Raw genomic sequence first — 121,923 nt, forward strand, 5'->3', positions numbered from 1 at the left:
CAAGTGTTAAAACAGTCAGAAAAACAAACTTCCTGGGCAAGCACATGTCACCTTACTAAAGTCAGTATAAATCCAATGGCAAAAGAGCTGACCTCTCCCCTGGTAGCAGTTTGGCTCCTCATGAGAGGTAGAATTCCTGCCAACTTAAGCAGTGGATGGACATTGCTGTAGGATTTGATTTGCCATTCGCATGGATTGAGTAAATTTTGGCATCCACTAAGATGTTTAAGAAGTTCTGCTGAGGAAGTTATATTTGAGTCTGTCTCTCCATCCTGCAAGGTTTCACACATTTGCTGAGTGTGGCAGATCAAAACATGCTCCACAACACCTTCTATAACAAATCAATCGCATCTGCACATCATGGATTCTCTGGAATGTATCAACATCCCCTGTCAGTGTGGATTAGAACTTTTCAACCTGGATTTACTAGGCTTGAGGAGGTTCACAGCTGCCTAAGGACTGAGTACCTCTGGCACTGCACCACTTTCTGGAAGTTGCCTACTTGCTAGCCAGCCTCCTACTTAAGGAAATATTTCTCAGGCACAAATCACGCAAGAGGCTACAAAGACTTTCACAATCTTTAAAAACACGGTTACAGATGAATACAGGAGTTTGTACAGTCCAGCCATCCTGCTGTACTGGTTAATTTGATTTTTTAGGGAATTTTACTTCGCATTTAACCACAGGACATAGGGCTGTGCAGTGGTTTATTTTAGCTCTGCTGGTTTGCTGATTTATCACATGCTGGTTTGATTGGATTTTTAAAATTCATAGGTTTATTTACCTCATTCGGGGCTGAAATTTTCTGTGACTCATTTATATCCCCATGGTGGTCTGCAAAAAGAAATCTGCTTGGGGTTGTTTCTAAATTCTGCTTCCATATAAGCTATACCATTTCTTCACATTTAAACTCCTAACTTGTAATTGACTAGCTAAAACATTACATATGATTTGCTTTTTAAGTGTTCTACATGCCCGGGACCAAGCTGAGACCACTTCACTAAACACTGGAGGTTATATAAAAGGAAATCACATAATGAATATGCTTTTTACTCTTTGAGATTGACTGAACATACAATTGAAGAACTGCCTTGGTATCACTTATCCAAGCACTGTCTGGCTCCAATCACAACACCTCTGTATGAAAACGTTGAGGTCTGTGTTGCTGTTTAAACTCCAGATATTTCTCTCTGCAGATTCTGTGGTCCTTACCACACTCTGGAAAGTTTGTAGCAACTTATATGGGAAAACCTGGGGAATTGGGCCTCTATAGCCACCCCAGGCCTCAGCTATGAACACTTATGCTTCACCAGATGAGGAAGAAGACTCTTCTTTCTACACCTCTTAAGGATTATCTGTGTAGAACTCTTTTCCATAGAAATTATTTTGTTAAGTCCAGAGTTTAAAATCAGGAAACACAGTGTTAGATGAGACAGATTTGGATTAAATCAACACATCCACAACACATCTACAACTTTCTTTATCTGCTGCCTCAAAAGTTGGCAAGAGTCTTCAGAAAAGAGACACTGAGAAGGATTCACAGTTCTGAGGCTGCCAAGTTACACAAAAGTTCTCGTCTAATGTCTTTGAAACTGACATTGTGCCTTCACACATAATGAAAGACCAATGAGGAGCAAAGTCACAAGCCAAAGCTGCTTTTTTTTCCACTCCAGTGCAATTTCCAGTAAAAGGAAAACAATAGTAGCTGTGAGATTCCATCAGAAAGATTGGCTTATTTAGGTGTAAGCACAGCTCCACAAAACCCCGAGGATTTCTGTGCTGTCTCTAGGAGCAGGTCAAGCCAGCCTGAGGGTAAGATGAGCCCACCAGAGAGTACTAGTGACATGAGCCTTTGATCTCTGATAAATTGAAGACTTGGTGGACTCAAGAGGAAAACAATGCACTTAGTTTTGCTATTTGCTATTTGCTATAGCTGAGGAACCTATTCTTAAATACCTTTCTGTGCAGCAAAACGGAGGGAAGACTTCCTTTTTTCTAGCTGTCCTCGTTCTGCAAAATTCGTTTTTGTGCTTGAAAGATTCTCCACCTCACAGCACAGCAGAGAGGGGATATCATCCCCAGTGCAATTTCTTGGGCAAGCAGTAGACAGTATAATTACATTTACAAAGGTACTCAGAATTGCTGAATGACACGTATTTGGGCTGCTGTCCTGCACAGAAGAGCCAAACCAGACTCCAGACCTTTACAGGCAGATTTAGCAAGCTGACATGTGGGTCTCACTGTTGGCCTGTTACCACAGCAGCAGTGCACAAGCCCACAGAGAAATGAACCAGCAGACTGTGCTGGGGAACCAGAAGACATTGAGGTGTCAGACTTTGAGGAAGTAGCAGTCATTGAAATATGGAATGGTTTGGTTTGGAAGGAACCTGTTGAACCCATGACAGAACCTTAAAGCCCATCCAGTTCCAACCCCCTGCCATGGCCAGGGACACCTTCCACTAGACCAGGTTGCTCCAAGCCCCTGTGTCCAACCTGGCCTTGAGCACTGCCAGGGATGGGGCAGCCACAGCTTCTCTGGGCACCCTGTGCCAGGGCCTCACCACCCTCACAGGGTGCCTGTGAGGCACTTTTGCCTAAGAGCTCATCTCAGTCTCCCCTCTGTCAGGTTAAAGCCATTCCCCCTTTTCCTGTGCCTACAGGCCCCTGCCAAAAACTTCCTGTTAGCCCCTTTGGGCACCAGAAGATGCTCCAAGGTCTCCCTGGAGCCATCTTGTTTACAGGTTGAACAAGCCCACCTCTCAAGCATGTCAAGGTCCCTTTGGACCCCATTCCTTCCCTCCAGCGTGTCAACCATACCACACAGCTTGGTGTCATCAGCAGACTTGCTGGGGGTGTTCAATCCTACTGTCCATGTCTCTGACAAAGATCTTGAACAGTGCCAGTCCCAACACTGACCCTTGAGGGACACCACTCATCTCTGGTCTCCACTTGGCTATCAAGCCACCAACCACAGCTCTTTGAGTGTGATCACACAGCCAATTCCTTATCCCGTGCTTCACAAGACTGCACTAAATTGCAGAGATAAGTAATTTGGACACATCTGACTCAGCTGGGCATGACAGCTACAGACATAAATACTGGTCACATAATGCGTACCAGACTAGGATCATGCTTTCTCTGCTTTTTGACTGCTTAGAACATTTTACATAATAGAGCTAGACTCTTCCTTCATTTTACTAGTGCGGGCATTGACAACTGCCAGAAGCTCTTCCTCGTATGGATTAGGAAAAAATGACAAATCGCTTCAAAAATATCTTTTCAGATGCAAACTTCTTATGAATCCAAACTCAACTCCACCTCTGGTCCACAGATACCGAATGTTGTTTAAGATACATTTGGTCATGCAAAACTGGGAGACTGAACTTGAGGAAGACTGAGAGAACTTCCCATCTGACAGACTGCCTGAATTTTCTTACAGAAAAGGAAATAATTCATTTTTTTACAGTGGAACATTCATGGCAGAGGCTGTGGAACACAAGCACCTGGCTAGGGCTTTGAATAGAGTACACAGAGTCATTAATATCTGCTACCTGGCTCTCCCTTCACTTTCCAGAGACCTGAACAAATGGGCACAACCTGAAGAAGCTCTCCATGACATCTTCAGAAGAACAGAAGTGTTGGTTCTGACCAGCTTTGTTATATTTTATTTGGCAATTAATGGGTTGCATCATATAGACAGTGAAGTTTTGAGCACAAGCACTGACATAAATTTTGCTGCAATATAAAGCAGACTGCATAAGATGTAAAGAGTTTAAACATCAGATAATACTGAGGTTCTCACATCAGCATTAAAGCACACTAGCTGCATTGGTAAACACTGTAGTAAGCAACAGACAGTATAATTCTGCTTACCAATAACACAGGGAAAATACCCACAGGAGAATTAAAAAAAAAGAAAAAAAAAAAGTTGCAAAACAGCAGTTCTTGAGGAAGACCCAGAGTAACCTCAGCCCTTCCTCAAGCCCCTGTAAGATGATCCCTCTCACTCTGCCTCTGGCATCATTTTAATCCCCTCTGCTTCCCACAGGCTGCTGTAGCCCTGCCCTTCGGAAGCCTTCCTCCCTGATCACATCACACACTATTTCCATCTGTCCCAAGATCATTGTAGGCTGTGCAAAAGCCCCACAGCAGCCAGGCCAGCTCAAAATTTACTTACCTAAAATCACCAGCATTGCATAGATCAGTGGAGACTGACACAGCATGTTAGAAAATTTGTTTAGAAAACAGCTGTAATCTCAAAACACCCCTTAGCAATATACAGAAAGAGGGAAATATTTCACAAAAAGAACACCAAATAGAGAAATCTGCTTTACACTCTGCATATAACTGATGCTTCTACTGTCAAGCTAAGCTGTTTACATTACAAAGCAGGGGAATGAGAGGTTTTAACTAGCAATTGGATTTTAGCTTGACTCCAGGAGGATAATGGGTTTCCAGGACACAAGAAGTGTCTCATTTTTGCTTCCTTAGTCTTATATTAAAAAAAATATGTAATGAAACATTTTTTACAAGAAGCCTGGTCCTTTTTAGTTTACAGTGCAACAAGCACAAATTTCTCAGGACAGCAGATGTTGGCATTGGAAAGCTAGATTCTGGATTGCATCAAAATTTGAACATGCAAATAACTGCTCTAAATCACAACCTGCTTTGGACTTCCAAGTTCTCCTCAAACCCAGAAATTGCGTCAAGAGACACTTATTGCCACATGATTAAGAAACTCAGTTGGGCCTGAAGCACTCACCCACTATGGTTTGAAAGAAGCGACATTGTCCAGGGACGGACAGAAGCACACACCACACATGAATTGTGATGACTCAAGTCCTTTGACTGGGAAGGACAGCTCACAGGCCTTGTCATGGGGGAGTAATGGAAGCAGTGAACCTGATTACCATCACAGAGGTGCCTATGAAGAACTCTGGTTCAGCTTATTAATCCTCAGAGGCTTGGGAACTGAAAAAGCGCAGCTGCTGTCATGAAAAGGCTGCAATCATAGCCGCACCATAGCCAACTAAAATCTTTAGAGAAATCCCATTCTACTCTACAAAGAAAGAACAATCTGGCACCTAAAAAATCATGTGTTGAGACTAAGTATGACTTGGGGGGGGGAGGGAAATCTTACTATATCTGTGCATGTAGACTGGTCATTTACTGAACAGAAGGGAAATTTATAGTGCTTTTACAGCTCTTTTTCAGTCACCTAAAGAAAAACGCTTTTGTTACTATGAGACCAATGGTGGTGAAAACTAAGCAGAAAATTATGGAATTGATGATAACAGCTTTGGAGAAGGGGGAATTCATATCATTACATTTTAGAACGTTAGAAGCCTTTATGATCTGGAAACAAGGTTAGCATTTTTCTATTAAATCAACACAGAAATGATCACAATGTGTTGAAGACTAAATGCACCTCTAGGACATAATCTTTTCAAGGTAGCAATCGTTACTCTTTCCTCTCTATATAGCCTCTAGTATAATGAAGCCTTCATTCTATTAGTCGCACCTAAAATGATAACTTTCTGCTATTGCTGCTGCTGATTACACTAATCTTTTGGTCAAGTGCTGTTCAACAAGAAAGATTTAATGACATGTTCTTGGGTCAGGAATGGAACAGGAAGATTTTGCACAAGATACACTGTTTACTGAACAGCAACTGCTGGAAGCAGTCCAGGAGGCCAAGAACAACTGAGGCAGTCTTAGGGCAGAGAGGATAATGGTCATGGGAAAAGGTGAACGTAAAAATGACTCTAGATGCAGCTCTGCAGTTAATAGCAAATTTGCATCTCCCAAGCATGTCATTGCCTATTCATGGGGAAAGAATTAGCTGTACAAACTTGCACTGCCATGGATCATTTTTTCTTTCTTCCCGATAGTTCCACAAATATCAACACCACCGCAACTGGGGATAAACACCCTTACCACTACGAGTCTATCATCAAGTCTCCCCTGCCAAAGCAACTGACTTTGATTTGAGACTTAATAAACATCACCTGGCTGTTTGCTTTTATGCTGCTGTCTCTATTATTTACAAATCATTAAAAAGGAGGTGGAAATCCTCACTTCTCCACTTTCTGCATTAGTTCAGCCAAATGTCAGCGTATGGACACTGCACAAAAAGCAGCCTTCTTTCACTAGTTCTTCCGTTATCCCTAAACACCTTTTCATTCATCTTCTTCCTCTCATCCGTGAGTTCCTTCATGCAGCCTTTGTTTTCACTCTTTTGCCATTCACAGCTGAGAGCTGAAAGCTCCTCTGATCTTTTTTGCTCAGAGCTCTAAAGGACAACGAATTACCTATGTGGCTGTTTTTCTCTCTGTCTTTTCTTTCCATCACATGAGTCTATATTTATCTGACCTGATTAAGATGTCTGCTGTTGACTGGGAGTCTCTGTAGAGACTACCAGGTGGCCAAACAGCCAGAGCCATGAGATCTGGGGAGCAAAAGACTTGCAAGTGTGCTGTCCGTATCAGGCAAATTAGCAGAAAGTCATCTACTGAACAGAGCCTGCAGGCACGTGGATAAACCGGAGGTATTAGGGATGGGTTAAGGTGGTGTTTCTGAAGGAAATCCGTGCCTTAAAAGCCTATTGGCGTTCTTGGGGTGTCTCGGCAAACATGCCAGCTTGAAGCAGTTTTTAGCGTTCAACACAGCCCTCAAGAAACATGAATGCATCATGGGATAACAGGTTAAGGCTCTCATACAGACTTAAAGCAATGGTTAAAGGAGAGGAGGTAAAGAGTAAAAGAAAGCAGTATTTTTTTGCACTAGAGGAAAACCTCCGGAGAGATGTGCATTAGTGACCTTTGCTGTTCAACAGTCTTGAATAACCTGTAAAAGGTCAGGAGAGGAATAATGAGGCCAGAGACTTAGTAGCCTAATCTGAGTTATCCAGATAAGAGTGACTAGGCAATAACACAGCAGATTAAATTCCATCTAAAAACACCATTAATTTCATGTAAAAAATAGTGCTGTCTGGGCTAACCATAACCACACAGGAATGAGATCTTGGGTGACGATACATCAAAAACGTCTCTGGTTAAAAGCTGGGGACATCAGATGCATCTATCCATCATAAGTTCAAAACAAATGAAAGGAACTGACTTTTGAAATGCGTAGTTCATCTGTGTCACTCCCTGCTACAGGATGGTGCAGGTTTACATAAGTTCAGAAGGAAACCTGGAGAAATTCACCAATAAAAATCAGTCCTGGGCAGCTAACTTAGATCTGCCACCTGCAAAAGTTCGGGAGAGAGTTCAAGGAAACAACATTGCTTGATTCATTCTTTCATATGTCTCTTGGCATCAGCGACCTAAAGAAGGGGGTACAGAACATGAAAGAAGTAGAGTTGGTAGCTGGAGGAAGGAGGAGTTTACAAGGGTTAAATAACCCCAGTAACACCGATGTTATTCTTTGCAGCACATTGCCTAGGTCGTGTGCAAAACCTATCTAATTATAGATCATAATGACAAAACCTAGTATGCTGGAATACTAGCAGCTGCCAAAATCAATAATGTCAAAAGGTGGACATAATTAAAAACAATATAATTGTAATCCTGCCAGAATCCGGCACACTGTACTGAACAAATCAGTGGGTTCATCAACATCCTAAGCAAGCTATGGTGGTTTTTTAAGGTTTGTAATTACTTCAATCAAGTAATGCCATTTTCCTCTACTTGCTCTTCCCTCTAAAGAAAAAAAAAAAAAAAAAAAAAAAAAGATGCTGAATTCCATTTAACTTCAAAGTGCAAAGACAGGTTGCACGTCATAGGAGTAATTTCTGGCTGCAGTCTGACCACACATTAGTCCTCCCCCTTGCTATGCACATCATTTCCAATAAAGGTTTCAAAGTCTTCCACCTGGATTGCTTCAGCTTCTGCCAGCGACAAGGTTGAAGCAGAAGTGGATGCTGTGAGCAACTGAGGTCTTCGGCAGTCTCTCCTTCTCTTTTATTTCCATTTTCAGTGTGCTTTGTGCTGCCTTATGTTCCTAGCGATGAACCAATCATAGCATATGATATCATAGAATTATAGAATCAAGTAGGTTGGGAAAGACCTTCAAGATCATCAAGTCCAACCTTTACCCCAGCTGCCAAGGCCACCACTAAACCATGTCACTAAAGGCCTTGTCTACACAGTTTGTGAACATTTCCAGGAACGGTAACTCCACCACTGCCCAGGGCATCCTGTTCCAATGCCTGACCACCCTTTCAGGGAAGAAAGTGTTCCTAATAGCCAGTCTAAACCTCCCCTCGCGCAGCTTGAGGATGCTTCCTCTTGTCCTATTGTTTGTTACTTGGGAGAAAGACTGACCCCCACCTCACTATAACCCCCTTTCAGGTAGTTGTAGAAAGTGATACGGTGCCCCTGAGCCTTCCCTTCTCCAGACTAAACAACCCCAGTATCACTTCTCCATATCACTTCTCCATAACTTTTAAAAGTATTATGTCACAATTGTACTCTCTCTCCCTCCCCCCGGCAGAGAGCTGCCAACAGCTCAGACACTTGTCTCTCATGCATCCTCACTGTGACCAATCTTTTTAGTCATTTCTCTGCTGAGAAACAGAGGTCCAAACCTAAGGATCCTACCCACTCTATTACAAATCCCATCCAGAATCACAGAACAGAAGACAAACACTATTGCCAGCTAGAGAAAAATACTTTATCTGCAAGTCTACAAAGGGTATGTTTTAGTTCAAAGGCTAGCACAACTTCTCACAAAATACCCCAGGTATTTCCTTTCATTCTCTAGAGCTTGACTATTTATTCTGATACTCATTTTATTTTCAAGGTATATAACAGTAAGAAATCATACAGAAGACAGAAAAAAAGAAAAAATCAAAATATACAGTTGCACTTTTCCTGCACAAAACTATCTGAATAACTTCCTTGGTCTCTAAATGCTAAAAGGTTTAATTAAAAAAAAGAACAGACTTATCAGACAACTCACAGAAAACTCATTTTAGTATGAATTTCATGGTAGAATCTGTCTCTCTTAGGTCAATTGTAATTCAGTTTTTTGACCTGACTTCTGGAAGCAGACTAAGCAAAGCAAAGGTATAAAGGAGTAACACTGAAGAGGATAGCTGGGAAATGCGCAGTGACATTCTCTGCACTAATAAAGCCATCAGAAAAGGACCTGCACTCTCAGAGTAAGTACTTAACAAGTTTTCAGGAAAATAATCTAGATTAATAAATTTTATTCTGCATTGACTTAACAGACATCGTAGTATATTCTGTAGCATTACACAAAACAGACGTTTTCTGAATATTTAATAAGAGTGGTTTGGTTGGTTTTTTATTATCCACCAAAATTACATTACTGTAGTTTGACTCCAAGACAGGCTGTGGTCTGCAAAATTAAGTAATGGAACTGAAGTGAGAAATAAAATAATTGATCAATACTGAAGTAGTTCTGATAATGTGTTTTGGGTAATTCTGCTGGCTGGGCTGGGTCTTGGCATAAATCAAAGGTAACTGAAGGCAGCTGCTGCACTCACCAAGCCCTCACGAAGAATTAAAGGTAATTCCTCTGTAAAAACATTGCCAGGATCAGAAGTCTTTAATGCCTTGTGCTCTGCAAATGTGTCATTCAAAGCAGGTTGTGTGGGAGCAAAAAGTTAAGTGTGATCTACTGCATTACCACTTTATACGTATTTAATTAAATACACTACTCTCCCAAGAGGCAGTGTAAGGATTCTCATGAGAGCTGTAAGGGATGAATTTGTAGCAGGAAAGATAGAAAATTTTGAACTAAAAGCTAAGCTAATAACTAAACTTTCTCTTTTGTAAGACCTTTCTTTTTAACAAAAGGTGTTTTATTTAATAATTTTTTATTAAATACTAATAAATATAGCCTTTTTTTCTTAACAAAAGATGTTTTATTTAATAAAAAGTTGATCCAAAAGGAAAGGATCATTTCTTAAAGACTCAAATGACTTAGAAATGCTTATGTCAAAACAAATGCCTTGTTTTAATTTAAAAAAAAACAAAACAAAACACCAACTACTATGGGCTGTCTAAAGAAATACACATTTAATCCTACAGCTCAGTTAGGAAATTCTCAGTAGCAGTAAATATTGGCAGGTCAGGGAATGCAAAAGGAATAGTAACGCTAAAACTGTTTGAGTGGGAGCTATCAGTTTCAACTGCGTATCTGTAAGAAATCCAACACTTTTTTCTTTTTTTTTTTTTTGTTCATCCCATGACAATACTACAGTGAGATTTGAATGAATGAAATGGCCTAGAAACCAAGATCAGAAAAGATGCTCTTGCCAGTGATATATCAGAGTCGCCAGGACTGATTTACCTGTCTACCTCTACAGACAGCAATGCTAACCAGGGTGCACAAGGACATGGGAGAAACCTATCAGTGCCACTGCATGTAAAACGTCACAGGTTACTTCTGTAACAGGAGACTCTGACTGAGGCATGGTCACAAGTGACTGCTGGTGGCACCAAGATGCATGTTTACCCTGAAACCTGAAGTAGCCATGTGTCAGCTGGCTTATCAGACCACAGTGTTGCCTAAAGCATAGCTGTCTAGAAGACAAGACAAAGGGAGGGAAAGAAGAAAAGGACAATTCCTTCTGCAGTTTAGTAAACTGGTGACTTTAAAAAAGTGCTGCTGTAAGTGGCCTTGGAGTGTCACTAGAATATCCCAAAATCACACAATCAGCTAGGTTGGAAAGGCCTTAAAGATCAAGTCCAACTGCTTCCCTGACACTAAACCACGTCCCTGAGGGCCTATCTACACAGTTTGTGATCACTTCCAGGGACAGTGATTCCACCACTGCCCTGGGCAGCCTGTTCCAATGCCTGAACATCCTTTCAGGGAAGAAACTGTTCCTAATATCCAATCTAAACCTATCTGCTGGCACAGCTTGGAGGGGTTTTCCTCTTGTCCTGTCATTTGTTCCTTGGAAAAAGAGACCAGCCATCTCCTGGCTCCTTTCATGTAGTTGTAGAGAGCAATAAGGTCCCCCCTGAGCCTTCTCTTCTCCAGACTAAACACTTCCAGATCCCTCAGCTGTTCCCCATCAGACTTGTGCTCCAGGCCCTTCACCATCTCTGTTGCCCTTCTCTGGACCCGCTCCAGCACCTCCATGTCTCTCCTGTAGTGAGGGGCTCAGGACTGAACACAGGACTCAAGGTGCAGCCTCATCAGTGCAGGGGGATGATCACTGCCCTGCTATGGCCAACCTACTGGGGCCTTCCTTCTACCAGGCACGTACTGGCTGTTTATCATCACACTACATGGAGAGGTCAAAGAGGAAGTGGACACAGATGACCATGGAAGTGACTGGTGTCAGTCTGGGAACTACTCAGGCTCTTACAACTTCTGAACTCCGTCCTTTAGGTTTTGAATTGCCTCATGGACAGACTCAGAATGATTAGACATTTTCATGTAACACATTCTGTCAAAGTCTTTACAACCATGTCTTTGAGCTAATAGTAAAAAATCTATGGCAGCTCTATTTTGAAGCGTAGCATGATTGACTGGATCGTTATGCTAACACACCATTGCTGTGGGTGAAAAACCTCCGGGGCAGAGGCTGCGTTTCCCCCCTCCTCGCACCAGAAGTGGACCCCCCGCCGCCCCGCAGAGCGCATCTTGGCGGGCGCATCGCCAACCTATGCCTGTCAGAGCACACAAAGGCGAGGGGCGGGCGAGCAGCGCAGCCCTCTGCCCGTGGGCAGACAACGCGGGGAGCCCGCAGGAGCCTGCTGCTGTCGCCGCAGGGCGAGTAAGTGAGGCCGCGGCAGCGCGGAGGTGGAGGCGGTGCGTCCGTGCTCTGCAGCTCCTTGCCCCGCCGCTACCAGGAGGAGCCCCTCGGCCGGAGGGGAGCCGCCGCCGCAGCCTCCGCCCAGCGCTCGTGGGAGAGCCGTTTTCCTCCCCGTTGTCCGGCCCGCCGTTCTCCTCATAACGGACGGGATATGTAGCATTCAGCTGTGGGGGCAGGTTTACATCACCTTGATTTTCTGCTTCTCTTTTAATGTTTTTCCACATATCATGAGGGTCAGGGGGGTTAGAGGTTGGGTTCTCTGTCAGGGTCGACTGGTCCGGGATCAAAAGGGTCAGCTTTGCCTAGCTCATCTGCTGTCGCAGCCTGCCGGCAGACATCTTCCCACCGATCAGTACGTGCAGGAGGGTGCGTGAGCACTGCCAAAGCTTGCCCTTCACGACAGCCAATGCCAGGATTAGGTGGAAATAGATCTGGCTCAGTTTCTAGGTCTACTGGCCTCGGGTCGAGAGGGCCCAAAGTGTTCTTTGTTGGGACAGGAGGGGCTGACGGTGCCGGTGCCTCCTGTGCTGCCCCGTCAAGTGCCTCGCAGACTGAGCGCCATAGAGCCAGCTATTTGGGAGCCATCGCATCATCTCTTGTGGCTTCATCCCAGAGGCTGATACAAGGGAATTTTGCCAATGTACAGGGGGATAGCACAGGAGGGGGGCTCCAATTAATGCACAACGGGCTTGATATAAGAAAAGCTAGTGCCTGAAAAAAACATAGTTATGTTGTGAGTTTGTGGAAATTGGTGGCCCCACTAAAACATGAGTTAATTGTTTCACACTAACCTTCTAAAGTATCCTTAGCTTTAGAGAACAATGTCTGTGTTGTAAGTCTGTGTTAACAGGACTTAGGGTCCGCAATAAACATGAATTACTTCACACCATGCTTCAACTTATCAGAGCCTCCCAAACATCTGCTAGCCTGGGATACTCCTTGTTTGCCAGTCCCGCAATAAATTTTGCAGGAAGCTCACACTCTCTTAAATCCTTGCTAGTTAATCAAAAGAAATAGAGATATAGCTGGTTTCAGCTAATTGTGTGATTACTGGGACATCCAACTGTGCCAAAAGTGAAAAGTACACTGTGAGGAAGACTGCTTACTTCATCTTGAAGACCTAATGCATATGTATACCTTAAGAGAATAGATGTGAAGGGGAAAACAACCCTGAGGTGTGCATACTTTGGAGGAGCTATCCCCATGCACCTCAGCGCTGAATAAAAGCATACCTACTTTACAACTTTAAAGAGTTTTGGAGTCTATCCGCGCATCAAGGCAGACCCCAATCTTGCCCCATATTCCCTTCTGATAAATATTAGCTGATAAATATCACCTCAGGGGCATGGGTCAAGACCGATAGTCTTTCAGTCTGTCTTCATTCACAGTAACCCCCTTATTCCCTAGGAATTCTACTAGCACTCTGAACACCCATTTGTGTTCGGGGGATACTGAGTTTTCCATGTTCCCAGCCACTTACCTCAGTCAGAGGTACTATTCAATTGCTGCGCAGCTCTTTCGGGGTTCAGCAGGGCTTCCTCACCAGTCTCTGACTCACGGCTCTCCGTCAAATCCCTGTTTTGTCTCTGTTTGTGAGGACAGAAGGCATGGACCCAGAGGTAGAGTACAAGCTGGGTAGTTTATTACAAGGATTACACAACATTTATATGCTTCCAAGCAATTAGCCAAACACATCTGTGTCTGCCTTGCGGTTACATTTACAACACTGGGAAAAAGGTCTACCCGATCTTTCTTATCAACATCCTCTTTCCAGTTCCAACATCCTTGCTCCTTCCCAGTTCCAACGTCTTCCAAGTACCAGTCAGAGATGGGTCACACTTAATTGCCTGCTGTGGTTCCTCCTTCCCATGGTCTCTGACAGTTTTGACACATTCCAGCCCCCACACCTGACAGAGGCACGCTGCAGTCTAGGGACCCTGGGAGAGCACCTGAACAGGGCAGCACCGGAGCCCTGCCTGGAGAGGCAGCCAGGACACCTGCGCAGGGCAGCCTCTGACATGCAGGGTTCCTCCTCCTGGTCAGAGTCTGCAGGGCTGCTGGAGGAGGCTGGACTGGGGTCAGGAACCACCAGCCTGGAACTGGTGGAGCTGGAACAGCTGCCGGGGTCGTTCCTGGAGCTGGAGCTGGCTGCAAAGCTATCGTCAGTCTGTGTTACTGCACTGGAGAGCAGCAGCCTCCGGGCCTCCTCACTGCATCGGCACTCAGCGATTCCCAGGACACCACTGACCAGCAGTGCTGTGTGTTCCCCAAGGACAGGCTGCAGCATCTGCACTAGTCTCCCGCTCTGGACCATAGAAACTCAAAGCGTGCAGGATGGTGCTCTCAGCAGTCTTTACTATCCACCACTGTGGCCCGTATATTGCAGGGAGCTGCTGGCACAGCCAGGGCAGCACAGGATCGAGGAGATGTTCCTCTCTTTGGAATAGTTCTGCCCACACTGCAGGCAGGTCACCCACAGCCTGCTGCCTTGCAGCCTCCTGCCCAGCTGAGGAAAGTGTCACCTGCAGAGAAGACAAGGGGGGTGCTGCAGACTGATGGTGGCTGTTTTCAGAAGGGTGGCCAGGTTCTCTTCCTTCCTGGCAGCTGGCATGTGAGGGACACCTCACACTAGAACATGTTCCCCCAGGCTCTGTCCCACCTGGCCTTGAACACTACCAGGGGTGGAGCATTCACCACGTCTTTGGACAACATGTTCCAGTGACTCAGCACCCTAGCAGCAAAAAGAGCTGAGCTGGGCAGCAAGCCACTCAGGCATAGCAGGGGGGCCAGCACCTTCGTTACCCTACATGGAGAGGTTAAAGGGGAAGTGGACAGAGATGACCATGGAAGTGACTGGTGTCAGTCTGGGGACTACGCAGGCTCTTCTCAGTGGTCCACAAAAGGCGGAGCTGTGAAATAAACACACCCTGGGCTGAAGCAGAATCTCTTCTCTCCCTTTCAGACAACATCTAAGTCAGTGTCTGATGCCTTACAGGTATTGCAGTGCTCTGTTGCATGTTACATGTAATAGCACTGAACAGCACTACCAGATCACCATGCAAAAACATGAGGCACATCTTTAGTTTTACAGGTGTTGGGAATCATGTGCATTCCTGACAGTTCTAAGCCTTTTGCAAAGATCAAAAAGGCTTTCCAGAAGATCTGCGACAAACCTGGGGTATTCATATGCCATCGCTGTCGTTTCTGAAAGAGGAAAAGCCGTTCAAAGGCACTGCAGGGAAGACCCTTCTAAATGATCTGTGCTCTGTGAGAGAGTCTAAAGGGCAAGAAGTGGAAGAAGCCAGGCCTGCCATTACAGGCCTTTTGCTAAAGCTTGAACCGAAGTGACACCCCCACAGCATTCTGGTTCAGAGTCTGCAGTGACACATAAAGGTAACTCGCAGCCTTGCCGATTAGGACATGCACTCTATCCCACTGCTCCGTCAGATTACCCATTTACGAATTTGCCTCTACAGGAGCTGCACAGCAGACTTGACTTCCACTGCTTTCAAACAGTGCCACTTCTTGGTTCAATCAGACCACTGCACTTCCTCAAACACTGATTTGTAATAAAAGCTGGGTTGTGAACTAGACATGTTGTCCTAGGCAGCAATCAGGCCAGGAACCTAGCCTGCACTGCTCTAATGGGCTAAAGTCCTAGGTCTGAAAGAGAGGTGCCTGAATCAGGAAAAAGTCTGATATTCTCTTTTTGAATTTGTTCATATCCTGAGGAAAGTATCAGTAACTGTCTTGTGAGCAACCCAACCAGCCCCAAATACTCCATTTAATCTTTCTGACTAAATCTGTTTAACAGCATGCTTCAGATGTCCCCAGTTAGCTCCCCAGGGCAGGTGGGAGAATCTCTACTCATTAAAAGACTAGTGTGTTACTAGTTTAGCCTTTTGAATTTTACACCCTTCTCCTATCTTTTTGTCACTTCAGATATTCCTCCATACATTTAACTAAGATGCACAGCTATGAAATATGCAGGGTTTGTTGCGGGCTTTCCGTAGCTGAGTGCACTGCAGGCATCTAAACTGAATGTTTTCTAGGGCTAGCAGTTAATTTATGCAGTTATCACTGTGAAATCTCACACAATCGCACAGTGTTTCTCTAAGGCAGGCAATTGTCAGGTGCAGGCTGAGAAATATTTGACTGTGAAGGGACACATGAACATTTAGTAATTTGCATGTATTGCTCCTTACAGTACTACCAATATTTGGAGAATATCGTCTTTTTCCAAATGCAAGATAGATGGTGGTAATGAACTATATGGTCATTTCCAAGCCAGCATCACAGCTGCTGCGGGCTGCTGAGAGATAGAAGTCCACTGCCGTGTCTGTGCTGGCCCTCATGCGCGCTGCCAGGCAGGACAGGCTCCATCCAACAGAAGTGTTCTCCAGCCTGAAGAGGTGCTCCAGTAAGGAAAGACAGCGGCTCTGCCGCAGCAGCCAGGCGAGCTTCTTCTTCCTGCCAAGCAAGAGAACTTGCTAGGCCCAGAGGCTCCAGCTGTACAGGCTAGAGCCTATAGGCTGGGTCAGAAAGGGCCAGGGGGGAAAACGGGTGGCAGACCAGACCGTTACACTTCCTTGGAGGAAACAGAGCTGATGGAGGGGGAGCTGCCAGAAGGGAAAGGGGCAAACAACAAGTACCACAGTGGGAAGCTGACCGCTCAAGAGGGTATTGGCACCAGGGGGGCCAAGCAAAGCTGGGAACCAGCAGGAAGAGTGCTATCACCCTCTGAGCCTCCTCATTACCCCCAGTATCAATACAGGCTGGGAGATTAAGGGATTCAGAGTACCCCTGAGGAGAAGGATTTGGGGGTACCGGTGGATGAAAGATTGGGTATGACCCAGCAGTATGCACTTGCAGCCCAGAAGGCCAATTGCATCTTGGGCTGCATTCAAAGGAGCGCAGACCAGCAGGTCAAGGGAGCCCCTCCACTCTGCTCTGGTGAGTCTCTCCCTGTAGGCCTGTGTCCAGCTCTGGAGTCCTCCGCACAGGAAAGACATGGACCTGTTGGAAAGGGTCCAGAGAATGGCCACAAAAATGATCAGAGGGATGGAGCACCTCTGCTATGAGAAAAGGCTGAGAGAGCTGGGGTTCTTCAGCCTGGAGAAGACTGAGGATACCTTATTGAAACCTCTCAGTTCTTAAAAGAGGCCTATAAGAAAGATGGGGAAAGACTTTTTAGCAGGGCCTATTGCAGCAGGTTGAGGGGTGATGGTTTAAAACTAAAAGAGGGAGATGGAGGCTGGATGTGAGGAAAAAAAATCTATATAATGAGGGTGGTAAAAGACTGACACGGTGTTTTACCACCACCCTCACAGAGAGGTCGTAGATGCACCATCCCTGGAGACATTCAAGGCCAGGCTGGATGTGGTTCTGGGCAACCTGACGTAGTCGAAGACGTTCCTGCTCATTGCAGTGGGGTTGGACTAGATGACCTTTGAAGGTCCCTTCCAACCCAAACCGTTCTAGGATTCTATAATTCTCACACCTTAGTTCCTCTTACAGCTCCTTCTCCGTGCCCTGGTCCTGCCTCCAGCCCCCCCACCCCTTTCCAGTACAACTCTCTGTTGCCAGCCAGCACCAATCCAGTGCCACAGCTCGTGCCAGCAGACACATCTCTGGCTGCAAGCTGCTTTGATACCCTAAGGCATGCTTTGTTCCCAGGGCCTCACAGGGAGGGAGAGAGTGAGGAGCTCTGTCATTCGCTCTTCTACCCTCACATCGCTCTGTGTGGCCTCAAGCCTCGTCACGTCTGTGCCCATATGCCTGTGACCAGGTAGAAAATAGCTCTTTCTCCCCCTGCGTTCTTGGTCCTGTTTCTTACTGGGCCTCCTGTGGAAGGGAGGATGCTCTTCCGGCAACATGAGCGGCACGCTGCAGTTTTTCCACTTGAGACCTGACAAAGTCTTCTGCACGGTTCCGGGGAAATGGCCTTCCAAGCAGGCTCAAAGCCTTTGTGATCATTTTCTTTGCCAGCTCCATGCGTCCCACAGCACAGCAGACCTGCACAGGAAATGGGAAACATCCCGATGTGGACTGGATGCCCAGGAGACTGCAGGGGTCTGCCAGTGCCCAGAGATGCCAGAGCTCTCCTATCCACTGCATCTGGGGAAGGCATCCAGCTCCATCACTCAGGAGATCCCTCCAGACCTCCCCTTTACCTCTCCTTTGAGGCTGAAGAAGGTGGCATCTTCAAAGCGGGATATCACATTCGCTTTATCCTTTCGAGACTTCCTCAGAACGTCCGCTTCATTCAGTTTCTTGAGGGCCTTTGTGCAAGCATGTGGAGAGCAGGTGAGATTAGTGCAGAGCCCATGGCTGCCCTTGTCCTCCCCCATTGCCGCTGGCATCTGTCTTAAGAGGGTCTTTTCCTTCCCCTGGTGATACCCGCACAAACACAGTCATGTTTTTGACTGTGTGCCTGAGAGCACAGGCACTGCTGATCCTTCAGACCTCCTCCCTGCTAATGCCCCTCGTGCTAAGGGCACAGCACCCAGTGTCTCTTCCCACGTGAGAGGCAAACCAAAGGAAAATGAAGGCTCAGAGCTCAACATCTTCCTTCCAAGGCCCCACAAAGTCATGCCCTAGTGTAACGCAAACTTGTCTTGCCCAGAGCCAGGCAGGACACACTGCAAGAAGGGCAACTCACCATGTAGTAGTTGGAGACATGCAGGTAGGCAGCTGCAGTCTCCAGAAGATAGTAAAAGGCTTTGGCAGCATTGCCCAGCGTTGTGTAGTGGTGAACCAAAGGCACAAGCACTGATTCCACGATGCCTTTGCAGTCACACGAGCACGCACTGTTGTCCCGTCTGTCAGTCGCACTACTCAGACGACAGTGCCCAAGGGAAGAAGAGAGCAAAGAATACAAGGCTGTCATCTAGAGTGGTCTTCCTTGCCACAGAGGCGACATCAAAAGCCCTTTGTGCAAAGCAGAGCAGGAGGCCACAGACAGGTACTACTCATACAAGTCCTTTGGGAGCAGGGAGTAAGGAAGAAGCTGGGCTGTCACCTGCCACAGACAAACCACCTGAGCCCTTGTGGTGGCTTTTTCCCTGTAGATTTTGCAGTACTACTCTGTAGGAACTGGAAAGCAAGGGCTGCTTCAGTGTAGCATTATTTTGACACTGAGGCACAGGCTTCCTTGAGCACTCATTTCCACAGCCATCTCCTCTCAGCTCCCACCCCACAGAAAGCCTCTTTGCTAAGCTAGAGTCACAACTGACAGCCAAAAGCCAGCATTTGCTTTGTCTCCTCTGAACTCACTGGCTTCAAAAAGAATCAAAACCTTGTCTGCTCACCCAAAATCCTCTTCCACAAAGGCCTTCTGCTGCTGCTGCTGCTCCTCCTGAGTATCTGTAACACCTGGAAAGAAAACCAGGGACACCTCCCACATGTATCCTAGGAAGAGTTGCTCTCCCTCTCCCCGTAGGCCTGCAAGGATCCCTGCAAGGTGCTAATACACTGAGGAACGTCTACAGTGGGCGTCCGCTCCTGCTGGACTAGTTCCTAGCAGACCTACTCCTACCCGCTCCCAGCACCCATCACTGGGCTCCCAGAGGGCCCAGATTACAGAGCATGGTGCGCAGCATACCTGCAGAGATGCAGGCCCTCTGCTTCCTCAGGTGTTTTCCAGCCAGCACCAAGGCCTTCCAGGTGTGTGAGTCATCCCCATCATCAAGGTCCTTACAACTCCCTTTCTCCTGGGTGCTGCTGACAGCGACGCGGTGGAAGGCAATAAAGTCCCCTTGGCCGCAGCTCTGGCATTTGTGTGCATACCGCTCCAGGAAGGCAGCACACTTGAAGTGCAGGGTGACTCGCTGTTTCTGGACCCACAGCTCGTAGGCAGCCTCCTGCAGCAGTGGCTTATGGAACATCAGCACACCAAATGGACACTCCTCACTCTGCTTGCTTGGGGGGGAGGTCTCCACACCTGCAAGGTAAAGGGCCTTCGTATGAGCCCAAGCTGGGGCCAGATGGGGAGCTAGTCATGCCTCAGTGCACATCCTGAATAGCAAAACAGTGCTGCTGCATGCCAGGCCCTGCAGCATGGGGTGAAAGGGCTGATGCTAGCACAGCCTTGGGGATGCAGTTCTCAGCTGCACGGGTCCGTGCAGCAGCTGGGGAGGCTGTTGCCAGCCAAAGCAAGCCTCAGCCAGGACTTTCTCCCCACTCTTGGCAAGGCAGCCACCAACCTCCTAAGCAGGAACCCTGCATCACATGGTAACCAAAGCCCAGTAAAAGCTTGCTGAAGTCCCTGGGCCATTCTGGAGAGCATCTTTTATCTGGATGCTGCAGGTGACTGGGAGAGGATGTCAGGGATTCCACTCGTCCCACGCCTGCACTATGAGCAGCACTTGGATTCAGGGGAGCAGGGGCATTTGGGACAGCTGGTGGGAACTTCCATCCAACGCAAAACTAGTGTGCTTTCAGACTGACTTGTAACAGCTTTGACAAACCCATCCCCAACAGCCATGCCAGCCCTCAGCGGGAGGGAAGCACACCATGCCCTTAGGAGCCCATCCAGGACACATCTGGGAGCTCCTTGTCCACCTCACTGCTACCACTTACCAATCTTTGCCTGCGGAGGGGTGGCTGGCTCCTTGCTAGGATATTGGACGTCTTCTGGCTCCTCAGTGCTCTCTATCCGCTTCAGCATGTTGTCACGCACTAGACTGTCCAACAAGGTATTCATCTTGTGCCTCATTCTACTCGGAAGAATGTATAACAGCAGCTGGGTAGTGAACACCGGCCCGATGATGGCTGCAAACTTCAAAAGAGTCTGCTCCAACGGCTTGACCTCGTCCAGCTGAGCCAGCACAATCTCTGTCAAAGAGAAGCCACACATCTCAATCCTACCTCTTCCCCACCCTGATGCTGGAGCTTCTGCAAAGATTCAACACATGAACAGGATAGGCTTTGGGCCTACACTGGGCACTTCTGGGCAACTGCAACCCAGGGTAGGTATCTGCACAATGGCTCTGCTCCTACTGGATTTGCAGTTCACAGAGCCTGGGAAAAAGTGAGACACCTAACAGGCACACACCCCCACTGGGACAGGGCAGGATCCAGCAGATACATGCATCCCGCAGTGTGCCCTACCAAACCTGGACTAGGCTTTTGCCAGCAGTCCAAGCAGGGAACAGACAACTTTCACCACATCAGAGGTGAATTCAGAGCTCCCCAGAAAGGTCGTCTCAACTCGGCCAGACCTTACTGTTTTTTTCTTTGAGGTTTCTTCTTGGGTTTCTTTGGACAAAACAGCTTAAGAGCAGGAATGCTTCAGCATGATGTTTCCTCAAGGTTCATACAAATGGTTACTGATTTGTATGACGGGAGGGACACTCAACAATCATTGACAGTTCCCCAGGCTAAAGGTGAATTTCCATGAAAATCCGCAGGAAACAACAAAATAGACACACAGACAAGCAAAAAAAAAAAAAACCAAAACCAAAACAAACAGAAACCTAACAAACAAAAAAAAAGCCCCCAACAAAACAAAAAAAAAGTGGATTTTTTTTTTAATTATGAGTGCCCTGGGTTCAGCAGCAGCATTTTTCTCCTTCTCAGTAGCTGGTGCAGTGCTTTGGTTTTCACTTTCAGCCTGGGAACAGCGCTGAGAACACCGCTGTTTTTAGTTGTTTCTTAGTAATGTTTAGTCTGACCGTGGACTTTCTGAGTCTCATGCTCTGCCAGGGAGGGGTGGAAGCCAGGAGGAAGCAGAGACAGGACACCTGACCCAAACTAGCCAAAGAGATATTCCATACTCCAGCACGTCATGCCCAGGATGTAAACCGGAGGCAGTTACCCGGAAGGGTTAGATCCCTGCTCGGTCGGGCTGGGTATCGGTTGGTGGGTGGTGAGTGGTTGTATTCTCTTCCCTTGTTATTTCCCTTATCATTTTTATTATTGGTGGTAGCAGTAGTGGTTTGTGTTACACCTTAGTTACTGGACTGCCCTCATCTCAAAGGGCCTTATTGAGGTAGAAGCTGTGTTCAAAGGTGAGTCAGAGACAAGTCAAATTTTTGTCCCAGTAGAAGATTTGCTTCTGTGAGAAAAGGGAGTCATTTTAGTGTTGCACCAACAACGTTTCCTCTCCTACCTGCTGCTGGAAAGCAACCATCAGGCTCAAGCTGCTGCACACACAGCAAGGGAAAATGGCTGCCCACAATGCCAGGACCGTTGCTGGTTGGAGCGGAGCCACCTTCCCAGGACAGCCCCAGAGCTGAGAGGGCGACCCTGCAGCACAGTGATGCCCAGCCTCCCTCCAGCCCCTGCGGCACAGCCAAGAGCCAGCAGAGTGGCTCTCTGCCTCTCACCTTTCAAGTTACTGGGCAGCACGGTGCTGTCCAGGTTCACGCCTGGCCTTACAGTGCAGATCATGGCCGCAGACCCTGCGCTGGACCTTGAGCTTGTTGTGAGGGATGACTCCAGGACTGCAAGCGCTAGGTGGAGCAAGAGAGAAGGAATGAGGCAATTTGCAAAGTGAGGGGCAGCCTGCAAATGCTTCCAAGCTCACCTGAAATAGTCCAAGGCCCCCTCGCACCGCACAGTGCAGGTGCACTGACCGGCAGGTGCCGAACATGCTCTCTAAGCAGAGCAAAACAGTTTTCACTGGAAGTTTCCCGGGCCTGGCCCTCACCTCAAGCTAGAGTTTGTTCTCAGTTAAGCTAGCGTTTGGCCAACGTAAGTTCTGTGCTCGTGAGAATGTCTCAGGGACACACGTGGTCCAGAACCATTTCCCCTGCAGTTTAGCCCTCAGAACTGAGGCCCCTCCAAGCCACAACTTGTGAGCCACTGCTTTGGCTGTCCTGACAACAAGGCACACGGAAGCCCGTGCCTCTGCCAGGCCAAGTTCTGCATGATCTGCTGCAAGATCTGACTCTGCCCCTGATCCACGGGGCAACGAAGGGGCAAGTTGGTGCTGCAGGGAACGCAACACAGCAACTCAGTAGTCAGTGGCAAAGGTTCTTACTGTTCAGGTTCTCCCAGCTGTCCTCTGCTTTTTCACCCCACTGCTTGGTGTGGAACAAGAGCATGTCGTTGCAACGAAGGAAGCGCACCAGCTCCTCGAGGTAATATGGGATCCCCAAGCTTCTTTGGACCAGGAGCCTGGGCAGGAACAGATCCAGCAGTGATCAGCACAAGAAAAGTAGAATCGTAAAATGGGTTGGTTTGGAAAGGACCTTAGCATCATCTAGTTCCAACCCCCTGCCATGGGCAGGGACACCTCACACTAGACCATGTTGCCCAAGGCTCTGTCCAACCTGGCCTTGAACACTCCCAGGGGTGGAGCATTCACCACCTCTTTGGACAACATCTTCCAGTGACTCACCACCCTCAAAGGAATGGGCAGCAAGCCACTCAGGCATAGTAGGGGAGCCAGCATCTTTGCCACAGCTACACCTCACTTCTGCAAGGGAGGTTCTCCTGCTGGCTTATGGTTTTTGGCCCCCCTGAACCTCCAGCCTTTGCTGAAGGCCCTGGGAAAAGACTTGCAGACAGTGCCCAAAGCACAGAGCACCAAGCCCTGCCTTTCCTCTCCTCAGGAGCTTAGGTGTTCTCTGGTAGCAGGGCAGACCTCTGCTCCACCAAATCTGCCCCACAGCCTGGCCACTTAGACCAAGCCCTCTTCTCACACCCCAGCTATGCTTGGCCTTGGGAGCCTTCCTCCCGAGCTTCCTCCTTGTGAAACAGCAAAGGGTTGGCAGCTCCCATGCTTCGTGTCCAGGGAGCTCCCCTGCTCCAACTTACCTCGCTAAAGACCTGGGGACGCTGACCACTCCAAGCTCCTGGCAGAGCTTCTGCACCATAGCTGAAGGTTTCAGCTTCTCCAGATGGAAGTAGATGATTTTATGGGACATCAGGTTGTTTGCTGTGGCTTTGTGAAAGCTCTCTGTTCTTGCAAAGCCGGGACATAAGCTCACGACCATGAAGACAGAGGTGTTCCAGAGCAGGGGTGCCATGATACTCCAGGAGGCAGGATCAATGAAATGGGCGTTGTCGATGACAAATATGGCATTCCTATCAATGGTCTGGAAAAAAAGGTTGTTCTGAGGGGAATCCAGTGGATTCTCAAGTGTCTTACACGGAAGGAGATTTAGCCTCTGCCTCTTGAGAAGCTGCTCTCAAGTCTCACCCCAACCGACTCCCCGCTTGGAAGCTTCCCAATTCCTAATTTCTTTGAGATTCTCAGCTCACACTTAACATCACCTGCCCTGCAGAAGGAGGGAGCTTGGGCTAGGGAATGCAGAATTCTCTCTCCTCCAGGCAATGCTTTTTCAGGGAGGAAAGTTGCTAGTGTGCTTTGTCAGGCTACGGAGAGAACATGGGGGGTTTCTCGGGCCCTAGAGGGCAACGACCAGGTCCTCCCAGCCACTCCCACTGCTGTGGCACAGAGCCCAGAGCCAGCAGGGTTGTTTTCTTCCTCTGACCCAGAAGGAGAAAAGGAGAAATGCTCACCTTCTCTAGCACTTTTGCCCAAGTTGAATGCAATTCCTCTTTCCTTTGCATTTCATGCATTTGGCGAACCTTGTCTGAAACGGGAAACTAGACAGAAAAGCAGAGTCAGGGAGAAACATGGCTCCAGGGCTCGCTATACCTACCCACGAAGCAAGATGGCTGAGCGAACCCTCTCTGTTCTGCCTCAGCACCTTCCCTCTCCCCAGCCTGGCTGCAAGAGGCCACAGTGGGACTTCAGCTAGAGCCTAAAGCGGAGGCTCGGGCAGTGCTGCATCTTGGAGGGGGGCTGAAGACCTGGTTCTCTGGCTGTGGGATCTTGGGCTGGCTGGAGCAGACCACTCAGACAGCAGTGACCTCAGCATGAGGTCAGACCCAGCCTCATTCCAGTGCTGCTTCTAGAATGCTGAACAAGGCACCAGGCACTGCCAGATGCAGCGCGGGACATTAAGTCACCACACGCAGGCAGCCCCCAGGGCCAGGAATGGGAACCATGTGCTGTGACCCCTGTAATCCCTCCCCCTGAGCTAAGGCAGTCCAGCAGCCTTAGAAGACTGCTGAAGACCCAGAAGGGCTCAGCAGAAAGCCTCCTCCAGGGTCAGAGAGGCCTCTCACTCTCACCTTGACAAGGAAAAGGCCATTGAGGAGGCAGTAGTTGCTCTCTTCAATTATCCCGTTGAGGTTTGTCTGTAGCACGTGCTCCCTGGCACTGCACGATTCACACTCATGGAGGCCCATCACCCTCGCCATCAGAATACGTATGGCAGAGTAGAACTGCCTCACATTGATCTCTAGCAGTTCCATGCCAAATACCCTGCCGTGCAAAAGCAAAAGGCACTGAGATCCCCAAGGGCCCAAGCCTTCTAAGACCAAAGAGCTGCAGTTGCCTTTAGGGGGAACTCTTCAGCTTCCCGCCTCAAAGTGGTACCCAGAATTTCACTCCTTGTATGAGAAAGGGCAGAGAGGGGCAGTTGCTGCCCAGACACTTGGGGAGCCAGGTCCAGACCACTTCTGATCTCTGCAACGCTGGCCCGTGTCTCCCTGTCTCCCTACTGCAGAGGGACTTGCAGGGCTAAGAGGTGATCATGGAGCACGTGGAGTCTGCCTTTGGGCTGCAGACATTAGCAGTCTGCCTCTCAGCCACAGAAAGGCTTTTCTGGCCCAGTAATCCTTCTGGGAAACAGGCAGGGGGCAAGCAGGGCTTCTGAGATAGGCCACCCTGCTATATGTTGCATCTGGAATCCAGTGAAAAGCACCGAGTTTGGTCTTTTTCCTTCTAGTTGTGAAGGAGGAAACACCACAGATCAAGAAGCACCCTCAGCACCCCAAAGAGATAGGGGCAGGAGCAGAGCACACAGGAAATAACTATGGAATGCCTCCTTGAGGCTTTTCGAGGAGGCTTCAGTCCAAGGCCAAGGCACACTGGCCAAGGGGCTGGAGTGTTCCATGGCTGTCAGGGATGGAAAGAAGCAGTGTCCCAAAGCTACAGCAGGAAAAAACCCTGTACCTGTAGCCAGCAGACTGGCCTAACTGGGCCAGGTGATTAAGTAATTGGCTCTTCCCAGAGCCCCTTGTGCCCTCAAATGCTAGTATGTGCCTTTGTCCAAAACGGTTAGAAGGCTTCCAAGCAGTTGACAAAGAGGTCAATCTCCTTCTTTCGACCTGTGAAGACAAACAAGAAAATGAGATGCTGGGGCATGCTAGAAAGGAAAGAGCCATCCCTTTTGCTGGCACCCTCAGCCACAGCCTCCCTCCCACTACCATAGCTGGCAGCCTATGATACCCCTGCTGCCTTCCAACCCTCTTGTCCCAGCTTTTGCACCTCTGCCTTCCTCAGAGTGGTAGCGGACGCCCTATCCCACAGAGATTCAGACAGCCCCATGCAAATCCCCTCAGGGATCCAGTGCAAGGCTGGAAGTGATGACTTGAGTTGCTGCAGGCAGCTGTGTCCCAGACAGACTTAGAACATCTTCTCCTGGCTGTACGACTAGCCACAGAGCACATCAGTGTTGATACACAATCATGTTTTAGCTCTTGCTGAGGAGGGCTTGCACAGCATCAAGGTATTTCTATTTCTCACCCCCAGCAGGCTGGGGGTGCACAAGAAGTTGGGATGGGCACAGCTGCAACAGCAGACCCCAGCTGGCTTTTTTCATTGCATATGATGCTGTGCTTAGCAAGGAAAGCTGGGGAAAAGCAGGAGGAAGGGGGCACATTAGGAGTTCCAGTTTTTGCATCCCAAGTCCTCGATACACATGTCGAAGCTCTGCTTTCCTGGGAATGGCTGCACACCTGCCTGCCACCAGGAGGCAGTGAAAGAATGCCTGACTTTGCCTGTCATGCACGCACAGCATCTGCTTTACCTAATAAACTGTCCGTATCCAGTGCGCTCACTTTTACCCTTCCAGTTCTCTTCCCCATCCCACTGTGGGAAGTGAGCAGCTATGTGGGGCTGAGTTCCCTACCGGGGTTAACCTATGACAGGGCCCAAAACATCTAGCAAGACACTGAGTGACTAAAGGCATCTGCGTCGCCTGACTTTTCCATGCTTACAAGCAGATGCTGCCAAGAAAGGACCTTTGAGGAGTACAAGGGGGAGAACTAACCACCAAAACTCTCCATCAGTGTAGCAGAAGGAAATCGCTTTCCTGATTCCAAGGACAAGGACTGGTTTAGCTCCCAGGATGTGAGCAGCCCCATAGTTGAAACGAGCCTTCCTATCAGGTCTGGAGCATGGCTGGGATCACTGAGCACCTCACCCTGCTTTCTGCCCCAAAGACACTGAGACAGCCAGCACTTCCTTAGGGCCTCTGCAGGCAACATTATCCCCAGCAAGAGCTTTTCCCTTCCCAATACAAGTTACTAAGGGGAAGAAACAGGAGTTCAGAAGAGCAAGGCGTTCTCTACATACCCAGCAAGGAGGCGTTATCTGGCATCTTCGTGGGAAGAGCCATGCCAAATACGCTAGAAGCAGAGGAAACAGAAAATACAAGTCAGTTAGCTGGTTAGAAGCCAAGGGACATCGAGAAGCAGCCTGGCATGGAGGGGCTGGATGTGCTTCTCAGGTACCTGTTCTTCTTTTGAGCAGCGTGTTATCCCCTGCATGCTCCCCCCCACCAAAGTTCAAGCCGGCATGCTGAGAGAGCTTTAAGCATAAAGAAACCCAACGGCCACAGCAGAACAAGAGAATATATTGAGAGTCCATCAACAGAGGCCAGACCCAGAGACATGCAAAAGAAGCAAGGGTGAGCTGCTGGTTAGTAGGTATCTTTACTGCGTTGGCCAAGAAAAACCAAGAGTCTTGGAAACAAGGACTTGTGTCACCTAATGGGTTGGGATTCCAAGCACCTGGCACCTTTGGCTTAAGTCTTCCTGTATTTTCAGAGACTAACATTCAAACCGTCATCCAAAAAGAAGGTCAAATCATGGCCCAGAGGAAGGGCCCAGGTTTGAGGAGGAAGACATGATGAAGAAGGTCCTGAGGGTCCACCTTTATCCATGGGAACCAGACTGGCCCAAAGCTTCCCACTCAAGAGCAGCTAGGAGAAAACCTTCTTGGGTCAGCATTACCAGGGCATGTGGTAGAGCAGGCACAGCACAGAAAGCACAATTGAAAGCCATCTGAACAGAGCTTGAAAGCCAGGTTGTGTCGACCAAAACAAAACCTTCCCCATCCCCTGTGGTTCCACTCCCACTCTCCCAGCAAGAGGAGACAGCAGGGAAGAGAGGTAAAAAGCCTCCCACACCAGGGCTTCCAACCGTCTCATCCACAGTGAATGGAGAGCGGCTTCTGCTCTTTCTGCAGAACTCCTCTGTGCTGGCCGAGCTGGACCCTTGATGCCACCATCCAGACTTCTCAGAGGACACTCACCTCTTGATGGTGATCCCCACATATTCATAGACAGTGACAGGATGTTTGAAGCCTTTCATCTCTCTCTCCGGCAGCTCCTTGAAGTAGCAAGAGGGCAGCCCAGAGCTGGCATAGGTTGTGGTATCACAGGTCACCAGCCCAGAGTAGCTCATCATCATCCGGGCTGCCAAGTTCACCTTCTGGCCAATGACTACCAGAGAGATGAAGAAAGAACACAGAGATATGTAAAGGGTGGGTGTCAGGATGATGGAGCTAGGTTTTTTTCAGTGATGTCCAGTGATAGGACAAGGGGCAGTGGGTGTAAACTGGAGCATAGGAGGTTCCACATGAACATCAGGAAGAACTTCTTTACTGTGAGAGTGACAGAGCACTGGAACAGGTTGCCCAGGGGGGTTGTGGAGTCTCCTACGTCGGAGATATTCAAGGCTCGCCTGGACAAGTTCCTGTGTGATGTACTCTAGGTTACCCTGCTCTTGCAGGGGGGTTGGACTAGATGATCTTTCAAGGTCCCTTCCGACCCTTGGGATTCTGTGATTCTGTGATGTCCCTGTGCCCCTGGCTCCACAGTGCCCTTCCAGGCCAACGGCTGCCCTACATCTGACACCCGCAGCCCCACAGTGGGTTAAGCAGATCCCAGGGGAACAACCAGATGGGGAGCCCAGTGTCCCACCCCAGCCCAGGACTGGTGCTGCCTGGGACATTCCTGGCTGGCTGTTGGGCAAGCACTCTCCCAGGCTGTCTTCCTCTTCCCAGCAGCTCACACCAGTTTCCCACACTGCAGACACATGTTTGTACCTGAGTACTCGTGCCTCAGAGGGTGGCCAATGAGGCCACAGAACGCCATCCCACTGGTAACAGCCACAGACACTGCCCTGGCACACAGGGAAACAAAACGGCTTCAGCAGCGCTCCAAGTGCAGTCCTGCCCACCCAGCTTCATCTCTTCCCGCATCTGCCCTCAGCACTAGCCTGGGCCACTGGACATCCTGCCCTGCCAGCCTGGGGTTCGGGGTACAGAGAGCTCAGGGGTGTAAAGGACCCAGGCGGCAAGGACAAGGAACAGGGCTTAGAGCACAGGCAGGAACTTTTGGGAACTTCTCCTGAAACCACATTCCCTGAGCTCTGACCTGGGACCCGTGGGAAAAGAGGGAGGGAAGAAGGTGCCACAATGTTACTGCCTGTGCTGACAGCAATGCAAGATCAGGTGTCTAGGCCCCATCACTGTTCACAGGCCAGTCACCCAGGTGGGGCTGCTTCTGGCACCAAGGAGCCTTTGGCCTTCACCAGGGCTCATTCCAGCATGGTGGCTAGCAGGGTGTGCTCAGAGGCACTCTGCCTGGCTGCCCAGGGATAAGCCCAGGGGTTGCCTGCCACCTCTCAGGGCACTGTCTCCTTTCTGCCAAGGAAGGGAGGACAAGGGAGGGTAAGCTAGAAGCAACGCTCTTCCTCTGCTTTACGCAGGCCCAGGCAGCACGCACTTCCTCAGCCCCACCAGACACTCACCCCGTATTTGCAGTGATCTCGGAGCATGAGTTAAAGATCTGAAGAGCACTCTGCAAGGCATGAATGCTCTCATTGGGCAGCTTTGCTCCAGGGAGTCCAAACACACAGAGGAATGTGCAGCCCTGCCGAGGACAGATACAGCACATCTTGCCACAGTGCCTAAGATGGAATCTTCCACTCTTGCTCAGTGTCCGATTCCACCCCACACTCACTTTGTCAAACAGGAAGACTTTGTTCACTTCACCCTTGTGAGGATAGATGATTTCCTCCATCACACTGCTGACTTCATTGAGGACACTGTGGAAAGATCCTATGCTCTTTGTATCAAAATTCAGGTGGAGGAAGAGGATGGTGACTGGCCGTAGCTCGCTGAGGAAGTCCTGCGGCACTCTGTCTTCGAGCTGGAAGGCAAGAGCATGACAGCTTCACAAGCCTGCTTTTCCAGGGGCTGCCCACACCAGGTACAAAGGGAGAGCTGGTGCCCTGGCAATAGCAGGTACTAGTGGGGGAAGAGAAGATCCTCCTCTCGGTTTAAATGGTCAGCAGGCTGCCCAGATACCAAATCAGAACACAAATGACAAAGGTGAGAAAGGCATTCCGGTAACACCCCATCTTGGGACAGTTACGGACATGAGTGGTGACACTCAGCGATGCTCTAGGGACTTCAGTGGAATCTCCCCTTTCTCCTGCCACCACGTCCACAGAACATGAAGAGCCATACCCACAGAAAAGACAGAGATGCAAGTGTCTGCCCCACCACCCATCTCTCTGAGGACAACTCATACAGTGGTGCAGCACCGGTGCCCCTTGGCCCAATTTGCCCACATTGTCATCTCGGGATGCATTTTCTTTGTTTTGCTCGCTCTCACGGAAACGCCATTTCTGAATGCACCACTTCTGTCCTGCGAAAAAAAGCAGCCCCAGCAGCAATGGCCCAGCCGTACCTTCTCGAGAGCAGCTTTTGGTATGTAAGTAAGTATGTCTCCCACATCGGCAGTAGAGTTCAAGAAAAGAGCAGGCCTGACTGCATCTGTGGAGAGGAAACACACATGGTTGCTGGGAGGATGGGACTACCAGCTGTTGGAAAGCAGGGGCTAGCCCTGGCAACAGGGGAGAGACTCCTGGGTGTGTTGCCACCTGCAGGTGCTTCAGGGCAGTGCTGTCCCCTGGAAGGAGATGGCAGCAGCAGCAGCAACTGCCCCAGCTGATGCACAGGGGGGCCAAAAGCATGACTGCTAACTGAGAGGGGAAGTGGGGAGTGGTTGTTCATCCCTGACCTCTGCAGCAGCCAGACCCCGTGTTTCCAAGCAAAACCAAAACAAGGTGAATCTGTCACTCACGTTTGTTTTCCATGAAGAACCACTTCTGCTTCTGTGGATAGTTGTCTAAAACATCTTGGCATTCCGACCAAGACATCCGGTTCATGGCCGTAACCTGAAGGTACACAGAAGGAAAGCACTGACACTGGCTTCTTCAGGAGTCCCGGGGAACAGATCCTGCCTCCATTGTCACTGCCCAGAAAAGGGGAGAAGAAGTCTATCTGGCTGGACAGGACAGCAGTGCTTCCTCAGAAACACTGGAGCTGAGCAGATGTCTTCAAAGCATCCCCCAGCTGTCAACAGCTCCGTGACCCACAGAGGACACTGCTGGTGGGGCCAAAACTCTTCCAGTGCCTCCTGACCCCTCAAACCAAGCAAGCCCAGCCCAGAGTTACTCCTAACATGGAAGGACAAAAGCATCAGCTGCTCTCCACTTTCACAGCTACAGCTCGCTCCACATACAGCTCTTCAGCCTTCTGACACCTCCCTCCTTCAGGTCCAGGTCCTCAGAATGGCTCTAGATGCTGTCCCATCCACCTACCTTTACAGCCGCTTCGCCCGCGATATGGCTGGTCCTGAGCCTGTGCTTCTCACAATGCTCCCAGCAGGAGGCTGAGAGGACAATTTCACCTGCTTTTGCGAGCTTTTCGGCCTCACAGACATCATCCACGGCCTTGCCAACGACACAGAAGTACTTCTGCCTCTCGCCTTCAAACCTCAGGTAGTGCATACTCCCTGCAGAGATCCCTGGGAGAGAGAGAGGGAGAAGCAGAACTCTACAGCCCCCAGCAATTCAGCTGTTCAGAAGCCAGTTGGAACCCCAATGGGGAGATAGTCATTATGGAGGGGGAGGGCATCCTCCGTCCTTGTTGAGGGGATACTGACACAGGACCCTTAAATGGGTGCTGAGAAATAGAGAAACCAAGTGGACAGTGATGCTGTGTTCAGAGTGCTGGATGTCTTACCTGCCCCAGAAACCCAGCAGGCCAAGGCCCTGATCACCGCCCACCCCCTTTACATGCAGGCGGGTTGTAGCTGTCTGCTCAAGAAAAACTACAGCCTGCAAAAGTCCTTCTCACAGCCTTAAGCAATGCAGCTCCCCTTTGCTCTTTGTGAAAGGCAGGGGAGAATCCAGCAGGGAAAAGGATGCAAAGCTGCCCCCACCTGAAAAATTGAGGGATAAGTTCCTCCTACAGGCATCTGGATGAAAGCAGATGCTCAAAGACCCCGGTATTCAACCTGACACCTGCTCTTCCTTTGAGCTTCATAGAATCATAGAATCATAAAACCATAGAACAGTGTGAGCTGGAAAGGACCTTAAGATCATCTAGTTCCAACCCCCCTGCCGTGGGCAGGGACATCTCGCACTAGACCATGTCACTCAAGACTTCGTCCAACCTGGCCTTGAACACTGCCAGGGATGGAGCATTCGCAACTTCCCTGGGCAACCCATTCCAGTGCCTAACCACCCTGACAGTAAAGAACTTCTTCCTTATATCTAACCCCAGTTTTCCCTGTTTAAGTTTTAACCCATTACCCCTTGTCCTGTCACTACAGTCCCTAATGAATAGTCCCTCTCCAGCATCCCTGTAGGCCCCCTTCAGATACTGGAAGGCTGCTATGAGGTCTCCACGCTGCCTTCCCTTCTCTGGGCTGAACAGCCCCAACTGTCTCAGCCCGTCTTCATACGGGAGGTGCTCCAGTCCCCTGATCATCCACGTGGCCCTCCTCTGGACTTGCTCCAACAGCTCCATGTCCTTCTTATGTTGAGGACACCAGAACTGCACACAATACTCCAAGTGGGGTCTCATGAGAGCAGAGTAGAGGGGCAGAATCACCTCCTTGCACCTGCTGGTCACACTCCTTTTGATGCAACCCAGGATACGGTTGGCTTTCTGGGCTGCGAGCACACACTGAAGCCGGCTCATGTTCAGTTTCTCATCAACCAACACCTCCAAGTCCTTCTCCACAGGGCTGCTCTAAATCTCTTCTCTGCCCAACCTGTAGCTGTGCCTGTGTTTGCTCTGACTCAGCTGTAGGACCTTGCACTTGGCCTTGTAGAACTTTGGGAAGTTGACATCAGCCCACCTCACAAGCGTGTCAAGGTCCCTCTGGATGGCATTCCTTCCCTCCAGCGTATCAACCGAAACACACAGCTTGGTGTTATTGCAGACTTGCTGGGAGTGCACTCAATCCCACTGTCCATGTCACCAATAAAGATGTTGAATGGGATCAGTCCCAGCACCCATTCCTGAGGGAAACCACTCATTACTGGTCTCCAGCCGGACATTGAACCGTTGACCACAACTCTTTGTGTGTGGCCATCCAGCCAATTCTTTATCCACCGAGTGGTCCACCTATCAAACTGATGTCTCTCCAATTTAGAGAAAAGGATGTAATGCAGGACAGTGTCGAACGCTTTGAACAAGTCCAGGTAGGTAACGTCAATTTCAATACCCCCGTCCATCATTTCCGTAGCCCCGTCATAGAAGGCCACCAAATTGGTCAGGCAGGATTTCCCCTTAGTGAAGCCATGCTGGCTGTCACCAAGCACCTGGATGTTTTTCATGTGCCTTAGCATGCCTTCCAGGAGAATGTGCTCCAATTTGCTTGCAGGCAATGCTTTCCTTTGGCACTAGGCCCAGCAGGGATCCCCGCATTCCCTGCCAGTGCAAAGCACAGGAGAGTGCCACAGACTTGCGCCTGGCACAGCACTTGTACCTATCTTAAGTTGGAATTTTGGGCCCGTGAGCACGTTACGCCTCCGGTACTTCTTCTGGATCTGCAAGCTACAGTGCACCACAAGGCTGATGGTCCTGGCCATCTCATTGTGTCTTGCTCTCCACAGCAGCAGCACAGAATCCCCTGGGGAAAGGAAGGGAACATCAAGGCTGTGCTGACACCTGACTGTCCCTGACCTATGCTCCATGGCAGGGACAGCAGAAACCAGATGACATGCTGAAAAAGATGGAGATGGACTAGTGGGAGGCCATAGGCCTGGAGGACCTCTGGACCCACTGGGACTCCTCCTCCTCTTGCGGCCCGGCAGCCTGAGCTGTGCTGTCACCAGGCCCCCCCTGTCCTTCACCAGCACTCCAAGAAATGCCTTTGGCTTCACCTTCTAGTAGGTCTCCTCCTCCCAGTGCTGCCTCTCTCCTCACCTCCAGCACAGAGCCGTGCAAGCTGAGGCAGAGGGAGGGGAGCCACCACCCTTGCCAAAGCCAAACTGCAGGCCCAGGGTGGGAAAAGAAGCCTGGAGAAAGGGCACTGCAAATGGGTGTGAGAGTGGCCAGGAGGATGGCTCAAGGTGCTGCACAGAGCCTCTGAAGAAGGACAGCAGAGCCGCCACAACAGTCCCGTGCTGCAGATTCATACCCATGGGCATCAGCATCCTAAGTACATACCAGCAAACTTCAAGACGTCACCTCCAAGAGTCAGCATGTCTGTGGACAGAGGGAAGGAAAGGAAGAGTCACGTGGACGCCTTCTTCCAGAAGCCCCAAAGGAAGCCCCCCCGCTCAGAGCAGAGCACCCAGGCAACAGTGCATTATCCAGCCCAGCTTAGGAAAGCACAGCCCTCGCCTGTCTCGCAGGGGCTGCAGCGCTGGTACCTGCACAGAAGGCACAGAGGCATAACCTAGAGCTGCCACCTAATTTCAGAATGGTGGAGGCTGGAAGGGACTTCTGGGGTCCAACCCTGCTCTCAAGAGGGGCAGAGCCAGCTGCCCAGGATGCTGGCTAGACGGCTTTGGAAGAGCCAAAAGAGGAAGATTTCTCAAGCTCCCTGGCAACCAGGCAGTCACCCCTCACAGCCAAAAAAATGTTTCCCAACTTAGAGAGGGAAACTTCTGTGCTTCAGTGCGTGCCCATGGCATGGCCTCTGGTCCTGACAATGGGCACCACTGGAAAGAGCCTAGCTCTGTCCAGTCTTCTCCCTCCTTTGAAGTTTTAGACACATTACTATAAGGTCCGCGAGAGCCTTCTATTCCCTAGGCTAAACAGGCCCACTTCCCACAGCCTTTCCTTGTAGGAGAGATGCTCTAGACCCTTCATCCTCTTCGAGGACTCTTTTGCTTTTCTTTACAAATTCTGCCAAAGGGGTGTCCAGAATGTGCTCATAATCAGCTCAGAAGGGTCAAGACATCCCCTGAGAAAATGGGCTTGGAAGGGTCTCTGTCTCTCCCTGTCTTTCACACAACACTCCACTTCCAGTGCCAGCATCCCCAGGTCACTTGTGCGCTGGCATTTTCTTGGTGCTCTCAGCCTGCTCTGGGCCCCCAGGCACCACGGAGCTGGGTGTTCACATCAAAAGCACAGAGGTGGCTAAGAAAGCGGGTGCCTCCTTGGCCACAGTGGGGAGCAGAAAGGACCTACACTGGTCCTAACTTGCCAGAAGAGCCTGGCTGTTCTCACTGTTCCTCCAGGCCACAGAAAGGCCCAGCCCTTCCAAGGAAGCAGGACTAGGCTGCCCAGGATACCAGCCTCCCCACTCCATAAGCAGCCCTATGGCCTGCTGCCAGGCAGTCCTGCAGCATGGCTCTTACCCTCCAAAATATCACACAGACAGTGATTGAGGTCTTCCGCCAGCTCATCAGTGCCTCTCTGTGAACCACTCTTGCAGATATAGTCCTCTGTCAAAGAGGTGAAATCTGTAACAGAGACACCCAGAAATCAGGAAATGCCCTGGGGACCAAAGGACCCGGCAGCCAGTTCCACATTGCCCAGCCAGGGGGCCCAGCTCAGCACCTTCCCATGCCCCAACTCAGTGTGGGTTGCAGCAGTGCTTAACCACCCATGATATCCCATCCTTTCTGGGAATCCCAGAAGAAGACCTCAGCATTCACTATGGCCACTCACTGTCAGCAGCAGGGGAAGGGCTCCAAAGGGCCTGCTGTGTTCCAGAACGGCTCACGCCCCTCAGTGTCACAGGTGCCCCTCCCTGCTCACCCTACCTGACAGATCCACAAAGAGCAGCACTCCTTGGACTGACTGAAAGCTGGTCCTGACATAGTCACTAGAAATAAGGCTGGGGAGAAAAGCTGCTGCTCTGTCCAGCTCTGAGCTGCAACGTTTCCTCTCCCAGGAAGAAGACGCCGTCTGCTCCCTGTGGTGTCTGCGGTATCTCGGGATCATCTTCCGTGCCCAGCTGGGAGAAGAAATACGACCCCACTGCGCCATGTCAGTTGCCTGCATGTGGGGCAACTGTCCCTCTGCCCACAGGGTGGTCACAGTCACTGGCAGTAGCCTCCTCAGTAGGTCTTTGCTTCCCTGTCAGCTCTCTGCACACATCACAATGAGCTGACAGTGACATTTTGTGTGAGTCATCACCTTTGGAACTGCTGCCCCACGGCCGAGGCTTTCTCCTTGACACTGGGCCACTGGCTGGAGGTGGCCAGCACCAACCCATTGCTAGGGGACAGCGCCCAAGGGAGGCACATGCAGACCTGCTGCAGTTCCTTGCACACACAGCTGTTTGAGAGCACTGCTCCTTCCCAACAGCAGAATAGCTTGTCACCATTTTCCCAGTAGTCTTGCCGGCTTCTTTTTCCAGTGCCCCCACTGCTGCTGCAGCAAAGGAAAGGGACAGTGCTCTCTCTTCTGGAGACAGGAGGGGGAGAGGGACTGGGAACCCTTGCTGGGCTGTATCTTAAGAGCACCAGGCAGCATGCAGTCGGCCACCCAGAAGTTGAGGACAGACTCCAAACCGGTCGGCATGTTATCTGGCAATTAAGTAGTCAAGATTTTGTAAAGGACTATGTTTATGAAAGCTGGCAATGCTGAGTTTACGCTTGCAGGTAGCAAGGAAAAACGTTTCCTTACTGTCCTGGGCTCAGCAGGAGCAGTTATTTTTCTCGTTCTTAGTACCTGGTGCAGTGCTGTGGTTTTCACTTTCAGCCTGGGAACAGCACTGAGAACACCGATGATTTTAGTTGTTGCTCTGTAATGTTTAGTCTGACCGTGGACTTTCTGAGTCTCATGCTCTGCCAGGGAGGAGGGGAAGCCAGAAGGAAGCAGAGGCAGGACACCTGACCCAAACTAGCCAAAGAGATATTCCATACTCCAGCACGTCACGCCCAGTATATAAACTGTCACAGTATATAAACAGTTACCCAGAAGCGCTAGATCACTTACAAGCTGACAGACCTTGAGCAGAGGTACAACACTGATACCTGAACAATCTGGGAAATAACAAGGGGAGAAAATACAAAGTGGGAAAGAAAAACCTCAAATAAACACAAGTGCTGTACAGTACAATGCCTTAGAATGCACTGACCGATACCCAGCCTGACCTGAGCAGCAACCTGGGCCTTCCAGGTAACTGTCCCCCGTTTACACAGTGGGCATGACGCGCTGTGGTGTGGCATACCCCTTTGGCTAGTTTGGGTCAGGTGTCCTGTCTCTGCTTCCTCCCGGCTTCCCATCCTCCCTGGCAGAGCACAAGTCTAAGAAAGTCCTTGGTCAGAGTAAATCTTACTTAGGAACAACTAAAACCACTGGTGTGTTATCAGCTCTTCCAGCATGTTCCACAGAGGCATAATTTCAAAGGGCATACTACTTTTTTGGCCCATTCACATACTCTAGGTACTTAATGCAAGAAAGACCACAGCCACTCCATCTTTTGAAAATTAAGACAAGGATTCTCTCTCCTTCTTCCTTCTTTCTGTTAAAAAGAGCTGAGAACTTCAGGGGCAGGTTTGCTCTTATGTTTTCAGGAGACTATTAACAACCTCTTTTGAAAGGGATTAGGCACCCAGTACACAAACACACAAACCCCAGATAAAGCTCTTAAGTTCCCATGTTCAGTGACTTCTGAACAGCCCATCTGTTGCTCTCAGTCTGTTTTCCTTCCATCTCCTATTGCCTCTTTTTTTAACAGAAACCAGACTTTCTGTTAGTTTCCATTTTGCTTGCAGTGACTAGCTGTTCAGCTCGGCCAGCTCCAGCAATATGCCTGGTGGAAGGACGCACCTCTAGCTGGTTTTCCATTGCTTGTTTTTCTGCTAGAAACTTGCCAGTTTGGGTTAAAATCTAAACTTTCTGAGCGGGAAGATGGAGCTAAGGATCATCCTCAGCCTTCCTGCGACTTTACAACCAGCTTTCAACACAGCTGTGTGTTTTAACACTGACCTGCCCAAATACCTGCAAACCCACCAAAACAGAAACAGGAAAGCTTGGTTTAAGGGTGCTGATAGAATTTTCCAGAGGAATTAAAAATGCCCTTGTGTTTTCTAAAGGGTGCTCAACACAGTCCAGGACAGGAACTCCCGCATGAAGATCATGAAGACCCGTTGTCTGTGGCAGAGGTGGAGAACCTCCACTCCTCAGAGTGAGGGGTGAGGGTTAACAACACAAGGATGCCCCCCACCTTTGAGGTGATCAGAGAGGGCAACAGCCTTGTTTTAGTTTTATATTCTCTCTGCTTCTTATCTCCCTTATCATAATTATTTGTAGTAGGAGTATTCCATTGTACTTTATTAAACTGTTCTCATCTCAACCTGCAGGTTTCGCATCATTCCCATTTTCCTCCCTTCCCACCTGGGGGACAGAGCAGGGGTGAGAGAGAGTCCTTAGCTGCCGGCTGGGTTGAAACCATGACACATCTCCAGTGCAGACTTCCCTCCTGCCTCTCAAGGAGCTCCATGATGTTGGCTCCACAACACAGGCTCAAAAGGCCTAAATTAGTATCTATGGGGTAAAAGAAGGTAAATCCCATTGGTTGCAGGTGCTGTCCTTACATTAAGAGCTTTTTTTTCCCTCCCCATAAAATCTAGTCTTTAGGTGCCACCAGTTCATTTCCCCAGTCAATTCTCAAATCCCCATGAAAAATAATGTAGTAAAGCTGAAATAACCCCAGGAGAGGAGGAGCAGGTTTGCCTGTGCTACACGTTCCCTGCATTGAGGGTCCATCCTGCTGCAGGTCTGACGCTGCCAGGCACAGACAGGGGTAAGCAGGGTCAAATGCCATCATTAGGCGTGACCAGGGAGAGTCATTCCTGCGTGAGAGGCCTGGCTGGGACTTTGTTGAGAGCCACAGAGTGGCAGGCACATGCCCTTTGTACCTGGGGGGACCCTACTGGGGTTGATTTGGGGGCATTCACCTCTCCAGCACAGCCAACACCAACCAATGCCACTCATCTTCACTGCTGGAACCCCACCAAGGTCAAGCTACTCCAGTGCCAAAAGAACATCAGGACTCAGAGCTCTTTAATGAAGAGGGGAGAAGGAGATGAACCCCAAGGACTGGCTCTCATACAAGAAATAATCAACTTGGCAGCGATGCCTTGCACCATTTTCCGTTTTGCTCTGTCCCAGAGCACTTAAATCAATCCAGTTTAGTCTCACTGCTTCTCAGGTTAACACCCCCCCCCCCCCCCCCGGCCCCCCAAGACAAACCCTTCCAGCTCTCAGAGGGGGGAAATCTGGGAAACGACCCCTCCAGGACACATCCAAACTGACTTAAATGAAGTTAACGTCATCCGCTGAAGCAATAAAGTGCTGTCATATCACGCAGTGCACTGATTGATTACTATTAAACCCACACAGACATGGATATTTTCCTTCCTGCTTCTCCCAGATCACTTTGCCAGGATCCCAGTGGCACCCAACAGCCAGACCACGCACATAAAACCAACAACTGAGGTTCTTCATCAGTATGTGTCCTGGGTTCAGCAGTAGCAGTCATTTTCATCCTTCTAAGTAGCTGGTGCCGTGCTGTGTTTTTGACTTTAGTCTGAGAACGATGTTGTGAACAAACCGGTGTTTTTAGTTGTTGCTAAGACACCTCATGCCATCAGGGCAGAGATGTCACATACAGATAGGCTTGTGATCAAGGAGTGGACTTAACAATGGATGCTATTGCCCAAGTTATTCAAGAGTGAGAAACGTACTGCAGTTAAGCAAGCCAAGAGGCTAAAGCCTCTTTGCTATGGAGGATGACGGCTGAAATACAATTGTGGGGAGGCCTGGCAGATTGATTATATCACACTGCCACCAACCCGCCAAGGCAAGCACCATGTGCTTACCATGGTGGAAGCAATCACCAGATGGCTGAAAACATACGCTGTGCCCCAGGCCACTGCCCGGAGCACTATCCTGGGCCTTGAGAAACAGGTTTTGTGGTGACATGGCACCCCAGAGAGAACTGAGTCAGACAGTGGGACTCAATTCCGAAACAACCGTATAGACACTTGGGCCAAAGAGGATGGCATTGAGTGGGTATATCACATCCCCTACCATGCACCAACCTCTGGGATCAAATGGTACAATGGGCTGTTAAAAACTACACTGAGAGCAATGGGTGGTGGGAACTTCAAACACTGGGATCCACATTTACCAAAACCCACCTGGTTGGTCAACACTGGGGGATCTGCCAACAGGGCTGCGCCAGCCCAATCAAAACTTTCACATACTGTAGAAGGAGATAAAGTTCCTGTGGTGCACATGAAGAATTTGCTGGAGAAGACAGTCTGGGTTATTCCTGCTTCACGTAAAGGCAAACCCACTCATGGGATAGCTTTTGCTCAGGGACCTGAGTATACTTGGTGGGTGATGGGGGAAGATGGGGAATTCCCATGTGTACCTCAAGGAGATTCAGTCTGGGGGGGAAACAGCCAATGAATTCAATTATATGCTGTTGCCTGGTATGTAACACTTTCATAGCCCATCAGCTGGATGCCCATCCCCACTACTCTGGACTTTGAAAAGAAGAAATGTGCTGTTATGATCATCAACAGGGAATAAAGTCCTGAGAAAAGCCAACAGCAGCAGCAGAACTGTCCTCACGTCACCATCAACTGACTTCCCTCCGTTCATCATCCTAACAAGGAATGAACTTTGACAAAACCAGGTGAGCTCAGGGGAAGCAGGGGGAGGAAGAATGGGGAGGAATGAGTGAGCGGCTCTGTGGTTCCAGGTTACAGGCTCAGCTTAAACCACAAAATACGGTTATTACAGTGAAGGGTGATGGAATGGGCTAATGCTCAAACTGGGATGGAGAAATGCCCTAAACCGAACCTAAGTAATTTCCTTCAAAAACATAAAGAAACAAACTGGGGAAACAGAAGGAGGAGAGGGCAAGGGGGGGGGGGGAACCCCAAAAGGTATGAAAATAGCTTGGATTTGGTACTGATGAGCCACAAGACCAAACCGTTTCTCCCTCTGAACAGTTTCTTGATGTTTTACTGGCTAGTGGGAGGTAACAGCTCTCTGGGGAAACAATATTCACCTTTCATGTGGGAAAAATGGCACTGTAACAGTAATCAAGGTAAATGCAGCCAGCAAAATGCACAGGGAAGAGGCACGGCCTCATGACTGTGCTGTGCTTGAAGCTTCCCTGAAGCTGTGTGTTCAGGTCAGCTCTTCCCTCCACTTTGTCTTTCCCCCTAACCCAGGTGTCAAGCCCCTTCCCCCGTTACTCCTAAAACCAGCCCACGCCACCGTCTCCCACTCAAACCTTCCCCTTCCACTGTTCCACAGGTTCCCAAAACCTTTATTTCACACACAACCCCCCTCCACCGACTTCCACTTCCCCACACACTCTCCTCAGGGAGAGGCACCCTCCCCACACCGCAGCTCTGAACCTCTGCAGCCACATTCAGGGCTGGGAGCAGCGTTTTCGTTATGGGAAACCCCTCTCGTTTGGAGCTAATGTAGACCCGCAGGCTCCTGGAAATGTGGGAGCAGCGTTTCCCTCAGGAGCCCCCATCACCTCAACCCCTCTCTTGTCCGGGACAGCCTTTCCCTTGTTTCCACCTTCTTTCTGCACCTCAGCCCTAGGGCATCCCCTCAGGCTGTTCCAGGGGTCAGAAATATCATCTCGGAGCCAACTTTTCCTTTCTACATCTCGCTCAGGAGGCTTGCTGTCCTCACGTTACCCTCAAGTTTTGCTGTGGCTGGACATGAAACCACCTGTAAGTGGCCATAGCACTGTCAGCAGCATGGACCAGCACCCTTCTGGCAATGAGACCGCCTTTCCTTTGGAGAGGCAGCTCCCTCGATGCCCCAGAGCCCAAGGCTGGTATGAGCGTGGCTCTCTACCGGGATCCCTGCCCAGCTGCAGAGCACCGGCACTGGCTGGGCTGGATATTGCACCGGGACTCCCACCCTCAGTCACTGACACGTGCTCCCCTGTGCCTGGCAAAGGAAGGTGGCTCTGTTAAGCTCATCGGGCACAGTGAGCATGCAGCTCTTGCTCTTCATGCCTGAGAATCATAGAATCCCACACTGGTTTGGGTTGGCAGCAACCTTAAAGCTCAGGCAGTCCCAACCCCCTGCCATGGGCGGGGATACCTCACATTAGACCATGTTGCCCGAGGCTCTGTCCAACCTGGCCTTGAACACTCCCAGGGGTGGACCATTCACCCCATCTTTGATCCCAGAGCAATAGGAGAAGGCTCGCTCGACTCTCCAAACCTCGCAGCGCATGCAGAAGGACCCCAGGCACAAGCCAGGCTGGGCCTCGCCACACGGGACATCACAAGGGGGCATCAGTGCAGCCTGTGCACTGGGACCAGCACATCCCGCTGCAGCCGCCCTCCACAGGGTCCTGCTGACCCCAAAGAGAAGGCCCTGGCCCCCAGGACTCTCCCAGCCCTGCAAGAGGCTGCCTACGGCACCACTAGCAGTGCTCCATTGACTCTGGAGTGAAGGAGATGGAGATCAACAAATTCACTGTTCAATAAGTTCCAAGGAAGGACATACGGCTTCTAGGCTGTACCAGCAACACATGGGTGAGATAAGACACTTCACTAGGACTGAGGATGGGAAATGTCCAGTGTATACACCAGATGGACATGTCAATGAAGCTGTACCTGTCAGTCTGAGGACCCTTTCTACCATCAGGTGACCACCACTGCTGGTAAAAAGTACTGGAAGTTTCTCATCTCCCTGCCTCCCAGTATGAACTTTTACCTCATGGGTCTTCTAACTTGTAACTTGTTAAGATTTGGATGATATTGAATGCTTGCAAAGGATTTAATCCAGGGAGCCACGGATTTGCTTAGATGAGACCACTGGGCTGAAGATAGTATTCATAGTATTACGTGAAAACTAGTATTTGTGGCTTTGTCATCTGGAAAATGAGCAAACGCTGAAGCCAGCTCATGTTCATTTTCTCATTGCTCAAATGGTCAAAAGGAGCATGACCAGCAGGTCAAAGGAAGTGATCCTGCCTCTCTGCTCTGCTCACGTGAGACCTCACTTGGAGTACTGTGTGCAGTTCTGGTGTCCTCAACATCAAAAGGACATGGAACTGTTGGAACAAGTCCAGAGGAGGGCCATGAGAATGATCAGGGGACTGGAGCACCTCCTGTATGAAAACAGGCTGAGAAAGTTGGGGCTGTTCAGCCTGGAGAAGAGAAGGCTGCATGGAGACCTCATAGCAGCCTTCCAGTATCTGAAGTGGGCCTACAGGGATGCTGGAGAGGGACTCTTCATTAGGGACTGTAGTGACAGGACAAGGGGTAATGGGTTAAAACTTAAACAGGGGACATTTAGACTGGATATAAGGAATAAGTTCTTTACTGTTAGGGTGGTGAGGCACTGGAATGTGTTGCCCAGGGAGGTAGTGAATGCTCCATCCCTGGCAGTGTTCAGCACCAGGCTGGATGAAGCCTTGGGTGATATGGTTTAGTGTGAGGTGTCCCTGCCCACGGCAGGGGAGTTGGAACTAGATGATCTTAAGATCCTTTCCAACCCTAACTATTCTATGATTCTATGACCAACACCCCCAGTTTGTAGCGATAAAGTCACTTTTTCTGTGACTGGAGATGGTGACTCCCTGACGTACGTGCCAGTATCTGCCAAAGAGCCGCCCTCCACAGGGTTCAGCTGACCCCAAAGAGAAGGCTCCAGCCCCCAGGACTCTCCCAGCCCTACAAGAGGCCACACACCAGCAGCACCAGCGATGCTCCATCGGCTCTGGAGTGAAGGAGATCAACAAATTCCTCTTTCACTGACACAGTGGCTGCGGCTGCCGCTGTGGTAGAATCAGAGAAAAACAACAGCCTGAAAATCACTTAAGAGTTCTTTTCATCAGGGTAGGGGGACGAAAAGACCTATGCTTTAATGCTTTAAAATTGAGCGTTCCCATGGGGGGCAGGAGGAAAGGGAAAGTACAGCACATCAGGACAAGGATGTAATACCAGTAGGACTGATGATATGAACACTGATGATGGGTGTTTCAGGAACGTTTAAAATGAAGGAAGAAACAACAAACCAAATCAAAAGCAACCACTCAGACACCACCCACACCCAAATCCCAGAAAGAAGCAGGTATGTGGTATTCTTTCGGAAAGTGTTTTCAGATACATCCAGTCTGTTTTTGGGATGATCGTTTTGTGGAGGAGCAGGAAGCAATTACTAAAGGCAGTCCAAGATGGAAGGAAAAAGTAAAATCTTTTAGACATCATCTTTTTGTTTCTGACCATTCACTGAAGTCTCTTAACACAGGATATTCCAAACACGGAGAAGGCTAGGGCATGCATACACTGGGAAAGTTGGTTTTGTGAGCTGTTTGTAGCAGGCAGCAAGCACAGGAACTGAACGGGTTGGCACTGTCCAGAATGTGCTCCTGGCACCTGGTATTGTGTTGGTTTGTGTCACTTGTGAGGGAGAGCTGATGCTTCCACATGGCCTTTCATATGGCCTGTATGTTCATGTGACATTAAGAGCATAGGTACCCCCCCCAGCACATCATAAAGGGAGGAAGAGCTAATTGCCAGGGAGGACGCTTCCACAGGGACACCCTCCATAAGGACACCCATTTTCGATGGCTACTATGGAATCCTGGAGACACTCTGCTCTGAAACTGAATACAGACCCTGGAGGACTCCCACCACCAAAGACGATGACTACAGACCTCTGGGACACTGCTGGATCCACAGTGCTGCCTATCTCTCTGCACTTTGAATTCTTGCTTCATTTCTATCTTTTTTTTTCCAATCTGTCCTATCACTGTATCTTTTTTATAATAATTTCCTTTTTAAAAATAATTGTCTTTTGTAATAAACCATCTGATCAATTACAGTACTTGACCTCACTTGATTCTTAATTTCACTCTTGGGATCATGAATTAAAGGGGTCCAGCACTGGGGTTTTCTCCAGTCGGATACTGACAAGACTTCGCACCAGTCTAGATAGATGACATCCACAGTCCTTCCTTTGTCCACTGGTGTAGTAACCTCATCATAGAAGCTATTTCAGTCATTTGGGTGAGTAGAATTAATTCTTCCATACTCTGAAGGACTGATGAAATAGTCAGGTGAAGTCCCTGTGTTGGGTTTCCTCCTCCTGAATGGGCAAGAGGTTACTCTGAGCAGCGAGAAGGTCTGTATCTGCATTGGATTTAATGTGGCTTTCTGCAGCCAGCTTCAATGTTTCCCTGTAATAAAAATTAAAAAAAAAAAAAATCTCACTGCAATGAAAGAATGGTCCCATGGTGATTGTCCATACTGTCCTGAAGCCAAGAACAGGTTAAATTCCCACACAGGCTGCCAAGAAAGCAGAAAGATGGGTTGGCATCAAATTAATGTGCATCTGCATTTCCTTGGAAAAGTCTTGGACCTGACACTTTTTCTAAAGAATCGGATACAAATTGGCTCGGTTACAAAATTCCTCAGCATTTGTTAATGAGCAGCTTCATGGTCTCTTGCGCAAGTCAAGAAGCCTTTTTGTAAGTTTTGGATGTTGCAGATGAACAGATGGAAGAAAATGGAGAAAAGAAAAAGGAAACCAGAGCAAGATTTCTTTGTGAATCCATGTGCATAGTTCTTGTTTTCTTTGATAATTCCTGTCCATTTGAGTAGGGTATGTCAAATTTGAGTCAGAAGTAATGAAAAAGTGAAACTTAGAGGTATCTTTGCAAAGTGCTTTAATAGGTAGGAAACATGGACTTTCTACATCATCACAGTACTGTCTGCAAAGATATTTCCTCCCTGACACAACTGTAGAGTAACCTGGAACTCCTTCTGCTCAATGAAAAAAAGTTAAAAACACAGAGATCTTGTGAATGCCTCTGGCTGTTTTCTGCTTTGGAGAATTTGTTCATACGTGTCTGATCCATTTTCACCACCACAGAAGGTATTCAGTACCTCAGCCTTTTCCATGCCCTGTGTAACCAGGTCCCCTGCCCTGTTCAGCAATGGGCCCCCATTTTCCCATCTTGCTTTTGTCACCCATGTACTATAGGGGCCCTTCTTCTAGTCTCATATACATGGCCAGATTCATCTTTTTCCACTCCTGCCCAGCCCTGCCCTGCTGCGCAATGGTAGCTAACCCAGGACACCCAAAGGCAACAGACTGTCATTGCTTTTAAACTTTCATTTGCAAGCCCCAGACAGAGGCAGCTGGCACAGCCCCGGGAATGTTTTCAGCTGCATCCTCAGTGCCAGTGCCCTTAAAGATACAGTCTATGTGAACCTTTGGGCAGGCTGTCCACCTGTAAATAAGTCACTCCTTCGATACCTGGGTGATGCTGGCTCACTGAGGCCACTGGGCTATGCTGCAGGTGTTTGTTAGAAATTGAATGCCTAGAAATGCCTAGGAATGACTGTGGTGAGGCCCTGGCACAGGTTGCCCAGAGAAGCTGTTGCTGCCCCACCCTGGTGTGAAATATACAGGGATGATTCGTGTCAGGAATTTAGGCGTCCTTGTCGCCTTTGCACTTGGTGTGAAACCAGCCCTCCTTTCTGACCGTGATTATCATAAGTGCTCCTGTCAATAAGGAGAAACAAAGGGGATAATCTCTCCTAACCAATTGCTTTGTTTTTCAAAGGGGGCTTCCGTTTAACTATTTGACTGGCCCAAGGAGGTTAGATAACCAAGAGATAAATTTCGTGTCAGGGATTTGGGCGTTCTTGCCGCCTTTGCACTTGGTGTGAAACCAGCCCTCCTTTGTGACCCTGATTATCATAAGTGCTCCTGTCAATAAGGAGAAACAAAGGGGATAATCTCCCCTAATCAATTGCTTTGTGTTTCAAAGGGGGCTTCCGTTTAACGGTTTGACTGGCCTAAGGGGGTTAAATAATCAAGAGATACATTTCGTTACAGGATACTGCAAACTTGGGCACTAGGCAAATAACCATATAAGATAGAACAAAATGTTAAGCTTGTAAGCATTTTTTCTGTCAATACATTACTAAGTAAATTCAGCAACGTCCTCACCGGAAAAAGACCCCAGCAAACAAGAAAAGAACAAAGGAAAAGGGGCCACGTCGACATTCGGGTAAAGAAGACAACAAGATTGGCTAAAACCCAAATCTGAGAAGTATAAGAGACTGTACTCCAAAGATCCCGGGTGTGCGTTGCTGGTGGAGCGGAGACTCCCCTGCGCACCCAGCGCTGTTTTACTTATTGCCTCTTTTAAATTTCTAATCAATTGTAAATAAAATCGACTGGGACAAAACCCGGTTTGCGGAAAATTTTTATAACACTGGCAGTGTCAAGGCCAGGTTGGCCAGGGCTTGGAGCAACCTGGTCTAGTGGAAGGTGTCCCAGCCTGTGGCAGGCGATTAGAACTGAATGAGCTTTAATATCCCTTTCAACCCAATCTATGATTCTATGTAGCTTTCTGGGGAAAAAAAGCATTCAAAGACAGGATACTGCCCCCAAAAAAGTGGTCTTTATTATTAAAAAAAAAAACACAACACAACAAAACTAACATGTAAGGTATCAAGCATTTTAGCGAACTTTATTGATCACTACTTTGTTGGGGGTCGAGCATGGGTGCTTGAACAGGCCTACAGCAAGCTGTGAGAAAGTGAACTTCTGACCCCAGGTTAAAAGAAGTGTCAAGATCAGCAAAACAGGAATGCAATAACAAGATGCCACTAATTGCAGAAGCATGATGTAACGCTAAGCTGAAGCGAAGGTGTGAAACCAATCAGGAGAGGTAAAGGGGAGTGTGTATCCCTCGTGAGCAAAGCGAAGCAGCCAATCAAGTAATGCGTGATCGCGTGTAAGACAGTATATTAAGAGCAGCCTTGTAATCAATAAACGGAGCATTTTGTGAACCTACATCGTATCGGTGTTTTCTCCCCTCCACCTGGCCGCGGCACTACTTGAAAGAGGTTAGTACAGAGCGAGCAGCAGGAGGCAGCTGCCTTATGTATCCCCTCAGGACGGACATTGTCCCCCTGGCCTGGCCGCCCCCAGCCTCTCCTTAACTGCCTGGATATTGCTTCTTTTCATGCTGGGAGAGGTTTTGTTTCTGGTGTGGTCTTCAGATCTTCCCCAGAGCTGCAGTTTGTCTGCAGAGGTTGCAATAATCAGCTTGACTGCAGCCTCAGCTTCCTCCAGGGCAAGATTGTGAACCCTGAACCTTTCTAAAACCAGTATTTTAAAGCATAGATAACAGCAAAGCAGATTAGGTTAAGTTATAAATTGTTTTTGATACAAAAACATAAAATATCCCCTTATTAGCATCAACAAGGCATCAAAGATTCAATACTCTCCTTAGAAAACTGTACCAGAATTTTTACTGAAAACAATATAGATCTTGTTTGTATTTAATTTTGGTTCTGTTCCTAATGAACAGCTGTGTGACAGTTACCAAACCCCACTACAGTTGTCTGAACCTCAGTACAAGTCACATATATATCACAACTATATAAATAGATCTTAATGACCCAGTATCAAAAATACATCCTATGCAAGAACCTCAGGTATACTAAAAATCAATCTGTTAATGAAAATCCACACTTAATAATTCTATTTTCCCTGAAAGTAAAGATGGCTATTAAGAAGTGGCAATGCAGTAGATCGAGCAGAAAACACACTGCAGAATTCTTGTCTGATTTATTGCTACATATAGATTACTCAAGGGTAATCTGGTTTTTTTAGTAATCCTCGAAAGGTCAAATTTTCAGGAGCCCCGAACACAGAGTAAAGAAAAAAGTAGTATTTATAAAAATTGCATCCATTTGAGTTAGGCAAATCCTTATAAATGATAGAAAGAAATCAGCTGATCTATAAAAAAAAAAAAATTAATTCAGAGCCTATGTTCCTAAAGCACCAGCATAGCATCCTGACATGAAGGACTTCAACTACAAAGTCTTCATAAACATATCTGTGAAATTCCTCCTCATGCAGGCCACAAACCACTGTCAGAAGGTGCCCACATATGACATCTGCAGTCAGCTACAGAGCATCTCACATTCAAATCTCAAATGACAAGAAAAGAGTTTTGTGCCAGCTTTTACTTCAGTGTTTTAGCTCACTTGCACATGGAAAAGCAGATGCTGCAGAGATAAGGTGTAGCCACAGCAATTTTCTGTAATGCATTTATCTGAGCTTAAGGGGCAAGACAGTATAGCTTAAAGTTACACTACACACAGTAAATGCTACAGCTGTGTAAAAAGGTAATAAAACCTGCCCTCTTTTGCACATGTATTAAGTGTAAACTTTCAGAACCTAAGGAAACATTACAAACAAGTTGTCTTTTGTGGTAAAGTAACCAGAGAGGATTTGAGGGTTTAAAAAACAATTTGAAAATCTATTAAGACATAACAGGTTTAAAACGTTAAGATTTTTAGTTTGTAGCATTGTAGCTTTGGTGTTCAGATCTAGCAAATCAGAGTATTGCTTGTAATCGACCTAATCAAACCAGATGCTCAATAATGAAAAATATTAACTCCATTTTCAATGGTAGACTTGTAGGATCTGACATTCCAGCATGAATCACAGGGATCAGACCGTTGTCCAATTCATTCAGATACTTCTGTGGAAAAAGGTGAGCTCCAGATCCAGCTAAGTACTCAACCTATAGGGAAAATATATTAATGTTGATATTTTAACACTTTCTGTATTAATAAGACAACACAAAGTGCAGCTTCTTGGTAAAGAGTATTTTGGCTAGCATGAGGTGACAAAATAGCATTTGAAGACCGGCAGGGTTTTGAGGTCAATCATGACCAATAGGTCTTGAAGAGAAAGACAAGCAACATCTCCAAAGGGTCTACAGGGTCATACGTACTGTGTGTCCCATGCTGCTCATTCTGATGTCCAAAAGCAATCTGATTATATCCCAGTATCACAGTTACCAGTAGATTAATTTCAACATATACCACCAAAAACTACATTTTCAGGGCTGTATTTCCAGCTTCTCTCAAAAAAGATAAGGTATGACAGAGAAGAAAAGGATCTGAACTACTACCCAATCCTCTTTATTTTCCTATCCTTTTGGATCCTCAATCAATTTTTATCCTCTTTTGAATACCTAGGTTTAGATTTTTCAATTGTTAAGTTTGCCATCACGGATTAAGGACATGATCTGTGATTGTTCAACTGCTCGTTTGGCTTCAAAATTGGCCAAATTATTTCCAATTTCCTGATCAGAGTCACCTTGTTGATGTCCTTTACAGTACATAACAGCTACTTCTTCAGGTAGCTGAACAGCCTCCAGTAATTGTAGAATTTCTGTAGCATGCTGAAGATGCCACACTGGTACTGGCACTTCACCAATCAGGCAGAGAGCCGGCTCATGGAATGAAAGTGTAAGAGTCCTTCATTGACACACACTTTTTCAGATGGTGCAACTCCCCTGATACCTTATGTAATGACACAACAACAGTGGCAAATAGGAAAGAGGAACCAAAGACTGCAGTTTCATCTCTGCTCTAATGGCCTCCAGACTCTGAGAAGAGGATTTAGTGATCACCTAAATAATACATGCACAGTTTCTCCCACAGCCTTGCAGGATTTTTCATCATGGTGCTGAAGATAAATTCCATGCAATTATCAGAAGAGGAGGGTCTGTGGTCAGGAGTACAGGCTTACTTAAAGTTTAAATCAAATTATTTGGGTAACAGAAGAAAAGCCTCCTCAGGGAATGGCACAAATTCCAGACTTGGTTTAGTCTGATGATTTTGCCAAAAACTTCTTTGCATAAGACAGTCAGACTGGTTAACTGTGGTAAGACTAAGTTTGTGTGACAAAGTAATTACTATTACAGTCAGACCACAGCATGTACCTCTCAAATGTTTTGAAAATGTGAAGAAAGATTTCAGAATTAAGACTAGACTACCTGCACCAAACCAATGTTTGTAAGACAAAAATGCAAATGAACAACTATCACTACACTCCAGTGTCAATGTCAACATTTTTTTAATTCATTTAAAGCCATTTTTACTACCAGAACTAATACACAGCAACAGAACATGAGAGATGTGGCTTTTCTAACTCACTTCTTACCTAAGCTGATAAATTTCAAGTCACGTATGGAGAAGAAAAATAACAGCCTTTTTACTTTGGCAAAAATAATTCTGCTTTCAAGAACAGAGTTTTGACAATAACTTACATAATCTAAATTACAACAGAAATAAAACATTTACTCACAACAAGCAGATTCATAATTGTGGGTCCAATCTCACCAAAGAGTGGCTTCCGGTGCCTGAAACTTACTACAGGAGTGGGGTATGCTACAGTCAGGGCACAAAAAAAAGAAGAGGTCATGTTTACCCATCAGCAACTGTAAAACTTGCTAATCCAAGTATTTATTTTCAGCTATAGCCCCTGTTTCTTAATCTCAGTACCTGATCAGCCAAAGGACCCAGAGCCCCTGCTTCCCTGTCCCCAACTTTTCCCCACCCAAGGTTAAATCCTACTGCAGCGTCACTGCATGGAACCACTCTCCTAGTGGCAGTAATTTTGTGGCAGAGACTTGTTGCTGCTTTCATATGTTTTGTCAGCTATGTTTCTTGCAATTGATGATCTGGGTGGAAACATCCCAGGTTCAGTCTTTGGGTCACCAACTTCTGTAGACATTGCAAAGGGTCTATAGCTGCTTGAATAAGAATACCATACGGGTTAACATCTGCGTTTGTGTTAATGCTATAATACAAAGTGAGGTGCCACTTAGCATTGATCATCAAGAATAGAGTGAGTGAGGATGTTCATACAAAGTAACATGCTTTGAAGTCCCATGGCTGCAGTGTGAAACGCATGGAGAAGGAACCTAGGGAAGGCAACGAAATGCAAAAAATCACAGACCACAGTATGAAACCAAAACAAGTGGCAGAGTAAACTCAAAACTGTAAGATCACAATGCAAAATGGGTAAAAAAAAAAAAAAAGACAAGTAGTTTCTCAAGAGAAAGAATACCAACAGAGAAGCTACTAGCCCTGCCAATGTGGAGACAGAAACCAGCCCAGCAGAAATATACTACTGACTCAAGAAATCTATAAACAAGCAAGTGATACATACTTATGGACTCAGCTTCTAGAATGGCAAGCTTATTTATCAAAAATGCATTCAGCTCAGGAAGGTTGTATATGATACATTTTTGAAATTCACTGCCCTTAAGCAACTGCTGCTGGCTGCACCTTTTCTGAACTCTTGTCCTCTAAATCACGAGCACCACAAGTGCCACAGGGTATGAAACAGCACTTATACTGCTAAATCATCTGCCTGTGTTATTCAAGCCAGGCACACAAGCTACTTTAGAAGGTGTTTAGGATGGTATCTCCAGTCAGGTCTTCCTCAAGCTAGCTTTATAAATTCTTCAAGGTCATGGGAAACTACATCAACACTTTCCTTTGGTAAGCCTGGAGCAGAGTCAGTATGACTCTTGCTGATTCACAAAAAAGCAGAAAGCACTCACATCAGCCTGCAACAGAGTGTGGAAAGTAATTCCTATGGGCACAACATCTGGTGGTGCACGTTTACATGCTCTCCACCACCTCACTTGGAAAGAATGCCTCCTGCATTTTCACGGGCCTAGAGATTTTAAACGTATTAATTACTAAGTTAGCCTTTTAAGTAATGAACTGCATTCATCGTATGAAGCAGTAATGTTTTGCCAACATGGTGAATTTCAGTAATTCAGAGAAATGAATTTGCCAGAACCATAAACTGGGCCTGTGAACTTTCCTTCAAAGCTTTCTCCCATGACAACAAAAGTCATAGATTTTGGTACTTTACTACTGTCAGTTTTGGTTTTTCAGCTTTCTTATTGGCTGAAGAAACAAAATTAGATCAAGGGAATCTAGCAGGACAATGTAAATTCTCAAGTGTCTCAGCAGGTGGCTCCCATGGATGAAACATAAGTCTTATACAAGTGTAATATAAAATACTGCAAAGAGGATTTTAAATATTTCACTTGTCTAAAACCCATGTATTTTCCAAAGGGAATTTTATACTTATACAGGTATTTTAAAGTGTTAAGAAACTTACCCCCATATTCTGCTCCCAGTCTCAACATTAAACAGATAGGAAAAACTTTTGCCCAGGGTATTTCCACCTTATGGACGAGAACACCGAAAAGAAAAGGGTGATCTGGTAGAATCTGATCAATAAGTTTCTGAAAAGTTGGCAAAAAAAACAGGAATCCTCCATGCGATGGATGTTCTTCCACTAGAGGATCTAAATGAATTAACACCCAACTTAGTTCAACATGTCAACCAACCACCCAAAAAAAGAACTGCAGATCATAGCATATGAAAAAGACTGTCCCATCCTCCTGCCTTAAGAGAGTGGTAATTATTCTCAGACTTACAACAGCTACCGATTAACCAATGAACACCTTAGCCTGAGATTCCAGCAACGTATAAAAATAAACCGGTAACTTACAATAAAGGTAGAATTAGGGCTATCATTCATTTGGCAATTACTGACTAATTCTGCATGCAGTCTCCTTACCCATACTCCAGTACTGTTAGTTACTATCAATGAGCAGTCAGTATTATAATGCATTGAAGTGATCAAGCATTCTTTTGATAATACACTGGTCTTGTTAATAATGCATGTTCAATTATCCAACAATCCAATGTGCAGCAAACAAATTAATTACTAGAACTGTACTAAATACAAACGATATACACACAAATTTGTATTCAGACATCTTGCTAAATTTTCTCAAAGTTTACCTTTTCCTTTTTCACCCACTGCAAGCAGAAGTGGTGGCAGTTTATCATCATCGGGAACAAGGCTGATCTTTGTGAGCACAGTTCTCAACACCACACAGTGCCCTGTAACTTGAAGGACTAACAGGCACATCACGAGTAGTCTGATCAGCTGAACTGGAACTAGTCTTCTCAGCTTCTGCAGCCGGAGAACACTCTTCAGTTTCTAGAATTACAGATGTATAACTATGTACCACCTCACTCTGACCTGGAACAGCCTGCTGTGCATCATCTGAAGAAACAGAAGGACATAATTCCTCCATTTTTGCAATATCATCACTGTCTTCCTTCTGTTTTGGACATACATCAGGCAATATGTCATATTGCTCTGGGTTTGCAGCCTGTGAAGAATAAATCAGTAAATAAAAATATATACACTCATGTCGCAGAAGAAGCTAAACTTTCATTACTAGCATTCTAAGAAGGAAAACCAGAAGTTCATATATATCTTCTCACAAATTCTGAGAATGCATCTCCTCTAAACAATAAGCAACCCACCAAATCTCTCCTGGATCTTCCTTTTGTCTTTTTTCCCATCTTTAGGAGCTACCTAAGGCGAAGATGCATCATTAATGTGTTTGTTTGGCAACACAAAATTCCTATCAGAACGCTGCAGACTGGTAATTTTTGCATATGACAGTCAAATGCAAGACAAACAACAGGAAACCAGGTACCCCTCCAGGAATGTTTAGTATCATTGTTTCTCCACTCAGCTACTGAACACTGTCATCACTAATGTGCCAGCATTTGGATCGGCATTTCAGTACTGCAAATGTATTTCTATGGTGCAATTCATTCATTTTCACACTCCTTTTTTTGTACAAGGATCTTGGAATCAAGCCATTTTCTGGGGCTATTTGTAGCCCTCTATCAGACTTCTATCAAAGTACATATGTGAGTGATCTCACACCACACCGTTAAGGTATTGAAAGCGTCTGCTAGACTGCCCCAACCTCTTCTGCCAATTCCTGTGTGTCCAGTCGTTTCTAATTAATGCATATGGTGACGTCTTTACTCCTGCTGCCCCATTCTTTCTCTGCTCTCTCTGTGAACCTCTCTCCTCTGTCTATTCACACCCCTAGACCTTAAAGGAGCAAGAGTATGCCTTCCTTTAACATCACTACAGTGCGTAATATCTTACAGAAATTACCAGGAATAAATCAATATTTAGTTAGCAGATAAAAAAATAGCAATGTTAGCTGAAAAGGCAGGACCACTCTGTTTGCTGTTGCGTGTTTGGAGAGCTACAAAAAATTCCATGTGGAGGTTAAAAAAGTACCCGTGCACAGCAGTGGCCAAGGTCCCATTCTTCACGAGTTAGTCTATTTCACAGGACTGGTAAACTCAAGTAGTGTGGAACAATGGCTGATGGAGTGTGGGCATGCGAATTATGAAGGGCTGAATAATCCCTGATTTTGACTTGCACAACCCAGGCTTGAAACTGAGTGACAGTGAACTGTTGTGGACTGGCTGCAAAGCAGTGGGCATCTTGTGCCCAATCCCAATGTCTTAGCATCAGAAAATGGCGTTTATGGAGAGTGCAGGCCACAATCCTAAGTCAGCAAGTGCCTACACGGAGCTTGACACGAACCAAGGATGAACAAAGCTGTGGGTAAAGAAGCAAAAGTAGCAGTGCAAGCAAGATGAGAAGAAACTGGGATGTGTTAAGACACAATAGTGAACTGTTAGCAAGTTTTGGAGACCAGAATCTCATACACTTAATGTAACCAAATTGTATCTTAGTTGCTGTGTGCTACACTGTACATGTATCCACTAATACAGCCAGCTCTTAATACAGCCAGTTACTGTGTACGTATCAAAGTATAATACACTGAGCCATTGTAAGCAGACGCAGAGACTAACATGGAAATTCTAGCTCAGCCAATAGCTATGTATAGATAGGCATGTGGACAGACTAATGTAGCCAATGGAAGAGTGTTTAGTAGCACGTGAGCTATCAATAACTGTATAAATATAGACGATTGTGATCAATAAAGGGGAACAAGACGTGTAACTCATATTGAGTCGTCCTCTTGATTCTGGGTTCCTCCGACAAAATAGCCTATAAGTAGCTGTCCCGGCTGAATCTTCGGCTTCTGCTTTCAGCAATGTTCAGCTTAGTTTGTCCTGGTACATCCCCTAAATTTCATGAGACACAAGAGTCCCTAAAGATGGAGCAGAAACACAAAGGGAATTCAGATCGTTTTATGCTGCTGGAGAATTGCATTAGAAGAAGCCCTAAACTAGCCATGGTTTGGACCTGTCATTTCACTCTGCCAAAAAAAAAACTAGCCAGCTGTAGCATAAAGGAGGTCATTTGAAGTAAAGACCTATGTCCCATTAGCAATCCAAACCATCACCTTCTTTTTAATTCTGAATGGGAAACTAGGTGAAATATACGATCAATCACTGGTTACGTTTCTTGCAGCTGTGGGACTTTTAATCAATAAAATAAAATTTCCCTAACAATCCTAATTAACATGGTTTACTGGCCAATTTGGCATTAGGCAATGTATAAAATTCTCCTGTTTGAACTTCAAGCAAAATATGACTCATTTCCATCCCACTAAACATAGAACACACTAGAAGTAGAAATACTGGAAATAAACTGGACATTTTAGTTTCTCAGCCTCTGTCCACGATGAGGTCTGGGCTCAAATGCGTTCAATCTACACGAGGAAGATGCAGAAGATGCAGGGAGTGGATGGGCTTGGTCCAGGTCATCTGCCATGTGAAGTGAATAGACCTACTATGGCTCTTGTCAGTCAGAGTGAGGGTGCTGAAGTGAGAAAAGACCCATAGAAAAAGCACAGTCGCTCCCACCTTGAGAACTAACAGCTTTGGCTCTACCTCTAGCTTACCATTTCTACCACCCCATCCTCCTGAAACAAACCATCATATCAGGTGACCCTAAAATGCCCAGCAACATCCCTAAGGCCAGCTGAACCAAAGAAAAAGAAAATATGTGGACACTTTAATTAGTGAGTATAATTACCACGCATACGTTTTTCACGCATCTGCAAATGTGTAAAAGGTCAAAAGAAAATCATAGAAAATCTGAGGGTTTGACTCATTGATAGAGGGGCATCCTGGAAAGGGCAGCAAGACCTGGAGAAAAAGGTGAGAAAGATTCCCACACGTTCCCATAGTAAGCTTGCACAGTTCTACAAGCCCACTTTAGTATCGCATAATAAACTTACTTTTTCCTAGGGGATTCAAGATGCTCTTGCATAGACCTGTCTGTCACAGACCTAAAACTCTGGCCAACTTATTAAGGCTTATGTATCCATTTGTTTATAACTTTTCTTACCTCTTGAATGTGTCTCTTGTGCTGAATAGGCCTTAAACGGGTATCCCTGTAAACCAGATATCCTTCCGCTCCACACATAAGAGTGCTGTGAGCTAATAATGCTGTTATAACACTGTGAATCATTCAGATAATCCTGAAAAGCTTTGGAATCTTTTTTTCTCTGAAGGAAAAGCCTGACTGACAAACCTGTAACAAACATTTTGGTTTTCAGTTTATATATCTTAATCTATATACAGAAAAATCCTGTTTTCTGAATCAATCACACAGTCTTCTTTATTTGAGGGGAGACGGGAAGAGCAAGTTTGATTTCATGTGCAGATTTAATTTGTTGTTTATGTTACCAAGTGTTTTAGAACAGCATTTCATTTCCACAGTGAATCAGATAAAATAGGAAGAAAAAGATAAAACAGGAAAGGTATATATAAACGGGTAAAATTAACTGAGACATTTACCAAATGAAACAAATGTTTTGTGAATTGGCAAACCCATCTGCTGCTTTTCATGCTCGTGGATTTAATTACACAATGAAAGGCTGGATCCTGCATAGAAAATCAGGAAAAAAGCAGAACTGATTCACTAGAACTGCTGAAAAAGATGCAGTTTTCACAGTTGCGTAGAGCCAGCTGCAAAGTAGGTGCAGAAATGTGGTTGGGTAACATAAATATGCCTAATCCACAACCTGGAGCTTTGGTCAGCTCACATTATAAGATCCACCTTAAAACTGCAAGGTACTGCTAAATGATGCTTGTAACTTTTTAGATGTATATTGTTGTCCAAATCTTAGACTACAACTAGACCCAGCCACACCTAGGCTACTTCAGGAGTTTGGAAAGGAAGAGGATCTATTCTGAACCTCGTGACTCAAAGAGAGGATTTTCTTATTCCCTATATTTCTTCCATTAGACATAAACTGTTGTCCAAGTCTGAGACTAAGACTAGATCTAGCTGCACCTAGGCCAGACTAGTGTCAGGAGTTTCAAAAGCAAGGGAGTCCAGCCTGAACCACATGACTCAACATAAGGATCTCTATTGCCCTTTTCACCTCTGGTCTCTATAAAAATCCTTTCAGTTTGATTCTACCTCAATTTTCCTTTACATATTCTATTAGACATGAGCCATTGACCAAGTCTGAGACTAAGGCACACAGAGGCTCTGTCAGGGATTTAGCAAACAAGGAGGTCTGTTCTGAATCCCCTGACTCAACAGGAGTCTCCCTTATCCGTTGTGTCTTCAGCCTCTGTACCAATCCTCTTTAGCTCGATTTTACCTCAATTTTCCTTTGTACGCTTCATCCTTGCAGTATGTCAGAGTGAAACTTGTCATCAAATTCTGTGAAGTCATGCCTGTATAAATAGTATTAAAATTGCTCTTGTTAATACCTTTGATAGTCATTCTTTCAGCCATCCTAAATCACTTGTTTCGTGACACAAAGTCAGTGAAGAGGCATATTTTTTCTGACAGCTTATTTCCTAACTAAGGATTCAGTTTTCTGCTGCCCATAACACCAATATCTAGGATGCTGTTCTGCAGTGAGCAAGACCTACCATCCAAATGTTCATGTTTCTAAATGGCTCCAATCACTTATTTGCCACAAATCCCTGTGTGTCATAGCAAAGCAACTTTCTCTAATCCACTGTAAAGGCGGTTCTGATATTAAGATGGGTAGGTTGTGTAGGTTGCCCACAATTCACAGTTGTAGGTGGGTTAGCTCAAATGTTCCTGTAGGACCCCACTCTCCACTCACCAATTCCCAATCCTAATCTTGTACCCTTGATAAGAAGCAAAATTCTGCATTAACAAAGGTTGGAAATTCACTTGAAAATAAGAGGTACAATAGCATGGCACCTACTTGTGAGCATTTCCCCAGGATCACTGCTATGAAAACCCAAACTGCCAGAAAGATTCTGAAGACAAAGCTGGTTGCTAGAAACAGCTCTGTATTGATGCAGAGCTAGATTTTCTCTGCTTCTTTCATCTTAATTCATAATTTCATTACACCGAGTTACAAAAATTAAATACATACAATTACAATTTCAAAATGTATCCAGAAATAGGAAGGGGACAAGCCCACAATTAGGATAGTCCTTAATGCTGTCTCATAAACCCCATAGCAATTAAGTCGCCAAGTACTGTAATTTACATAAACAAACAAAAACAGGGGTGGGTGTAGAAATGTTTGCTTCAGAAACAAATGTCACAAGCAGCCCTAATATGAGACCATACAACAAGATACAGCATGGATAACACTGCTTAGTGATTCTGGCTGCTGCCTGCACAGACTCAGCTTCCTTCCAGATGGTTCAGAATTTGAGAAAGAGAGGCTGGAAAAGGATGGACTGTTTCTATGAGAGGTTACCATTCCAGGCACAACAGGTAAAATATGCCAAGAGCTACGAGAAAAATCTCTTCCATATCAGTGTCTGGCCCCAGGAAGAGAATCAAAGAAAAAAAAAAACCAGACTGAGAGAGCTGGTCCTTTTCAAGAGAAGACTCCTGAGAGGCCTTCAAGCAGCTTCCAGGGCCCACAAGATACAGGGGCTGACAAGAAATCTGGAGGACTTTTGACAAGGGCCTTTAGGGGCAGGACAAGGAGGAATGGCTCTACCAGGGCAGAGGGGAGACTGGGATGAGCTCTTAGGCAGTTCTTCCCTGTGAGGGTGGTGAGGCCCTGGCACAGGTTGCCCAGAGAAGCTGTGGCTGCCCCATCCCTGGCAGTGCTCAAGGCCAGGCTGGACAGGGCTTGGAGCAACCTGGTCTAGTGGAAGGTGTCCCTGCCAGTGGCAAGCGGTTGGAACTGGATGAGCTTTAAGGTCCCTTCCAGCCCAAGCCAGTCTGAGATTCTATGAAGATGCAAAATGGAAAAATCACCTCTACATTTCAAGTGACCCTGTGACCACACCTGTGAAACTGCAGCAGAAATGTTAAAGATCCCAGAATTTACACATTTTGCTAGACAGCAGATCACTAAAATGAAAGGGTGCTCACAGAAGTCCTGCAAATGCCTGTCCTCCCCCCTGCTTACCACCATGGTAAAAGGTGTTTGGGGCCTCATAAGAGAGAAGCCTAAATCACTCTCTTAAAATCACCTTGAGGAATATCAACCTTTAACTTCACTGGGAAAGTCTACTCTCTGTCCTCACATCTCATCAGCTGCTCATTTAGCCAACCCAGGACATTGCTCAAGGCATAGCTCTCTCACAGCCTTTGGACTGTGCTGTCTAATTGGAATATGCAGGGGTCATTCCTGGCCCCAGTGGCCAAAGTTTTCCTATGAGGTAGCTTTTCAGGAGCTAGAGAGAATATGCCAGCCCTCCAGACTGCTTTCCAGCTAACTGCCTAAGAGGTAGGGGCTCTGGGGTTTCCAGCTTACTTCAGGGAGGCTGCTGGAAATGAGGAGAAACTTGCATCAGTGGTATATTTTTAGGTTGCAAGAGAAATGTGCCATTTCCCCCTTGCGTAAGAGTCAAAAATATGTGGAAATGTCACAATGGAAACTTCTCACTAGAAAGAAATCCCTGTTTCAACCAGCTCACCCCTGAAATTCATCAGCATTCTGGTACCTTTGGGGCCACTACAGACAAAACAGGCAGAGCTCATCTTTCCCATCTGTGCATGCAAATGACAAAAGCCAAGGCTGGAGAGAGAAATTATGAAGTGGTTCCACCTCCTCTATGTTCAAACTCCTCCCATTAAGGCTTTAGCAGATCACATAAGGAGCACAAAATCATCAACCACGTGGAAGACTTTCACTACTGAAAAAGTGTGAATATTGGCATTTAAGAATAGTAAATGGCCTTTAGAAGAATTAAATTCCCTGACAATTTCACAGCTTCAAAATTGGAACAAAATTAGTTCTGCAAATGGCACACAAGCAATTTAAAAAATATTTTCCAACTGTTTCCCTCACAGAACAGTAAACATGTTATATTAAAAATAATATCATGCAATTAAAGGCTGGAAACACTGGCCCATGTCATGCTTGCCCAGAGGGTCAAAATATCCCAGGCAAATGCTTTAGTTATTTCTAAATCCTGTATAATCTCTCAAAAGTTTTCAAAAACATGACTTGTAAATTTGAAAATGCACTAGGAAGATGTGCCTGACCAGCTTCCTTATTCTGCTGGTGCCACCTATTTCCTACCAGAATCGCCCACAACTGCAAAGCAGCCCGTCTGAGCAGAGAGCAAAGGACTGTGGTACTGAGCACTGTCACTTTTCACAAATATCAGTCCTGCTGCTTCAGTCTAGGATAAAAAGGGCTTCTATTTTAAATGACAGACAGTCCTTTAAGGTAACGTCAAGAAAATACCAAGCCATTTTGCCAAGACAATTTCAGTGTCTTTTCTGTGGTTAATTCTGCTGGTACACTTTTCAGAGAGGTTGGAGGTGTACAGGCAGTGAGTCTAGAATTTCTGCTTGCATCCACAGCCAGAAACGTCTATGGATCATGCGTGCTAATAGACACCTCCGGAGATCATTACAGAATTATAGACTAGTTTAGGTTGGAAAGGACCTTAAGATTATCTAGTTCCAAACCCTCTGCCATGGACAGGGAGACCACACACTAAATCATGTCACCCAAGACTCCATTCAATCTGTCCTTGAATACTGCCAGGTGTCGTGGTTTAAATCAAGTCCCCCAACTCCCGGAGAGTTAGGAAGGAGAATCCAAAGAATGTAGCCCCCACGGATTGAGATAAAAACGGTTTAAACTAAATCTGCACAGTTCCCCATTTGTTTCCCTTCCCCCCCCCCCCCCCCCCCCCCCCCCCCCCCGCCTTCCCACTCCCGGAGGGATGGGAAGGAGAGCCGGAGGGATACAACTCCCACGGATCGAGGTAAAATCAGTCCAGCAATCAAGGTATAACAGAAATAACTACCGGTACCAATAACAAAGCAATGTTAGAGGGGACAAACAGGGAGAGAGAATACGATACCACCCGCCGCCACGAGGCCAGCAGCCGGAAGCCCCAGAGAGAGCTTCCCGTTGCCTCCCCGAGCCCAGCCCGGCGTGTTAACTCCTTCCCTCCCGGCCAGCTTCCAGTCCCCTCCCCGAGCAGGACGTGCTGTGGTATGGAATACCTCCCCGACTAGCCCAGACCAGGCGCCCTATCTCTCCCTCCTCCCTGGCAGAGCATGAGCTACTGCTGAACCCATGACACCAGGGATGGAGCATCCACAGCTCGCTTGGACAACCTATTCCCGTGCCTCACCACCCCCACAGTAAAGAACTTCTTCCTTAAATCTAGCTAGAATTTCCTCTCTTTAACTTTAAACCCATTCCCCCTTGTCCTGTCGCTACAGTCCCTAAGGAAGAAACCCTCTCCAGCATCCTTGTAGGCACCCTTCTGATACTGGAAGGCTGCTATGAGGGCTCCCTGCAGCCTTCTCTTCTCCAGGCTGAACAGCCCCAACTTTCTCAGCCTGTCTTCATAAACAGGAGGTGCTCCAGTCCCCTGATGATCCTTGTGGTCCTCCTCTGGACTTGCTCCAACAGCTCCATGTCCTTCTTATGTTGAGGACACCTCAACCTTCTGTTGGGGAAGAGATTCTTTTCTAGCTTTCATGGATGCAAAGAAATGTGGGTGCACTGCTCAGTCTTCCTGGAGTTACAAGTTATGGGAAAATCTTATTCAAACTCCCACAAGTTTTGTAACTTGAAGACCATTCCTTTAGGTTTCCCATCACCACTAACAGCAGTGCTGGTCCCACAGGGAGAATCTGTCCAGGGCTTGAACCCTGGGCTCACAGTATCACAGAATCACAGGATCGCAGGCTGGTTTGGGTTGAAAGGAACCTTAAAGCTCATACAGTTCTAGCCCCTGCCATGACAGGGACACCTTCCACTAGACCAGGTTGCTCCAAGCCCCGTCCAACCGGGCCTTGAGCACTGCCAGGGATGGGGCATTCACAGCTCCTCTGGGCACCCTGTGCCAGGGCCTCACCACCCTCACAGGGAAGAGCTTCTGCCTCATGTCTAATCGAAATCTATCCTCTTTCAGTGTCCCATCACTACACGCCTTTGTAAAAAGTATGGTTGGAGGTGACTGGATGGTAGGAAACGCTTGTTATAGCATGGCTAAAAATTCCCAAATGCATATATACACATCCATTCAGTCTTTAAGAAGGGAAGAGTGAGTGTCCCTCACAGCTTCTTCTGATGGAAACTAAGGAGCCAAAATACAGACCTGCTTTGCTAAGTCTAGGTCTGCCAGGTCATTTGAACTCTGTCATTTTTAACTCCCCTTCCTTAACCATTATGGCAAGCACCTCTCTTGCCCCAGATCATAAAAGCCAGCAGCAACCACGTTCCTCTATCCTGTCTTACTGGTGAGTCATTGATCTGCTGTGGATCAGGACAAACCTGCCTTTACGAAGCATCCTCAAACAAATGAAAGACAAACTGTGTCCTTTCTCCTCACCTCAGGTAATGACTAGCTGTGCAGTTCTGCTCCTGTTACTTGCCAGAGGACTGTCTAAGGACACCTCAGCCAGCCAATCTTTACACAAGCAAAATTTGCCCTACCTGGGCTCACCACAGAATGTTCAACATGTTCTCACTTGCTCTGTGTTTGTTAGCTATGGTCACTGTCAACAGAGACAATATAGATGTTGTCATAAAACTGGTGGTCAGGGTCACTAAAAGAATCACATCAGAAATAGGAGCAAAAGTAATTTTAATATAAATTTATATATGCGTGATAAACAGAATTCAATGGCAATCTATTACGTGTAAGAGAGATTGTGTCAGAGCTGGCAATGATTCTTACAGATTTAGAGTGACATAATGTGTACAGAAACAGAACATACAAAGGAATAAGGGAGACATTTCCATTGAGTAATGAGATTCAGACTGGACCCCTGCGCTTGCTAAACTTCCTCTTGGAGAAGAGTCTGAGTGCAGATAAATCCAGACTTAGCCTCAGATCTGGTCAATTATAATCATCTAAAGAATTAAAAAGTCATTTAGCAGCAGCTTGAATTTTTAAAGTGAATCACAAGATTTCTAAGCAACACTTGATTATTGAAGCTAACATACATGCAATTAAAATCAAAAATCTAAATAACAGAACACACTAAAATAGAGATATACAGGCATATATGCACAGATATATGCATGTGAAAAATAAAGTATACCACAATACTCCTATCAGCTTTCTCAGCACTCCTCAACAGGCAAAGGGCTGAGTGTCAGTGAGCAGCAGCACTAACAGCCCAGGTAGACAAACCCTCTATTCTGTAAACTTGAGAGTTTAAGGGTTCCAAGATGTGTTTCACTCAGAGAGAGATAATGGGTCACAGGCCACTGAGGTCAAGAAGGGCTCAAAGGGTCTCTCTCTGGACCCCTATTTCTAGGGTCATAACATCGTTGGCTTTAGTCATCAGTGGTCTCAATTTCGTGTCAGTTTCATCAGGTGCACAACAGTTACATTCCAGGTTGTCAGGGAATGACTGGTCACCCCAAAAGAGCTCCTAGTATGATCAGGGAGTATCCACCCTCCCTGATCCCTGTGTGCCACTCCCCTTTGCCAGGCAACCAGAGTATGGCCAAGGAGTGCCCAGCATCTATCTCACTCCTTGCACTGTGCAAAGGCTGGGGCCTAACAGGAATTCCTGGGGAAGCAAGAGAGGTCCCGGAGAGAAGCTGTCAGAGGGATGTACCACCACTGTTGTCTCTGTGCTTGATCAAGGGCCGAGTGGTGCCTCTTCCAGGGGCCCATCCAACCATCCCTGTCCTGATAACATGGCTCCCAGCAGCCATTGCCTTCCCTGGGAGGTGTCCCCCGTGGCATATTCATAACTCACTCATCTTAAGCCTGAGAAGCAACATGGGGACCCCAGTGCCAATCCTACTGGGAGCAACCGAGAGCTGGTCCCAGAGTCCGCATAGCAACTCACTTCTCTGGAACACAGCCAGCAATTAGACAGTTGGAAGCCATTTGGGATCTGGCTGCAGGTGGCTCCCTCACAGCTCTTCACACATCAACACCTGCATACATCCTCTGAGAGAAGCAGTTGGGTCCTGGCTGACATTAACAGGCACAAATTTCCTGGCACTGCCATCTGCTGAGTAGAAGTACCATGCCAGCACATGCCAACCCAGCTCAACCAAAACCAGAATGCCAGTATGATCTCAAAAATCATTGAAGTCTTTTCTCGTCTTCCCACCATTCACTAGTTGGAAGTTACCGTAATAAGAAAAAAAAAAAAAAAAAAAAAGAAAGGGAAAAATTAATTTGCTGAAATACTAGAAAAGGTCAACATAATTTTAAAATAAATCACAGACTTAGAACACATTCAAGAGGGCCTTAGAACAAAGGTCTGCTTGTAGGCTGACATCTCTGGCAGAAAACACAGCTACAAAGCTTACAGTTGGACTGGCCATGGCAACAAGTGAAGACTAAAGCAATTGTTTGTCTCTTCAAAACACTTCACAAGTGTTAAAACAGTCAGAAAAACAAACTTCCTGGGCAAGCACATGTCACCTTACTAAAGTCAGTATAAATCCAATGGCAAAAGAGCTGACCTCTCCCCTGGTAGCAGTTTGGCTCCTCATGAGAGGTAGAATTCCTGCCAACTTAAGCAGTGGATGGACATTGCTGTAGGATTTGATTTGCCATTCGCATGGATTGAGTAAATTTTGGCATCCACTAAGATGTTTAAGAAGTTCTGCTGAGGAAGTTATATTTGAGTCTGTCTCTCCATCCTGCAAGGTTTCACACATTTGCTGAGTGTGGCAGATCAAAACATGCTCCACAACACCTTCTATAACAAATCAATCGCATCTGCACATCATGGATTCTCTGGAATGTATCAACATCCCCTGTCAGTGTGGATTAGAACTTTTCAACCTGGATTTACTAGGCTTGAGGAGGTTCACAGCTGCCTAAGGACTGAGTACCTCTGGCACTGCACCACTTTCTGGAAGTTGCCTACTTGCTAGCCAGCCTCCTACTTAAGGAAATATTTCTCAGGCACAAATCACGCAAGAGGCTACAAAGACTTTCACAATCTTTAAAAACACGGTTACAGATGAATACAGGAGTTTGTACAGTCCAGCCATCCTGCTGTACTGGTTAATTTGATTTTTTAGGGAATTTTACTTCGCATTTAACCACAGGACATAGGGCTGTGCAGTGGTTTATTTTAGCTCTGCTGGTTTGCTGATTTATCACATGCTGGTTTGATTGGATTTTTAAAATTCATAGGTTTATTTACCTCATTCGGGGCTGAAATTTTCTGTGACTCATTTATATCCCCATGGTGGTCTGCAAAAAGAAATCTGCTTGGGGTTGTTTCTAAATTCTGCTTCCATATAAGCTATACCATTTCTTCACATTTAAACTCCTAACTTGTAATTGACTAGCTAAAACATTACATATGATTTGCTTTTTAAGTGTTCTACATGCCCGGGACCAAGCTGAGACCACTTCACTAAACACTGGAGGTTATATAAAAGGAAATCACATAATGAATATGCTTTTTACTCTTTGAGATTGACTGAACATACAATTGAAGAACTGCCTTGGTATCACTTATCCAAGCACTGTCTGGCTCCAATCACAACACCTCTGTATGAAAACGTTGAGGTCTGTGTTGCTGTTTAAACTCCAGATATTTCTCTCTGCAGATTCTGTGGTCCTTACCACACTCTGGAAAGTTTGTAGCAACTTATATGGGAAAACCTGGGGAATTGGGCCTCTATAGCCACCCCAGGCCTCAGCTATGAACACTTATGCTTCACCAGATGAGGAAGAAGACTCTTCTTTCTACACCTCTTAAGGATTATCTGTGTAGAACTCTTTTCCATAGAAATTATTTTGTTAAGTCCAGAGTTTAAAATCAGGAAACACAGTGTTAGATGAGACAGATTTGGATTAAATCAACACATCCACAACACATCTACAACTTTCTTTATCTGCTGCCTCAAAAGTTGGCAAGAGTCTTCAGAAAAGAGACACTGAGAAGGATTCACAGTTCTGAGGCTGCCAAGTTACACAAAAGTTCTCGTCTAATGTCTTTGAAACTGACATTGTGCCTTCACACATAATGAAAGACCAATGAGGAGCAAAGTCACAAGCCAAAGCTGCTTTTTTTTCCACTCCAGTGCAATTTCCAGTAAAAGGAAAACAATAGTAGCTGTGAGATTCCATCAGAAAGATTGGCTTATTTAGGTGTAAGCACAGCTCCACAAAACCCCGAGGATTTCTGTGCTGTCTCTAGGAGCAGGTCAAGCCAGCCTGAGGGTAAGATGAGCCCACCAGAGAGTACTAGTGACATGAGCCTTTGATCTCTGATAAATTGAAGACTTGGTGGACTCAAGAGGAAAACAATGCACTTAGTTTTGCTATTTGCTATTTGCTATAGCTGAGGAACCTATTCTTAAATACCTTTCTGTGCAGCAAAACGGAGGGAAGACTTCCTTTTTTCTATCTGTCCTCGTTCTGCAAAATTCGTTTTTGTGCTTGAAAGATTCTCCACCTCACAGCACAGCAGAGAGGGGATATCATCCCCAGTGCAATTTCTTGGGCAAGCAGTAGACAGTATAATTACATTTACAAAGGTACTCAGAATTGCTGAATGACACGTATTTGGGCTGCTGTCCTGCACAGAAGAGCCAAACCAGACTCCAGACCTTTACAGGCAGATTTAGCATGCTGACATGTGGGTCTCACTGTTGGCCTGTTACCACAGCAGCAGTGCACAAGCCCACAGAGAAATGAACCAGCAGACTGTGCTGGGGAACCAGAAGACATTGAGGTGTCAGACTTTGAGGAAGTAGCAGTCATTGAAATATGGAATGGTTTGGTTTGGAAGGAACCTGTTGAACCCATGACAGAACCTTAAAGCCCATCCAGTTCCAACCCCCTGCCATGGCCAGGGACACCTTCCACTAGACCAGGTTGCTCCAAGCCCCTGTGTCCAACCTGGCCTTGAGCACTGCCAGGGATGGGGCAGCCACAGCTTCTCTGGGCACCCTGTGCCAGGGCCTCACCACCCTCACAGGGTGCCTGTGAGGCACTTTTGCCTAAGAGCTCATCTCAGTCTCCCCTCTGTCAGGTTAAAGCCATTCCCCCTTTTCCTGTGCCTACAGGCCCCTGCCAAAAACTTCCTGTTAGCCCCTTTGGGCACCAGAAGATGCTCCAAGGTCTCCCTGGAGCCATCTTGTTTACAGGTTGAACAAGCCCACCTCTCAAGCATGTCAAGGTCCCTTTGGACCCCATTCCTTCCCTCCAGCGTGTCAACCATACCACACAGCTTGGTGTCATCAGCAGACTTGCTGGGGGTGTTCAATCCTACTGTCCATGTCTCTGACAAAGATCTTGAACAGTGCCAGTCCCAACACTGACCCTTGAGGGACACCACTCATCTCTGGTCTCCACTTGGCTATCAAGCCACCAACCACAGCTCTTTGAGTGTGATCACACAGCCAATTCCTTATCCCGTGCTTCACAAGACTGCACTAAATTGCAGAGATAAGTAATTTGGACACATCTGACTCAGCTGGGCATGACAGCTACAGACATAAATACTGGTCACATAATGCGTACCAGACTAGGATCATGCTTTCTCTGCTTTTTGACTGCTTAGAACATTTTACATAATAGAGCTAGACTCTTCCTTCATTTTACTAGTGCGGGCATTGACAACTGCCAGAAGCTCTTCCTCGTATGGATTAGGAAAAAATGACAAATCGCTTCAAAAATATCTTTTCAGATGCAAACTTCTTATGAATCCAAACTCAACTCCACCTCTGGTCCACAGATACCGAATGTTGTTTAAGATACATTTGGTCATGCAAAACTGGGAGACTGAACTTGAGGAAGACTGAGAGAACTTCCCATCTGACAGACTGCCTGAATTTTCTTACAGAAAAGGAAATAATTCATTTTTTTACAGTGGAACATTCATGGCAGAGGCTGTGGAACACAAGCACCTGGCTAGGGCTTTGAATAGAGTACACAGAGTCATTAATATCTGCTACCTGGCTCTCCCTTCACTTTCCAGAGACCTGAACAAATGGGCACAACCTGAAGAAGCTCTCCATGACATCTTCAGAAGAACAGAAGTGTTGGTTCTGACCAGCTTTGTTATATTTTATTTGGCAATTAATGGGTTGCATCATATAGACAGTGAAGTTTTGAGCACAAGCACTGACATAAATTTTGCTGCAATATAAAGCAGACTGCATAAGATGTAAAGAGTTTAAACATCAGATAATACTGAGGTTCTCACATCAGCATTAAAGCACACTAGCTGCATTGGTAAACACTGTAGTAAGCAACAGACAGTATAATTCTGCTTACCAATAACACAGGGAAAATACCCACAGGAGAATTAAAAAAAAAGAAAAAAAAAAGTTGCAAAACAGCAGTTCTTGAGGAAGACCCAGAGTAACCTCAGCCCTTCCTCAAGCCCCTGTAAGATGATCCCTCTCACTCTGCCTCTGGCATCATTTTAATCCCCTCTGCTTCCCACAGGCTGCTGTAGCCCTGCCCTTCGGAAGCCTTCCTCCCTGATCACATCACACACTATTTCCATCTGTCCCAAGATCATTGTAGGCTGTGCAAAAGCCCCACAGCAGCCAGGCCAGCTCAAAATTTACTTACCTAAAATCACCAGCATTGCATAGATCAGTGGAGACTGACACAGCATGTTAGAAAATTTGTTTAGAAAACAGCTGTAATCTCAAAACACCCCTTAGCAATATACAGAAAGAGGGAAATATTTCACAAAAAGAACACCAAATAGAGAAATCTGCTTTACACTCTGCATATAACTGATGCTTCTACTGTCAAGCTAAGCTGTTTACATTACAAAGCAGGGGAATGAGAGGTTTTAACTAGCAATTGGATTTTAGCTTGACTCCAGGAGGATAATGGGTTTCCAGGACACAAGAAGTGTCTCATTTTTGCTTCCTTAGTCTTATATTAAAAAAAATATGTAATGAAACATTTTTTACAAGAAGCCTGGTCCTTTTTAGTTTACAGTGCAACAAGCACAAATTTCTCAGGACAGCAGATGTTGGCATTGGAAAGCTAGATTCTGGATTGCATCAAAATTTGAACATGCAAATAACTGCTCTAAATCACAACCTGCTTTGGACTTCCAAGTTCTCCTCAAACCCAGAAATTGCGTCAAGAGACACTTATTGCCACATGATTAAGAAACTCAGTTGGGCCTGAAGCACTCACCCACTATGGTTTGAAAGAAGCGACATTGTCCAGGGACGGACAGAAGCACACACCACACATGAATTGTGATGACTCAAGTCCTTTGACTGGGAAGGACAGCTCACAGGCCTTGTCATGGGGGAGTAATGGAAGCAGTGAACCTGATTACCATCACAGAGGTGCCTATGAAGAACTCTGGTTCAGCTTATTAATCCTCAGAGGCTTGGGAACTGAAAAAGCGCAGCTGCTGTCATGAAAAGGCTGCAATCATAGCCGCACCATAGCCAACTAAAATCTTTAGAGAAATCCCATTCTACTCTACAAAGAAAGAACAATCTGGCACCTAAAAAATCATGTGTTGAGACTAAGTATGACTTGGGGGGGGGAGGGAAATCTTACTATATCTGTGCATGTAGACTGGTCATTTACTGAACAGAAGGGAAATTTATAGTGCTTTTACAGCTCTTTTTCAGTCACCTAAAGAAAAACGCTTTTGTTACTATGAGACCAATGGTGGTGAAAACTAAGCAGAAAATTATGGAATTGATGATAACAGCTTTGGAGAAGGGGGAATTCATATCATTACATTTTAGAACGTTAGAAGCCTTTATGATCTGGAAACAAGGTTAGCATTTTTCTATTAAATCAACACAGAAATGATCACAATGTGTTGAAGACTAAATGCACCTCTAGGACATAATCTTTTCAAGGTAGCAATCGTTACTCTTTCCTCTCTATATAGCCTCTAGTATAATGAAGCCTTCATTCTATTAGTCGCACCTAAAATGATAACTTTCTGCTATTGCTGCTGCTGATTACACTAATCTTTTGGTCAAGTGCTGTTCAACAAGAAAGATTTAATGACATGTTCTTGGGTCAGGAATGGAACAGGAAGATTTTGCACAAGATACACTGTTTACTGAACAGCAACTGCTGGAAGCAGTCCAGGAGGCCAAGAACAACTGAGGCAGTCTTAGGGCAGAGAGGATAATGGTCATGGGAAAAGGTGAACGTAAAAATGACTCTAGATGCAGCTCTGCAGTTAATAGCAAATTTGCATCTCCCAAGCATGTCATTGCCTATTCATGGGGAAAGAATTAGCTGTACAAACTTGCACTGCCATGGATCATTTTTTCTTTCTTCCCGATAGTTCCACAAATATCAACACCACCGCAACTGGGGATAAACACCCTTACCACTACGAGTCTATCATCAAGTCTCCCCTGCCAAAGCAACTGACTTTGATTTGAGACTTAATAAACATCACCTGGCTGTTTGCTTTTATGCTGCTGTCTCTATTATTTACAAATCATTAAAAAGGAGGTGGAAATCCTCACTTCTCCACTTTCTGCATTAGTTCAGCCAAATGTCAGCGTATGGACACTGCACAAAAAGCAGCCTTCTTTCACTAGTTCTTCCGTTATCCCTAAACACCTTTTCATTCATCTTCTTCCTCTCATCCGTGAGTTCCTTCATGCAGCCTTTGTTTTCACTCTTTTGCCATTCACAGCTGAGAGCTGAAAGCTCCTCTGATCTTTTTTGCTCAGAGCTCTAAAGGACAACGAATTACCTATGTGGCTGTTTTTCTCTCTGTCTTTTCTTTCCATCACATGAGTCTATATTTATCTGACCTGATTAAGATGTCTGCTGTTGACTGGGAGTCTCTGTAGAGACTACCAGGTGGCCAAACAGCCAGAGCCATGAGATCTGGGGAGCAAAAGACTTGCAAGTGTGCTGTCCGTATCAGGCAAATTAGCAGAAAGTCATCTACTGAACAGAGCCTGCAGGCACGTGGATAAACCGGAGGTATTAGGGATGGGTTAAGGTGGTGTTTCTGAAGGAAATCCGTGCCTTAAAAGCCTATTGGCGTTCTTGGGGTGTCTCGGCAAACATGCCAGCTTGAAGCAGTTTTTAGCGTTCAACACAGCCCTCAAGAAACATGAATGCATCATGGGATAACAGGTTAAGGCTCTCATACAGACTTAAAGCAATGGTTAAAGGAGAGGAGGTAAAGAGTAAAAGAAAGCAGTATTTTTTTGCACTAGAGGAAAACCTCCGGAGAGATGTGCATTAGTGACCTTTGCTGTTCAACAGTCTTGAATAACCTGTAAAAGGTCAGGAGAGGAATAATGAGGCCAGAGACTTAGTAGCCTAATCTGAGTTATCCAGATAAGAGTGACTAGGCAATAACACAGCAGATTAAATTCCATCTAAAAACACCATTAATTTCATGTAAAAAATAGTGCTGTCTGGGCTAACCATAACCACACAGGAATGAGATCTTGGGTGACGATACATCAAAAACGTCTCTGGTTAAAAGCTGGGGACATCAGATGCATCTATCCATCATAAGTTCAAAACAAATGAAAGGAACTGACTTTTGAAATGCGTAGTTCATCTGTGTCACTCCCTGCTACAGGATGGTGCAGGTTTACATAAGTTCAGAAGGAAACCTGGAGAAATTCACCAATAAAAATCAGTCCTGGGCAGCTAACTTAGATCTGCCACCTGCAAAAGTTCGGGAGAGAGTTCAAGGAAACAACATTGCTTGATTCATTCTTTCATATGTCTCTTGGCATCAGCGACCTAAAGAAGGGGGTACAGAACATGAAAGAAGTAGAGTTGGTAGCTGGAGGAAGGAGGAGTTTACAAGGGTTAAATAACCCCAGTAACACCGATGTTATTCTTTGCAGCACATTGCCTAGGTCGTGTGCAAAACCTATCTAATTATAGATCATAATGACAAAACCTAGTATGCTGGAATACTAGCAGCTGCCAAAATCAATAATGTCAAAAGGTGGACATAATTAAAAACAATATAATTGTAATCCTGCCAGAATCCGGCACACTGTACTGAACAAATCAGTGGGTTCATCAACATCCTAAGCAAGCTATGGTGGTTTTTTAAGGTTTGTAATTACTTCAATCAAGTAATGCCATTTTCCTCTACTTGCTCTTCCCTCTAAAGAAAAAAAAAAAAAAAAAAAAAAAAAAGATGCTGAATTCCATTTAACTTCAAAGTGCAAAGACAGGTTGCACGTCATAGGAGTAATTTCTGGCTGCAGTCTGACCACACATTAGTCCTCCCCCTTGCTATGCACATCATTTCCAATAAAGGTTTCAAAGTCTTCCACCTGGATTGCTTCAGCTTCTGCCAGCGACAAGGTTGAAGCAGAAGTGGATGCTGTGAGCAACTGAGGTCTTCGGCAGTCTCTCCTTCTCTTTTATTTCCATTTTCAGTGTGCTTTGTGCTGCCTTATGTTCCTAGCGATGAACCAATCATAGCATATGATATCATAGAATTATAGAATCAAGTAGGTTGGGAAAGACCTTCAAGATCATCAAGTCCAACCTTTACCCCAGCTGCCAAGGCCACCACTAAACCATGTCACTAAAGGCCTTGTCTACACAGTTTGTGAACATTTCCAGGAACGGTAACTCCACCACTGCCCAGGGCATCCTGTTCCAATGCCTGACCACCCTTTCAGGGAAGAAAGTGTTCCTAATAGCCAGTCTAAACCTCCCCTCGCGCAGCTTGAGGATGCTTCCTCTTGTCCTATTGTTTGTTACTTGGGAGAAAGACTGACCCCCACCTCACTATAACCCCCTTTCAGGTAGTTGTAGAAAGTGATACGGTGCCCCTGAGCCTTCCCTTCTCCAGACTAAACAACCCCAGTATCACTTCTCCATATCACTTCTCCATAACTTTTAAAAGTATTATGTCACAATTGTACTCTCTCTCCCTCCCCCCGGCAGAGAGCTGCCAACAGCTCAGACACTTGTCTCTCATGCATCCTCACTGTGACCAATCTTTTTAGTCATTTCTCTGCTGAGAAACAGAGGTCCAAACCTAAGGATCCTACCCACTCTATTACAAATCCCATCCAGAATCACAGAACAGAAGACAAACACTATTGCCAGCTAGAGAAAAATACTTTATCTGCAAGTCTACAAAGGGTATGTTTTAGTTCAAAGGCTAGCACAACTTCTCACAAAATACCCCAGGTATTTCCTTTCATTCTCTAGAGCTTGACTATTTATTCTGATACTCATTTTATTTTCAAGGTATATAACAGTAAGAAATCATACAGAAGACAGAAAAAAAGAAAAAATCAAAATATACAGTTGCACTTTTCCTGCACAAAACTATCTGAATAACTTCCTTGGTCTCTAAATGCTAAAAGGTTTAATTAAAAAAAAGAACAGACTTATCAGACAACTCACAGAAAACTCATTTTAGTATGAATTTCATGGTAGAATCTGTCTCTCTTAGGTCAATTGTAATTCAGTTTTTTGACCTGACTTCTGGAAGCAGACTAAGCAAAGCAAAGGTATAAAGGAGTAACACTGAAGAGGATAGCTGGGAAATGCGCAGTGACATTCTCTGCACTAATAAAGCCATCAGAAAAGGACCTGCACTCTCAGAGTAAGTACTTAACAAGTTTTCAGGAAAATAATCTAGATTAATAAATTTTATTCTGCATTGACTTAACAGACATCGTAGTATATTCTGTAGCATTACACAAAACAGACGTTTTCTGAATATTTAATAAGAGTGGTTTGGTTGGTTTTTTATTATCCACCAAAATTACATTACTGTAGTTTGACTCCAAGACAGGCTGTGGTCTGCAAAATTAAGTAATGGAACTGAAGTGAGAAATAAAATAATTGATCAATACTGAAGTAGTTCTGATAATGTGTTTTGGGTAATTCTGCTGGCTGGGCTGGGTCTTGGCATAAATCAAAGGTAACTGAAGGCAGCTGCTGCACTCACCAAGCCCTCACGAAGAATTAAAGGTAATTCCTCTGTAAAAACATTGCCAGGATCAGAAGTCTTTAATGCCTTGTGCTCTGCAAATGTGTCATTCAAAGCAGGTTGTGTGGGAGCAAAAAGTTAAGTGTGATCTACTGCATTACCACTTTATACGTATTTAATTAAATACACTACTCTCCCAAGAGGCAGTGTAAGGATTCTCATGAGAGCTGTAAGGGATGAATTTGTAGCAGGAAAGATAGAAAATTTTGAACTAAAAGCTAAGCTAATAACTAAACTTTCTCTTTTGTAAGACCTTTCTTTTTAACAAAAGGTGTTTTATTTAATAATTTTTTATTAAATACTAATAAATATAGCCTTTTTTTCTTAACAAAAGATGTTTTATTTAATAAAAAGTTGATCCAAAAGGAAAGGATCATTTCTTAAAGACTCAAATGACTTAGAAATGCTTATGTCAAAACAAATGCCTTGTTTTAATTTAAAAAAAAACAAAACAAAACACCAACTACTATGGGCTGTCTAAAGAAATACACATTTAATCCTACAGCTCAGTTAGGAAATTCTCAGTAGCAGTAAATATTGGCAGGTCAGGGAATGCAAAAGGAATAGTAACGCTAAAACTGTTTGAGTGGGAGCTATCAGTTTCAACTGCGTATCTGTAAGAAATCCAACACTTTTTTCTTTTTTTTTTTTTTGTTCATCCCATGACAATACTACAGTGAGATTTGAATGAATGAAATGGCCTAGAAACCAAGATCAGAAAAGATGCTCTTGCCAGTGATATATCAGAGTCGCCAGGACTGATTTACCTGTCTACCTCTACAGACAGCAATGCTAACCAGGGTGCACAAGGACATGGGAGAAACCTATCAGTGCCACTGCATGTAAAACGTCACAGGTTACTTCTGTAACAGGAGACTCTGACTGAGGCATGGTCACAGTGACTGCTGGTGGCACCAAGATGCATGTTTACCCTGAAACCTGAAGTAGCCATGTGTCAGCTGGCTTATCAGACCACAGTGTTGCCTAAAGCATAGCTGTCTAGAAGACAAGACAAAGGGAGGGAAAGAAGAAAAGGACAATTCCTTCTGCAGTTTAGTAAACTGGTGACTTTAAAAAAGTGCTGCTGTAAGTGGCCTTGGAGTGTCACTAGAATATCCCAAAATCACACAATCAGCTAGGTTGGAAAGGCCTTAAAGATCAAGTCCAACTGCTTCCCTGACACTAAACCACGTCCCTGAGGGCCTATCTACACAGTTTGTGATCACTTCCAGGGACAGTGATTCCACCACTGCCCTGGGCAGCCTGTTCCAATGCCTGAACATCCTTTCAGGGAAGAAACTGTTCCTAATATCCAATCTAAACCTATCTGCTGGCACAGCTTGGAGGGGTTTTCCTCTTGTCCTGTCATTTGTTCCTTGGAAAAAGAGACCAGCCATCTCCTGGCTCCTTTCATGTAGTTGTAGAGAGCAATAAGGTCCCCCCTGAGCCTTCTCTTCTCCAGACTAAACACTTCCAGATCCCTCAGCTGTTCCCCATCAGACTTGTGCTCCAGGCCCTTCACCATCTCTGTTGCCCTTCTCTGGACCCGCTCCAGCACCTCCATGTCTCTCCTGTAGTGAGGGGCTCAGGACTGAACACAGGACTCAAGGTGCAGCCTCATCAGTGCAGGGGGATGATCACTGCCCTGCTATGGCCAACCTACTGGGGCCTTCCTTCTACCAGGCACGTACTGGCTGTTTATCATCACACTACATGGAGAGGTCAAAGAGGAAGTGGACACAGATGACCATGGAAGTGACTGGTGTCAGTCTGGGAACTACTCAGGCTCTTACAACTTCTGAACTCCGTCCTTTAGGTTTTGAATTGCCTCATGGACAGACTCAGAATGATTAGACATTTTCATGTAACACATTCTGTCAAAGTCTTTACAACCATGTCTTTGAGCTAATAGTAAAAAATCTATGGCAGCTCTATTTTGAAGCGTAGCATGATTGACTGGATCGTTATGCTAACACACCATTGCTGTGGGTGAAAAACCTCCGGGGCAGAGGCTGCGTTTCCCCCCTCCTCGCACCAGAAGTGGACCCCCCGCCGCCCCGCAGAGCGCATCTTGGCGGGCGCATCGCCAACCTATGCCTGTCAGAGCACACAAAGGCGAGGGGCGGGCGAGCAGCGCAGCCCTCTGCCCGTGGGCAGACAACGCGGGGAGCCCGCAGGAGCCTGCTGCTGTCGCCGCAGGGCGAGTAAGTGAGGCCGCGGCAGCGCGGAGGTGGAGGCGGTGCGTCCGTGCTCTGCAGCTCCTTGCCCCGCCGCTACCAGGAGGAGCCCCTCGGCCGGAGGGGAGCCGCCGCCGCAGCCTCCGCCCAGCGCTCGTGGGAGAGCCGTTTTCCTCCCCGTTGTCCGGCCCGCCGTTCTCCTCATAACGGACGGGATATGTAGCATTCAGCTGTGGGGGCAGGTTTACATCACCTTGATTTTCTGCTTCTCTTTTAATGTTTTTCCACATATCATGAGGGTCAGGGGGGTTAGAGGTTGGGTTCTCTGTCAGGGTCGACTGGTCCGGGATCAAAAGGGTCAGCTTTGCCTAGCTCATCTGCTGTCGCAGCCTGCCGGCAGACATCTTCCCACCGATCAGTACGTGCAGGAGGGTGCGTGAGCACTGCCAAAGCTTGCCCTTCACGACAGCCAATGCCAGGATTAGGTGGAAATAGATCTGGCTCAGTTTCTAGGTCTACTGGCCTCGGGTCGAGAGGGCCCAAAGTGTTCTTTGTTGGGACAGGAGGGGCTGACGGTGCCGGTGCCTCCTGTGCTGCCCCGTCAAGTGCCTCGCAGACTGAGCGCCATAGAGCCAGCTATTTGGGAGCCATCGCATCATCTCTTGTGGCTTCATCCCAGAGGCTGATACAAGGGAATTTTGCCAATGTACAGGGGGATAGCACAGGAGGGGGGCTCCAATTAATGCACAACGGGCTTGATATAAGAAAAGCTAGTGCCTGAAAAAAACATAGTTATGTTGTGAGTTTGTGGAAATTGGTGGCCCCACTAAAACATGAGTTAATTGTTTCACACTAACCTTCTAAAGTATCCTTAGCTTTAGAGAACAATGTCTGTGTTGTAAGTCTGTGTTAACAGGACTTAGGGTCCGCAATAAACATGAATTACTTCACACCATGCTTCAACTTATCAGAGCCTCCCAAACATCTGCTAGCCTGGGATACTCCTTGTTTGCCAGTCCCGCAATAAATTTTGCAGGAAGCTCACACTCTCTTAAATCCTTGCTAGTTAATCAAAAGAAATAGAGATATAGCTGGTTTCAGCTAATTGTGTGATTACTGGGACATCCAACTGTGCCAAAAGTGAAAAGTACACTGTGAGGAAGACTGCTTACTTCATCTTGAAGACCTAATGCATATGTATACCTTAAGAGAATAGATGTGAAGGGGAAAACAACCCTGAGGTGTGCATACTTTGGAGGAGCTATCCCCATGCACCTCAGCGCTGAATAAAAGCATACCTACTTTACAACTTTAAAGAGTTTTGGAGTCTATCCGCGCATCAAGGCAGACCCCAATCTTGCCCCATATTCCCTTCTGATAAATATTAGCTGATAAATATCACCTCAGGGGCATGGGTCAAGACCGATAGTCTTTCAGTCTGTCTTCATTCACAGTAACCCCCTTATTCCCTAGGAATTCTACTAGCACTCTGAACACCCATTTGTGTTCGGGGGATACTGAGTTTTCCATGTTCCCAGCCACTTACCTCAGTCAGAGGTACTATTCAATTGCTGCGCAGCTCTTTCGGGGTTCAGCAGGGCTTCCTCACCAGTCTCTGACTCACGGCTCTCCGTCAAATCCCTGTTTTGTCTCTGTTTGTGAGGACAGAAGGCATGGACCCAGAGGTAGAGTACAAGCTGGGTAGTTTATTACAAGGATTACACAACATTTATATGCTTCCAAGCAATTAGCCAAACACATCTGTGTCTGCCTTGCGGTTACATTTACAACACTGGGAAAAAGGTCTACCCGATCTTTCTTATCAACATCCTCTTTCCAGTTCCAACATCCTTGCTCCTTCCCAGTTCCAACGTCTTCCAAGTACCAGTCAGAGATGGGTCACACTTAATTGCCTGCTGTGGTTCCTCCTTCCCATGGTCTCTGACAGTTTTGACACATTCCAGCCCCCACACCTGACAGAGGCACGCTGCAGTCTAGGGACCCTGGGAGAGCACCTGAACAGGGCAGCACCGGAGCCCTGCCTGGAGAGGCAGCCAGGACACCTGCGCAGGGCAGCCTCTGACATGCAGGGTTCCTCCTCCTGGTCAGAGTCTGCAGGGCTGCTGGAGGAGGCTGGACTGGGGTCAGGAACCACCAGCCTGGAACTGGTGGAGCTGGAACAGCTGCCGGGGTCGTTCCTGGAGCTGGAGCTGGCTGCAAAGCTATCGTCAGTCTGTGTTACTGCACTGGAGAGCAGCAGCCTCCGGGCCTCCTCACTGCATCGGCACTCAGCGATTCCCAGGACACCACTGACCAGCAGTGCTGTGTGTTCCCCAAGGACAGGCTGCAGCATCTGCACTAGTCTCCCGCTCTGGACCATAGAAACTCAAAGCGTGCAGGATGGTGCTCTCAGCAGTCTTACTATCCACCACTGTGGCCCGTATATGGCAGGGAGCTGCTGGCACAGCCAGGGCAGCACAGGATCGAGGAGATGTTCCTCTCTTTGGAATAGTTCTGCCCACACTGCAGGCAGGTCACCCACAGCCTGCTGCCTTGCAGCCTCCTGCCCAGCTGAGGAAAGTGTCACCTGCAGAGAAGACAAGGGGGGTGCTGCAGACTGATGGTGGCTGTTTTCAGAAGGGTGGTCAGGTTCTCTTCCTTCCTGGCAGCTGGCATGTGAGGGACACCTCACACTAGAACATGTTCCCCCAGGCTCTGTCCCACCTGGCCTTGAACACTACCAGGGGTGGAGCATTCACCACGTCTTTGGACAACATGTTCCAGTGACTCAGCACCCTAGCAGCAAAAAGAGCTGAGCTGGGCAGCAAGCCACTCAGGCATAGCAGGGGGGCCAGCACCTTCGTTACCCTACATGGAGAGGTTAAAGGGGAAGTGGACAGAGATGACCATGGAAGTGACTGGTGTCAGTCTGGGGACTACGCAGGCTCTTCTCAGTGGTCCACAAAAGGCGGAGCTGTGAAATAAACACACCCTGGGCTGAAGCAGAATCTCTTCTCTCCCTTTCAGACAACATCTAAGTCAGTGTCTGATGCCTTACAGGTATTGCAGTGCTCTGTTGCATGTTACATGTAATAGCACTGAACAGCACTACCAGATCACCATGCAAAAACATGAGGCACATCTTTAGTTTTACAGGTGTTGGGAATCATGTGCATTCCTGACAGTTCTAAGCCTTTTGCAAAGATCAAAAAGGCTTTCCAGAAGATCTGCGACAAACCTGGGGTATTCATATGCCATCGCTGTCGTTTCTGAAAGAGGAAAAGCCGTTCAAAGGCACTGCAGGGAAGACCCTTCTAAATGATCTGTGCTCTGTGAGAGAGTCTAAAGGGCAAGAAGTGGAAGAAGCCAGGCCTGCCATTACAGGCCTTTTGCTAAAGCTTGAACCGAAGTGACACCCCCACAGCATTCTGGTTCAGAGTCTGCAGTGACACATAAAGGTAACTCGCAGCCTTGCCGATTAGGACATGCACTCTATCCCACTGCTCCGTCAGATTACCCATTTACGAATTTGCCTCTACAGGAGCTGCACAGCAGACTTGACTTCCACTGCTTTCAAACAGTGCCACTTCTTGGTTCAATCAGACCACTGCACTTCCTCAAACACTGATTTGTAATAAAAGCTGGGTTGTGAACTAGACATGTTGTCCTAGGCAGCAATCAGGCCAGGAACCTAGCCTGCACTGCTCTAATGGGCTAAAGTCCTAGGTCTGAAAGAGAGGTGCCTGAATCAGGAAAAAGTCTGATATTCTCTTTTTGAATTTGTTCATATCCTGAGGAAAGTATCAGTAACTGTCTTGTGAGCAACCCAACCAGCCCCAAATACTCCATTTAATCTTTCTGACTAAATCTGTTTAACAGCATGCTTCAGATGTCCCCAGTTAGCTCCCCAGGGCAGGTGGGAGAATCTCTACTCATTAAAAGACTAGTGTGTTACTAGTTTAGCCTTTTGAATTTTACACCCTTCTCCTATCTTTTTGTCACTTCAGATATTCCTCCATACATTTAACTAAGATGCACAGCTATGAAATATGCAGGGTTTGTTGCGGGCTTTCCGTAGCTGAGTGCACTGCAGGCATCTAAACTGAATGTTTTCTAGGGCTAGCAGTTAATTTATGCAGTTATCACTGTGAAATCTCACACAATCGCACAGTGTTTCTCTAAGGCAGGCAATTGTCAGGTGCAGGCTGAGAAATATTTGACTGTGAAGGGACACATGAACATTTAGTAATTTGCATGTATTGCTCCTTACAGTACTACCAATATTTGGAGAATATCGTCTTTTTCCAAATGCAAGATAGATGGTGGTAATGAACTATATGGTCATTTCCAAGCCAGCATCACAGCTGCTGCGGGCTGCTGAGAGATAGAAGTCCACTGCCGTGTCTGTGCTGGCCCTCATGCGCGCTGCCAGGCAGGACTAGGCTCCATCCAACAGAAGTGTTCTCCAGCCTGAAGAGGTGCTCCAGTAAGGAAAGACAGCGGCTCTGCCGCAGCAGCCAGGCGAGCTTCTTCTTCCTGCCAAGCAAGAGAACTTGCTAGGCCCAGAGGCTCCAGCTGTACAGGCTAGAGCCTATAGGCTGGGTCAGAAAGGGCCAGGGGGGAAAACGGGTGGCAGACCAGACCGTTACACTTCCTTGGAGGAAACAGAGCTGATGGAGGGGGAGCTGCCAGAAGGGAAAGGGGCAAACAACAAGTACCACAGTGGGAAGCTGACCGCTCAAGAGGGTATTGGCACCAGGGGGGCCAAGCAAAGCTGGGAACCAGCAGGAAGAGTGCTATCACCCTCTGAGCCTCCTCATTACCCCCAGTATCAATACAGGCTGGGAGATTAAGGGATTCAGAGTACCCCTGAGGAGAAGGATTTGGGGGTACCGGTGGATGAAAGATTGGGTATGACCCAGCAGTATGCACTTGCAGCCCAGAAGGCCAATTGCATCTTGGGCTGCATTCAAAGGAGCGCAGACCAGCAGGTCAAGGGAGCCCCTCCACTCTGCTCTGGTGAGTCTCTCCCTGTAGGCCTGTGTCCAGCTCTGGAGTCCTCCGCACAGGAAAGACATGGACCTGTTGGAAAGGGTCCAGAGAATGGCCACAAAAATGATCAGAGGGATGGAGCACCTCTGCTATGAGAAAAGGCTGAGAGAGCTGGGGTTCTTCAGCCTGGAGAAGACTGAGGATACCTTATTGAAACCTCTCAGTTCTTAAAAGAGGCCTATAAGAAAGATGGGGAAAGACTTTTTAGCAGGGCCTATTGCAGCAGGTTGAGGGGTGATGGTTTAAAACTAAAAGAGGGAGATGGAGGCTGGATGTGAGGAAAAAAAATCTATATAATGAGGGTGGTAAAAGACTGACACGGTGTTTTACCACCACCCTCACAGAGAGGTCGTAGATGCACCATCCCTGGAGACATTCAAGGCCAGGCTGGATGTGGTTCTGGGCAACCTGACGTAGTCGAAGACGTTCCTGCTCATTGCAGTGGGGTTGGACTAGATGACCTTTGAAGGTCCCTTCCAACCCAAACCGTTCTAGGATTCTATAATTCTCACACCTTAGTTCCTCTTACAGCTCCTTCTCCGTGCCCTGGTCCTGCCTCCAGCCCCCCCACCCCTTTCCAGTACAACTCTCTGTTGCCAGCCAGCACCAATCCAGTGCCACAGCTCGTGCCAGCAGACACATCTCTGGCTGCAAGCTGCTTTGATACCCTAAGGCATGCTTTGTTCCCAGGGCCTCACAGGGAGGGAGAGAGTGAGGAGCTCTGTCATTCGCTCTTCTACCCTCACATCGCTCTGTGTGGCCTCAAGCCTCGTCACGTCTGTGCCCATATGCCTGTGACCAGGTAGAAAATAGCTCTTTCTCCCCCTGCGTTCTTGGTCCTGTTTCTTACTGGGCCTCCTGTGGAAGGGAGGATGCTCTTCCGGCAACATGAGCGGCACGCTGCAGTTTTTCCACTTGAGACCTGACAAAGTCTTCTGCACGGTTCCGGGGAAATGGCCTTCCAAGCAGGCTCAAAGCCTTTGTGATCATTTTCTTTGCCAGCTCCATGCGTCCCACAGCACAGCAGACCTGCACAGGAAATGGGAAACATCCCGATGTGGACTGGATGCCCAGGAGACTGCAGGGGTCTGCCAGTGCCCAGAGATGCCAGAGCTCTCCTATCCACTGCATCTGGGGAAGGCATCCAGCTCCATCACTCAGGAGATCCCTCCAGACCTCCCCTTTACCTCTCCTTTGAGGCTGAAGAAGGTGGCATCTTCAAAGCGGGATATCACATTCGCTTTATCCTTTCGAGACTTCCTCAGAACGTCCGCTTCATTCAGTTTCTTGAGGGCCTTTGTGCAAGCATGTGGAGAGCAGGTGAGATTAGTGCAGAGCCCATGGCTGCCCTTGTCCTCCCCCATTGCCGCTGGCATCTGTCTTAAGAGGGTCTTTTCCTTCCCCTGGTGATACCCGCACAAACACAGTCATGTTTTTGACTGTGTGCCTGAGAGCACAGGCACTGCTGATCCTTCAGACCTCCTCCCTGCTAATGCCCCTCGTGCTAAGGGCACAGCACCCAGTGTCTCTTCCCACGTGAGAGGCAAACCAAAGGAAAATGAAGGCTCAGAGCTCAACATCTTCCTTCCAAGGCCCCACAAAGTCATGCCCTAGTGTAACGCAAACTTGTCTTGCCCAGAGCCAGGCAGGACACACTGCAAGAAGGGCAACTCACCATGTAGTAGTTGGAGACATGCAGGTAGGCAGCTGCAGTCTCCAGAAGATAGTAAAAGGCTTTGGCAGCATTGCCCAGCGTTGTGTAGTGGTGAACCAAAGGCACAAGCACTGATTCCACGATGCCTTTGCAGTCACACGAGCACGCACTGTTGTCCCGTCTGTCAGTCGCACTACTCAGACGACAGTGCCCAAGGGAAGAAGAGAGCAAAGAATACAAGGCTGTCATCTAGAGTGGTCTTCCTTGCCACAGAGGCGACATCAAAAGCCCTTTGTGCAAAGCAGAGCAGGAGGCCACAGACAGGTACTACTCATACAAGTCCTTTGGGAGCAGGGAGTAAGGAAGAAGCTGGGCTGTCACCTGCCACAGACAAACCACCTGAGCCCTTGTGGTGGCTTTTTCCCTGTAGATTTTGCAGTACTACTCTGTAGGAACTGGAAAGCAAGGGCTGCTTCAGTGTAGCATTATTTTGACACTGAGGCACAGGCTTCCTTGAGCACTCATTTCCACAGCCATCTCCTCTCAGCTCCCACCCCACAGAAAGCCTCTTTGCTAAGCTAGAGTCACAACTGACAGCCAAAAGCCAGCATTTGCTTTGTCTCCTCTGAACTCACTGGCTTCAAAAAGAATCAAAACCTTGTCTGCTCACCCAAAATCCTCTTCCACAAAGGCCTTCTGCTGCTGCTGCTGCTCCTCCTGAGTATCTGTAACACCTGGAAAGAAAACCAGGGACACCTCCCACATGTATCCTAGGAAGAGTTGCTCTCCCTCTCCCCGTAGGCCTGCAAGGATCCCTGCAAGGTGCTAATACACTGAGGAACGTCTACAGTGGGCGTCCGCTCCTGCTGGACTAGTTCCTAGCAGACCTACTCCTACCCGCTCCCAGCACCCATCACTGGGCTCCCAGAGGGCCCAGATTACAGAGCATGGTGCGCAGCATACCTGCAGAGATGCAGGCCCTCTGCTTCCTCAGGTGTTTTCCAGCCAGCACCAAGGCCTTCCAGGTGTGTGAGTCATCCCCATCATCAAGGTCCTTACAACTCCCTTTCTCCTGGGTGCTGCTGACAGCGACGCGGTGGAAGGCAATAAAGTCCCCTTGGCCGCAGCTCTGGCATTTGTGTGCATACCGCTCCAGGAAGGCAGCACACTTGAAGTGCAGGGTGACTCGCTGTTTCTGGACCCACAGCTCGTAGGCAGCCTCCTGCAGCAGTGGCTTATGGAACATCAGCACACCAAATGGACACTCCTCACTCTGCTTGCTTGGGGGGGAGGTCTCCACACCTGCAAGGTAAAGGGCCTTCGTATGAGCCCAAGCTGGGGCCAGATGGGGAGCTAGTCATGCCTCAGTGCACATCCTGAATAGCAAAACAGTGCTGCTGCATGCCAGGCCCTGCAGCATGGGGTGAAAGGGCTGATGCTAGCACAGCCTTGGGGATGCAGTTCTCAGCTGCACGGGTCCGTGCAGCAGCTGGGGAGGCTGTTGCCAGCCAAAGCAAGCCTCAGCCAGGACTTTCTCCCCACTCTTGGCAAGGCAGCCACCAACCTCCTAAGCAGGAACCCTGCATCACATGGTAACCAAAGCCCAGTAAAAGCTTGCTGAAGTCCCTGGGCCATTCTGGAGAGCATCTTTTATCTGGATGCTGCAGGTGACTGGGAGAGGATGTCAGGGATTCCACTCGTCCCACGCCTGCACTATGAGCAGCACTTGGATTCAGGGGAGCAGGGGCATTTGGGACAGCTGGTGGGAACTTCCATCCAACGCAAAACTAGTGTGCTTTCAGACTGACTTGTAACAGCTTTGACAAACCCATCCCCAACAGCCATGCCAGCCCTCAGCGGGAGGGAAGCACACCATGCCCTTAGGAGCCCATCCAGGACACATCTGGGAGCTCCTTGTCCACCTCACTGCTACCACTTACCAATCTTTGCCTGCGGAGGGGTGGCTGGCTCCTTGCTAGGATATTGGACGTCTTCTGGCTCCTCAGTGCTCTCTATCCGCTTCAGCATGTTGTCACGCACTAGACTGTCCAACAAGGTATTCATCTTGTGCCTCATTCTACTCGGAAGAATGTATAACAGCAGCTGGGTAGTGAACACCGGCCCGATGATGGCTGCAAACTTCAAAAGAGTCTGCTCCAACGGCTTGACCTCGTCCAGCTGAGCCAGCACAATCTCTGTCAAAGAGAAGCCACACATCTCAATCCTACCTCTTCCCCACCCTGATGCTGGAGCTTCTGCAAAGATTCAACACATGAACAGGATAGGCTTTGGGCCTACACTGGGCACTTCTGGGCAACTGCAACCCAGGGTAGGTATCTGCACAATGGCTCTGCTCCTACTGGATTTGCAGTTCACAGAGCCTGGGAAAAAGTGAGACACCTAACAGGCACACACCCCCACTGGGACAGGGCAGGATCCAGCAGATACATGCATCCCGCAGTGTGCCCTACCAAACCTGGACTAGGCTTTTGCCAGCAGTCCAAGCAGGGAACAGACAACTTTCACCACATCAGAGGTGAATTCAGAGCTCCCCAGAAAGGTCGTCTCAACTCGGCCAGACCTTACTGTTTTTTTCTTTGAGGTTTCTTCTTGGGTTTCTTTGGACAAAACAGCTTAAGAGCAGGAATGCTTCAGCATGATGTTTCCTCAAGGTTCATACAAATGGTTACTGATTTGTATGACGGGAGGGACACTCAACAATCATTGACAGTTCCCCAGGCTAAAGGTGAATTTCCATGAAAATCCGCAGGAAACAACAAAATAGACACACAGACAAGCAAAAAAAAAAAAAACCAAAACCAAAACAAACAGAAACCTAACAAACAAAAAAAAAGCCCCCAACAAAACAAAAAAAAAGTGGATTTTTTTTTTAATTATGAGTGCCCTGGGTTCAGCAGCAGCATTTTTCTCCTTCTCAGTAGCTGGTGCAGTGCTTTGGTTTTCACTTTCAGCCTGGGAACAGCGCTGAGAACACCGCTGTTTTTAGTTGTTTCTTAGTAATGTTTAGTCTGACCGTGGACTTTCTGAGTCTCATGCTCTGCCAGGGAGGGGTGGAAGCCAGGAGGAAGCAGAGACAGGACACCTGACCCAAACTAGCCAAAGAGATATTCCATACTCCAGCACGTCATGCCCAGGATGTAAACCGGAGGCAGTTACCCGGAAGGGTTAGATCCCTGCTCGGTCGGGCTGGGTATCGGTTGGTGGGTGGTGAGTGGTTGTATTCTCTTCCCTTGTTATTTCCCTTATCATTTTTATTATTGGTGGTAGCAGTAGTGGTTTGTGTTACACCTTAGTTACTGGACTGCCCTCATCTCAAAGGGCCTTATTGAGGTAGAAGCTGTGTTCAAAGGTGAGTCAGAGACAAGTCAAATTTTTGTCCCAGTAGAAGATTTGCTTCTGTGAGAAAAGGGAGTCATTTTAGTGTTGCACCAACAACGTTTCCTCTCCTACCTGCTGCTGGAAAGCAACCATCAGGCTCAAGCTGCTGCACACACAGCAAGGGAAAATGGCTGCCCACAATGCCAGGACCGTTGCTGGTTGGAGCGGAGCCACCTTCCCAGGACAGCCCCAGAGCTGAGAGGGCGACCCTGCAGCACAGTGATGCCCAGCCTCCCTCCAGCCCCTGCGGCACAGCCAAGAGCCAGCAGAGTGGCTCTCTGCCTCTCACCTTTCAAGTTACTGGGCAGCACGGTGCTGTCCAGGTTCACGCCTGGCCTTACAGTGCAGATCATGGCCGCAGACCCTGCGCTGGACCTTGAGCTTGTTGTGAGGGATGACTCCAGGACTGCAAGCGCTAGGTGGAGCAAGAGAGAAGGAATGAGGCAATTTGCAAAGTGAGGGGCAGCCTGCAAATGCTTCCAAGCTCACCTGAAATAGTCCAAGGCCCCCTCGCACCGCACAGTGCAGGTGCACTGACCGGCAGGTGCCGAACATGCTCTCTAAGCAGAGCAAAACAGTTTTCACTGGAAGTTTCCCGGGCCTGGCCCTCACCTCAAGCTAGAGTTTGTTCTCAGTTAAGCTAGCGTTTGGCCAACGTAAGTTCTGTGCTCGTGAGAATGTCTCAGGGACACACGTGGTCCAGAACCATTTCCCCTGCAGTTTAGCCCTCAGAACTGAGGCCCCTCCAAGCCACAACTTGTGAGCCACTGCTTTGGCTGTCCTGACAACAAGGCACACGGAAGCCCGTGCCTCTGCCAGGCCAAGTTCTGCATGATCTGCTGCAAGATCTGACTCTGCCCCTGATCCACGGGGCAACGAAGGGGCAAGTTGGTGCTGCAGGGAACGCAACACAGCAACTCAGTAGTCAGTGGCAAAGGTTCTTACTGTTCAGGTTCTCCCAGCTGTCCTCTGCTTTTTCACCCCACTGCTTGGTGTGGAACAAGAGCATGTCGTTGCAACGAAGGAAGCGCACCAGCTCCTCGAGGTAATATGGGATCCCCAAGCTTCTTTGGACCAGGAGCCTGGGCAGGAACAGATCCAGCAGTGATCAGCACAAGAAAAGTAGAATCGTAAAATGGGTTGGTTTGGAAAGGACCTTAGCATCATCTAGTTCCAACCCCCTGCCATGGGCAGGGACACCTCACACTAGACCATGTTGCCCAAGGCTCTGTCCAACCTGGCCTTGAACACTCCCAGGGGTGGAGCATTCACCACCTCTTTGGACAACATCTTCCAGTGACTCACCACCCTCAAAGGAATGGGCAGCAAGCCACTCAGGCATAGTAGGGGAGCCAGCATCTTTGCCACAGCTACACCTCACTTCTGCAAGGGAGGTTCTCCTGCTGGCTTATGGTTTTTGGCCCCCCTGAACCTCCAGCCTTTGCTGAAGGCCCTGGGAAAAGACTTGCAGACAGTGCCCAAAGCACAGAGCACCAAGCCCTGCCTTTCCTCTCCTCAGGAGCTTAGGTGTTCTCTGGTAGCAGGGCAGACCTCTGCTCCACCAAATCTGCCCCACAGCCTGGCCACTTAGACCAAGCCCTCTTCTCACACCCCAGCTATGCTTGGCCTTGGGAGCCTTCCTCCCGAGCTTCCTCCTTGTGAAACAGCAAAGGGTTGGCAGCTCCCATGCTTCGTGTCCAGGGAGCTCCCCTGCTCCAACTTACCTCGCTAAAGACCTGGGGACGCTGACCACTCCAAGCTCCTGGCAGAGCTTCTGCACCATAGCTGAAGGTTTCAGCTTCTCCAGATGGAAGTAGATGATTTTATGGGACATCAGGTTGTTTGCTGTGGCTTTGTGAAAGCTCTCTGTTCTTGCAAAGCCGGGACATAAGCTCACGACCATGAAGACAGAGGTGTTCCAGAGCAGGGGTGCCATGATACTCCAGGAGGCAGGATCAATGAAATGGGCGTTGTCGATGACAAATATGGCATTCCTATCAATGGTCTGGAAAAAAAGGTTGTTCTGAGGGGAATCCAGTGGATTCTCAAGTGTCTTACACGGAAGGAGATTTAGCCTCTGCCTCTTGAGAAGCTGCTCTCAAGTCTCACCCCAACCGACTCCCCGCTTGGAAGCTTCCCAATTCCTAATTTCTTTGAGATTCTCAGCTCACACTTAACATCACCTGCCCTGCAGAAGGAGGGAGCTTGGGCTAGGGAATGCAGAATTCTCTCTCCTCCAGGCAATGCTTTTTCAGGGAGGAAAGTTGCTAGTGTGCTTTGTCAGGCTACGGAGAGAACATGGGGGGTTTCTCGGGCCCTAGAGGGCAACGACCAGGTCCTCCCAGCCACTCCCACTGCTGTGGCACAGAGCCCAGAGCCAGCAGGGTTGTTTTCTTCCTCTGACCCAGAAGGAGAAAAGGAGAAATGCTCACCTTCTCTAGCACTTTTGCCCAAGTTGAATGCAATTCCTCTTTCCTTTGCATTTCATGCATTTGGCGAACCTTGTCTGAAACGGGAAACTAGACAGAAAAGCAGAGTCAGGGAGAAACATGGCTCCAGGGCTCGCTATACCTACCCACGAAGCAAGATGGCTGAGCGAACCCTCTCTGTTCTGCCTCAGCACCTTCCCTCTCCCCAGCCTGGCTGCAAGAGGCCACAGTGGGACTTCAGCTAGAGCCTAAAGCGGAGGCTCGGGCAGTGCTGCATCTTGGAGGGGGGCTGAAGACCTGGTTCTCTGGCTGTGGGATCTTGGGCTGGCTGGAGCAGACCACTCAGACAGCAGTGACCTCAGCATGAGGTCAGACCCAGCCTCATTCCAGTGCTGCTTCTAGAATGCTGAACAAGGCACCAGGCACTGCCAGATGCAGCGCGGGACATTAAGTCACCACACGCAGGCAGCCCCCAGGGCCAGGAATGGGAACCATGTGCTGTGACCCCTGTAATCCCTCCCCCTGAGCTAAGGCAGTCCAGCAGCCTTAGAAGACTGCTGAAGACCCAGAAGGGCTCAGCAGAAAGCCTCCTCCAGGGTCAGAGAGGCCTCTCACTCTCACCTTGACAAGGAAAAGGCCATTGAGGAGGCAGTAGTTGCTCTCTTCAATTATCCCGTTGAGGTTTGTCTGTAGCACGTGCTCCCTGGCACTGCACGATTCACACTCATGGAGGCCCATCACCCTCGCCATCAGAATACGTATGGCAGAGTAGAACTGCCTCACATTGATCTCTAGCAGTTCCATGCCAAATACCCTGCCGTGCAAAAGCAAAAGGCACTGAGATCCCCAAGGGCCCAAGCCTTCTAAGACCAAAGAGCTGCAGTTGCCTTTAGGGGGAACTCTTCAGCTTCCCGCCTCAAAGTGGTACCCAGAATTTCACTCCTTGTATGAGAAAGGGCAGAGAGGGGCAGTTGCTGCCCAGACACTTGGGGAGCCAGGTCCAGACCACTTCTGATCTCTGCAACGCTGGCCCGTGTCTCCCTGTCTCCCTACTGCAGAGGGACTTGCAGGGCTAAGAGGTGATCATGGAGCACGTGGAGTCTGCCTTTGGGCTGCAGACATTAGCAGTCTGCCTCTCAGCCACAGAAAGGCTTTTCTGGCCCAGTAATCCTTCTGGGAAACAGGCAGGGGGCAAGCAGGGCTTCTGAGATAGGCCACCCTGCTATATGTTGCATCTGGAATCCAGTGAAAAGCACCGAGTTTGGTCTTTTTCCTTCTAGTTGTGAAGGAGGAAACACCACAGATCAAGAAGCACCCTCAGCACCCCAAAGAGATAGGGGCAGGAGCAGAGCACACAGGAAATAACTATGGAATGCCTCCTTGAGGCTTTTCGAGGAGGCTTCAGTCCAAGGCCAAGGCACACTGGCCAAGGGGCTGGAGTGTTCCATGGCTGTCAGGGATGGAAAGAAGCAGTGTCCCAAAGCTACAGCAGGAAAAAACCCTGTACCTGTAGCCAGCAGACTGGCCTAACTGGGCCAGGTGATTAAGTAATTGGCTCTTCCCAGAGCCCCTTGTGCCCTCAAATGCTAGTATGTGCCTTTGTCCAAAACGGTTAGAGGCTTCCAAGCAGTTGACAAAGAGGTCAATCTCCTTCTTTCGACCTGTGAAGACAAACAAGAAAATGAGATGCTGGGGCATGCTAGAAAGGAAAGAGCCATCCCTTTTGCTGGCACCCTCAGCCACAGCCTCCCTCCCACTACCATAGCTGGCAGCCTATGATACCCCTGCTGCCTTCCAACCCTCTTGTCCCAGCTTTTGCACCTCTGCCTTCCTCAGAGTGGTAGCGGACGCCCTATCCCACAGAGATTCAGACAGCCCCATGCAAATCCCCTCAGGGATCCAGTGCAAGGCTGGAAGTGATGACTTGAGTTGCTGCAGGCAGCTGTGTCCCAGACAGACTTAGAACATCTTCTCCTGGCTGTACGACTAGCCACAGAGCACATCAGTGTTGATACACAATCATGTTTTAGCTCTTGCTGAGGAGGGCTTGCACAGCATCAAGGTATTTCTATTTCTCACCCCCAGCAGGCTGGGGGTGCACAAGAAGTTGGGATGGGCACAGCTGCAACAGCAGACCCCAGCTGGCTTTTTTCATTGCATATGATGCTGTGCTTAGCAAGGAAAGCTGGGGAAAAGCAGGAGGAAGGGGGCACATTAGGAGTTCCAGTTTTTGCATCCCAAGTCCTCGATACACATGTCGAAGCTCTGCTTTCCTGGGAATGGCTGCACACCTGCCTGCCACCAGGAGGCAGTGAAAGAATGCCTGACTTTGCCTGTCATGCACGCACAGCATCTGCTTTACCTAATAAACTGTCCGTATCCAGTGCGCTCACTTTTACCCTTCCAGTTCTCTTCCCCATCCCACTGTGGGAAGTGAGCAGCTATGTGGGGCTGAGTTCCCTACCGGGGTTAACCTATGACAGGGCCCAAAACATCTAGCAAGACACTGAGTGACTAAAGGCATCTGCGTCGCCTGACTTTTCCATGCTTACAAGCAGATGCTGCCAAGAAAGGACCTTTGAGGAGTACAAGGGGGAGAACTAACCACCAAAACTCTCCATCAGTGTAGCAGAAGGAAATCGCTTTCCTGATTCCAAGGACAAGGACTGGTTTAGCTCCCAGGATGTGAGCAGCCCCATAGTTGAAACGAGCCTTCCTATCAGGTCTGGAGCATGGCTGGGATCACTGAGCACCTCACCCTGCTTTCTGCCCCAAAGACACTGAGACAGCCAGCACTTCCTTAGGGCCTCTGCAGGCAACATTATCCCCAGCAAGAGCTTTTCCCTTCCCAATACAAGTTACTAAGGGGAAGAAACAGGAGTTCAGAAGAGCAAGGCGTTCTCTACATACCCAGCAAGGAGGCGTTATCTGGCATCTTCGTGGGAAGAGCCATGCCAAATACGCTAGAAGCAGAGGAAACAGAAAATACAAGTCAGTTAGCTGGTTAGAAGCCAAGGGACATCGAGAAGCAGCCTGGCATGGAGGGGCTGGATGTGCTTCTCAGGTACCTGTTCTTCTTTTGAGCAGCGTGTTATCCCCTGCATGCTCCCCCCCACCAAAGTTCAAGCCGGCATGCTGAGAGAGCTTTAAGCATAAAGAAACCCAACGGCCACAGCAGAACAAGAGAATATATTGAGAGTCCATCAACAGAGGCCAGACCCAGAGACATGCAAAAGAAGCAAGGGTGAGCTGCTGGTTAGTAGGTATCTTTACTGCGTTGGCCAAGAAAAACCAAGAGTCTTGGAAACAAGGACTTGTGTCACCTAATGGGTTGGGATTCCAAGCACCTGGCACCTTTGGCTTAAGTCTTCCTGTATTTTCAGAGACTAACATTCAAACCGTCATCCAAAAAGAAGGTCAAATCATGGCCCAGAGGAAGGGCCCAGGTTTGAGGAGGAAGACATGATGAAGAAGGTCCTGAGGGTCCACCTTTATCCATGGGAACCAGACTGGCCCAAAGCTTCCCACTCAAGAGCAGCTAGGAGAAAACCTTCTTGGGTCAGCATTACCAGGGCATGTGGTAGAGCAGGCACAGCACAGAAAGCACAATTGAAAGCCATCTGAACAGAGCTTGAAAGCCAGGTTGTGTCGACCAAAACAAAACCTTCCCCATCCCCTGTGGTTCCACTCCCACTCTCCCAGCAAGAGGAGACAGCAGGGAAGAGAGGTAAAAAGCCTCCCACACCAGGGCTTCCAACCGTCTCATCCACAGTGAATGGAGAGCGGCTTCTGCTCTTTCTGCAGAACTCCTCTGTGCTGGCCGAGCTGGACCCTTGATGCCACCATCCAGACTTCTCAGAGGACACTCACCTCTTGATGGTGATCCCCACATATTCATAGACAGTGACAGGATGTTTGAAGCCTTTCATCTCTCTCTCCGGCAGCTCCTTGAAGTAGCAAGAGGGCAGCCCAGAGCTGGCATAGGTTGTGGTATCACAGGTCACCAGCCCAGAGTAGCTCATCATCATCCGGGCTGCCAAGTTCACCTTCTGGCCAATGACTACCAGAGAGATGAAGAAAGAACACAGAGATAATGTAAAGGGTGGGTGTCAGGATGATGGAGCTAGGTTTTTTTCAGTGATGTCCAGTGATAGGACAAGGGGCAGTGGGTGTAAACTGGAGCATAGGAGGTTCCACATGAACATCAGGAAGAACTTCTTTACTGTGAGAGTGACAGAGCACTGGAACAGGTTGCCCAGGGGGGTTGTGGAGTCTCCTACGTCGGAGATATTCAAGGCTCGCCTGGACAAGTTCCTGTGTGATGTACTCTAGGTTACCCTGCTCTTGCAGGGGGGTTGGACTAGATGATCTTTCAAGGTCCCTTCCGACCCTTGGGATTCTGTGATTCTGTGATGTCCCTGTGCCCCTGGCTCCACAGTGCCCTTCCAGGCCAACGGCTGCCCTACATCTGACACCCGCAGCCCCACAGTGGGTTAAGCAGATCCCAGGGGAACAACCAGATGGGGAGCCCAGTGTCCCACCCCAGCCCAGGACTGGTGCTGCCTGGGACATTCCTGGCTGGCTGTTGGGCAAGCACTCTCCCAGGCTGTCTTCCTCTTCCCAGCAGCTCACACCAGTTTCCCACACTGCAGACACATGTTTGTACCTGAGTACTCGTGCCTCAGAGGGTGGCCAATGAGGCCACAGAACGCCATCCCACTGGTAACAGCCACAGACACTGCCCTGGCACACAGGGAAACAAAACGGCTTCAGCAGCGCTCCAAGTGCAGTCCTGCCCACCCAGCTTCATCTCTTCCCGCATCTGCCCTCAGCACTAGCCTGGGCCACTGGACATCCTGCCCTGCCAGCCTGGGGTTCGGGGTACAGAGAGCTCAGGGGTGTAAAGGACCCAGGCGGCAAGGACAAGGAACAGGGCTTAGAGCACAGGCAGGAACTTTTGGGAACTTCTCCTGAAACCACATTCCCTGAGCTCTGACCTGGGACCCGTGGGAAAAGAGGGAGGGAAGAAGGTGCCACAATGTTACTGCCTGTGCTGACAGCAATGCAAGATCAGGTGTCTAGGCCCCATCACTGTTCACAGGCCAGTCACCCAGGTGGGGCTGCTTCTGGCACCAAGGAGCCTTTGGCCTTCACCAGGGCTCATTCCAGCATGGTGGCTAGCAGGGTGTGCTCAGAGGCACTCTGCCTGGCTGCCCAGGGATAAGCCCAGGGGTTGCCTGCCACCTCTCAGGGCACTGTCTCCTTTCTGCCAAGGAAGGGAGGACAAGGGAGGGTAAGCTAGAAGCAACGCTCTTCCTCTGCTTTACGCAGGCCCAGGCAGCACGCACTTCCTCAGCCCCACCAGACACTCACCCCGTATTTGCAGTGATCTCGGAGCATGAGTTAAAGATCTGAAGAGCACTCTGCAAGGCATGAATGCTCTCATTGGGCAGCTTTGCTCCAGGGAGTCCAAACACACAGAGGAATGTGCAGCCCTGCCGAGGACAGATACAGCACATCTTGCCACAGTGCCTAAGATGGAATCTTCCACTCTTGCTCAGTGTCCGATTCCACCCCACACTCACTTTGTCAAACAGGAAGACTTTGTTCACTTCACCCTTGTGAGGATAGATGATTTCCTCCATCACACTGCTGACTTCATTGAGGACACTGTGGAAAGATCCTATGCTCTTTGTATCAAAATTCAGGTGGAGGAAGAGGATGGTGACTGGCCGTAGCTCGCTGAGGAAGTCCTGCGGCACTCTGTCTTCGAGCTGGAAGGCAAGAGCATGACAGCTTCACAAGCCTGCTTTTCCAGGGGCTGCCCACACCAGGTACAAAGGGAGAGCTGGTGCCCTGGCAATAGCAGGTACTAGTGGGGGAAGAGAAGATCCTCCTCTCGGTTTAAATGGTCAGCAGGCTGCCCAGATACCAAATCAGAACACAAATGACAAAGGTGAGAAAGGCATTCCGGTAACACCCCATCTTGGGACAGTTACGGACATGAGTGGTGACACTCAGCGATGCTCTAGGGACTTCAGTGGAATCTCCCCTTTCTCCTGCCACCACGTCCACAGAACATGAAGAGCCATACCCACAGAAAAGACAGAGATGCAAGTGTCTGCCCCACCACCCATCTCTCTGAGGACAACTCATACAGTGGTGCAGCACCGGTGCCCCTTGGCCCAATTTGCCCACATTGTCATCTCGGGATGCATTTTCTTTGTTTTGCTCGCTCTCACGGAAACGCCATTTCTGAATGCACCACTTCTGTCCTGCGAAAAAAAGCAGCCCCAGCAGCAATGGCCCAGCCGTACCTTCTCGAGAGCAGCTTTTGGTATGTAAGTAAGTATGTCTCCCACATCGGCAGTAGAGTTCAAGAAAAGAGCAGGCCTGACTGCATCTGTGGAGAGGAAACACACATGGTTGCTGGGAGGATGGGACTACCAGCTGTTGGAAAGCAGGGGCTAGCCCTGGCAACAGGGGAGAGACTCCTGGGTGTGTTGCCACCTGCAGGTGCTTCAGGGCAGTGCTGTCCCCTGGAAGGAGATGGCAGCAGCAGCAGCAACTGCCCCAGCTGATGCACAGGGGGGCCAAAAGCATGACTGCTAACTGAGAGGGGAAGTGGGGAGTGGTTGTTCATCCCTGACCTCTGCAGCAGCCAGACCCCGTGTTTCCAAGCAAAACCAAAACAAGGTGAATCTGTCACTCACGTTTGTTTTCCATGAAGAACCACTTCTGCTTCTGTGGATAGTTGTCTAAAACATCTTGGCATTCCGACCAAGACATCCGGTTCATGGCCGTAACCTGAAGGTACACAGAAGGAAAGCACTGACACTGGCTTCTTCAGGAGTCCCGGGGAACAGATCCTGCCTCCATTGTCACTGCCCAGAAAAGGGGAGAAGAAGTCTATCTGGCTGGACAGGACAGCAGTGCTTCCTCAGAAACACTGGAGCTGAGCAGATGTCTTCAAAGCATCCCCCAGCTGTCAACAGCTCCGTGACCCACAGAGGACACTGCTGGTGGGGCCAAAACTCTTCCAGTGCCTCCTGACCCCTCAAACCAAGCAAGCCCAGCCCAGAGTTACTCCTAACATGGAAGGACAAAAGCATCAGCTGCTCTCCACTTTCACAGCTACAGCTCGCTCCACATACAGCTCTTCAGCCTTCTGACACCTCCCTCCTTCAGGTCCAGGTCCTCAGAATGGCTCTAGATGCTGTCCCATCCACCTACCTTTACAGCCGCTTCGCCCGCGATATGGCTGGTCCTGAGCCTGTGCTTCTCACAATGCTCCCAGCAGGAGGCTGAGAGGACAATTTCACCTGCTTTTGCGAGCTTTTCGGCCTCACAGACATCATCCACGGCCTTGCCAACGACACAGAAGTACTTCTGCCTCTCGCCTTCAAACCTCAGGTAGTGCATACTCCCTGCAGAGATCCCTGGGAGAGAGAGAGGGAGAAGCAGAACTCTACAGCCCCCAGCAATTCAGCTGTTCAGAAGCCAGTTGGAACCCCAATGGGGAGATAGTCATTATGGAGGGGGAGGGCATCCTCCGTCCTTGTTGAGGGGATACTGACACAGGACCCTTAAATGGGTGCTGAGAAATAGAGAAACCAAGTGGACAGTGATGCTGTGTTCAGAGTGCTGGATGTCTTACCTGCCCCAGAAACCCAGCAGGCCAAGGCCCTGATCACCGCCCACCCCCTTTACATGCAGGCGGGTTGTAGCTGTCTGCTCAAGAAAAACTACAGCCTGCAAAAGTCCTTCTCACAGCCTTAAGCAATGCAGCTCCCCTTTGCTCTTTGTGAAAGGCAGGGGAGAATCCAGCAGGGAAAAGGATGCAAAGCTGCCCCCACCTGAAAAATTGAGGGATAAGTTCCTCCTACAGGCATCTGGATGAAAGCAGATGCTCAAAGACCCCGGTATTCAACCTGACACCTGCTCTTCCTTTGAGCTTCATAGAATCATAGAATCATAAAACCATAGAACAGTGTGAGCTGGAAAGGACCTTAAGATCATCTAGTTCCAACCCCCCTGCCGTGGGCAGGGACATCTCGCACTAGACCATGTCACTCAAGACTTCGTCCAACCTGGCCTTGAACACTGCCAGGGATGGAGCATTCGCAACTTCCCTGGGCAACCCATTCCAGTGCCTAACCACCCTGACAGTAAAGAACTTCTTCCTTATATCTAACCCCAGTTTTCCCTGTTTAAGTTTTAACCCATTACCCCTTGTCCTGTCACTACAGTCCCTAATGAATAGTCCCTCTCCAGCATCCCTGTAGGCCCCCTTCAGATACTGGAAGGCTGCTATGAGGTCTCCACGCTGCCTTCCCTTCTCTGGGCTGAACAGCCCCAACTGTCTCAGCCCGTCTTCATACGGGAGGTGCTCCAGTCCCCTGATCATCCACGTGGCCCTCCTCTGGACTTGCTCCAACAGCTCCATGTCCTTCTTATGTTGAGGACACCAGAACTGCACACAATACTCCAAGTGGGGTCTCATGAGAGCAGAGTAGAGGGGCAGAATCACCTCCTTGCACCTGCTGGTCACACTCCTTTTGATGCAACCCAGGATACGGTTGGCTTTCTGGGCTGCGAGCACACACTGAAGCCGGCTCATGTTCAGTTTCTCATCAACCAACACCTCCAAGTCCTTCTCCACAGGGCTGCTCTAAATCTCTTCTCTGCCCAACCTGTAGCTGTGCCTGTGTTTGCTCTGACTCAGCTGTAGGACCTTGCACTTGGCCTTGTAGAACTTTGGGAAGTTGACATCAGCCCACCTCACAAGCGTGTCAAGGTCCCTCTGGATGGCATTCCTTCCCTCCAGCGTATCAACCGAAACACACAGCTTGGTGTTATTGCAGACTTGCTGGGAGTGCACTCAATCCCACTGTCCATGTCACCAATAAAGATGTTGAATGGGATCAGTCCCAGCACCCATTCCTGAGGGAAACCACTCATTACTGGTCTCCAGCCGGACATTGAACCGTTGACCACAACTCTTTGTGTGTGGCCATCCAGCCAATTCTTTATCCACCGAGTGGTCCACCTATCAAACTGATGTCTCTCCAATTTAGAGAAAAGGATGTAATGCAGGACAGTGTCGAACGCTTTGAACAAGTCCAGGTAGGTAACGTCAATTTCAATACCCCCGTCCATCATTTCCGTAGCCCCGTCATAGAAGGCCACCAAATTGGTCAGGCAGGATTTCCCCTTAGTGAAGCCATGCTGGCTGTCACCAAGCACCTGGATGTTTTTCATGTGCCTTAGCATGCCTTCCAGGAGAATGTGCTCCAATTTGCTTGCAGGCAATGCTTTCCTTTGGCACTAGGCCCAGCAGGGATCCCCGCATTCCCTGCCAGTGCAAAGCACAGGAGAGTGCCACAGACTTGCGCCTGGCACAGCACTTGTACCTATCTTAAGTTGGAATTTTGGGCCCGTGAGCACGTTACGCCTCCGGTACTTCTTCTGGATCTGCAAGCTACAGTGCACCACAAGGCTGATGGTCCTGGCCATCTCATTGTGTCTTGCTCTCCACAGCAGCAGCACAGAATCCCCTGGGGAAAGGAAGGGAACATCAAGGCTGTGCTGACACCTGACTGTCCCTGACCTATGCTCCATGGCAGGGACAGCAGAAACCAGATGACATGCTGAAAAAGATGGAGATGGACTAGTGGGAGGCCATAGGCCTGGAGGACCTCTGGACCCACTGGGACTCCTCCTCCTCTTGCGGCCCGGCAGCCTGAGCTGTGCTGTCACCAGGCCCCCCCTGTCCTTCACCAGCACTCCAAGAAATGCCTTTGGCTTCACCTTCTAGTAGGTCTCCTCCTCCCAGTGCTGCCTCTCTCCTCACCTCCAGCACAGAGCCGTGCAAGCTGAGGCAGAGGGAGGGGAGCCACCACCCTTGCCAAAGCCAAACTGCAGGCCCAGGGTGGGAAAAGAAGCCTGGAGAAAGGGCACTGCAAATGGGTGTGAGAGTGGCCAGGAGGATGGCTCAAGGTGCTGCACAGAGCCTCTGAAGAAGGACAGCAGAGCCGCCACAACAGTCCCGTGCTGCAGATTCATACCCATGGGCATCAGCATCCTAAGTACATACCAGCAAACTTCAAGACGTCACCTCCAAGAGTCAGCATGTCTGTGGACAGAGGGAAGGAAAGGAAGAGTCACGTGGACGCCTTCTTCCAGAAGCCCCAAAGGAAGCCCCCCCGCTCAGAGCAGAGCACCCAGGCAACAGTGCATTATCCAGCCCAGCTTAGGAAAGCACAGCCCTCGCCTGTCTCGCAGGGGCTGCAGCGCTGGTACCTGCACAGAAGGCACAGAGGCATAACCTAGAGCTGCCACCTAATTTCAGAATGGTGGAGGCTGGAAGGGACTTCTGGGGTCCAACCCTGCTCTCAAGAGGGGCAGAGCCAGCTGCCCAGGATGCTGGCTAGACGGCTTTGGAAGAGCCAAAAGAGGAAGATTTCTCAAGCTCCCTGGCAACCAGGCAGTCACCCCTCACAGCCAAAAAAATGTTTCCCAACTTAGAGAGGGAAACTTCTGTGCTTCAGTGCGTGCCCATGGCATGGCCTCTGGTCCTGACAATGGGCACCACTGGAAAGAGCCTAGCTCTGTCCAGTCTTCTCCCTCCTTTGAAGTTTTAGACACATTACTATAAGGTCCGCGAGAGCCTTCTATTCCCTAGGCTAAACAGGCCCACTTCCCACAGCCTTTCCTTGTAGGAGAGATGCTCTAGACCCTTCATCCTCTTCGAGGACTCTTTTGCTTTTCTTTACAAATTCTGCCAAAGGGGTGTCCAGAATGTGCTCATAATCAGCTCAGAAGGGTCAAGACATCCCCTGAGAAAATGGGCTTGGAAGGGTCTCTGTCTCTCCCTGTCTTTCACACAACACTCCACTCCAGTGCCAGCATCCCCAGGTCACTTGTGCGCTGGCATTTTCTTGGTGCTCTCAGCCTGCTCTGGGCCCCCAGGCACCACGGAGCTGGGTGTTCACATCAAAAGCACAGAGGTGGCTAAGAAAGCGGGTGCCTCCTTGGCCACAGTGGGGAGCAGAAAGGACCTACACTGGTCCTAACTTGCCAGAAGAGCCTGGCTGTTCTCACTGTTCCTCCAGGCCACAGAAAGGCCCAGCCCTTCCAAGGAAGCAGGACTAGGCTGCCCAGGATACCAGCCTCCCCACTCCATAAGCAGCCCTATGGCCTGCTGCCAGGCAGTCCTGCAGCATGGCTCTTACCCTCCAAAATATCACACAGACAGTGATTGAGGTCTTCCGCCAGCTCATCAGTGCCTCTCTGTGAACCACTCTTGCAGATATAGTCCTCTGTCAAAGAGGTGAAATCTGTAACAGAGACACCCAGAAATCAGGAAATGCCCTGGGGACCAAAGGACCCGGCAGCCAGTTCCACATTGCCCAGCCAGGGGGCCCAGCTCAGCACCTTCCCATGCCCCAACTCAGTGTGGGTTGCAGCAGTGCTTAACCACCCATGATATCCCATCCTTTCTGGGAATCCCAGAAGAAGACCTCAGCATTCACTATGGCCACTCACTGTCAGCAGCAGGGGAAGGGCTCCAAAGGGCCTGCTGTGTTCCAGAACGGCTCACGCCCCTCAGTGTCACAGGTGCCCCTCCCTGCTCACCCTACCTGACAGATCCACAAAGAGCAGCACTCCTTGGACTGACTGAAAGCTGGTCCTGACATAGTCACTAGAAATAAGGCTGGGGAGAAAAGCTGCTGCTCTGTCCAGCTCTGAGCTGCAACGTTTCCTCTCCCAGGAAGAAGACGCCGTCTGCTCCCTGTGGTGTCTGCGGTATCTCGGGATCATCTTCCGTGCCCAGCTGGGAGAAGAAATACGACCCCACTGCGCCATGTCAGTTGCCTGCATGTGGGGCAACTGTCCCTCTGCCCACAGGGTGGTCACAGTCACTGGCAGTAGCCTCCTCAGTAGGTCTTTGCTTCCCTGTCAGCTCTCTGCACACATCACAATGAGCTGACAGTGACATTTTGTGTGAGTCATCACCTTTGGAACTGCTGCCCCACGGCCGAGGCTTTCTCCTTGACACTGGGCCACTGGCTGGAGGTGGCCAGCACCAACCCATTGCTAGGGGACAGCGCCCAAGGGAGGCACATGCAGACCTGCTGCAGTTCCTTGCACACACAGCTGTTTGAGAGCACTGCTCCTTCCCAACAGCAGAATAGCTTGTCACCATTTTCCCAGTAGTCTTGCCGGCTTCTTTTTCCAGTGCCCCCACTGCTGCTGCAGCAAAGGAAAGGGACAGTGCTCTCTCTTCTGGAGACAGGAGGGGGAGAGGGACTGGGAACCCTTGCTGGGCTGTATCTTAAGAGCACCAGGCAGCATGCAGTCGGCCACCCAGAAGTTGAGGACAGACTCCAAACCGGTCGGCATGTTATCTGGCAATTAAGTAGTCAAGATTTTGTAAAGGACTATGTTTATGAAAGCTGGCAATGCTGAGTTTACGCTTGCAGGTAGCAAGGAAAAACGTTTCCTTACTGTCCTGGGCTCAGCAGGAGCAGTTATTTTTCTCGTTCTTAGTACCTGGTGCAGTGCTGTGGTTTTCACTTTCAGCCTGGGAACAGCACTGAGAACACCGATGATTTTAGTTGTTGCTCTGTAATGTTTAGTCTGACCGTGGACTTTCTGAGTCTCATGCTCTGCCAGGGAGGAGGGGAAGCCAGAAGGAAGCAGAGGCAGGACACCTGACCCAAACTAGCCAAAGAGATATTCCATACTCCAGCACGTCACGCCCAGTATATAAACTGTCACAGTATATAAACAGTTACCCAGAAGCGCTAGATCACTTACAAGCTGACAGACCTTGAGCAGAGGTACAACACTGATACCTGAACAATCTGGGAAATAACAAGGGGAGAAAATACAAAGTGGGAAAGAAAAACCTCAAATAAACACAAGTGCTGTACAGTACAATGCCTTAGAATGCACTGACCGATACCCAGCCTGACCTGAGCAGCAACCTGGGCCTTCCAGGTAACTGTCCCCCGTTTACACAGTGGGCATGACGCGCTGTGGTGTGGCATACCCCTTTGGCTAGTTTGGGTCAGGTGTCCTGTCTCTGCTTCCTCCCGGCTTCCCATCCTCCCTGGCAGAGCACAAGTCTAAGAAAGTCCTTGGTCAGAGTAAATCTTACTTAGGAACAACTAAAACCACTGGTGTGTTATCAGCTCTTCCAGCATGTTCCACAGAGGCATAATTTCAAAGGGCATACTACTTTTTTGGCCCATTCACATACTCTAGGTACTTAATGCAAGAAAGACCACAGCCACTCCATCTTTTGAAAATTAAGACAAGGATTCTCTCTCCTTCTTCCTTCTTTCTGTTAAAAAGAGCTGAGAACTTCAGGGGCAGGTTTGCTCTTATGTTTTCAGGAGACTATTAACAACCTCTTTTGAAAGGGATTAGGCACCCAGTACACAAACACACAAACCCCAGATAAAGCTCTTAAGTTCCCATGTTCAGTGACTTCTGAACAGCCCATCTGTTGCTCTCAGTCTGTTTTCCTTCCATCTCCTATTGCCTCTTTTTTTAACAGAAACCAGACTTTCTGTTAGTTTCCATTTTGCTTGCAGTGACTAGCTGTTCAGCTCGGCCAGCTCCAGCAATATGCCTGGTGGAAGGACGCACCTCTAGCTGGTTTTCCATTGCTTGTTTTTCTGCTAGAAACTTGCCAGTTTGGGTTAAAATCTAAACTTTCTGAGCGGGAAGATGGAGCTAAGGATCATCCTCAGCCTTCCTGCGACTTTACAACCAGCTTTCAACACAGCTGTGTGTTTTAACACTGACCTGCCCAAATACCTGCAAACCCACCAAAACAGAAACAGGAAAGCTTGGTTTAAGGGTGCTGATAGAATTTTCCAGAGGAATTAAAAATGCCCTTGTGTTTTCTAAAGGGTGCTCAACACAGTCCAGGACAGGAACTCCCGCATGAAGATCATGAAGACCCGTTGTCTGTGGCAGAGGTGGAGAACCTCCACTCCTCAGAGTGAGGGGTGAGGGTTAACAACACAAGGATGCCCCCCACCTTTGAGGTGATCAGAGAGGGCAACAGCCTTGTTTTAGTTTTATATTCTCTCTGCTTCTTATCTCCCTTATCATAATTATTTGTAGTAGGAGTATTCCATTGTACTTTATTAAACTGTTCTCATCTCAACCTGCAGGTTTCGCATCATTCCCATTTTCCTCCCTTCCCACCTGGGGGACAGAGCAGGGGTGAGAGAGAGTCCTTAGCTGCCGGCTGGGTTGAAACCATGACACATCTCCAGTGCAGACTTCCCTCCTGCCTCTCAAGGAGCTCCATGATGTTGGCTCCACAACACAGGCTCAAAAGGCCTAAATTAGTATCTATGGGGTAAAAGAAGGTAAATCCCATTGGTTGCAGGTGCTGTCCTTACATTAAGAGCTTTTTTTTCCCTCCCCATAAAATCTAGTCTTTAGGTGCCACCAGTTCATTTCCCCAGTCAATTCTCAAATCCCCATGAAAAATAATGTAGTAAAGCTGAAATAACCCCAGGAGAGGAGGAGCAGGTTTGCCTGTGCTACACGTTCCCTGCATTGAGGGTCCATCCTGCTGCAGGTCTGACGCTGCCAGGCACAGACAGGGGTAAGCAGGGTCAAATGCCATCATTAGGCGTGACCAGGGAGAGTCATTCCTGCGTGAGAGGCCTGGCTGGGACTTTGTTGAGAGCCACAGAGTGGCAGGCACATGCCCTTTGTACCTGGGGGGACCCTACTGGGGTTGATTTGGGGGCATTCACCTCTCCAGCACAGCCAACACCAACCAATGCCACTCATCTTCACTGCTGGAACCCCACCAAGGTCAAGCTACTCCAGTGCCAAAAGAACATCAGGACTCAGAGCTCTTTAATGAAGAGGGGAGAAGGAGATGAACCCCAAGGACTGGCTCTCATACAAGAAATAATCAACTTGGCAGCGATGCCTTGCACCATTTTCCGTTTTGCTCTGTCCCAGAGCACTTAAATCAATCCAGTTTAGTCTCACTGCTTCTCAGGTTAACACCCCCCCCCCCCCCCCCCGGCCCCCCAAGACAAACCCTTCCAGCTCTCAGAGGGGGGAAATCTGGGAAACGACCCCTCCAGGACACATCCAAACTGACTTAAATGAAGTTAACGTCATCCGCTGAAGCAATAAAGTGCTGTCATATCACGCAGTGCACTGATTGATTACTATTAAACCCACACAGACATGGATATTTTCCTTCCTGCTTCTCCCAGATCACTTTGCCAGGATCCCAGTGGCACCCAACAGCCAGACCACGCACATAAAACCAACAACTGAGGTTCTTCATCAGTATGTGTCCTGGGTTCAGCAGTAGCAGTCATTTTCATCCTTCTAAGTAGCTGGTGCCGTGCTGTGTTTTTGACTTTAGTCTGAGAACGATGTTGTGAACAAACCGGTGTTTTTAGTTGTTGCTAAGACACCTCATGCCATCAGGGCAGAGATGTCACATACAGATAGGCTTGTGATCAAGGAGTGGACTTAACAATGGATGCTATTGCCCAAGTTATTCAAGAGTGAGAAACGTACTGCAGTTAAGCAAGCCAAGAGGCTAAAGCCTCTTTGCTATGGAGGATGACGGCTGAAATACAATTGTGGGGAGGCCTGGCAGATTGATTATATCACACTGCCACCAACCCGCCAAGGCAAGCACCATGTGCTTACCATGGTGGAAGCAATCACCAGATGGCTGAAAACATACGCTGTGCCCCAGGCCACTGCCCGGAGCACTATCCTGGGCCTTGAGAAACAGGTTTTGTGGTGACATGGCACCCCAGAGAGAACTGAGTCAGACAGTGGGACTCAATTCCGAAACAACCGTATAGACACTTGGGCCAAAGAGGATGGCATTGAGTGGGTATATCACATCCCCTACCATGCACCAACCTCTGGGATCAAATGGTACAATGGGCTGTTAAAAACTACACTGAGAGCAATGGGTGGTGGGAACTTCAAACACTGGGATCCACATTTACCAAAACCCACCTGGTTGGTCAACACTGGGGGATCTGCCAACAGGGCTGCGCCAGCCCAATCAAAACTTTCACATACTGTAGAAGGAGATAAAGTTCCTGTGGTGCACATGAAGAATTTGCTGGAGAAGACAGTCTGGGTTATTCCTGCTTCACGTAAAGGCAAACCCACTCATGGGATAGCTTTTGCTCAGGGACCTGAGTATACTTGGTGGGTGATGGGGGAAGATGGGGAATTCCCATGTGTACCTCAAGGAGATTCAGTCTGGGGGGGAAACAGCCAATGAATTCAATTATATGCTGTTGCCTGGTATGTAACACTTTCATAGCCCATCAGCTGGATGCCCATCCCCACTACTCTGGACTTTGAAAAGAAGAAATGTGCTGTTATGATCATCAACAGGGAATAAAGTCCTGAGAAAAGCCAACAGCAGCAGCAGAACTGTCCTCACGTCACCATCAACTGACTTCCCTCCGTTCATCATCCTAACAAGGAATGAACTTTGACAAAACCAGGTGAGCTCAGGGGAAGCAGGGGGAGGAAGAATGGGGAGGAATGAGTGAGCGGCTCTGTGGTTCCAGGTTACAGGCTCAGCTTAAACCACAAAATACGGTTATTACAGTGAAGGGTGATGGAATGGGCTAATGCTCAAACTGGGATGGAGAAATGCCCTAAACCGAACCTAAGTAATTTCCTTCAAAAACATAAAGAAACAAACTGGGGAAACAGAAGGAGGAGAGGGCAAGGGGGGGGGGGGGAACCCCAAAAGGTATGAAAATAGCTTGGATTTGGTACTGATGAGCCACAAGACCAAACCGTTTCTCCCTCTGAACAGTTTCTTGATGTTTTACTGGCTAGTGGGAGGTAACAGCTCTCTGGGGAAACAATATTCACCTTTCATGTGGGAAAAATGGCACTGTAACAGTAATCAAGGTAAATGCAGCCAGCAAAATGCACAGGGAAGAGGCACGGCCTCATGACTGTGCTGTGCTTGAAGCTTCCCTGAAGCTGTGTGTTCAGGTCAGCTCTTCCCTCCACTTTGTCTTTCCCCCTAACCCAGGTGTCAAGCCCCTTCCCCCGTTACTCCTAAAACCAGCCCACGCCACCGTCTCCCACTCAAACCTTCCCCTTCCACTGTTCCACAGGTTCCCAAAACCTTTATTTCACACACAACCCTCTCCACCGACTTCCACTTCCCCACACACTCTCCTCAGGGAGAGGCACCCTCCCCACACCGCAGCTCTGAACCTCTGCAGCCACATTCAGGGCTGGGAGCAGCGTTTTCGTTATGGGAAACCCCTCTCGTTTGGAGCTAATGTAGACCCGCAGGCTCCTGGAAATGTGGGAGCAGCGTTTCCCTCAGGAGCCCCCATCACCTCAACCCCTCTCTTGTCCGGGACAGCCTTTCCCTTGTTTCCACCTTCTTTCTGCACCTCAGCCCTAGGGCATCCCCTCAGGCTGTTCCAGGGGTCAGAAATATCATCTCGGAGCCAACTTTTCCTTTCTACATCTCGCTCAGGAGGCTTGCTGTCCTCACGTTACCCTCAAGTTTTGCTGTGGCTGGACATGAAACCACCTGTAAGTGGCCATAGCACTGTCAGCAGCATGGACCAGCACCCTTCTGGCAATGAGACCGCCTTTCCTTTGGAGAGGCAGCTCCCTCGATGCCCCAGAGCCCAAGGCTGGTATGAGCGTGGCTCTCTACCGGGATCCCTGCCCAGCTGCAGAGCACCGGCACTGGCTGGGCTGGATATCGCACCGGGACTCCCACCCTCAGTCACTGACACGTGCTCCCCTGTGCCTGGCAAAGGAAGGTGGCTCTGTTAAGCTCATCGGGCACAGTGAGCATGCAGCTCTTGCTCTTCATGCCTGAGAATCATAGAATCCCACACTGGTTTGGGTTGGCAGCAACCTTAAAGCTCAGGCAGTCCCAACCCCCTGCCATGGGCGGGGATACCTCACATTAGACCATGTTGCCCGAGGCTCTGTCCAACCTGGCCTTGAACACTCCCAGGGGTGGACCATTCACCCCATCTTTGATCCCAGAGCAATAGGAGAAGGCTCGCTCGACTCTCCAAACCTCGCAGCGCATGCAGAAGGACCCCAGGCACAAGCCAGGCTGGGCCTCGCCACACGGGACATCACAAGGGGGCATCAGTGCAGCCTGTGCACTGGGACCAGCACATCCCGCTGCAGCCGCCCTCCACAGGGTCCTGCTGACCCCAAAGAGAAGGCCCTGGCCCCCAGGACTCTCCCAGCCCTGCAAGAGGCTGCCTACGGCACCACTAGCAGTGCTCCATTGACTCTGGAGTGAAGGAGATGGAGATCAACAAATTCACTGTTCAATAAGTTCCAAGGAAGGACATACGGCTTCTAGGCTGTACCAGCAACACATGGGTGAGATAAGACACTTCACTAGGACTGAGGATGGGAAATGTCCAGTGTATACACCAGATGGACATGTCAATGAAGCTGTACCTGTCAGTCTGAGGACCCTTTCTACCATCAGGTGACCACCACTGCTGGTAAAAAGTACTGGAAGTTTCTCATCTCCCTGCCTCCCAGTATGAACTTTTACCTCATGGGTCTTCTAACTTGTAACTTGTTAAGATTTGGATGATATTGAATGCTTGCAAAGGATTTAATCCAGGGAGCCACGGATTTGCTTAGATGAGACCACTGGGCTGAAGATAGTATTCATAGTATTACGTGAAAACTAGTATTTGTGGCTTTGTCATCTGGAAAATGAGCAAACGCTGAAGCCAGCTCATGTTCATTTTCTCATTGCTCAAATGGTCAAAAGGAGCATGACCAGCAGGTCAAAGGAAGTGATCCTGCCTCTCTGCTCTGCTCACGTGAGACCTCACTTGGAGTACTGTGTGCAGTTCTGGTGTCCTCAACATCAAAAGGACATGGAACTGTTGGAACAAGTCCAGAGGAGGGCCATGAGAATGATCAGGGGACTGGAGCACCTCCTGTATGAAAACAGGCTGAGAAAGTTGGGGCTGTTCAGCCTGGAGAAGAGAAGGCTGCATGGAGACCTCATAGCAGCCTTCCAGTATCTGAAGTGGGCCTACAGGGATGCTGGAGAGGGACTCTTCATTAGGGACTGTAGTGACAGGACAAGGGGTAATGGGTTAAAACTTAAACAGGGGACATTTAGACTGGATATAAGGAATAAGTTCTTTACTGTTAGGGTGGTGAGGCACTGGAATGTGTTGCCCAGGGAGGTAGTGAATGCTCCATCCCTGGCAGTGTTCAGCACCAGGCTGGATGAAGCCTTGGGTGATATGGTTTAGTGTGAGGTGTCCCTGCCCACGGCAGGGGAGTTGGAACTAGATGATCTTAAGATCCTTTCCAACCCTAACTATTCTATGATTCTATGACCAACACCCCCAGTTTGTAGCGATAAAGTCACTTTTTCTGTGACTGGAGATGGTGACTCCCTGACGTACGTGCCAGTATCTGCCAAAGAGCCGCCCTCCACAGGGTTCAGCTGACCCCAAAGAGAAGGCTCCAGCCCCCAGGACTCTCCCAGCCCTACAAGAGGCCACACACCAGCAGCACCAGCGATGCTCCATCGGCTCTGGAGTGAAGGAGATCAACAAATTCCTCTTTCACTGACACAGTGGCTGCGGCTGCCGCTGTGGTAGAATCAGAGAAAAACAACAGCCTGAAAATCACTTAAGAGTTCTTTTCATCAGGGTAGGGGGACGAAAAGACCTATGCTTTAATGCTTTAAAATTGAGCGTTCCCATGGGGGGCAGGAGGAAAGGGAAAGTACAGCACATCAGGACAAGGATGTAATACCAGTAGGACTGATGATATGAACACTGATGATGGGTGTTTCAGGAACGTTTAAAATGAAGGAAGAAACAACAAACCAAATCAAAAGCAACCACTCAGACACCACCCACACCCAAATCCCAGAAAGAAGCAGGTATGTGGTATTCTTTCGGAAAGTGTTTTCAGATACATCCAGTCTGTTTTTGGGATGATCGTTTTGTGGAGGAGCAGGAAGCAATTACTAAAGGCAGTCCAAGATGGAAGGAAAAAGTAAAATCTTTTAGACATCATCTTTTTGTTTCTGACCATTCACTGAAGTCTCTTAACACAGGATATTCCAAACACGGAGAAGGCTAGGGCATGCATACACTGGGAAAGTTGGTTTTGTGAGCTGTTTGTAGCAGGCAGCAAGCACAGGAACTGAACGGGTTGGCACTGTCCAGAATGTGCTCCTGGCACCTGGTATTGTGTTGGTTTGTGTCACTTGTGAGGGAGAGCTGATGCTTCCACATGGCCTTTCATATGGCCTGTATGTTCATGTGACATTAAGAGCATAGGTACCCCCCCCAGCACATCATAAAGGGAGGAAGAGCTAATTGCCAGGGAGGACGCTTCCACAGGGACACCCTCCATAAGGACACCCATTTTCGATGGCTACTATGGAATCCTGGAGACACTCTGCTCTGAAACTGAATACAGACCCTGGAGGACTCCCACCACCAAAGACGATGACTACAGACCTCTGGGACACTGCTGGATCCACAGTGCTGCCTATCTCTCTGCACTTTGAATTCTTGCTTCATTTCTATCTTTTTTTTTCCAATCTGTCCTATCACTGTATCTTTTTTATAATAATTTCCTTTTTAAAAATAATTGTCTTTTGTAATAAACCATCTGATCAATTACAGTACTTGACCTCACTTGATTCTTAATTTCACTCTTGGGATCATGAATTAAAGGGGTCCAGCACTGGGGTTTTCTCCAGTCGGATACTGACAAGACTTCGCACCAGTCTAGATAGATGACATCCACAGTCCTTCCTTTGTCCACTGGTGTAGTAACCTCATCATAGAAGCTATTTCAGTCATTTGGGTGAGTAGAATTAATTCTTCCATACTCTGAAGGACTGATGAAATAGTCAGGTGAAGTCCCTGTGTTGGGTTTCCTCCTCCTGAATGGGCAAGAGGTTACTCTGAGCAGCGAGAAGGTCTGTATCTGCATTGGATTTAATGTGGCTTTCTGCAGCCAGCTTCAATGTTTCCCTGTAATAAAAATTAAAAAAAAAAAAAATCTCACTGCAATGAAAGAATGGTCCCATGGTGATTGTCCATACTGTCCTGAAGCCAAGAACAGGTTAAATTCCCACACAGGCTGCCAAGAAAGCAGAAAGATGGGTTGGCATCAAATTAATGTGCATCTGCATTTCCTTGGAAAAGTCTTGGACCTGACACTTTTTCTAAAGAATCGGATACAAATTGGCTCGGTTACAAAATTCCTCAGCATTTGTTAATGAGCAGCTTCATGGTCTCTTGCGCAAGTCAAGAAGCCTTTTTGTAAGTTTTGGATGTTGCAGATGAACAGATGGAAGAAAATGGAGAAAAGAAAAAGGAAACCAGAGCAAGATTTCTTTGTGAATCCATGTGCATAGTTCTTGTTTTCTTTGATAATTCCTGTCCATTTGAGTAGGGTATGTCAAATTTGAGTCAGAAGTAATGAAAAAGTGAAACTTAGAGGTATCTTTGCAAAGTGCTTTAATAGGTAGGAAACATGGACTTTCTACATCATCACAGTACTGTCTGCAAAGATATTTCCTCCCTGACACAACTGTAGAGTAACCTGGAACTCCTTCTGCTCAATGAAAAAAAGTTAAAAACACAGAGATCTTGTGAATGCCTCTGGCTGTTTTCTGCTTTGGAGAATTTGTTCATACGTGTCTGATCCATTTTCACCACCACAGAAGGTATTCAGTACCTCAGCCTTTTCCATGCCCTGTGTAACCAGGTTCCCCTGCCCTGTTCAGCAATGGGCCCCCATTTTCCCATCTTGCTTTTGTCACCCATGTACTATAGGGGCCCTTCTTCTAGTCTCATATACATGGCCAGATTCATCTTTTTCCACTCCTGCCCAGCCCTGCCCTGCTGCGCAATGGTAGCTAACCCAGGACACCCAAAGGCAACAGACTGTCATTGCTTTTAAACTTTCATTTGCAAGCCCCAGACAGAGGCAGCTGGCACAGCCCCGGGAATGTTTTCAGCTGCATCCTCAGTGCCAGTGCCCTTAAAGATACAGTCTATGTGAACCTTTGGGCAGGCTGTCCACCTGTAAATAAGTCACTCCTTCGATACCTGGGTGATGCTGGCTCACTGAGGCCACTGGGCTATGCTGCAGGTGTTTGTTAGAAATTGAATGCCTAGAAATGCCTAGGAATGACTGTGGTGAGGCCCTGGCACAGGTTGCCCAGAGAAGCTGTTGCTGCCCCACCCTGGTGTGAAATATACAGGGATGATTCGTGTCAGGAATTTAGGCGTCCTTGTCGCCTTTGCACTTGGTGTGAAACCAGCCCTCCTTTCTGACCGTGATTATCATAAGTGCTCCTGTCAATAAGGAGAAACAAAGGGGATAATCTCTCCTAACCAATTGCTTTGTTTTTCAAAGGGGGCTTCCGTTTAACTATTTGACTGGCCCAAGGAGGTTAGATAACCAAGAGATAAATTTCGTGTCAGGGATTTGGGCGTTCTTGCCGCCTTTGCACTTGGTGTGAAACCAGCCCTCCTTTGTGACCGTGATTATCATAAGTGCTCCTGTCAATAAGGAGAAACAAAGGGGATAATCTCCCCTAATCAATTGCTTTGTGTTTCAAAGGGGGCTTCCGTTTAACGGTTTGACTGGCCTAAGGGGGTTAAATAATCAAGAGATACATTTCGTTACAGGATACTGCAAACTTGGGCACTAGGCAAATAACCATATAAGATAGAACAAAATGTTAAGCTTGTAAGCATTTTTTCTGTCAATACATTACTAAGTAAATTCAGCAACGTCCTCACCGGAAAAAGACCCCAGCAAACAAGAAAAGAACAAAGGAAAAGGGGGCCACGTCGACATTCGGGTAAAGAAGACAACAAGATTGGCTAAAACCCAAATCTGAGAAGTATAAGAGACTGTACTCCAAAGATCCCGGGTGTGCGTTGCTGGTGGAGCGGAGACTCCCCTGCGCACCCAGCGCTGTTTTACTTATTGCCTCTTTTAAATTTCTAATCAATTGTAAATAAAATCGACTGGGACAAAACCCGGTTTGCGGAAAATTTTTATAACACTGGCAGTGTCAAGGCCAGGTTGGCCAGGGCTTGGAGCAACCTGGTCTAGTGGAAGGTGTCCCAGCCTGTGGCAGGCGATTAGAACTGAATGAGCTTTAATATCCCTTTCAACCCAATCTATGATTCTATGTAGCTTTCTGGGGAAAAAAAGCATTCAAAGACAGGATACTGCCCCCAAAAAAGTGGTCTTTATTATTAAAAAAAAAAACACAACACAACAAAACTAACATGTAAGGTATCAAGCATTTTAGCGAACTTTATTGATCACTACTTTGTTGGGGGTCGAGCATGGGTGCTTGAACAGGCCTACAGCAAGCTGTGAGAAAGTGAACTTCTGACCCCAGGTTAAAAGAAGTGTCAAGATCAGCAAAACAGGAATGCAATAACAAGATGCCACTAATTGCAGAAGCATGATGTAACGCTAAGCTGAAGCGAAGGTGTGAAACCAATCAGGAGAGGTAAAGGGGAGTGTGTATCCCTCGTGAGCAAAGCGAAGCAGCCAATCAAGTAATGCGTGATCGCGTGTAAGACAGTATATTAAGAGCAGCCTTGTAATCAATAAACGGAGCATTTTGTGAACCTACATCGTATCGGTGTTTTCTCCCCTCCACCTGGCCGCGGCACTACTTGAAAGAGGTTAGTACAGAGCGAGCAGCAGGAGGCAGCTGCCTTATGTATCCCCTCAGGACGGACATTGTCCCCCTGGCCTGGCCGCCCCCAGCCTCTCCTTAACTGCCTGGATATTGCTTCTTTTCATGCTGGGAGAGGTTTTGTTTCTGGTGTGGTCTTCAGATCTTCCCCAGAGCTGCAGTTTGTCTGCAGAGGTTGCAATAATCAGCTTGACTGCAGCCTCAGCTTCCTCCAGGGCAAGATTGTGAACCCTGAACCTTTCTAAAACCAGTATTTTAAAGCATAGATAACAGCAAAGCAGATTAGGTTAAGTTATAAATTGTTTTTGATACAAAAACATAAAATATCCCCTTATTAGCATCAACAAGGCATCAAAGATTCAATACTCTCCTTAGAAAACTGTACCAGAATTTTTACTGAAAACAATATAGATCTTGTTTGTATTTAATTTTGGTTCTGTTCCTAATGAACAGCTGTGTGACAGTTACCAAACCCCACTACAGTTGTCTGAACCTCAGTACAAGTCACATATATATCACAACTATATAAATAGATCTTAATGACCCAGTATCAAAAATACATCCTATGCAAGAACCTCAGGTATACTAAAAATCAATCTGTTAATGAAAATCCACACTTAATAATTCTATTTTCCCTGAAAGTAAAGATGGCTATTAAGAAGTGGCAATGCAGTAGATCGAGCAGAAAACACACTGCAGAATTCTTGTCTGATTTATTGCTACATATAGATTACTCAAGGGTAATCTGGTTTTTTTAGTAATCCTCGAAAGGTCAAATTTTCAGGAGCCCCGAACACAGAGTAAAGAAAAAAGTAGTATTTATAAAAATAGCATCCATTTGAGTTAGGCAAATCCTTATAAATGATAGAAAGAAATCAGTTGATCTATAAAAAAAAAAAAATTAATTCAGAGCCTATGTTCCTAAAGCACCAGCATAGCATCCTGACATGAAGGACTTCAACTACAAAGTCTTCATAAACATATCTGTGAAATTCCTCCTCATGCAGGCCACAAACCACTGTCAGAAGGTGCCCACATATGACATCTGCAGTCAGCTACAGAGCATCTCACATTCAAATCTCAAATGACAAGAAAAGAGTTTTGTGCCAGCTTTTACTTCAGTGTTTTAGCTCACTTGCACATGGAAAAGCAGATGCTGCAGAGATAAGGTGTAGCCACAGCAATTTTCTGTAATGCATTTATCTGAGCTTAAGGGGCAAGACAGTATAGCTTAAAGTTACACTACACACAGTAAATGCTACAGCTGTGTAAAAAGGTAATAAAACCTGCCCTCTTTTGCACATGTATTAAGTGTAAACTTTCAGAACCTAAGGAAACATTACAAACAAGTTGTCTTTTGTGGTAAAGTAACCAGAGAGGATTTGAGGGTTTAAAAAACAATTTGAAAATCTATTAAGACATAACAGGTTTAAAACGTTAAGATTTTTAGTTTGTAGCATTGTAGCTTTGGTGTTCAGATCTAGCAAATCAGAGTATTGCTTGTAATCGACCTAATCAAACCAGATGCTCAATAATGAAAAATATTAACTCCATTTTCAATGGTAGACTTGTAGGATCTGACATTCCAGCATGAATCACAGGGATCAGACCGTTGTCCAATTCATTCAGATACTTCTGTGGAAAAAGGTGAGCTCCAGATCCAGCTAAGTACTCAACCTATAGGGAAAATATATTAATGTTGATATTTTAACACTTTCTGTATTAATAAGACAACACAAAGTGCAGCTTCTTGGTAAAGAGTATTTGGCTAGCATGAGGTGACAAAATAGCATTTGAAGACCGGCAGGGTTTTGAGGTCAATCATGACCAATAGGTCTTGAAGAGAAAGACAAGCAACATCTCCAAAGGGTCTACAGGGTCATACGTACTGTGTGTCCCATGCTGCTCATTCTGATGTCCAAAAGCAATCTGATTATATCCCAGTATCACAGTTACCAGTAGATTAATTTCAACATATACCACCAAAAACTACATTTTCAGGGCTGTATTTCCAGCTTCTCTCAAAAAAGATAAGGTATGACAGAGAAGAAAAGGATCTGAACTACTACCCAATCCTCTTTATTTTCCTATCCTTTTGGATCCTCAATCAATTTTTATCCTCTTTTGAATACCTAGGTTTAGATTTTTCAATTGTTAAGTTTGCCATCACGGATTAAGGACATGATCTGTGATTGTTCAACTGCTCGTTTGGCTTCAAAATTGGCCAAATTATTTCCAATTTCCTGATCAGAGTCACCTTGTTGATGTCCTTTACAGTACATAACAGCTACTTCTTCAGGTAGCTGAACAGCCTCCAGTAATTGTAGAATTTCTGTAGCATGCTGAAGATGCCACACTGGTACTGGCACTTCACCAATCAGGCAGAGAGCCGGCTCATGGAATGAAAGTGTAAGAGTCCTTCATTGACACACACTTTTTCAGATGGTGCAACTCCCCTGATACCTTATGTAATGACACAACAACAGTGGCAAATAGGAAAGAGGAACCAAAGACTGCAGTTTCATCTCTGCTCTAATGGCCTCCAGACTCTGAGAAGAGGATTTAGTGATCACCTAAATAATACATGCACAGTTTCTCCCACAGCCTTGCAGGATTTTCATCATGGTGCTGAAGATAAATTCCATGCAATTATCAGAAGAGGAGGGTCTGTGGTCAGGAGTACAGGCTTACTTAAAGTTTAAATCAAATTATTTGGGTAACAGAAGAAAAGCCTCCTCAGGGAATGGCACAAATTCCAGACTTGGTTTAGTCTGATGATTTTGCCAAAAACTTCTTTGCATAAGACAGTCAGACTGGTTAACTGTGGTAAGACTAAGTTTGTGTGACAAAGTAATTACTATTACAGTCAGACCACAGCATGTACCTCTCAAATGTTTTGAAAATGTGAAGAAAGATTTCAGAATTAAGACTAGACTACCTGCACCAAACCAATGTTTGTAAGACAAAATGCAAATGAACAACTATCACTACACTCCAGTGTCAATGTCAACATTTTTTTAATTCATTTAAAGCCATTTTTACTACCAGAACTAATACACAGCAACAGAACATGAGAGATGTGGCTTTTCTAACTCACTTCTTACCTAAGCTGATAAATTCAAGGTCACGTATGGAGAAGAAAAATAACAGCCTTTTTACTTTGGCAAAATAATTCTGCTTTCAAGAACAGAGTTTTGACAATAACTTACATAATCTAAATTACAACAGAAATAAAACATTTACTCCACAACAAGCAGATTCATAATTGTGGGTCCAATCTCACCAAAGAGTGGCTTCCGGTGCCTGAAACTTACTACAGGAGTGGGGTATGCTACAGTCAGGGCACAAAAAAAAGAAGAGGTCATGTTTACCCATCAACAACTGTAAAACTTGCTAATCCAAGTATTTATTTTCAGCTATAGCCCCTGTTTCTTAATCTCAGTACCTGATCAGCCAAAGGACCCAGAGCCCCTGCTTCCCTGTCCCCAACTTTTCCCCACCCAAGGTTAAATCCTACTGCAGCGTCACTGCATGGAACCACTCTCCTAGTGGCAGTAATTCTGTGGCAGAGACTTGTTGCTGCTTTCATATGTTTTGTCAGCTATGTTTCTTGCAATTGATGATCTGGGTGGAAACATCCCAGGTTCAGTCTTTGGGTCACCAACTTCTGTAGACATTGCAAAGGGTCTATAGCTGCTTGAATAAGAATACCATACGGGTTAACATCTGCGTTTGTGTTAATGCTATAATACAAAGTGAGGTGCCACTTAGCATTGATCATCAAGAATAGAGTGAGTGAGGATGTTCATACAAAGTAACATGCTTTGAAGTCCCATGGCTGCAGTGTGAAACGCATGGAGAAGGAACCTAGGGAAGGCAACGAAATGCAAAAAATCACAGACCACAGTATGAAACCAAAACAAGTGGCAGAGTAAACTCAAAACTGTAAGATCACAATGCAAAATGGGTAAAAAAAAAAAAAAAGACAAGTAGTTTCTCAAGAGAAAGAATACCAACAGAGAAGCTACTAGCCCTGCCAATGTGGAGACAGAAACCAGCCCAGCAGAAATATACTACTGACTCAAGAAATCTATAAACAAGCAAGTGATACATACTTATGGACTCAGCTTCTAGAATGGCAAGCTTATTTATCAAAAATGCATTCAGCTCAGGAAGGTTGTATATGATACATTTTTGAAATTCACTGCCCTTAAGCAACTGCTGCTGGCTGCACCTTTTCTGAACTCTTGTCCTCTAAATCACGAGCACCACAAGTGCCACAGGGTATGAAACAGCACTTATACTGCTAAATCATCTGCCTGTGTTATTCAAGCCAGGCACACAAGCTACTTTAGAAGGTGTTTAGGATGGTATCTCCAGTCAGGTCTTCCTCAAGCTAGCTTTATAAATTCTTCAAGGTCATGGGAAACTACATCAACACTTTCCTTTGGTAAGCCTGGAGCAGAGTCAGTATGACTCTTGCTGATTCACAAAAAAGCAGAAAGCACTCACATCAGCCTGCAACAGAGTGTGGAAAGTAATTCCTATGGGCACAACATCTGGTGGTGCACGTTTACATGCTCTCCACCACCTCACTTGGAAAGAATGCCTCCTGCATTTTCACGGGCCTAGAGATTTTAAACGTATTAATTACTAAGTTAGCCTTTTAAGTAATGAACTGCATTCATCGTATGAAGCAGTAATGTTTTGCCAACATGGTGAATTTCAGTAATTCAGAGAAATGAATTTGCCAGAACCATAAACTGGGCCTGTGAACTTTCCTTCAAAGCTTTCTCCCATGACAACAAAAGTCATAGATTTTGGTACTTTACTACTGTCAGTTTTGGTTTTTCAGCTTTCTTATTGGCTGAAGAAACAAAATTAGATCAAGGGAATCTAGCAGGACAATGTAAATTCTCAAGTGTCTCAGCAGGTGGCTCCCATGGATGAAACATAAGTCTTATACAAGTGTAATATAAAATACTGCAAAGAGGATTTTAAATATTTCACTTGTCTAAAACCCATGTATTTTCCAAAGGGAATTTTATACTTATACAGGTATTTTAAAGTGTTAAGAAACTTACCCCCATATTCTGCTCCCAGTCTCAACATTAAACAGATAGGAAAAACTTTTGCCCAGGGTATTTCCACCTTATGGACGAGAACACCGAAAAGAAAAGGGTGATCTGGTAGAATCTGATCAATAAGTTTCTGAAAAGTTGGCAAAAAAAACAGGAATCCTCCATGCGATGGATGTTCTTCCACTAGAGGATCTAAATGAATTAACACCCAACTTAGTTCAACATGTCAACCAACCACCCAAAAAAAGAACTGCAGATCATAGCATATGAAAAAGACTGTCCCATCCTCCTGCCTTAAGAGAGTGGTAATTATTCTCAGACTTACAACAGCTACCGATTAACCAATGAACACCTTAGCCTGAGATTCCAGCAACGTATAAAAATAAACCGGTAACTTACAATAAAGGTAGAATTAGGGCTATCATTCATTTGGCAATTACTGACTAATTCTGCATGCAGTCTCCTTACCCATACTCCAGTACTGTTAGTTACTATCAATGAGCAGTCAGTATTATAATGCATTGAAGTGATCAAGCATTCTTTTGATAATACACTGGTCTTGTTAATAATGCATGTTCAATTATCCAACAATCCAATGTGCAGCAAACAAATTAATTACTAGAACTGTACTAAATACAAACGATATACACACAAATTTGTATTCAGACATCTTGCTAAATTTTCTCAAAGTTTACCTTTTCCTTTTTCACCCACTGCAAGCAGAAGTGGTGGCAGTTTATCATCATCGGGAACAAGGCTGATCTTTGTGAGCACAGTTCTCAACACCACACAGTGCCCTGTAACTTGAAGGACTAACAGGCACATCACGAGTAGTCTGATCAGCTGAACTGGAACTAGTCTTCTCAGCTTCTGCAGCCGGAGAACACTCTTCAGTTTCTAGAATTACAGATGTATAACTATGTACCACCTCACTCTGACCTGGAACAGCCTGCTGTGCATCATCTGAAGAAACAGAAGGACATAATTCCTCCATTTTTGCAATATCATCACTGTCTTCCTTCTGTTTTGGACATACATCAGGCAATATGTCATATTGCTCTGGGTTTGCAGCCTGTGAAGAATAAATCAGTAAATAAAAATATATACACTCATGTCGCAGAAGAAGCTAAACTTTCATTACTAGCATTCTAAGAAGGAAAACCAGAAGTTCATATATATCTTCTCACAAATTCTGAGAATGCATCTCCTCTAAACAATAAGCAACCCACCAAATCTCTCCTGGATCTTCCTTTTGTCTTTTTTCCCATCTTTAGGAGCTACCTAAGGCGAAGATGCATCATTAATGTGTTTGTTTGGCAACACAAAATTCCTATCAGAACGCTGCAGACTGGTAATTTTTGCATATGACAGTCAAATGCAAGACAAACAACAGGAAACCAGGTACCCCTCCAGGAATGTTTAGTATCATTGTTTCTCCACTCAGCTACTGAACACTGTCATCACTAATGTGCCAGCATTTGGATCGGCATTTCAGTACTGCAAATGTATTTCTATGGTGCAATTCATTCATTTTCACACTCCTTTTTTTGTACAAGGATCTTGGAATCAAGCCATTTTCTGGGGCTATTTGTAGCCCTCTATCAGACTTCTATCAAAGTACATATGTGAGTGATCTCACACCACACCGTTAAGGTATTGAAAGCGTCTGCTAGACTGCCCCAACCTCTTCTGCCAATTCCTGTGTGTCCAGTCGTTTCTAATTAATGCATATGGTGACGTCTTTACTCCTGCTGCCCCATTCTTTCTCTGCTCTCTCTGTGAACCTCTCTCCTCTGTCTATTCACACCCCTAGACCTTAAAGGAGCAAGAGTTATGCCTTCCTTTAACATCACTACAGTGCGTAATATCTTACAGAAATTACCAGGAATAAATCAATATTTAGTTAGCAGATAAAAAAATAGCAATGTTAGCTGAAAAGGCAGGACCACTCTGTTTGCTGTTGCGTGTTTGGAGAGCTACAAAAAATCCATGTGGAGGTTAAAAAAGTACCCGTGCACAGCAGTGGCCAGGTCCCATTCTTCACGAGTTAGTCTATTTCACAGGACTGGTAAACTCAAGTAGTGTGGAACAATGGCTGATGGAGTGTGGGCATGCGAATTATGAAGGGCTGAATAATCCCTGATTTTGACTTGCACAACCCAGGCTTGAAACTGAGTGACAGTGAACTGTTGTGGACTGGCTGCAAAGCAGTGGGCATCTGTGCCCAATCCCAATGTCTTAGCATCAGAAAATGGCGTTTATGGAGAGTGCAGGCCACAATCCTAAGTCAGCAAGTGCCTACACGGAGCTTGACACGAACCAAGGATGAACAAAGCTGTGGGTAAAGAAGCAAAAGTAGCAGTGCAAGCAAGATGAGAAGAAACTGGGATGTGTTAAGACACAATAGTGAACTGTTAGCAAGTTTTGGAGACCAGAATCTCATACACTTAATGTAACCAAATTGTATCTTAGTTGCTGTGTGCTACACTGTACATGTATCCACTAATACAGCCAGCTCTTAATACAGCCAGTTACTGTGTACGTATCAAAGTATAATACACTGAGCCATTGTAAGCAGACGCAGAGACTAACATGGAAATTCTAGCTCAGCCAATAGCTATGTATAGATAGGCATGTGGACAGACTAATGTAGCCAATGGAAGAGTGTTTAGTAGCACGTGAGCTATCAATAACTGTATAAATATAGACGATTGTGATCAATAAAGGGGAACAAGACGTGTAACTCATATTGAGTCGTCCTCTTGATTCTGGGTTTCCTCCGACAAAATAGCCTATAAGTAGCCATTGACCAAGTCTGAGACTAAGGCACACAGAGGCTCTGTCAGGGATTTAGCAAACAAGGAGGTCTGTTCTGAATCCCCTGACTCAACAGGAGTCTCCCTTATCCGTTGTGTCTTCAGCCTCTGTACCAATCCTCTTTAGCTCGATTTTACCTCATTTTCCTTTGTACGCTTCATCTCTTGCAGTATGTCAGAGTGAAACTTGTCATCAAATTCTGTGAAGTCATGCCTGTATAAATAGTATTAAAATTGCTCTTGTTAATACCTTTGATAGTCATTCTTCAGCCATCCTAAATCACTTGTTTCGTGACACAAAGTCAGTGAAGAGGCATATTTTTTTCTGACAGCTTATTTCCTAACTAAGGATTCAGTTTTCTGCTGCCCATAACACCATATCTAGGA

The 121,923-nt window shown here is 47.4% G+C and overlaps 4 protein-coding genes across 27 annotated transcripts; all 4 read right to left on the reverse strand.

Annotated features, from left to right (window-relative positions):
• Positions 1 to 16,068: 16,068 nt before the first annotated feature.
• LOC106023562 (adenylate cyclase 10) lies at positions 16,069 to 36,137 on the reverse strand. The gene is given in 26 exon segments (XM_034073099.1): positions 16,069 to 16,270; positions 17,637 to 17,815; positions 17,974 to 18,081; positions 18,462 to 18,633; positions 19,111 to 19,174; positions 19,404 to 19,742; positions 20,381 to 20,635; positions 22,129 to 22,254; positions 22,785 to 22,921; positions 23,564 to 23,844; positions 24,272 to 24,358; positions 24,890 to 25,082; positions 25,776 to 25,882; positions 25,884 to 25,930; positions 27,180 to 27,232; positions 28,140 to 28,329; positions 28,935 to 29,011; positions 29,642 to 29,763; positions 29,854 to 30,042; positions 30,440 to 30,543; positions 30,982 to 31,075; positions 31,502 to 31,707; positions 33,682 to 33,825; positions 34,365 to 34,403; positions 35,504 to 35,608; positions 35,912 to 36,137. Coding segments are annotated over 26 exon segments (3,846 nt in total).
• Positions 36,138 to 48,321: 12,184 nt separating this feature from the next.
• Positions 48,322 to 62,144, reverse strand: LOC115947489 (zinc finger FYVE domain-containing protein 16-like). 21 transcript variants are annotated; one of them, XR_004550611.1, is made up of 8 exons: positions 62,102 to 62,132; positions 58,432 to 58,507; positions 57,165 to 57,350; positions 56,453 to 56,633; positions 53,819 to 56,019; positions 53,127 to 53,253; positions 51,291 to 51,373; positions 48,322 to 49,716 (listed from the first exon to the last, which is right to left on the reverse strand). XR_004550611.1 is itself a non-coding variant. In XM_034073263.1 (8 exons), exons 4-8 carry the CDS (start codon positions 54,389 to 54,391, stop codon positions 49,555 to 49,557), a joined length of 675 nt encoding a protein of 224 aa, XP_033929154.1. In that variant the 5' UTR covers positions 54,392 to 56,019; positions 57,165 to 57,350; positions 58,432 to 58,507; positions 62,102 to 62,132; the 3' UTR covers positions 48,322 to 49,554. The 21 variants fall into 21 exon arrangements, 14 of the variants coding, with proteins under 14 accessions (XP_033929154.1, XP_033929150.1, XP_033929146.1 ...); XR_004550614.1 differs by having other exon boundaries at positions 53,819 to 54,195; positions 55,870 to 56,633; XR_004550612.1 differs by having other exon boundaries at positions 53,819 to 54,195; positions 54,353 to 56,633.
• Positions 62,145 to 81,690: 19,546 nt separating this feature from the next.
• On the reverse strand, positions 81,691 to 101,734 carry LOC117437967 (adenylate cyclase type 10-like). The gene is made up of 25 exons (XM_034073100.1): positions 101,509 to 101,734; positions 101,101 to 101,205; positions 99,963 to 100,001; positions 99,280 to 99,423; positions 97,100 to 97,305; positions 96,580 to 96,673; positions 96,038 to 96,141; positions 95,452 to 95,640; positions 95,240 to 95,361; positions 94,533 to 94,609; positions 93,737 to 93,926; positions 92,777 to 92,829; positions 91,374 to 91,527; positions 90,488 to 90,680; positions 89,870 to 89,956; positions 89,162 to 89,442; positions 88,383 to 88,519; positions 87,727 to 87,852; positions 85,979 to 86,233; positions 85,002 to 85,340; positions 84,709 to 84,772; positions 84,060 to 84,231; positions 83,572 to 83,679; positions 83,235 to 83,413; positions 81,691 to 81,868 (listed from the first exon to the last, which is right to left on the reverse strand). Exons 1-25 carry the CDS (start codon positions 101,732 to 101,734, stop codon positions 81,691 to 81,693), a joined length of 3,822 nt encoding a protein of 1,273 aa, XP_033928991.1.
• A 12,187-nt stretch (positions 101,735 to 113,921) lies between these two features.
• LOC117437902 (zinc finger FYVE domain-containing protein 16-like) lies at positions 113,922 to 121,483 on the reverse strand. Of its 4 annotated transcripts, none has more exons than XM_034072637.1 (5): positions 121,465 to 121,483; positions 119,416 to 119,792; positions 118,724 to 118,912; positions 116,888 to 116,970; positions 113,922 to 115,316 (listed from the first exon to the last, which is right to left on the reverse strand). In XM_034072637.1, exons 2-5 carry the CDS (start codon positions 119,543 to 119,545, stop codon positions 115,155 to 115,157), a joined length of 564 nt encoding a protein of 187 aa, XP_033928528.1. In that variant the 5' UTR covers positions 119,546 to 119,792; positions 121,465 to 121,483; the 3' UTR covers positions 113,922 to 115,154. The 4 variants fall into 4 exon arrangements, 3 of the variants coding, with proteins under 3 accessions (XP_033928528.1, XP_033928527.1, XP_033928529.1); XM_034072636.1 differs by lacking the exon at positions 121,465 to 121,483 and adding an exon at positions 119,950 to 120,546; XR_004550532.1 differs by lacking the exon at positions 121,465 to 121,483 and having other exon boundaries at positions 116,888 to 117,506; positions 118,724 to 118,850; positions 119,416 to 120,546.
• Positions 121,484 to 121,923: the final 440 nt, after the last annotated feature.

The sequence above is a fragment of the Melopsittacus undulatus genome, chromosome Z (assembly GCF_012275295.1).
Source record: "Melopsittacus undulatus isolate bMelUnd1 chromosome Z, bMelUnd1.mat.Z, whole genome shotgun sequence".
In the NCBI taxonomy this organism is placed as follows: Eukaryota; Metazoa; Chordata; class Aves; order Psittaciformes; family Psittaculidae; genus Melopsittacus; species Melopsittacus undulatus.

Excerpts from the sequence above, each read along its gene's own strand:
- LOC115947489 (XM_034073254.1), bottom strand. The coding sequence starts at position 57,287 with ATGATTCACAGTGTTATAACAGCATTATTAGCTCACAGCACTCTTATG. Across the intron at positions 53,316-53,818 it reads AGTGGGTGAAAAAGGAAAAG|ATCCTCTAGTGGAAGAACAT; the intron begins GTAAACTTTGAG and ends TAATTCATTTAG. Across the intron at positions 51,374-53,126 it reads ACTGGGAGCAGAATATGGGG|CATACCCCACTCCTGTAGTA; the intron begins GTAAGTTTCTTA and ends CCCTGACTGTAG.
- LOC117437967 (XM_034073100.1), bottom strand. The coding sequence starts at position 101,734 with ATGGCGCAGTGGGGTCGTATTTCTTCTCCCAGCTGGGCACGGAAGATG. Across the intron at positions 91,528-92,776 it reads AGATAACGCCTCCTTGCTGG|GTCGAAAGAAGGAGATTGAC; the intron begins GTATGTAGAGAA and ends TTGTCTTCACAG. Across the intron at positions 84,773-85,001 it reads GAGGGCCTGCATCTCTGCAG|GTGTTACAGATACTCAGGAG; the intron begins GTATGCTGCGCA and ends TTTTCTTTCCAG.
- LOC117437902 (XM_034072637.1), bottom strand. The coding sequence starts at position 119,545 with ATGTGCCTGTTAGTCCTTCAAGTTACAGGGCACTGTGTGGTGTTGAGA. Across the intron at positions 118,913-119,415 it reads AGTGGGTGAAAAAGGAAAAG|ATCCTCTAGTGGAAGAACAT; the intron begins GTAAACTTTGAG and ends TAATTCATTTAG. Across the intron at positions 115,317-116,887 it reads CAATTATGAATCTGCTTGTT|GTTGAGTACTTAGCTGGATC; the intron begins GTGGAGTAAATG and ends TTTTCCCTATAG.